Source organism: Coffea arabica, chromosome 8e, assembly GCF_036785885.1.
Source record: "Coffea arabica cultivar ET-39 chromosome 8e, Coffea Arabica ET-39 HiFi, whole genome shotgun sequence".
Taxonomy (NCBI): Eukaryota; Viridiplantae; Streptophyta; class Magnoliopsida; order Gentianales; family Rubiaceae; genus Coffea; species Coffea arabica.
In genome coordinates this window covers 31,179,376-31,309,643 of record NC_092324.1, presented here as the reverse complement: position 1 = coordinate 31,309,643, position 130,268 = coordinate 31,179,376, and the positions used below count along the sequence as shown (strand labels likewise).

Here is a 130,268-nt window from a genome sequence, read left to right as displayed (position 1 = left end):
TCCTTTCAAATTGATTTAACTCCTCTTCCATAGTTAAAATCCAGTTATCATCTTTCAAGGCATCAACAACATTTTTAGATTCAAAATATGAGACTAATGCAAAATTATCCATCAATTGTTTAGAGGAGGAACGAGTTCTGACCTTCTCTGATGGATCACCAATGATGAGCTCCTTAAGATGGTTTTGAACAAATTTTCAGGCTCTTGAAAGATCGTTAGGTGTACTAACATTTCTGTCATTGTCTTCCAGTGCTGGACTGTCTTGAGTATCATCATCTTTTGAATCATTTTCTGGTGAAGCAGTGTCTTGGTCATTGATTGTGAGATTCTTTAGTCCTTCTTGAACACCTGCATCATCATTCTCACCATAACTTTTGGAAATATCACCATTAGATTCATCAAAAGTAATGTGTATGGCTTTTTCTATCACCAGAGTCCTTCGATTATAAACTCTAAAACCTCTCTTATTCTCGCAATACCCCAAGAAAATTTCTTCATCAGATTTTTTATCAAACTTACCAAGATATTCCTTGATGTTTAAAATAAAGCATTTGCAACCAAAAATTTTGAAATATCCAACAATAGACTTTTTATCAAACATCAACTCATAAGAGATTTTGTTCAAAATTGGTTTTAAAAGAACTCTATTCATAGTATAGCAAGCGGTATTTATGATTTCAACCCAAAAATATTTTGGCAAATTGTACTCACTTAACATGGTTCTATCAGTCTCTTGAAGTGTTCTATTCTTTCTTTCAACAACCTCATTCTGTTGGGGAACTCTTGCAATTAAAAATTCCTATGTAATTCCATTGTTGTCACAAAATTCTGGAAAGTCACAAAACAAAATTTTGTGCCATTGTTACTTCTGATCTTGATGATTTTCAAACCAATCAGATTTTGAACCTTTGCAAATAATGAAACAAAGTTTTTGAAGGCATCATTTTTGTATGTAAGAAACATTACCCAAGTGTATCTAGAATAATCATCAACAACAACAAAGCAATATCTTTTGCCACCTAAACTAGTCGTTTGTGTAGGAACAAATAAATCAAGATGTAAAAGTTCCAGAGATTTTGTGGTGAAAACACATTTCTTGGATTTAAAAGAAACTTTGACTTGTTTTCCAAATTGACAAGCATCACAGATTCTGTCTTTTTTAAATTTAATTTTTGGCAAACCTCTAATAAGTTTCTTTTTGAAAATCTCTTTTAACAAATCCATGTTGAAATGGCAAAACTTTTTATGCCACAGCCAAGGGTCTTCATTAGCAGCTTTAAAACATTTAACACTAGACGAATCCACATTTTTCAGAATAACTACATAAATGTCATTAACTCTTTTTCCTTTGAAAATAGTGTTTAACTTTGAATTAAAAATAAGACATTCATGCTTCTTGAATAATACAAGCAAATTTCTATCACACAATTGACTAACACTTAACAAGTTATAGCTCAGATTGTCAACTAAAAGAACATTGTGAACAAAGGTCTGACCATTCTTACCAACATCATCAATTCCAACAGTTTTGGCTTTGTTATCATCTCCAAAGGTTACCTTTCCGTTTGCTTTTGGTTTGAACTTGATGAATTATGATGGATCAACAGTCATATGTCTTGAGTATCTAATATCTATGAACCATTTTGATTTCTTGATAATATTCACCAAGTTTACCTATATAAAACTTCACAAGATAATATTTGTTACCCTTTACATTTTGGATTCTTGAGAGTTAGCATTATGCCTAACTATCCACATGCATTTCATACCATTTCTCATATTCTTTCTCACATAACAATTACTTTTCATGTGACCAATTTGACAACAAAAGCTGCACATAGTCAGTGAGTTGCTCGTATGGACAGGTTTAATAAATTTGATTTGCCTTCTCTTATAAATGGTAAATTCATTTGCATTAGAATTCAATCTTTTCTCATGAATGCCAAAATGAGGTTTTGTATCATTTCTTTGAAAGCTGAAAGCAGTTTTGTTTCTTATGTTGAAGCAACTGATTAGATCATCCATTCTTCTTTTCAAATTCCCTTGTTCATTTTTGAGCATATCACAGAAGTTGGTTTTTCTATCGAGTTCAGCATGTAAATCATTTTCAATCCTTCTCAGGTTTTCATTTTCATTTTTCAGATTCTTGTTTTGTCGAAAAAGATTTCATTGTCTTGAATCAGAAAATTAATCTTTTGTTTCAATTCCTTATTTCTAACATAGGATTCTTTCAAGTTATTATGCATTCTTTCCATAAAAGAATTAACATCATCATCAGATTCATTATCACTATCAGTTTGAGAGTTACAAGTAGTTATCTCTTCATCACCAATGGCCATGAAAGTCATTTGGGCAGATTCCTCTTCTTCTTCGACTTCACCTTTTGAGTTGCAGTCATTCCAGGTGATCTGGAAGTTGTTGAACTTTGGTTTTCGTTCAATTTTTCCTTCTTTCTTTTTCTTCATTGGACACTCACTCGCATAGTGTCCAGGTTGGCCGCACTCGAAACATTTGTCAGTTTGCTTCTTATTGAACTCTTGCTTCCTTTTATTTCTTGAGTTGTTGAACTGATTTGCGAATGGATTGTTAGATCCTCCTTTTCTAAATCTTCTTTTGTTAAGAATTCTTTTGAAACTTCTTGTGATGAGTGCAATGTCACAGTCATCACCTTCCATATCGTATCCATCCAAAGAAACTGAGTCATCTTCATCTTTCGAGGCCTTTAGAGCAATGCTCTTTCTCACATTTGCATCTTCTTCCTCCTGCACCTTGGACTTGAGTTTTAACTCATAAGATGTTAGAAAATTAATGAGAGATTCAATGAGTATAGAATTTAGATTTTTAGTTTCTTCAATGGCAGTCACCTTACTCTTCCAATTCTTGGATAAGGCATTCAGAATTTTTCTGTTTTTCTCACCTAGAAAGTATTCCTTTTCCAGTGCTTCTAAATCCTTAATGAGATCATTAAATCTACAATAGATCTTATCAACGTTTTTATGAGGTTCCATCTTAAAAAATTTATACTTAATGACCAGAATCGACTTCTTTTGTTCTCTCATATTCTCACTCCCTTCATGAATTTCTCTAAATTTATTCCAAATTTCTTTTACAAATTTACAGCTTTTGACTCTAATAGACTCATTTGAATCTAGAGTATTGTATAACACGTTCATAGCCTTGGCATTCAAAGTGGGATGGGTTCTATCATCACCAGTCAATTCATTTTTAATTTTTGATCTTGGTCTATAAGTGACTTCATCAACTATCGAGATATCATAGAACCTTCATTCACAATAAATCACAGCTCGATATCAATAGATTGTAAGAAGATAATCATTCTTTCCTTCCAACTCACATAATTTGATCCATTGAATATTGGGGGTCTAGTGACGGATTGCCCTTCAAAGAATATGGCATTGTTGGTTGTCATTTTTACTCCAAAGTTGATTGAACTTAATCTCTAGGAGACCAAAGTCTAATACCAATTATAAGAATCGAAAACAACCTAAGAGGGGGGGTGAATTAGGTAGTTTCAAAAACTGACCAAGTTATGAGTCACCTTTTTGAATACTTGCCCTCTTTTTTTAAAAGACCACACAATGGAGCAATTTATGAGAAAGCACAAGTGCTTGTGAGTAGAAGAGATGAGCAATTAATAAATCAAGACAGTAAGTAAAAAAAAGATAGAGTATCAAACCAAATATCAAACTCCTCTAGAGTTTGAATATCACTTTATAGAGCAAGCTTCTTCAAGTTGATCAACTTACAACCAATCTCTTGTGTACGATGGAAGGATCACTTCCTCCTTGTCCCAAACCGCACTTGGTCAAGTAAGGAAGTTTTACTATCAGTCGGATAACCCTCACAAAGCTACACTATTGAAATAATTGAATCGCACTAGAAAAACTTATCAAAAATTACACAATTAAGAGTACAAATCCTCTTTGAAGAGTATTTGACCACAAAAATCACTCTTAATCTGATGTAATCTCAATGTGCAAAGTTTTCCTGGAAGTGGTTGACTTTGTCCTATTTATATGGGATCAAAAAAGTTTCTCAATTAATACTTCCAACGGACAGAAGGCAGCTGAAGAGTCAACTAGCCGTTGGTAGTGTCAGACGTCTGGTAGACCACTTTCTTGCATCCGATCGTAGGCAATGAGTTCAAAGTTTTTCTTGAATTATTTTGAACGTCCGGTACCTTCAATGTATGCGTCCGAGGATAGGGGTGCAACTGAGAATTCTTCTTCAATTCTTTTCGGACGTCCGGTACTTTCAAAGTTTTGCGTCCGAAATGTCGCAACGTTTGTCGAATGTCCGGTGCTCTGATAATGTGCGTCCGATCGAAATCAGTGAGTTTAGAAGGAATGACTCAATATCTTCGGACGTCCGAGGGTGAAATTCTTCATGCGTCCGAAGTTGCGCAAAAGTTGTCGGACATCCGATCCAGTTTTCTTGTGCGTCCGACAGTAATTTCAGCTTCCTTTGTGTTTAATCTTTGACCCTGTTTTGCTCCATTTCTGAAAAGATATATTTAGAGAACATTAATAACATCCATTTGTTTTGTAATCATCAAAAGTTATGGATTGAGATAAACATAATTGTAGGAGGGAATAGGTTGAAGATGCCAGTCAGGGTATACACCTTAGATCAACACCAAGTGCCTGACTCATCTGAGGTGGTAGAAGATACGATTCCTGTCTTCGATCGTCTGGCTACGATTTTGATAGATTCTGATGCAACTCATTTCTTTGTCAATCCTAATTTAATGTATGGAATTGATGTGAAAGTCGAGAGGCTACCATATAACTTAGAAGTGAGGGCACCCACAGGCGATCAATATTTGCTTACTAATGATGTGCATAGAAATTGTGAGATTTGGGTTGGCGAGCGAAAATTGATAGTAGATTTTATAAGTCTAACCATCAAGGGATATGACCTTATTATAAGAATGAATTGGTGGGTTCGGTATCATACTCGGTTAGATTGCAGAACAAAAATGATTGAATTTTGCATACCAGGGGAAACGACCTTAAAACTAGATGTAAGAGATACTTTAATCTCATCTGCCCTTATTTCAAAAATTCATGTTAGAAAATTATTTGAGTAAGGGGGCATAGGGATATCAAGTTTTTCTAGTCAACACCCCGAGAGATATGATTAAATTGGAGGATATGTCGGTGATAAATGAGTATCTCGATATTTTAATTGATAAGCTAGTGTCATTACCTCCCGAGAGAGAAATAGAATTTATCAGATAGCATCTGCCGAACTTAAGGAATTGATGCTGCAATTGCAGGATCTGTTAGAGCGAGAATTTATATAGGAGAGTGAATCACCTTGAGATGCTTCAGTGCTCTTTGTTAAGAAGAAGGACGGGAATTTGTGATTGTGCATCGATTATCGGGGTTTAAATGTTGTGATCGTTAAGAATAAATATCTTTTATCATACATTGACGAATTATTTGACTAATTGGAAGGGGTTATGGTTTTCTTCAAGTTGGATCCGAGACAAGGATATTATCAATTAAGAATTAAAAAGAAAGATATGCCAAAAATCACTTTTAACACTTGATATGGGCATTATGAGTTTGTAATGATACCTTTTGAATTAACTAATACTCTGACAGCATTCATGGATTAATGCATCGGGTGTTTAAATCTTATTTGGACCAATTTGCCATGGTATTCATTGATGATATTTTGGTTTGTTCAAAAACTAAGAAGGAACATGAATGACATTTGAGAATGGTATTGCAAACCCTAAGAGAGCATTAATTGTTCACCATATTTAGTAAGTGTGAGTTTTGGTTAGAGAAAGTATAATTTCTAAGTCATATAATTTCAAAAGATGAACTCACTTTGGATCCAACTAAAGTAGAAGCTGTTGCCAAGTGAAAACAATCGGAGAATCCTACTGAGATTCGTAGTTTCTTGGATCTAGCGGGGTATTACCGTCAGTTTATAAATGATTTCTCAAGAATTGTAGGGTTTCTAACGGATTTGATGAAGAATTAGGGTAAATTTATTTGGGATACTAGGTATGAAACCAATTTTCAAGAGTTTAAAAAGCAATTAACTATGACACCAGTGTTAGTTCTGCCAAATGGAAAGGATAGTTATATGATTTATACATATATTTTGAGGAAAGGTTTGGGGCGTGTTTTAATGCAGAATAGGAATATAATTGCTTATGCATCTCTAAAGTTAAAATCTCATGAGCAAATTTATCCGACTCATGATTTAGAACTCACAACTGTTGTGTTTGCTTTGAAGAAATGGCAGCATTACTTGTATGAGGTAATTTTTAAGGTGTATACGGACCATAAAAGTTTTAAATATCTGTTCTCTTAGAGAGAATTAAACTTCAGGCAGCCTTGGTGGATGGAGTTTTTAGAAGATTATGAATGTACTATCAATTACCATTCTGAAAAGGTCAATGTAATAGCAGATGTCCTAAGTCGAAAGGCTCAACTAGTAGATTTAATGATAAAAGAATGAAACTTGTTAGAGGATGTTAGTGAATGGAATCTTCGCCTCGAGCAACAAAAAGTTATATTTGAAAATATTATGGTGAAGGCGACATTGTTGGACGGTATTAAAGAGACTCAAAAGAAAGAACCAAAGATACAAAGATGGCTAGAAAAGTACAAAAAAAAGAACTACCCGATTTCAGTCTAGGTGCTGATGGAATCTTAAGGTTTCGAACCGAACTGTGGTGCCAAGGGATGAAAATTGAAAAGAAAAATCTTAGAAGAAACTCACTGTTCTAGGTATACTGTGCATCCTGATAGTGGCAAGATGTATCAAGATCTCAAAGGACTATATTAGTAGGATAACATGAAATCAGATGTCTTACTTGTCGGCAAGTAAAAGCCGAGTATCAGAAATCATCAGGATTGTTGTAGCCTTTAAAAATAGCTGAGTGGAAGTAGGAGCACATTACGATAAATTTCGTGTCAAGTTTGCAGCAAATTCGCGGAGGTTATAATGCGGTTTAGGTGATAGTGGATCAATTGACTAAGTCGGCGTATTTCTTACCAGTTAAAATGAAGTATTCTGTGAAAAAACTTGTCAAACTCTATGTGGATGAGATTGTGATATTACATGGGGTATCAGTGAGCATAGTATCTGATAAAGATTCTTGATTTATATCTCAATTCTAGCAAAAGTTACAAGAAACTTTAGGGACTAAGCTGAATTTTAATACAGCCTATCATTTTCAAATCGATGGACAATCGGATAGAACCATTCAAACCCTTGAGAATACGTTAAGATCATGTATCGTGGATTTTAGACGAAGTTGGGCCCAATATATGACATTAATTGAGTTTGCTTATAACAACAGTTATCACACTTCTATCCAAATGGCACCATATGAGGCGCTTTATAGAGGAAAGGGCCATTTACCAATTCATTGGAATGAAATAGGGGAGAGAAAAGCTATGGACTCGGCAACAATACCATGGGTTGAGGAAGCATACGAAATGGTAAAGGTAATTCATCAAAAGTTTCAAACGGTCCAAAGTCGACAAAAAAACTATTCCAATCATCGGAGAAAAGATTTGAAATTTGAAGTTGGAGAAAAGATATTTCTTAAGGTCACTCTATTGAAAGGAAAGATTAAGGCGATAAAAGAAAAGAAACTACAATCATGATACATAGGTCCCTTCAATATACTCCAATGGGTATGAAATGTGACATACCGATTAGAGTTACCAGTCCCAAATTCACGATGTTTTTCACGTGTCTTTACTTAAGAAATATCACCCAGATCCGACTCATATACTGCAATCAGAGGATATTGAACTTGACGAATTTCTAACCTATGAAGAGTGACCTATTTGGCTTTTAGATCGGAAGGTGAAAGACTTGAGGAATAAGCAAATTCAGTTGGTTAAGATTCTGTGGAAACATCATGAGATAGAAGAAGTAGTTTGAGAGTTAGAAACGAACATGCAAAAGAAATACCCCGAGTTATTTACGAGTAAAGGTATGAATTTCGATGTCAAAATTCTTTTAAGGAGAAAAGAGTGTAAGGACTTGATAATTATTTTATACTTTTCTTATAATTTTCCTTATTTTTGAATAAACTAATTTATATTTTCTTTTGATTCAATTCACTTGCCTTAATTTCTTAGATACTTTAATGATTGAATCAAGATTTTATCTTTTTCTTCTATAATTCGGTGCATATTAAGTTTCGTAGTGTATTATGATAGTGTGACCAACTAGTGAGGTGTGTGTAATAAATTTGGTGGACAAGAAGTATTAAGAGTTAATTAGAGAAATATAAGTTATGATAGTGATTAGAAACAATCAGAGCGATTAGAGGCAATAAGAGAGATAAAGAGGTAGGTTTGAACCAAACTTCGCCAAATGTCGCCGATCCAAGTAGTTTTTTGTAATTATCTTCTTATTTAACAAAAAAAAATTTCATTTTCCTCCATCTTGGCCGAGCTTGAGAGAGAGAAAAAGGGAGAAAACTACTCCAAATTTCATCTTGGTCTTTGCTTGATTTGGTGAGACAATCAACAAGAACCCCTAATCTAATCCGCGAAAGTTGCAACAAGTGAGAAGGTGGGCTTGTGGTGGAGTTATTTGAGGAAGAAAGTTCTTGTTCGCAAGGGTTTAAGGTATTATACTAAGGATTTCTCTTCTTCCTCTTATCTTGCAATTTAATCCATTTATGAGGTGATTTTGTGGAAGATTTCATGGTTTTACTAGGATAGCGTGGAATTTCCAGCTTCAGTGGTCAATTTTCAGTTTTGATATGTTATTTCCAGCCTTAAGATGCCATTTCCAGCTTTGTTATGCCTTTTCTTGGCTTTAACGTGAGAATTTCCAGCTTTGGCATGAACTTTTAGCTTTGACATAGAATTTCCCAACTTTTGTTTATAATTTCGAGCTTTGATGTAGTTGTGTGGAAGCTATGTATATGCCAAATTTTGATAGCTTTTATGGTTTAGAATGTGTACCACTTGTACCTTATAACGTGTTGCTTTGATTGATGTCGATTTGTCATGAAACTAGGATTGAAATTTGGAGGGTTAACTTGAAGAAACTAGGTGTTATACTGCTAGATTTTCTTTCTTGTTGGCCAAGCGAGCTAGAGTAAGGATTGAGGTGTGAATTTAGGATGGTTTAGACTTACTTTCCTTGAAATTGCTTGAAACCACCTTCATCGTGACATGCAAGCTGTATTTTTGCCAAAATCAGGCGTTATTATACAAGGAGGAAAGTAATGGTTATTTCAAACGTGTTTTCTAGTTGCATGTGTCCGGTTTTAAACTTGAAGGTTTTCATCATTTTTCTTCCAAAAGTCGTGTGTATACCTCACATATGTTTTTGCTGAGTTTCATGAGTTCCGTTTGCAAGATTTTCTCTTTGATATTTACCAGCAAAGGTTGTGTATTTTGAAACCCTGTTTGAATGCATTTTGTTATACAATATTTAATCATAGATTTCGAGAGTGGCCAGGGAGTTGGGCCTGAGCTCGACATTGATAAACAGTAAACCATTGATGAGTGTTTCACATGCATATTACGACTTGTTCCTTGATTGAAGTGTATACTTGCTTGCTTATGCTCTTTTGTCTTAAATGAGTGGTTGAATGATCTTGACTTGCCATTAGCAGGGTAAGTGTGTATCTTATCACACTTGCCCCAAATTTGACACTGTTTACATGTGAAATGATATACGTGTACTTGACTTGAACGTCGGTTGGACATGTTTTCCACCGGCTATATGACGTGCTTGGGATCCCAAACCCCATTGGCTAGTTGTTCAAATCGATCCAGCAAGGGTTTGGTCGAGGTGACCGACGAATCATAGGTCCTGTATCTTGTTACTGGCTCTAGTATTACCTCACTTGTTACTTGTTTAGTGTCTGGGTCCGGTAAAGGTGGATGATCGGTGGATGGAGATTGGCATGAAGTGGTGTTGTACTAGATGTTGATATTGTATTCCAAGATTGATGGAGTATCAACAGTTGCGAGACAAGCGGCCAATGCAAGAGAAATTGTATCCTTCCACTTGAAAGTACTACTTGTTCCTTGTTTGCCTGTTATTGATTTGCCTAGTTACTGTTTCTTACTTTCTTTGAGATTGCTGCTTTGTTTACATGTTTTTTGGAATCTCACTATATTTTAACTCACCCTATTAGTTAGTTTTCCTTACAGGGGGCAAGAGAAAGGGCGTGTGACTGAGAAGAGACAGATATTTTGTTTAGACCCCTTGACTTTTGTAGTGGTACTAGTGTTCTTCTAGAGTTAGTATCTCAACTTGAATTTAATCTTTTGTTACATTCTAGGTCTGTATGGATATTCGCAGTAATCGAAAGGATACATGCTAAATTTGAATGTTGCTACTCCTTTTACTCTTGAAGTTATGATTCGTGTTACTAAGGGTTGTAAGTAAGTCCTGGCGAAAGTTAGACAGACAGTTCGCTAAATCCTGGGGTACGCCCTAAGGGGAGGTGGGGTCGTTACATCTTCACATCTCAAAATCTTGAAATAACATAAAAAAAATATGGTCATAACCATTCTTGAGCACTAGAGTTTTGAAAGATCAGGAATCAATTCACTTCCAAATTTGGGAAAATAATCAACATCTACAGCACAATAGAACTACATTCAATAAAATTCCAAGGTGAGAGGAGAAGAATTTAAGAAGAATGAACAGACTCCAAGATAAAAGGTGTGTTTTACCATCTACTAAAAAAATACAAAAGTGTGGACTTGTTAAGTTTGAAGTCAAGTTATTGGGCAGATTTAATGCGTTAGGGAGGTGAATAGATGCTTGCAGGGAAATATGTTCCTTCCCAATATCAAGCAACTTAGGCCAATAAAATGCATGCATATAGATTTTATTCTCCTAAATAAATTTCACGGAAACAACTGTACTATGGCAAATTATTAGCCAGTTCTTCTTCCCTTAGTTGCATGTCTCTCTTTTTAATTTCAAGTAGAAGTTATCAAGATTTGCATTTAATCGGGGTTTGCTTGATCTGAACTTACATAATTCATCGATCGTTATATATCCTAGAAAGATGGAGCAAAATTGGCTTAGAAGTATGATGCATTCTCTTGGTAATTTAATTTAATTTCATTTTTGAGAAAATGATCCAAATTGTCACTTTCAAACCATGCAAAATCTTGCTTTAAATTATGAAAACATACCAATATCGTTCCAGAACCCAGTTCCGACCAAGTTTCTAGCTCAGAGTCATATGCTCCAACCACATGCGCATTATATCAAGGGAAAAATGGAAAGACAAAATTCTTCCCATTCAAAAATAAAAATGAAAATGATCAGTTTATTCCCTTATATTTTTGCAAAATATTTTTTACGTGTCACACGTTTAAAGCTTCTAAAATCTGTATCCTTACAAGTTAAAGATATACTACTAATTTCATCCAAAACCTCAAGATTACTAAAGCAAAAGCTTTACAGTAGTTAGAATCTTTAAAATATAACACAAACTTTATGAATGATCTGACTGTTAATCTCTCACATTCAAAGAACAATAAGAAGAAATCATAAGCAAGAAAATTTGTCAAAATAAGACAAAGGGAATTATATCGACAGCAAAATAAGCATATTCTTAGTGAGTAAAATTGGTCTTCTAGCACAAGCATAAAAGAACAAGTCATTTCCAAAAACTTTTCCAATACCTCAAGCAAGTTGTTTGCCAGTAGTCATGCTCCTCCTTTCTTTTTTGGTCAGTGGTTCTGGTATAACAAAAGACTAGTCAATTCAATATCAAGAAGGAACTCATGCACAGATAGTAGTCATCAGACAATTAAAAAATTATTTAATTAATCATTTTTTTACCCAAATAATGAAAAAAAAGTATAAACAAAAATGGTAGATATCTATTTTATGGGCACTTAGCAAACATTATATCCATACCCATTACTTAATTAGCCATCAAGTGATCATACCGAACAAATGAGGATAGACCCTTTACGTTTAATACATAGACCATTGAGGCACTACTTTATATCTATAGAAGGACCAACTCAAAGTACGCATATTATACCTCATTATAGGGGGTCACCTTTTTAATTTATATAAATGAGTTTTAAAAGGAACTAGAGCCTGTAGTATCTCTTACTATGCAATTTAACTAGTTTGGTAAGGTTTAGTTGACATATTATTGATTACCAAAATAGTATCTCATGAACTCACTAGCCTCTTACTACTAGTTAATCAGGCAACGTCTTATAACTTCCAACAACTAAAAACACCAGTAAAGCTTCTGTTATGAGCTCAACTGAGCATAGGACCATCGAGAAAAGGTAGATAAAAGATCTACATATAAAAGGTCTTTCCAGTTCAGTAGCCCAATCCACTAACATGCTTATGTAAGATACTAATACAACATTGAACTTTAATAAAATGTAAGCTAATGATTTTGGAACTCCAAAATAAGTTTCAGGTGTGTCACTACTACCTTTCCATTGGTCTAAATGACTACTACAAGTGTGATGAACAATACAAGCAACCTCTCCAAATGGTGGCATTTTGTTCATAAAATATGGAACCGTAACATTCTTTCCTTCTTCAAAACTCTTTATTTTGTTAAAAAAAAGTAGCCACATATTAGAGACATGTTACTAGTGAAAATGCAGCTTTTGTTCTAGGAAAAAAAGATAAAGGAAACAAAGATAAATAAAACTTTGTCATTCCTTTGGATGATGCAAGACCAGCTTTTACATGATGACTTCCTCAAACATCGAAGTTATCCATAGGAACATGTGGTCTTCTTCAACTTGACCACACTGGGAAGATTGGCTTCATCACCAAGATTTGGCTAAAGAATGTCAGAAGTAGAAGGGTTACCCATAGCGATGGAATGTAGCATCCTCTTTGAGGAAATGCATAGATATTTTCGGCCATCCTACTACTTCTCACCAATTCAACCAAACTTCTTCTTGTCACAATTAAACTAGAAAAAGATCACTATTTTAATGAGAAAGAGTCTGCGACATCGAAAGAATTAGGGCCTGGGTTTTCAAATTCTAGAGAGAATGTTAAGAAAAATAGAGAGATCGGTAAACACTTAAAGAGAATGTAAGAAAAAAAGAGGGGACTGAGTATTAGTAATAGCAAACAATGTCCCAAGGTTAATTTTTGTAGTCAACAGAAATGACGTAGTTTTATTAGTTTTCTTGCCAAATTATGGGTGATTTTTAATTGTGTTGTAAATGTGTTGCATAACATATTGGCAGAATTACAATTATGTCCCCATTTGTGGCAGAATTGCTATGTGCCGCATCAAAAGTGCCGTAAATGGCCAACTTTCTTGTAGTGGAATTTCTTAATATGCTGCATGACATGACCAATCTTTTGCAGGATGAACAGTTTGGAAAAACATATGTAGAGATGAATGCCTTGCAAAGCATGAAATTTGTTACTAGGCAGTTTTATTCTGAAGTTCTGGAAATATATACAAGTAAACCGCCCTATAACTTGAATCTTTAAAATAGCATTGGTTGGATAGATCATTATTTTGAGTTTTTTTGTTATTAAGTGAAAACATGATTTTCAATAAACTATAGTCTATAGATAAGAATATGGTTGGCTTTAAGTAAAAGTCAATACCATATTTCCATGGCCTTGTTTAGAGCATTAAATGGATGAGCATTACCTATCTACTACTATGCTAGAGTATTATAAATTTATAACGAGAAATATACCCCAAGATTCCTCTCTGATCTCTATCTTACATAACACAAAAAAGAATTTTAATAATAAAGAAAAAAACTAATATATACTCCAATTTAAAGTACTTCTAACTATAGAGATCTTGTTTACGCGGTTGAGCACGATTTTTGAAATAGTGTTTACTGATTTCATATGTTTGCAGTTGTAACTTATAATAGCCTTGAGCAAATGCTACGATGATCTTGTTTTTATCTTTCGCATCAAAAGTACTCTTTATCATTGAGGGATAAACAAACAATGATAGTGATGGGGTGTTGCAATTCATGTTGAAGCTGGAGGAAAGTTGAAAAGGAGATATGTGGTAGTTCATGTTATAGTGGTGTTGTGAACTTAGTGGTGGTTGCTGTGTAGAGGTGATAGGGTAGCAGGTTTATAGAGGAGTGATTTGAAATTTTGGATTGTGGGAAATGAATCCTATTCTTATTCGTTTCATTATAGGAATCACCGAGCTTTGGCTCAATGACCACCAAAAAGGAATTAAATTCCTCTTTGGACTGTAAGTCGTGGATTCGAATTCTACTTGCAGTGAAAAAAATTCAAATGAGATATAAGAGCACCTCTTTGATTTAGTTAGATCTATATACCTGCTAGTCCCTTATACAGCCTCTTTAGGCTTCTCCTCTCTCTAGAATATGATAGATTAGCTTGTAAGAATGTTATCACCTCATACAGCCTCTTTAGGCTACCCCTTCTTCTAGAATAGACTGTTAGCCCCTAATACAATCTCTTTAGATTTCCCCTTCCTCTAGAATAGACTGTTAGCCCCTTATACAATTTTTTTAGATTTCCCCTCCCTCTAGAATAGGATAGATTAGGTTGTGAGAATGTTATCCCGTTATACAATCTCTTTAGACCCCCCTTCCTCTAGAATAGGATAGATTAGGTTGAAAGAATATTATTATTGCTGCAAAAAAAATTATTCTTTTTGTTATAGGGCATCACTTGTGGTTCATAAATTGCCCCTGCTTAGCTGATTTTTTTTTGTGTGCAAAGAGTTTTAATTGGTGGCTCCATCACAAAATGATGAAATCAGATACAAGATTAAAGTCTAGGAACTAAATTGGCTTAAATAAAAGATGAGGGACTATATTGACTTAAGTGAAAATTTTCAAGGATTAATTTGGCCAGCTTCCCTTATGTTTAAGGTCTCCTTTGGGGTTGCGGTGACTTATAAAGAAACATTTCTAATATAAGTGCTTTTAAGTTATTAAAAGCTGAGCTATTTAAATTATGGAAAATTAGTTATCAAATACCCTAAAAGTACTTTTAGTACTTTAAAGTATTTTTTTTTGTTAAAGCACTGTAACCCCAAACAAGGATTAAGTACAAAAGGTTTTTATTTAAACATATCAATCTATCTTTAAATTGGCTAACTAAATCCATTTTTCTAAAACCAAGTTAACGAACTGTCTTAATGACTTAGTAAGCTGACCTATCAAATTTATAATTGAAAGTTTGCTTTTCAAAATATTCCTCATAGTCTCCACTCTCCCCTTCATTATGATAGTAATACATCATTAGTCAACTTCTAACCTTACAGAATTCTTACGAAATTCCCCACCCAACTTTATTAAGCAATTTGTACTAGACGAATCCGTCAATTTAGTTATCTGTTTGGATAGTTTATGTTATTTATTTATTATCTACATAAATTTATTTATTTGTATCATAAATACATTTTCTAACCACTTATTTGTCTCGTATATATTACATCAAAAAAGTGTTATAATATTTTTAAAAAAATTATCCCAAATAATCTCCTATCCATACATAGTTAATATTTTCTCTTTCTATCAAAAAATAAATCATTAGTCATAAACAAAGCAACATTCAATTCACAATCTTCAATTCACATTTTTGTTTCGAGTTTTCCCAAACATACTTCTCATGTTGTTTGTTCCCACATATTTTGAAGTGTTGCTCTCTTTACCCCACCCAGACTAATTTCACCAAATTGTTAAAGTACTAGGAGGCATAACTTGCATATTGCGCGGTAGACAAAACACTCGATATGCCCACTTTGTAGCATATGTTATGGTAAAAATGCAGAGAAATAAAAAAAATGTACAAATAGAGTTTGATTAAGTACATTACATAGTAAAATAACATTGGTTTTGCTAGATTATTGAGTTTTTTTTTAATCTTTGAATGTAGTTCAGACTTTTGAATTGCTGCAAATGGCTATCAACTCAATATTCAAAGCATGATGCCATGGATATGTCTTTTCTTCTCTCAATTTCATTAAAGATGAGAAAAAGACGTGAGGATTGCAAATTAAAATAAATAAACAAATATGTCAACTTCTTAAAGAGCACGTGCACTGATTATTTACAACAGGAGCCTAGATCTCTTGCAATTTTGTATCCCTCCAAGAATTCTAGGGAAAAAAATGTAACATTCTAGATTAGTATGGATAAACGTCTTGTTGGCCTAATCAGCAACATCCCTCAGATCTCGGTTCGAAGGGACTAACCGTCCAACCCGTGGCACCCAGGGGTGTAGCCCCTCATGCTGGCCGAGCGTGGTACGGTGCTTTGCGCTGCCACTGTGGTTAAGGAAATAAAGTTGCGCCTTCGCTAACAGCTATAGATTTTGGTGCAATGGTAAGTGCTTGATCCTGACAAGTGGTATCAGAGCGAGGTCGCGGGTTCTAGTCTTCCTGGCTGTTGCTGGGGGAGGGATTATTGGTCTAATCAGCAACATCCCTCAGATCCCGACTCGAAGAGACTAACCGTCCAGCCCGTAGCACCCAGGGGTGCAGCCTCTCATGCTGGCCGAGCGTGGTACGGTGCTTTGTGTTGCCATTGTGGTTAAGGAAATAAAGTTGCGCCTTCGCTAACAGCTATAGCTTTTGGTGCAATGGTAAGCGCTTGATCCTGACATGTCTGGATGTTCTAAGAAGATAGATAGACAAAAAAAAAAAAAAAGCAAAAATGAGCACTTGGTAGATGCTATTGATTGCTCTCAGGTTGTCTATATGTTTTAGCCTTCTAATAAGAAGCAAACACTACAAAAAATTAACTAACATGTCAAAGTAAAGGTAGAAAATAAGAAAACATCTAAAACTCACTGTTGACTAACAATAAACCCTTCCAATTCTAACTTGTTAGATTAAAGGTAAAAAATAAGAAAACATCTAAAACTCACTCTTGACTAACAATAAACCCTTCCAATTCTATGTTATCGTCATTAGCATGTTCCTTAACACTATGAGCAATACAAATAACAGATTGAGTCTAGCTTTGATATGGTTACCTAACTTGTTAGATTAAAGGTAAAAAATAAGAAAACATCTAAAACTCACTCTTGATTAATAGTAAACCCTTCCAATTCTATGTTATCATCATTAGCATGTACCTTAACACTATAAGCAATGCAAATAACATATTAAGTCTAGCTTTGATATGGTTACCATAGTAAATTATAAGAGAATACATAACAGAAAAAATAATGCTATGATCATCATTACAAACAACTTTTATCTGTATCTATGAATCACATGAAGCAAATGCCTAAATCTCTTTTGCCAAATGCTATCCAAGTCTACATTTCACGTCCATTGCCTTCATATACAATCAAGCTCCACTCAAGTAAGTAAATTGTGGATGCCAGAGAGGCCATTAGTTTCCATATACATAAGCAGATTATGCCATTGAAAGGAAAGATCAAAATATCAAATAGATAATACAACATAATAGTTAAAAAGGGCAAAAATTAGTTTTTTGACTTTATTATTATACTTACAATAGGTTCAACATTTGCTGGAGATTCATCATTAGGACTTGAAAACATGGCTATGATGCTCGGAACTAAACTCTCCACCTAAAATAGTCATTTTGGTCAATAGCTAAAGAAAATATTCCATCAGAGAATTCAATGAAACATATCATAGAATTTCAGTCTACTTTAAGTGATATGAAAGTTTGGTGAAAAATGACAACATGGTGACAAGATAAGAAATTCTAGGTACAAGTAAAAAAAAAGACAAGGAAAGGTTATAGATTTTACACAACGAACACTGATAAGAATATAGGAGATAAAGTAGGAAGACTTTTGGTGTCCTAAAAAGCATAACTTCTAACCTCCTGTATTTTCATATTGAGAAAAGTGGCTATATAATGAAATCTATAAACAAAATAATTGCAATTTTAAACTTCTTTAGAGTTTGTACTAATTATTCATTGTTTGCCATTTTGCTTTTTTCCCATCTAGAAAAAATAGATAGATGAGAATCGTCGCGGCCCATTTTTCGCCATGAAAAAGGTGTCTACAAAAGACGAACTTTTCATTAAAAAATATATAAGTGAAAAAGGGCCTAAAATGAGACTTTAAAGAATGCGATAGTTTGGGCCCAAAATTTTAGTCTAAAAAGGGTTTTTAAGAAAATAGGAGTCGCCACTTGGTATTGAATTTAGGTGTACCAATTCACCCAAAAATATTTTTAACAAAAATAAAAATAAAAATAAAACCCTTTTAGACAACTCTAGATTTTTGAAAATAAGAGAAAATGAGTTCAGGAATCAAGGTTGAAAAAAGGGAAGGCAATGATTCAATTGACTCAAATCCCTTTCAACCTAATCTAAGTTAGTTGCAAGCTTTAGTCAAAAGTTTCCTAATCTAACCCTTAAATTTATCACATTTGGATGTTTCCTATATGGATGCAAACTTAAATTTAAAGAAAATATCAAAATGGACAAAATGTCCATTCAAGATTTAATTGATATCAATCGCATTAATTGTGAAGGCCAAAATAATCCCTTGAAAGGATCACGAGCAAGCACAAATGAAATTCAAAAAAAGAGAAAAGAAAATTAAATTATATACATAGGTATATGTGATCAAAAAATAAAGAATGCAACATAATGGGTACGGAAAATGATAACTCGTGACACAATTTTTCTTATTAAGAGATTAATGGAGTATTTTAAGCTAAAAAGCTATAATCGTCCATTTCCCATATTTGAAAGGCAAATCTTCTAACCTAAACAAGCAAATAAACTAACTTATTTTCTAATTTCCCAAATGTGATGCAATTCTAAATGATAAAGTTCACACATATAGAGGGTAGATGGAATAATATAGAGGCAATATCATGCAAATGAGAAAAGTTGCCTAAAAATGAAAAAATACATGAAAATACAATGAATGACACGCAAAAAGATGAATCTAACGCTTGGAAGAAATAAGGGTTTAGCGTTCGATTAACCAATTTCTAGAAATCCTCACTAGCGTTAGACTAGCAAGGAAGCAGAGAAAGAAGCCACGACTAGCGTTGGACTAGTGTGATGACGTCATGCATTCATAATACTTAATAACATAAATAAAGCATGAATAAAAACAAGTAAATATGTAAGAGCACATAGCACATAACACATAAGTTTAATATTTAAATACAAAAATCCTAAGGAAAGCGGATAAGGCATATAAACACATAAACCACGTAAATACACAAAATTTATCTATTACAGTAGGGAGTCTAACTACAATCTAAAATGGGGGAAAATATAATAAAATAAATCTATCTATCCTGTCTATTACATTTAGGGACCTATATACAATCTAAAATGGGGAAAACATGATAAAATTAATCTATCTATCTCATCTATTATGTTGGGCTATCTAATTATAATTTTTGCAAAAATATTACCTATTTATTACATCTTGAGGTATTTAAATACCTCCCAAATAATTATAAAATTAACTAAACAAACATTAAAAAATTGAATAGACATTTAAACTAAATAAATAATAAAAAACATGTAAAACCACATAAACATATTAGGAGCATGTAAGAGCACACAAGAACATATAAAGGATAATAGGGATACCTCTCTTTTGAAGTGGTGACTAAATGAGGTAAAGTTGCCCTATTTGTACACAGAATCAACAAAAAGATCACGGTACCAAGAGGAACATAATTAGCTATTAAAGAAAAGAAAAAATCATAATAGAGAAAATCAAAAAGTCATTAGGGACTAAATTGCAAATTAGAAAAACTTAAGGGTCAAAATTAAATTAAGATAAAGTTTAGGGGGCCAAAATACAAATAAATTAAGGATCTAAATGAAAGAAATCTAATTTTTTTTGGACCACAGTAAAATTACTCAAAAGATTAGGACTAGAGCGCAAAATTCATTTTTGATTTGGGCAAAGATTAAAGAAACGAAATTGAACCATTATTTTTGCTTGGGTTGGACTGCTCTAGCCCAAAGGAAAGATGCAGGCTATTTTCATTAAAACTAAAATGAGCCCAAATGAAAATTTAGACAAATTTAAATAATATGAAACGTTGACTTAACTTCAAAATCTAATCACAAGCCCAACAAAAAAATAAGTATAAGCTAACCAGAAAAAAAAAAAAAAAAAAAGAAACCAACAAAATTTTTTTTCTTTATTTTCTTTCCTTTCTTTCTTTTTCTTTTCTTTTTCTCTTCTTCTTCCTGTCCGGTGAGGCTGAAGCTTCAGCCATTGGCGGCCATGGCAAACGCCAACGCCGCCAGATCGCTACCGGTCGCCGCGACCTCTCCGGTCACAAAAATCACCAAAATACACCTCCCAACTCGACTTTTCGCATAGAATCCATTTTTGGGTTTAGATTTTGCAAAAAACAAATGGAAATTGCCAAAATTGCCAAGAATAGTCCAATTTTTATTTTTTAAAACCACTCAAATCTTCACCAAAAATCATAAAATTTATATCAAGACACTCCCTATGATTTTTACAATACAACTATAACATGAAATCAATAAAAAAAATAGCAATATGATAAATTAAAGCAAAATAGTCCAAAAATGAAGAAAAAATAGTCACATGTTTCAAAGGTTCAAAATTTCAAAATATTTGAACAACCAACATTTTCAGGCCTTGCACTAGCCATAATCATCTATTTAAACAAAGTATATAAACAACAATGAGCACTTTAATTCGATTGTCTATTTAAGCATTTTTTCAAACATCTAACAAGCATACACAAAACCTATCTTCCTTCCTTAATCTTGTCCTATGGCTTTCCCAACAACACAACAATAACAAAACCAGCAAAAGAAAGAGAAAAATAAGCAACAAAACATGCATTTAATATAATTAATTAAAAAAATAAAAGCTGAAAAAAACCTCAATGAAAGTTGTAGTGTCTTGGCTAAAGTTTTGATGAAATTTCAAGCTTCAACTGTCCCTACCGGTTGCTCCTTTTTTCTAATTTTGTGTGCGGGTGTTGTGGGAATTGAGAATTGAGAGAGTGAGATAGGGAGAGAGAGCCGAGATAAAAAGAGAGTTGGAGTCTTAGTACTTGTGTCTAGTGCATGTGTGTTTGAGAGGGGAAAAAGATGAGGGAGCCCGAGAGTGAAAGGGAGATTGAGGGAAAGTTGTTGCCTTGGGAATTTTTTGGGAGAAAAAAGAAAAGAGCAAGAGTTGAGAGGGAGGGAATTTTTTTTTCTTATGAGATTGAGATGGGGAAGGGAGATGGCCGAGAGTGAGTGAGAGTTGGGGAAAAAACTTTGTGTCTTGAAAAACCAAAGAAAAGGACCAAGAGAGTGAGTTGAGGAAAGTCAGTAGTGTTGGTTGGAGTTGTTGTGGTTTTGTTGAGAGTGCTCATTGTTTTTTGTCCAAATAAAGCAACAAAAAATATGGAAGATATGGAGTGTTAATTTGTGAGGACTCACAAATTTACTTATTTTAAATTCTTATTATTAGCTTATTTAAATATTTAATTACCCGTTTACTCCGAATATTTTATTTCAACCTTTTTTTACATGGAATTATGACTTACATATATTTTAAAAATGGCTTGTTGCAAAATTTAATTTTTGGAAGCTCGTCTAGTGAGAATAGTGAATACGCGTTTGGAGGCAATAATCGATTTGAGGGTACAGTGAGTTTAGAGATTGAAGACTCGTACATTAGTCTTAAAATAGGTATTTTTATGTTTAAATACTCAAGTATTAGTTAGTAATACTATCGTTACAAGAATTCCTTAGAAATTTCGCTCTATCGCGCACAAATCGGAAGTACGCGTTTTAGCGCGCGCGGGACTTTAGACCTTTATTTTTAGACTATTAAGAGTGAATAATAATAGTATCAATGGAAGTGCATTAGAGGTTTAGTGTACAAGTGAAACAAACTTGAGAGGAATCGAGCACGAAACACGCGCGAACGCGCACTATTCCTAGTTGACTTTTGAAACACTTTTGGCCACACACTTTTAAGCTTCCTCAAGAAGCTTCATTATCAGCAAAACACTCTTTCTTTCTCTCCTCAAAGCAGCCATGCAACACTAGGAGGAAGAAGAACCAAAAGCTCTTCATTTTCTTGCTTCATTTCTTGACCAAATCTTCTCAAAATCACACTACACCTTGCAAATAACTTAGAGATCAACTTAAGCTAGGAAAGGGGCTGCACTCTCATGGTTTTCTTGAGTTTCAAGGGGCCAAAAATTTCTGGTTTAATCATCTAAGGAGGTAACTAACGATCAAACTCTTGAATCTTAGTGTATGTAAGTTATATTGCACTTGGAAGCTTATAGATTCATGTGGGTACCTCTATATTGTTGGAAATCTTGTGAGTGGGCTCTATGAAATCCCACAATGGACTTGATGAACTGATGTGATGATGTTGGGTGTTGTTTATGTTGATTTAGTGCTTAAACAAGTGATTATAAGTTGAATGGTGAAAAGAAAACTCAAAGGAAACAAAAGGGTAGAAGGGGCCGGTTCTGCCCTGTCATTGCCGTGTCCCTTGGTGCAATTTTTTGTGGTTAAATTGACTTAGTTTTGATGTAGATATGTTGTATAGGTTGTGTGAAAAGTTTCCACCAAAAAATCACTTGATTTAGATGAGTAAATGTTTAGATTTCGAAATGGTTTCAAAACTGGAAATTGTGTCCCGAATTGCTCTAGCAGCAAATTTCAAATGACTATAACTCTTTGCTTCGATGTCAAAATCAAGTGCCATTTGTGGAATTAGAAACTAGACACTTCCAGTTTTTCAACGGTATAAAATGCATTCCATAGTTCCACTTGAGTGACCCGTACCAGCCTTTCAAAGTCACATGCCCTGTTTCTCTACTGTGTTGAAAAATCTGTTATGAGCTGCAATTTGATGCTCGATTTTGAGCTAGTTATGGATAGAATTTTAAAACAATTCCTTCTGTGAAATTGTACCCATATGAGTATAGTTTCCAACGCCACTAACCACGCTTAATTCCAAGTTGAATTGAGTGAGTTGTGGCCGAATTGCTAAACTATCTCAGTGATGGAAAACCCTCTTTTTGGCTAGTTGAATGCCTTAATTTGAATTGGGACTTGTTATTTTGAAATTCTTGGTGGTGACCACCTACCAAAAGTATCTTGGATGTTTCTTAGACCTTGTCTTCATAAATGAACCATGTTGAGATGATTTCATTGACCCAAAAGTTAGAAAAGGGAAAACGGAAGTACAAGGCAGATTTGCCTTAGAAATTCTTGGAACTTTAGTGGCTTTGTTAACTGACTTCCCGTACAAATTTTTACATGAAATTTGACAGAGGAATAGCTCTTATATGGTAGGGTAATACTACCAAATTTGGTGCCATTCCAAGTCCATTTCGAGGCTCAACTAAAGTCCCAAATTTCAAGTTTCAAATCTGGAAAATCTTTGTTCAGTGAGGAAATTTCAGCAAATTTGAGCTGCTATATCTTGGTACTCAAAACTCCGATTCTTGTTCCATCTATTGTGTTTTAAACTTTGTTTGTAACTCTAATTGAGTTCCAAATTTCAGAGGCTAGTTCATATATTGTGAATTTTACCGAATTTCCAAAGTTAGCCAAAAATCAACCTCGAAACTGTCTTGGTATTCCAAAGCAGCAATTTGAAGCCAAAATTTGAATGTCTTCCATTTGGAATCATGGAAAAGTTCCTTCTAGGAACTTTTAGTACTTTGGAAGTAGTTTCCAACGGTACTAAGTTTTTCAATTTTGGACTTTCAGAAAGTGAGTTATGATTTTTCAAAAATTGCTTGTCAAATCTGAAATTTTCAAAAATAGTTCATTATTAATTGCTCAGGCACTCAGGACGACCTTCGAGAGGATCCCACGGCGGACGCCTGAACCCTCGAGTGGACATTTCTCACTTGTTTCTTATTTTACTTGGTGAGTGTCAAGTGTATGCGAACTTGATACATGCTTAACTGCTATTAATGATTGGAAATTTTGAAAATGGAGTCGAGTGTGTATTTTACCGCACTCGTTCTCATTTGAAATGAATGACTCATGATTGAATTGATTGAAATGAAATGAATGGATCATGAATGACTTAATTGAAATGAAATGAATGCTTGAATGTATCGAATGCTTGAATGTCATGAAATGGTATGCTATGATTGCATACGTCGTTCGAGTGAATCTCCTCGACTCTCAAAATATTACACGGGGGATGCCCAAACTCATAAGCCGACCTTGGGACTCGAGCCGGCATGGGATTGGTCGGGAACCTCGATGAGTCATGAGAATAACATGAGAAACTTGATCTATTGGAGAGATCTCGCTTGGCATACTCGTGGAGTATCACCTTATAAATGACATTCGGGCCCGGTGCGATGTATGGTGGACGGACATGAGAAGTAAGTGGAGTTCTACGGATTGGAAATACCGACCCGGTTGACGGAGAGTCATCATGGGAAGGTATACGAATGAGATTGGCAAAATAAGTGGAAATTAGCTCCTAAGAGCTACCATATCCTTGAATCGTTTCTGTTTAAATTTCACTTGAATTGTAATTACTCGAATATTATCGTTTGACTTGCTAATTGGGATTGTTACTTGGACAACATCCTTGCATGTGTGTTCTTGGCCTCACGAGCAACTCACGAGCAATTGCTCACCCCGTAGATTTGTTTTCCTTAAGAGGAACGGATTCGGAGTGAAACTCGAAGAAGCCCTTGGGGGTGTACTTTTGGTATTAGCGTTTCGAATGTAATCGACTAGACTTTTAGCAGTTGTATATTTTGGAAACTTGATGTATTGTGGAACTCGTAGTGTAAGTTTGAATGTTATTTATGGAAGCGATTTCTCTTTCTTACTTTACCTTGTCGTGATAGCTAATATTGTATTAAGCTTGAACGGGAATTGTCTTGAGTCCTGGCGAGAGTTGGACAGGCATTCCGCGGATACCCTTTGGTTCGCCTTAGGGAGCAGTGGGGGCGTCACAGTTGGTATCAGAGCGCTAGGTTAGAGATTTATTTGGGACATATATTGAAAACCTTACCCTTGAGATTTGAGCTAGGATGACTTAGTCGTACCTTAAGTGATATTTGAACAAGCTAGTGACTAAGTTTCTAACCCGAAAAGTGTGGTTGTTTTGCAGAGATGGAGAATGAGGATGGGACCCCTGCAACTAATGGGAATGGCCATGCTAATGGCCATGTAGAGCCCTCTAGGCCTATTTACTACCGAGCTCTAGGTGGGGGAGCTCGTGTGCGCTACTCACCCTCTCATAGGTATCCTCGATGTTCGTGTAGGTTGACGTTTGCCTACCCGAACCATCTAATACTAGCTCTGGACGATGAGCGTTATCAGTTGGTGAACATCAACCGAGATTTACAGAAGGAGGTGGATGAGTTGAGACAGATGGTTAGTGATCAGGGTGAGAGGATCGCTGAGCTTGAGGAGGTATTAGCTAGCGAGGTGGCTATGGCTGAGGTCACTCGCGAGGAGCTCCAGAGGGTTAGGGCTCGACTTATTAGATTAGGTAAGGAGATCCGAGATCGGGTTTCTGGGATCCTAGTAGACACTGGTAGGTTGGTCGATGAGGTGATGGACATTATATAGAGTCCAGATCAGGGGGAGGATCCCGAGGAGGATCCTGAGGAGGAGATTCCACCTGGTATTCCAACTGTGGACTAGGTCCAGAGTGATTGACCCTTTAGACTCTTTTGACTGGTATAGTTAGAATTAGTTGGGGTGATGCTAGTGCTGAGGCCATTGTATTTTTGTATGACTGTGTGGCCTACTTTTGAGGCACTTGACTTTACTTTAGTCGTATATGGCTAAAAGTACTTTTGAGGCACTTGTGTGCTGTATTTTTGTACTCCCCCATGACTTACTAATTGTATGGATTTGAAAGTATTAATGAATGTAAATTATTGTTATTTTTAATATTTTCGTGACTGGTCCTTGTTTTAAGTATTTTTCCCACGTAATTGACTCATTTCTTGCACTAGACACAACTAGGATAATGGAAGGATGAAAGAGTGGTCGAGACCGTGGACGAGGGATTAGACAGGCCCAACCTCATTGGGATGATCAGGGATCGGCATTGTTGGAAATCTTATGAGTGGGCTCTATGAAATCCCACAATGGACTTGATGAACTGATGTGATGATGTTGGGTGTTGTTTATGTTGATTTAGTGCTTAAACAAGTGATTATAAGTTGAATGGTGAAAAGAAAACTCAAAGGAAACAAAAGGGTCGAAGGGGCTGGTTCTGCCCTGTCATTGCTGTGTCCCTTGGTGCAATTTTTTGTGGTTAAATTGACTTGGTTTTGATTAGATATATTGCATAGGTTGTGTGGAAAATTTTCACCAAAAAATCACATGATTTGGATGGGTAAATGTTTAGATTTCGAAATGGTTTCAAAACTGGAAATTGTGTCCCGAATTGCTCTAGCAGCAAATTTCAAATGACTATAACTCTTTGCTCCGATGTCAAAATCGAGTACCATTTGTGCCATTAGAAACTAGACACTTTTAGTTTTCCAACGGTATAAAATGCATTCCCTGATTCCACTTGAGTGAACCGTACCAGCCTTTCAAAGTCACCTGCCCTGTTTCTCGACTGTGTTGAAAAATATGTTATGAGATGCAACTTGATGCTCGAATATGAGCTAGATATGGACAGAATTTTAAAATGATTCCTTCTGTGAAATTGTAGCCGTATGAATGTAGTTTCCAACGCCACCAACCATGCTCAATTCCAAGTTGAATTGAGTGAGTTGTGGCCGAATTGCGAAAGTATCTCAGTGATAGAAAACCCTCTTTTTGGCTAGTTGAATGCCTTAATTTGAATTGGGACTTGTTATTTCGAAATTCTTCGTGGTGACTGTGAGACCCCGGTTAGTCATTAATTTCAATATTATGTGATATTAAGAGCATTTTGTTCTATTTTGTACTAATTTATTAGAAAACCCTAATTTGGATTATTTATAAAACCCTAGTTTTTGTATTAATCACAAGTTCGAGTTGTTGTTAAAAATTAGATATACTAGTGTGTGTTTTGGTACAGGTAAGTATAGGATTCGATTTATTTTTCAAAAGTTAAATAGGTTTTAAAAGGTTATAAAACCCTAAACTAGCAAAACCTCTAGTGTTATAATTTATTAGAAGTCCTAAGTTGGTTTAAAACCCTAATTTTGCCTATGACAAAAAGGTTGTTGTTTAATTGCTTTTATGTAGGATAAAGTATGATTAAGTATAGGTGATTAATATAGGAGGGTGATTTGTGAAGCAAGTAAGTATGGTTAAGTGTTTTAGACTAGATTAAGTTTGTGTCCTATGGAATTAATTGAAAGCTTTTCATATATTTATGGGCAAGAGTGTAAGAAAGAGAAAGTGATGTTGTAGGGGTTAAGGAGCAACATTCAAACTTTGGTATGATTGGTTGTAGTAAAAAATATCTCTTATGAGCTTTGACTTATATGTCTCATAGGAAATTGTAAGATAACCATAAGGTTTAAAACAAAACAAAAATAAAGAGAAATAGAGAGAGAGCCGAGATTGAAGCTTGAAGAGGAGAAACAAATTTCTTCCAAGTTCATTCAAGTTTAGCTATCCATCTTGATCTTGGAGCTTAGGACAACAACTTTGGCACTTGATTGTTGTAGTTCCATCACTTACAAAGCTTACTTGAAGGTAAATCATCTCACTTGGAAGTTGGTTTTTGGGTGAATGAATCTTGAAGCCATGAAAGTGATTCTCTTGTTGTGATTGTACACTTTTATGGTTTATATGGTGAATATTGAGTAGTTTAATGGTTTATTTTAGTGGTTTATTACTGCATAAATTTCGGTCAAGGCTATGAAAAATTAGGGCTTCTTGCTTCATGGTTCTTTAAGTTGATTTTGTTGGTTGTTTGACTTGTAAATGGAATCTTTGGTGTGATAAGTTCACTTGTATGGTTGATTCATAGCAAAATCAGATTTGGCCATGGAACCCTAGCTTAAGGGGGAGTTAGTTTGGCTTAGCTAGGGCTTAGATGGTTAGGGTGTGCTTGGTTAGGCTTGGAGGTTAGTTGAACTTGTAAGATTAAAAGTATAGAATATGGTTAGTGTTTGTTAGATTTTGGGGTTAAATTGGGAAAGGAATTTCGGGTCTTTTGTGGAGCAATTAGGAACTGGTATATGTGTGTTTATTTGGTATGAAGTTGGTTAAAAAACTTGCATGAGAACCATAGAAACGAATCATGCGTTTGCATCGCGCGAAACCGTTCAAACTAGAAATCAGGGCAGCCCGGAACCCGAAGTTTGGCTCCAATTTTCTTTATGCTACGTATTGATTCAGGGTTTTCCCAAAACATGAAAGTTGTAGCTTCTTAAGTCATCGTTGTACCTGTAACATTTCAGCCCAATCCGATCAGGGTAGCCTGAGTTATGACCAAAACAATGTAAGGTGCCAGAACTGCCGTTGAAGCCGGTCAGTTCTGAGCACGAACATTGGAACCGTTTTTCCCTATCCTCTGTACTAATTCAGCTTTTGGTCAAAATACAAAAGTTATAGTCTTATAAATGAGTTTTCCAACACCTCTGGAATTTCTTGATTCCGATTTATGAGTCATTAGTTATGGTCGTTCAAACAGGGCCTGTTCGGTAACCTGAATTGAAACTGCTGAAACTGTCTTGTGCATTTTTACCCTAGTTCCATTGTGATCTGGATTACAGGGCCTTCATGAAAGTTGCAATTCGTTCTCTTAGCTTCGAAGCGGTGTCACACACGCCTTAATCCGACATTCCTAGCCTAACTTTTAGTCAAAACAGTTTGGGACGGCAAATCTGCCCGTTTCCGTTTCTGTTTTGCCGGCCGTTTCCGTTTCCGTTCACCGTTTCCGCGCGCGCGTGTGTCCGTTTTGCCGTTTCGCTTTATTTATGCATTTTAGTATTCATTTGTGCAGTAATGTGGTGCAATCTTTTATTTCAGACGATGACGGGTTAGACGGAGCCAGTAGGGCTTACTAGCTATTATACGTGACGTGATCTTCGCATTTTTGCTATACTTGCTCTTTACGTAAGTATTCAGGCCGTTTTGATGTTTAAGTTGCTTATGTGTTTTAATGTGAATAAAAAGGTACTTAGGCGAGAGTGTATTTTATCACACTCGACCTAAACCTTAATGTGCATACATATTTGTACTTGACCTGTGTATATGAACTGTTTTGGGACTGAGCCCCTTGAGCTTGTAGCTCGGGGTGAATTTTGAGAATTGTGAAATATGATGAATTTGGGGCCCGATCTTAAGACTTAGACGGACTATTCGAGCAGGTCGGGGTTTGGTCGAAATCAGTCCAATCTAGTCTTGAGGTCACAAGTTTGTGAACCAAGTTAGCCATTTTGTGAGGTGACTGGCCAGTGAGGGTGATAAGGGGTACGGTGGGAGTACAAGTGGAGTTCTACGGACCATTATTTGTGGTCGACGGAGTGTCGACAGGAGGTCACACGTGGCACATGATTTGGCTTTGGAGCCAACCTTTATCCTTAACTTGTGTTGTTACGTTTATACTTTTGATTTGACATCTTGGTGATATAATTGTTCGTCTTAATGTGCAATTTACGTTTTTACCCCTATTTATTTACTAAACTTCTAGCTTACCCTTTTCCTTTGCTTTCCTTAACAGGGACGACGCGGGGGACTCTTTTGGCACTATCACTAGCATAGATAGTTTTCATTTGTCATAGTGGGATAATTAAGATGTTTCTTCTTGTTTTGGTGATCTGTATAAGAACCCTTCATAGGGTCAACTTTCTGTTGTTGGTTATTAACATAAGATAATGTGGTAGTCTGGATAGCTATTTTGGAAGATGTAAATAGAACTTTTTTGGAGTTGTATATATTGTGAGTAGTACCCTTTTAGTTTATATTGTTTTTATTGCTTTGCGTTTTGAGTCCTAGCGCGAGCTAGGCAGACGGTCCGCTAAACCCTTTGGTACGCCTTTGGGTGCGATGGGGTCGTCTCAGTGACCACCTACCAAAAGTATTTTGGATGTTTCTTAGACCTTGTCTTCATAAATGAACCATGTTGAGATGATTTTTGTGAGGACCCGAAAATTTACCGAATTTCTAGGCTTTATTTTATTTAATTGCACACTTTTATACCTTTTCTTTATTAGCAAATTCCCCAGATAATTTTTATGAGCAAAATATAGTTTTTAAATCATTTTTCTAGTATAAGTTCGTTCATGTAAAATTAAGAGTGTATATCGAACGTGGGACCCACTAGTACGAAAAGTTCGGAAAAATTCGGCCAACTAGGTTAAGTTTTGGATACTGGAATTAATTTACCGGGTGTTAAGAGATAAGTAGAGGATGCTAAGTGGATTGGTATAAGAGAGACAAAAGTTAGGCAAGCAATTAATGATGGTGACAAGTGTCACCATAGGGTTGGTAGAAACTTTCGACTACTATTCCATGTCTTACCAATTGACTAAATAAGCTAAAAATTTACCAAAAATTCCTCCATTTCCAAGCTCTAGTGGCCGGCCCTCTCTCTCAAGAAAGGAAGAAAGAAAGCTCTCCAAGTTTGCTCCAATCTTGCTCCAATCTACCAAATCAACCATTTACTCTTGTTTTTGTTCCATAGAAACCCTTAAGGGAGTGTTTGTGAGTTGTTTTGTCGAGTTATTTGGAAAGCTAAGAGGACTAGTTGCTCTCTTTCTTGTCTTGCTAACGTAAGTTGAGAATGACCCCTCTCCTCCCTCTAATGATGCTTAATTCATGATTAGTGGTGGTATAAGATGCAATTTTATGGATTAAATCTTGATTTTTGGTTGAATTGGTGAAATTTTATAATTATTGGTGATTTTTCTGTTTTCATATGAATATGATTATGTGTTCATGTATGATGATTGGAAATGGAATTTAATGAAGCTAGAAGGTGGAAAAAGTGGTTAATTGCAAGCAATTTCTGTTTTGGAAGAAAATTGAAAAGTTAGGGTTTTAAGGTTCTACATTCTGCCCGATTTTGTAGCTCATAGTTAGAGGCCGAATTGGCTTTGGGTTAAAACATAAAAGTTGTAGGGAATGATATTTTAGAGATGCCTGCAAAATTTCAGGTCAATCGGAGTAGCGTAGCTTGAGAAAAGATGGAATTACCCTTGCTGCCCTGGTTTTACCCGAATTTGGAAATTGCTTCTGTAATTGGTTATTTTGGTCAGGAATGCTTCCGAATTGGTTGTTGAGGTCTTCTGATGAAATGTAGCCCTATTTCTTAGCTTTCATATGGCTTTAGAATTTCTGTATTTGGACTTAGGTAGGCTGATTTATGATGTTTTCACTAGAATGCGTTCTGTGAATCTGTTTTGCAGTTCTGGTGTAGTAGATTGCATTTTTGACCTGGTTACACTCGAAACTGGGTTAAGTGACCTTCTTCAATATTGTAGCCCAATCTCTTAGCTTCGAAACGGTGTATCTTTCACCTCCATCCGATAATCGTAGTGTCATTGGTGCCATTACTGCAAAATGACGTCAAAAACTATTTTTTTCAGGGTTAAAGCTAGTTCCATTTCCGGATTTTCTGATTTCCTCTATTGCTTGTGTGTGCTTATGAAACCCTATTTTGGGAATATTTGGCATTGGTTTATGACTCGTTATCGAGTCTCATTGTACTTGTTTGCATGTTTTAGGGCGTGACGGTGGTTCACGACGTTCCTTTGACGGAAGTGCATGAAATATCACTTTCAAGCTTGGTGAGTGTACTACTCACTTGTGTGTTACTATATGGCTTTGATACTTGAACTTGATGAGTTAAATGTTATTGCACCATTGATATTGGTTGAAGTGAGGGTGTACTTTATCACTCTCACTTATTTCTCATGTTATTGGAATGTTACATGAAATGAAGTACATGACTTGGTGTCGTTTGGACGAGTATCCAACGACCATGATTGTTATCATTGAGCTCAACCCCATTGGTAGTTGATTGAATCGAGCCGGCAAGGGCTTGGTCGTGACAATTAATGAGCCTTGGAGAAAGTTATATGGAATCTTGTAGTATGCGAGACTCTCGATTCCGGTATACTCGAGTAATACCACAGTGCAAGTGTTTGGAGTTCGGGCCCGGTAGGGGTATGTTGGGTGGAAGGAATGGAAGTAAAGTGGAGTCTACGGTTGGTTTCTTTTAAACATTGACGGAGAGTCAATGAGGTTCGATCAAGAATGCAAACGAGGAAAAGGGCTCTTCAGAGCCGCCTGTATCCTTTTTATCTCCACCATTAATGTGTGTCTTTGCTTATTTTTGATGAATTGAAATGAAAAGCTTTATGCTTATGTGAACTTTGCTGATTGAGTGGTATTATCTCACTGGGCAATTAGCTCACCCTATTCCTTTTGTTTTCCTTACAGGAAAATAAATACTTTTGGACTGCAATTGATAATTGGTTGCCGAATTGAGCTAGTTGGACATATCTTTTGTATAGCTCATTTATTGAAACCCTAAATGTACTTTTGGGACCGTTTCTCTTTTGATTTGGCAAACCGTACTTGTATCCACTTTTGAATCACTTTGGTATGCTGCTTTGGATTGTATCTGCTAAATTTCAACATGTAAATATTTGCTTGATGTTTGGTTGAGGTTTCGACGGGTCGGTTACTATTCATGGCAGACTCCGGTTTTATTTTTTTTATTTTGACATTTTGACTTGTTTACGCGCGTTTGTAAGTTCCGGATCGTATTAGCTCGCTCTATACCGAACCGTTAGTCCTGACGAGAGTTGGGCAGGCAGTCCGCTAACCCCTTTGGTTCGCCTTAGGGGAAGGTGGGGCTGTCACAATTTCATTGACCCAAAAGTTAGAAAAGGGAAAACGGAAGTACAAGGCAGATTTGCCTTGGAAATTCTTGGAACTTTAGTAACTTTGTTAACTGACTTCCCGTATGAATTTTAGTATGAAATTTGACAGAGGAATAGCCCTTATATGGTAGGGTAATACGACCAAAATTGGTGCCATTCCAATTCCATTTCGATGCTCAACTAAAGTCCCAAAATTCAAGTTTCAAATTTGGAAAATCTTTGTTCAGTGAGGAAATTTCAGCAACTTTGGCGCTCAAAACTCCAATTCTTGTTCCGTTTGTTGTGTTTTAAACTTTGTTTGTAACTCTAATTGAGTTCCAAATTTCAGCGGCTAATTCATATTCTGTGAATTTTGCCGAATTTTCAAAGTTGGCCAAAAACCAACCTCAAAACTGTCTTGGTATTCCAAAGCGGCAACTTGAAGCCAAAACTTGAATGTCTTCTATTTGGAATCATGAAAAAGTACCTTCTAGAAACTTTTAGTAATTTGGAAGTAGTTTCCAACGGTACTAAGTTTTCCAATTTTGGACTTTCAGAGAGTGAGTTATGATTTTTCAAAAATTGCTTGTCAAATCTGAAATTTTCGAACTTAAAGAAATTGAGTTTTTAGAACTCACCATTTTCCCTCGATATTGCTTGACCGTTTTACACTTGATTTCAAAGATGAAAATCAAATTTCCTTGTATTATTAAAACTCCACTTTCGAGTCTCGATTTACGAGTAATTAAGGCTCATTTTCATGATTTCTTCTTAGATTGTACAAGAGTGCAATCTTCCTCGATAATTAGGGGTTTTAAACTATAGTGTGTAATAGTTCATTATTAATTGCTCAGGCACCCATGACGACCTTCGAGAGAATCCCACGGCGGACGCCTGAACCCTCGAGTGGACATTTCTCACTTATTTCTTATTTTACTTGGTGAGTGTCAAGTGTATGCGAACTTGATACATGCTTAACTGCTATTAATGATTGAAAATTTTGAAAATGGAGTCGAGTGTGTACTTTAGCGCACTCGTTCTTATTTGAAATGAATGACTCATGATTGAATTGATTGAAATGAAATGAATGGATCATGAATGACTTAATTGAAATGAAATGAATGATTGAATGTATCGAATGCTTGAATGTCATGAAATGGTATGCTATGATTGCATACGTCGTTCGAGTGAATCTCCTCGACTCTCAAAATATTACATGAGTGACACCCAAACTCATAGGTCGACCTTGGGACTCGAGCCGGCATGTGTTTGGTCGGGAATCTCGGTGAGTCGTGAGAATAACATGAGAAGCTTGATCTATTGGAGAGATATCGCTTGGCATACTCGTGGAGTATTGTCTTATAAATGACGTTCGGGCCCGATGCGATATACGGTGGACGGACATGAGAAGTAAGTGGAGTTCTACGGATTGGAAATACCGACCCGATTGACGGAGAGTCATCACAGGAAGGTATACGAATGAGATTGGCAAAATAAGTGGAAATTAGCTCCTAAGAGCTATCATATCCTTGAATTGTTTCTGTTTAAATTACACTTGAATTGTTAATTACTCGAATATTATCGTTTGACTTGCTAATTGGGATTGTTACATGGACAACATACTTGCATGTGTGTTCTTGGACTCACGAGCAATTGTTCACCCCGTAGATTTGTTTTTCTTAAGAGGAACGGATTCGGAGTGAAACTCGAAGAAGCCCTTGGGGGTATACTTTTGGTATTAGCGTTTCGAATGTAATCGACTAGACTTTTGGCAATTGTATATTTTGAAAACTTGATGTATTGTGGAACTCGTGGTGTAAGTTTGAATGTTATTTATGGAAGCGATTTATGTTTCTTACTTTACCTTGTCGTGATGGCTAGTATTGTATTAAGTTTGAACGGAAATTGTCTTGAGTCCTGGCGAGAGTTGGGCAGGCGTTCCGCGGATACCCTTTGGTTCGCCTTAGGGAGAAGTGGGGGAAACACATAATTTGGATTAATAGTATATTTGGTGAAACAAAATGATTAGGATGATTTTTTATTTCTTAATTTTCTCTTTTTTTCTTTTTTCTTAAAATAAACCTATAAAAAAGAAAAAAGAAAAAAATACACATTAGAATACAAGAAAATAAATGACTCATTAAATAGAAAAAAATTCAAGAAAATATTAAAATTGATAAAAATTTGGTGTCTACAAGAATCTCTTTCAATTATATATGTGACGACCGGAAAATTTCCTAATATTTTTCTTAAAAATTCCCTTTTATTTGGAAATTATTACTTTATAATAGCCCTACTACCCAATCACCCCACAATAAGTGCAAATGAACATAGAATTAAGGGAGTTGAAAGATGGATGGATTGGAGTTAAGCGAAGTACTACCGGATTAGTTACTTTACGTGAAAGTTGACGGAGTGTCAACTAATACTTGATCAAGCTCTGGTGAAGCAACGAGAATTTGGCTCCTGAGAGCCATCTGTATCCTTATACTTTGATTGTTATTCGTAGTGTTATTGTGTCTTTTAGAAAAAGAATTTTACACTCGTTCATTTTGAAATTGGCTGCTTGAAGTGTATTGTTCACTTTTATGAACTTGTTATGCTCACACTTTTGCTACGTTGATACTTGTACTTTTACATAATGGTTAGCTTGCTATTTGGAATCTCACTGGGCTTTTAGTTCATTCCACGCCATTTGTTTTCCTTACAAGGGTACGAGCGAGGCGTGAGACTTGTACAGACTAGCGTAGTCTAGATGTTTTGACTTTTGAATTGTACTCGCGCTATCACTCGATTAGAATGATTTGTACTTGGATTGTATATACTTTGAAATATTTTGGGTGTATAGAAGTTTTGTATCTTGATTTGTGCATCGATGTATGTTATAAGTTTGAATTGTGATGTTATTTATCGTCTATGGATGTATACGTGAAATACGAGTGAGTGAGTCCTGACGAGAGTTGGGCAGGCGACTCACTAAACCCTAAGATTCGCCCTAGGAGGAGGTGGAGCCGTCACAGGTGGTATCAGAGCTCTTATCGAGCTCGTGCCGGGAGAGGGTTCTCGGGCTGTGGGGATTGGCTTGTTAAGTGTGGAAGAATGTCCATTGTTTGAGATATTAGATATGTATGTTGGGTAGGAATCTCAAAAGTAGATGATTTACTCTTGGGGACTGGCCAGTTCGAATTGTGAATTATCTGTTTGTAGATTCTTGTACCTGAATACCAAAGAGTGATACCGTTATAATAAGTCAATATTTCAAATAATATTAGAAAGAGTAAGGATGGCGAAGGCCAAGGCACAAGGAAGGCTAATAGTCTGAACTTGGGATAGATTGAAGATATTAGGGAGAATTGAAATCCTTAGCATGCAAGTGTACATACCTGGTTATACTTTTTCAAGTTTTGCTTAAGTGTTGTGGTTGAACAACCCTTGGGGTTAATGTTCCATAGGAAATGTGAATTGCTAGAAAGAAAGTATGTTGTTTTCAACGTGTTCTATTATTTTTCACTTTTTGATTTGAAAATGCTTTTATCGAATTTTATAGTCACTTTATTTTTCTTATACTTATATCGGCTATTGTTTAAAAGATGTATGGAGGGTAGACGGAGCCAAGGACGTAGAACTAACCGAGGACGCGGTTCTAACCGTGGCCGTGGGGGTAGACAGGCACAGGAACCGGTGCAAGAACCAAGGGAGGAAAGAGGTGAAACAGTTGAACCTCAACCTGGACCCCGAGCAGAAGGAAGGGACCAGGTAGCAACAGCAATTCAGCAGATGACTAACATTCTTGCTTGTTTGGTAGAGCAACAGGGTCAAACCCCTATGAGTCAACCAAGAGATCCTGAAATAGGGAAAAGATAGGGCCCTGGAGAGATTTCAAAAGTTCTCTCCTCCTAAGTTCCTGGGAGGACCGGATCCTGAGGGAGCGGAGAGATGGTTAGAAATCATGATCAATATATTCGCCGCTTTAAACTATGCGGAGGATAGACAAGTGCAATTCGCTGTCTTTCAGTTTGAGGGAATGTAGTTAGAGCTAAATGGGAGAGAGAAGAGACTGCATCGACGTGGTTGAATTTCATAAGAGAGTTTAATGAGAAGTACCTTCCACCGATAGTCCAAGAAAAGAGGGAGGATGAGTTTATTAAGTTCCGTCAGAGAACCCTAAGTATATCTGAGTACGAGACTCAGTTCACTAAGCTATCAAAGTTTAATCCCGAATTGATAACTACGGAACAAAGGAGGGTTAGAAGGTTTGTACAGGGACTCAATGTAGAAATATAGGAGGCTTTGGCGGCAGCCCAAATTAACACTTTTACGGAGGTTCTGGAGAAAGCCCAGAGAATAGAAATTGCTAGGGCACAAGTAAGGGTTTTTCATGTAAAAAGGAGAGGTACACCTGGTGGAAGTCAGGGGCAAGATCAAGGTGATCTAGGTAGGCCATACTCCAAAATGGGTCGAGGAGATGGTTGTGAGGAACTTTCGGGGACACCTAAGAAAATTCCTTCAAGAAGAGCCTCCGGTGGAAGGGGGTAAGCAAGAAGTGCCTCGCAAGGAGGTCAGACCCCAACCCCTCGAGTATCTTGTGGATATTGTGGGAAATCCAACCACACAGAAGATAATTGCTGGCGAAAGTCTCGAAGGTGTTTACGGTGTGGAAGTACTGAGCACCAGATCGCCAATTGTCCACTGATCAGTGATACCCAGCTAATCGACACATCAAACGCTAAACAACCGAATAGATGAGGGGATAAATCCAAAGGGCCAACTAAAGTATATGCTTTAGACCACCAAGGTACAATTCATGTTTTCCCTTATCTGGCTACATGTTTGGCTAATGATGAGATTTGGGAGCTAAAGAATGGCATGCAAGAAAAATACCATGAACTATTTGCGGATATATGCATGAAATTTCGAGGACGAAATTTCTTTAAGGGGGAGAGAGTGTGACGGCCGGAAAATTTTCTTATATTTTTCTTAAAAATTCCCTTTTATTTGGAAATTATTACTTTATAATAACCCTACTACCCAATCGCTCCACAATAAGTGCAAATGAACATAGAATTAAGGGTTTTCCCTTTTCGTTTTCAAGATTAGCAAGAATTAGGGTTTTTACGCCTTTTCGTAGTGTGATTAATCGGTACGGAGTGTAGATCAAATTTGGTGATTAAGAATGAGTTTTAGATGATATTAAGTGTGTGATTAGAAGTGATAATAATAAGTTAGTGAATTATAAATTAAAACTCTAGTATACCCGATTTAAGGAAAATCGGCTCGAACCGACAGGTATCGTTTGTTACCGGGTAAACACACTACTTGACCCATACTTTATTACCTTAATCTTCTCATTTTATTTCAGCTAATTAACCCTCAAAATATCTCATACATCAGCCACAATATTTGACCAAGAGAAATGAGAGAAAATGCTAGAAAGAAAACAAGTGTCAAGGCATCTATGGAAGTTGGACTTTGACCAACTTGTTTTAACCTTCATAAAACAAAAATTTGACCAAAATTCCTTCATTTTTCACTCTTGCTTGGCCGACCCATAGAGAGGAGAGAAGAGAAAAAAACTTCACCTTGCACCTTAATTTCAAGTCTCAATCTTGAGTTTCAACCGAAAATCTTGCAAATTTCTCCACAAAAGTTGATCTCTAAGGAAGTTTAAGGGTTTTGGTGGAGTGATTTGAAAAAAGGAAGGTCTTGGCAGCTTCTTTACATAGGGATTAAGGTGAATTTGGTAAGAAACTTCCCTCTACTTCTTATATGTGTAAACTAGAAGTTTAAAGTCGTAGTTTTGATGGATTTATGGGGAAAATTTCATGGGTTAAATGATATGTTGCGATGTTTAGCTAAGGTTTATATTTTTCGCCTTGATTATGGTTATTTACCTCTTAATTGATGTTATTGTGCTAGTAATTGGTGGGTTTGATGATAGAGCACTTGTTAGATATGAATTTATAGAGTAAAGGTGCAAATTTCAGAATTTGGAAACCAAGCTACCCTGTTCTGCCCGATTCTGGTTGACCATGATGGAGGCCGAATTAGGCTTAGTACAAAACATGAAAGTTGTAGCGAATGAAATTTTATAATTTCCTATAAAAGTTTAGTTCAATCCGAGTATTGTAGCATGTGAAAAGATAAAAATACCCCTGACTGCCATAGATAAAGCTTTATAGACTGTTTTGACATTTCACCAATTTAACCACGTCTGTTCACCCTGATCCGTACTGAATTAGCCTTTGGCCAAAACATAGAAGTTGTAGTACTATGTATTAGCTTTCCAACGGGCCTGAAATCACCTTAATCGGACTTCGGTAGCCTGAGTTATTGTCATTTACGCATAGTGCAGTTAACTAGCCCGAATGTGAGATTCTGGTTTTGTAATTTGAAATTTTGACCTGGATACACTACGAACTGGACTGAGTGGTCTTCATCAAAGTTGTAGGCCTTTGTCTTAACTTCAAAACGGTATAAATTACACCTCAATCGATAAATGTATCTTCGGTTGTGTCTGTTCCGCTAAGCGACGTCAAATATATCTTTTGATTTATGACTTAAATTTCATTTCCGAACACTTTCCTAGTTTGATTTTGTACTTGTATGACTTTGAGCCTATTGAACGGCTATTGAAATGAGATTATTTTGTGTGTGACTTTGGGACTGATTGAGGAAAAGAATGAAGTCATAAAGGGTTGGAAAATAGGTAAATACAAAGGGTGTGCTACCCAAATTTACACTCGAAAACTAGGTAGATATACTTGCGACTTGAGTAAGGGTTGAGAGCGAATACCACGTGAACCATCTAGGATATTTGCGTCTTCTTTTATCGAGGTATATAAGTTAAAACTTGACCGAACTTGTACCCTTGAGAAAATGGAAATAACGACTATTTGAAATATGTTTTCCTTGTTCTTTCAACTCCAACGGGAGTTTTAAAGTTTCAACCGCTTCTTTACCGAAACTAAACGAGCGAGCATGAATTTTTCGAGATTTGATAAGTATCTTGAATACTACATAACGAGTTGCATTTACTTAATTTTCTTGAAGCGAAACTCCTATGTTTCGAACTCTTGAAAGGTTTACATTCGTAAATGATATTTTATCGTAGATTTGGACTCCAACCAAGGAGTTGGACCGGAACGTGATTTTTGAGAGGCACTAGACTTTTGGTGAGTGCTTCCAAATACCTGATTGAATTTGAAATTTGGTTTCACTACTTGAATAATGTGATCGAATGATATGTGATTGGTATGATCGGATAAGGGTGTACTTTATCGCACTTGCCCTAATGTGATATGTACTCGTTTATTATTGCAATTGACTTGATATACGTGTGCTTGACTTGTAAGTACTGAGCGGCAGTATGTACCACATTCGATCCGACTGGGAGGTACCTCTCATTCCCGTCTCCGTACTTTTATCTTGATTCAGTAGATTGGAGAGGTTATCTCATCGAATTCTTGGGGATCCAAACCCCACTGACTAGTTAATCAAGTCGAGCCAGCAAGGGTTTGATCGATTAGATAACGAACCATAGGTAGTTAGTGATGTCGAGCGGAGTGTTATCTCCTCAATTAATCGGTATACTCGAGTATTACCACCAGTATTTAGTTGGTGTTCGGACCCGGCAAGAGAGTTAAAAGGTGGACAGATTGGAGTTAAGCGAAGTACTACTGGATTGGTTACTTTACGTGAAAGTTGACGGAGTGTCAACTAATACTTGATCAAGCTCTGGTGAAGCAACGGGAATTTGGCGCCTGAGAGCCATTTGTATCCTTATACTTTGATTGTTATTCGTAGTGTTATTGTGTCTTTTAGAAAAAGAATTTTTCACTCGTTCATTTTGAAATTGGCTGCTTGAAGTGTATTGTTCACTTTTATGAACTTGTTATGCTCGCACTTTGCTACGTTGATACTTGTACTTTTACATAATGGTTAGCTTGCTATTTGGAACCTCATTGGGCTTTTAGTTCATTCCACGCCATTTGTTTTCCTTACAGGGGGTACGAGCGAGGCGTGAGACTTGTACAGACTAGCGTAGTCTAGATGTTTTGACTTTTGAATTGTACTCGCGCTATCACTCGATTAGGATGATTTGTACTTGGATTGTATATACTTTGAAATATTTTGGGTGTATAGAAGTTTTGTATCTTGATTTGTGCATCGATGTATGTTATAAGTTTGAATTGCAATGTTATTTATTATCTATGAATGTATGCGTGAGATACGAGTGAGTGAGTCCTGGTGAAAGTTGGGCAGGCGACTCGCTAAACCCTAGGATTCGCCCTAGGGGGAGGTGGGGCCGTTACAATATACCTTACTGAATAATATATTATTCAAGTTTTACCGGTCTAAGAATGACCTCTAAACTGTTTTTCATATATAAAACAATAAAGAAAAACAGAGTAGGAGCCTTGTTCAATACCATCTTACATATATTTGGGAGTTGAAATGAGTGTCAAAATCAGGTTCCTTTTTAAATCTTACACAATGCAATTAAGAACATGCCAACATTCAACACATTTAGGATAATACTACTATAACCTAATAGCCAAGAGAACATCCCAACATATAACTTTTACCATAAGCGTACATGTTACTCATGGGCTTTTAATGGACTCGGTACTAACTTTGGTGATAATAAATAGACAAGTCAACTTTGAAAATTTACTTAAATTGTTTTAAAAAATCCAAATTATCCTTTTTTATGCCAAGTATTGGTACAACAACATTAGCTACATATGTGAAATAACAAACTACCATAGTTTTCTAATTAAGATTATTTTCAAAATTACTCATCCAAAATTACCCATTCAAAACAAGATTGTACCCAATTGTTAGGGAAGAAATAGGCACCAATTCAAACAATGGCTTAGATAGTAGAAGATAAATGATTTGTTAATTAAGGCCCTGTTTGATAACCCAATTCAGCACTTAAACTTAATGGATATAGATTTTAACATATTCAGACCGTTTGATAACCAAAAATTGAACATCTGAATTAATTAAGTGGCACTGAATTTGCTAGACAAAACTTGCTCTCAAAATTAAGTGATAAGCTATTCATTTATCAATAAATGTGATATACATTCAAATATATTAGATTTAATATTTAACAATTCAATAATTTAATGGATTCAAACTTCAGATTTCAAATTTTAGACTTCAGTTTTAGATTTCAGTTTTATCAAATGCATCCTAAGTGCAAGCACTCCGTGACTATCTTCTCATTTTCCTTGAGCTCAAACTGTAGCTGCAAATAATGAACAAATAATTTACTTTCTTTTCACATATGGTGATAATTGAAATAGTAAAAATAAGAAAAGAATGCACTTAAAGATGCAATAAAGTAAGTCACTTAATGTATACTTTGCTAACAAGTTTTTGCTCCCGCAATAATTTCCTTTATAACAAAGTGTAAAATGCAAAAATTGTCACCTTATATCCTAATGGTGGGCAAATATGTTAGCATTACTCGTGCATGTCAGTTGAAATAGAACAGCAAGAACACTAATATGATTGAAGAACACTGCTTGTTTATGCATGTACAACTAATATGATTGAATATGAAATTGAATTTCTATAAGATATAAATAACAAATTGGAAAGAAAATTGTGAGAAGCATTAACTTTTACCTTCCTGGTTCATATTTGCTTTAAAGCAGTGTCAAGTCTGAAGCTGATCGGACTTAAGGGATCCAAATCCTACCCAACATAGTGCCTGTAGAAAAGACAAGAATTATAAAGTTCCCAATATAAGAGGCATCATTAACTACCTAAAGGACTTGTGACAAAGTAGACTTTAATTTAGTGGAAATTTTCTTTTGATAAAGCTCAAAATAATTGATAAGTGAAGGTTATTCCAAATATCATACTTTATGTTCCTCTGCAGAAGTTGAATCTTAGAGATTGGCTTAATATAAGGACTTGCAAAATTCTTCATATTTTCTTAAAAATTCTTTTTTATTTTGAATAAATTATTTTATAATAGCTTTACTACTCATTTACTTTCTCAATAGTTGTAATAAAGAATAGAATTAAGAGTTTTACTCTTAATTTTATAGTTAGGGTAAAATAGGGTTTTTGCATATTTTGATAGTGTGATCAATTGGTAAGGTATGTGTACTAAATTTGGTGGTTAATAGTGAGTTTTATATAAGAGGAAGTGTGTGATTAGAAGTGTTATTAATAAGTTAGTGAATCATAAGTTAAAACACAAGTATGCGAGAGTTAAGGAAAATCGGCTTGAACCGACGTGCACCGTTTGCTACCGATTGAGTACACCACTTGAACACTACTTTATTACCTTAATCTCCTTACTTTTATTTCAGCTAATCACCCCTAAAATATCCTCCAAAGCAGCCGAAATTTTGGGCTAAAAAAAAGGAAAGAAAAGAAAAAAATAAGAAAACATCTTATGGTGCCAAGTGTTGGAAAGTTAGGGATGGTTGACCAAAACAACTTCTTTCTTCTTATCTTCCATTTTGGCTCCTTGTCTTCCTCATTTCTTCATGTGGCCATGAGCAAGAAAGAAAGAAAAAGAGAGAAAAACAACTTCAACTCCAATCTTGATTCTTTCTTGTTGAGTTGAAATCACACAAATCAAACCGATTAAACTTACCTCTTGGTGCTTAGGAAGCTAGGAGTGGTGAAAATCTTGGGAGAAAGTGGTTGGTTCTTCACTTAGCAACAAGTTTTGGAAGGTATAAGGCTCAGACTTCCTTTTCTCTTGCTTAATCTTGCTAAGTTTGGTATAGAAGCTTTTAATCTTGGTTTGCTATGGTTGATTTTCTAGTTTTTGATGGTGTAGTGGAATTTTCAGCTAGGGTTTGCATTTTTCAGTTTTGATTATTGTTGTTTAACTAGTAAATGATGTTACTGAGCTTGGAAATGGAACTTGTGAAGTGATTATGGGCTTGATTGTGACTTTGTAGAGTTAAAAGTTGAATTTCCAACATTTGGTAGGTTCTGTCCTGTTTTTGGAATCAATTTGGGCTGTGAATTTCTCTATATTTTAGACTGAATTAGCTTTTGAACAAAACATGAAAGTTATAGGGATTTGAGTTAACTTTCTACCTGCAAAATTCCAGATCAATTGGATCATTTTAACTTATGATTTGGCCAGAGCACTCCTGACTGCACAAAAACTTCTAATATTTCTTGTTTTTTGTGTGCTTCTGACCGTCCATTTTTTATCCTGAAAATACGAGAATTGGATATTGATGTCTTCATAGAAAATGTACGTCTATGTCTTAGCTTCAAAACGCCATAAAATTTACCTCAATCTGATATACCTAACTATAGTTATGACCAAAACACCGAAAGATGACAAATCTAACATTTATAAGTTCTTCTTTAAACTGGTTTCCAACTTTGGTCCTTGGTGATAAGTTATTATTTGGTTTGTTTGGTTGGTTTTGAGGTCTTGAATAGATGAATGTTGTTGGTTATCACTTGTGGTTGAATTGGAGGTTTGTTGGCTTGTGAATCCAAATTGTATTTGGATGGAAAAATGGATAAATACAAAGGACATGCTGCCCAACTTTTCGCTCGAAGGATAAGCGAGTAAACTTGAAACTTGAGCGACGATTTGAAGTCGAAGTGAATTTGGATTGTTTATGGTAGTCAAGTTACCGTTAGTAGAGGTATATGAGCTGAAATTTGGCCAAAACTCGTACCCTTTAAAAGGCGAAAGTATCGACCACTAAAAATATATTTTCCTCATCTTTTAGACCCAAATGCGAATTCCAAAGTTTTAATCGCTTCGTTATCAATATTAAAAGAGCGAGCATAAATTTTCTAGAGTTTGATAAGTAACATGAATACTTCCTAAATGAGTTTCAGTTACTTGATTTTCTTTAAGCGAAACTCCTAAGTTTCGAACCCTAGTTGATTTCAAACTCGTAAATGATGTTTTATCGCAGATTTGGATTCCAAACAAGGAGTTGCACCTGAGCGTGATCCTAAGAAGCACTAAGTTTTGGTGAGTGCTTCCAAATACCTGATTGAACCTGATACTTGTTTTAAATGCTTGACCAATGTGGTTGGATGATATTTGATTGGTTTGGTCGGGTAAGGGTGTACTTTATCGCACTTGCCCTAATGTGATATATTCTTATTCCTTGGTTACAATTGATTTGATATATGATAAGAGTTTATTTTACGTATTTTTAAGTGCATTTTATTAGTTAATTTTGAGTTGATTATTTAGTTTTATAAATAAAATAAAGAGGTTTTTGGTAAAATTATATATTTTTGGTAAAAGTGGATAATATTGCATTTCTATTGATTTTAATAGTAAAAACTTCATTTTTATGCAGGAATAATGAATCAATCACCAAAGGAGGTCAATTGAGGTGAAAAATAGAGATTTGGTGATGAATTTAAGTGGTGAAAAGAAAAATGAAGTGAAAAATGTTCAAGTGAAGAATTGCACTTCAAGGCAGTTTTGACACTCTTCAATATTTTGATCATATCTGGAGCTACACTCATCGGATTGAGGTGATCTTTATACCATTTTAAAGCTAAGAAAGAGATCTACAATTTGTATGAAGACATCGAAATCCAGTTCTGCCATCTTCATGGACAAAAAGCTGGAATACAGAAGCTGCACCCTGTGGTCGGAAGTTAAAACAGAGGTTTGAACAGGTGACAGTATTTCGATCATATCTCAGGCTACAAAGCTCCGATTTGGATGATTCTTGAAGCATTGGAAAGCTAACTCAAAGGGCTACAACTTTTGTGTTTTGCACAAAAGCTATTTCGGCCTTTATGATAGAGAAAATCGCAGATGAAGTAAGGCCAAAGTGAATACGCGAGTACACAAAACGTGACTTGTAACCGCGTTTTGTGTAGGCGCGTTTTATAGCCGAAATTCTGCAATTTGACTCAGTCAATTCTCTTGTGTTCATACCACTTTCCAGCTATAAGATGCAAGGGAATTCGGTGCACATGCTTCAGAAGACAAAAGGGCAAGAAAAGTGGCTTATTTTCAAGTCAAAAATATTGGTTTTTGACTATGCTAACAAAGTGGAGATTTGGGAATCAAAGGAGAGAATTTGACTTGGAAAAATGGAGCATTTGAGTGTTTTTTTTATGCAGAGATATGGGGAGAGATCTGAGAGCCATTCGTAGCTTAGTTTCTTACAGAAAAACATATTCTCTCTACCTAGGACTTGCAAGGGGCAATTGGGATTTCATCTTGTAATCATCTAAGTTCAAGACAAAGGAGATTTTTGGAAGGCTTCACCATATCTTGGCTAAGACTTTCTTTACTCTGTTTGTATTTGTAATTCATGATGATTTACATTAATGAAGTTATGAGTGTTTTATCATTCATGAGTAGCTAATTTTCTTTATCTAGGGAGTAGATGAAACTTATGGCCAAATGATATGAAGTGATTGTTATTCATTCTTGTTATGTCTTGTATTAACTTATCTACTTGTGTATGTTGGATTACTTGTTGTTGCTTGATCACCAATAGCAGGTTTATAGTTATTTTTATTCATTGAGAAATGGTAAAAATAATGGAATGACACAAGTAGAACTTGAGTTGTATATTCATGAGAATAGAAATACGTTCAAGTGGATGAAATCTGCATTTCATGTGTGAATAAGAACAGATTTAGTATTTACCAAGAGATTAGGACAAACTAATCTGTTTTAACCCATTATTATCATGAGAATGTGATTTTGGTATTTCTGGAAATGAATCCTTGGTTAAACAAGAGCAGTAACAAGTGTTGAATTAATTCATTTTAGATCTTTTGTGTCATAAGTGGAATCTACATCCCTAGATCTTAATATTTAGTGAATTCTACTCCCCTTGAGATATTGCATTTATCTATTTAAGAATTTTTGTAGTTGAATTAAAATCTGAAGTTTCTGCTCAAATTAATTGTGAGTCTAAATAATAGAGTAAATTAGTATCTAATAATTGTTTTAAATTGCTCCTCGTGGGATCGACCCGATACACATCTCGTACTACAATTGCGACCTGTATACTTGCAGTCCAACGGGTGTAAATTCGGAATTAAACTTGCATTGATACAAAAAGAACCCGTCAAGTTTTTGGCGCCGTTGCCGGGGAGCGGCAATATTAGAGCCTAATCATCTTTATTAATTTAGACAGCTTTATTTTTTTTAGATTATATTTAATCTTATATTGTAATCAGTTTTTTTACCATTGAAGTTGCATAATATCCCTTATTTCTGTTTGTAGTGTATGCACCGGGAGTCTCGAGAAGTCGCACCTTTCGATCCAGAAATTGAGAGGACACTACGTAGACAAAGGAGGCACACACAACAGCAGGAGGAGCAAGAGATTTGGCAACCGATAGAGAAAATTTTGATAGAACTACCATTTGAAGAAGAAATGGCTGAAAATGAAGCAAATAGGCGAGTTCTACGAGATTTTGCTCTACCGGGAACACAAGGATCTCAAACGAGCATAGCAAGGCCTACGGTAAATGCTAACAACTTTGAGATTAAGCCATCACTTATCCAAATGGTTCAACAATCTCAATTTGGAGGTAATGCTGTAGAAGATCCTAACTCACACTTAGCTACATTCTTAGAAATATGTGATACAATTAAAATGAATGGAGTTAGTGATGATGCTATAAGGTTACGGTTGTTCCCATTTTCATTAAGAGATAAGGCAAAAATGTGGTTACACTCTCATGCTCCTAACACTTTTACCACATGGGATGATTTATCAAGGGCATTTTTGAATAAGTATTTTCCACCTGGTAAGACTGCTAAGCTAAGAATGGATATCACTGGTTTTAGTCAAATGGAAGGAGAATCATTATATGAAGCATGGGAAAGGTTTAGAGATTTGTTACGGAAATGTCCACACCATGGACTACCCGAATGGCTGATTATACAAACCTTTTATAATGGTTTATCTTTCTCCACTAAAACTATTATTGATGCAGCCGCAGGTGGAGCTTTAATGGGTAAATCACCCCAAGAAGCTCAAAATTTGATAGAAGAAATGGCAGCAAATAACTACCAATGGGCCAATGAAAGAGGTAATACGAGACGTCACGCAGGTATGATCGAAATGGACACTCTCAATATGTTGAGTGCCCAAATGAATAACGTGATGAAGTTATTGAGTAGACAAGGTGGAGTTAGCCCAAGTTCATCTAATGCTCACGTAGCTTGTTGTTCTTTCTGTGGAGGTGAACATGATATTAATGAGTGTGTTGATTCTGAGCAGGTACAATTTGTCAATAATTACAACCGAAATGCTCCAAATAATCCCTACTCGAATACTTACAATCCGGGGTGGAGAAATCATCCAAACTTTGGATGGAAAGATCAAGGCAATCAACAAAGGCCAACCAATCCGCCGGGATTTCAACCAAGGCAACCACAGGCTGAAACTAAACCAAGTTGGGAGATCGCGGTGGAAAAACTTGCTAAGGTGACTTCGGACAGATTTGAACGAGTAGAAGGGAGACTGGATCAACTCACTACAATGTACAGGAATGTGGAGGTTCAAATTGGTCAAATTGCCAATGTGATCAACAATAGAAACCCTGGTGAATTACCAAGTAAAACCGAAGTGAATCCGAGAGAGCATGTCAATGCAATCATTCTTAGAAGCGGTAAAACGGTTGAGGGATTCGATTTTGAAAATTCAGGTGGTGAAAAAGACAAGAAGCAAGCAATTGAAGGGGAGCAAGAAAGTCAAAATGATCATGTTATCATTGATATTGATGCACTTCATCCCAAATTAAATTCTAATGTGATACCTTTTCCTCACAGGTTGAAGAAAGATGGACAGGATCGGGAGTTTGAAAAGTTCTTCAAAATGTTTAAACAATTGCACATTAACATTCCTTTCATTGATGCTATAACACAGATTCCCTCTTATGCACGTTTCTTGAAAGACATCATGTCAAAGAAGAGGAAAATTGTAGATAATGAGATGATAGCATTAACGGAAGAGTGTAGTGCATTGATTAAGAATAAACTCCCTCCTAAATTGAAAGATCCGGGAAGTTTTTCTATTCCTTGCACTATTGGTCAATTGCATTTTTCTAATGCTTTATGTGATTTAGGTGCAAGTGTGTCACTTATGCCGTTATCGGTTGCCCGGAGATTGGGACTTCAAGAGCTAAAAGCTACCAATATTACATTGCAATTGGCGGATCGGTCAATCACACATCCCATGGGTATTTTGGAAAATGTGCTCATAAAGGTAAGACAATCTATAATACCTGTGGATTTTGTTGTCTTAGATATTGAAGAAGATGTGAGAATGCCAATTATTCTAGGACGACCGTTTTTAGCCACTGCACGAACTATAATTGATGTAGAAAAAGGTAAGCTTATATTACGGGTTAATGGTGAGGAATTGGAATTCAATTTGGATAATAAAGAAGGGAATATAGAGCCTACTGCTCTTGTGTCTAATATGCCATATGATGAAAAGGTTAACCAAGAAAGGACCGAAGAAGTTAAATTTATAAATGTCCTTGGTATTAACTTTCATGGTGTAGGAACAAAGGAGGAGAAGATAAGGATGGAAGTTGGCTTAATAAATTCTCCATTCCATGAAGAAAATGGTGAAAAGTTGAGCCAATTCAGAAAAGACAAGCAAAATCCACTCCAAGGTGAAGTTGAGCCTCTCTATGACAAGTCTAATATTCCTCCTTGGCATTTGAGGAAATTCGACTATGAAGATCAATGCATGGTTCACCACATGGTGGATTGGTTCGGGAGTTTCGACCCATGGGAAGAAAATCTCTCTCTAAATGCTCTAAAGTGATTCAACTTTTTCAGTCGAGCCAACGACTATAAACAAAAGCGCTAATTGGGAGGCAACCCAATATTTAGGTTATATTTGTTAACTTGGTGTGATTTTGTGGTTTGAATCAATGTTTTAGCTAAATTGTTGTTTTTGTAATGTAGGGTTGGCAATTGAAGGCAAGGATGACCAATTGAGTACAAAAAAGGCGAACTTTGATCAAACAACTCAACCTCTCGATTTGCGTTAAAGGTGTTTTTGATTCATTATAAAGGGGTAAAATGCATGTTTTTAATGTTTTACATTTGTTCCAGTCATTAAAATTGGCAAACAAATGATCTATGATGCATTTTGAGTCATTGGGGTACCTTTTGTAATTTTTCAAAAGTTGAAATTCTGCTAAAAATCGAAGCAGAAAATGCGTTTTCCAAGGAAACGCGACTATAAGTCGCGTTTCTCAGAATCGCGTTTTCAATTCTGCGCCTGCAGAACAGAAAACGCGCCTTTAAAACGCGACTTGAAGTCGCGTTTTGGAGGAAGTCGCGTTTTCTCGCCTGAGCAAAACTGGAAAACGCGACACAGATAAACGCGACTTTAAGTCGCGTTTTCATACGTAACCGCGTTTTCAATTCTGCGAGATTTGTGCAGAAAACGCGGATTTAAAAACGCGCGTTGAAGGCGCGTTTTTGGTTCATTTTTCTGCTTTAAAAAACGCGATTTCCAGAACATTTCTTCACTTTTCCATTTTTCCAGCCGCGTTTTTCCTTTTTCCTTCTACCCAACTCACAAATCTTCATTTTTACTCCATAATCGTCTAAGCCGAATTGAAGATCATTTGGGCATTCATCCACCGCCCAATCGTGATGCAGAGGATGACGATGATGCCGAGGGGGATGACTGACTTGGCACACTGCAGAAGCTATCTTTAGTTGATGAACTTGCTTGCCTAATTATCTTAACTTGTGGAACTTAAGATGTTTAACTTCATTTTATTTTTCTGTTTTCTATGTGGTAGGTACTTGTATTTTGACAGTGGTTCGTGATTAGTGGCTGATAAGGATCTCAGCCATTGACTTGGGGAGTACTTCTTTCTTTTCTTTTCTTCTTTTGTTTCATTTCTTCCCTACACATTGAGGACAATGTGTAATTTAAGTGTGGGGGGAGAAATATGTGTGATACTTGTGGTTTTAGTTGTGTTTGATATAATTCTTGTGCTTAAATGGTGTTTCTTGTGGTTGCTGGCAGGGAGTTTTAGTCCACTTTTAAGGGGAGATTCTGTCAAAATTTTTCCAAAACCTTATACATATATATGTTATTAACTATAATAAATAAATAAAATTTTGTCACTTATCCTTTTGAAATAAATATATGCGGTTTTGATACTTCTTTTCTCATGAAAATTGGGAATGATTTTTATGTGATTATAATTTTTACATCTATAGGAAAGTATATCTAGTAAAGTGGAGAAAATTATGCCTATATTTTGTATATTTGATGAAAATTCTTCTTTTTATCTAATTTTATAAGATAAGAAATTAATATGGTTAATAAGTGTCATACTCTTCTCATGATTACTCTTAGAGGGAATTTTATTATATATATATATATATATAAAAAAAATGGTTATTCTACTCCAATGATTCTCGTACCGAGTAACCGGGGGTTGGCATCTACAAATGTCGACATTCGCGTAAAAAGGTACTTGAATTAAGAGTATGCAAAGCAACTTGAGTATGTGAAATGTTGAGTAACCGGGGATCTGCATCTAAAAATGTTGATCTTCGCGTCAAAGGCATTTTTCACAACTTAAGTAATATTTAACCCTTAAAATATATAAAATAAATAAATAAATAAATAAATAAATAAAAAGTAAATTAAATCCCTCTTTAAGAAAAATAAGAAGTTGATCATGAGATTAGTTAGCATCTTTATTGACTATAGGAGTTGCTTGCTTACGAAATTGGATAAAAATAAGAAGTTGAGTTGAATTGGTAAAATTATGGTATACTTGGCTCTTCTTTGCTTGATATTATGAGTACTTGAACTTAATGGAAAGATCACATAAGGGTTATTTACCTTGATTCAAGGAAATGGAGTTGAAATACTACATATGTTTATTTTCAATTTTTGGATCATTGATAGTTGGAATTTTATATTGCTTGAGGACAAGCAATGATTCAAGTGTGGGGGTATTTGATAAGAGTTTATTTTACGTATTTTTAAGTGCATTTTATTAGTTAATTTTGAGTTGATTATTTAGTTTTATAAATAAAATAAAGAGGTTTTTGGTAAAATTATATATTTTTGGTAAAAGTGGATAATATTGCATTTCTATTGATTTTAATAGTAAAAACTTCATTTTTATGCAGGAATAATGAATCAATCACCAAAGGAGGTCAATTGAGGTGAAAAATAGAGATTTGGTGATGAATTTAAGTGGTGAAAAGAAAAATGAAGTGAAAAATGTTCAAGTGAAGAATTGCACTTCAAGGCAGTTTTGACACTCTTCAATATTTTGATCATATCTGGAGCTACACTCATTGGATTGAGGTGATCTTTATACCATTTTAAAGCTAAGAAAGAGATCTACAATTTGTATGAAGACATCGAAATCCAGTTCTGCCATCTTCACGGACAAAAAGCTGGAATACAGAAGCTGCACCCTGTGGTCGGAAGTTAAAACAGAGGTTTGAACAGGTGACAGTATTTCGATCATATCTCAGGCTACAAAGCTCCGATTTGGATGATTCTTGAAGCATTGGAAAGCTAACTCAAAGGGCTACAACCTTTGTGTTTTGCACAAAAGCTAGTTCGGCCTTTATGATAGAGAAAATCGCAGATGAAGTAAGGCCAAAGTGAATACGCGAGTACACAAAACGTGACTTGTAACCGCGTTTTGTGTAGGCGCGTTTTATAGCCGAAATTCTGCAATTTGACTCAGTCAATTCTCTTGTGTTCATACCACTTTCCAGCTATAAGATGCAAGGGAATTCGGTGCACATGCTTCAGAAGACAAAAGGGCAAGAAAAGTGGCTTATTTTCAAATCAAAAATATTGGTTTTTGACTATGCTAACAAAGTGGAGATTTGGGAATCAAAGGAGAGAATTTGACTTGGAAAAATGGAGCATTTGAGTGTTTTTTTTATGCAGAGATATGGGGAGAGATCTGAGAGCCATTCGTAGCTTAGTTTCTTACAGAAAAACATATTCTCTCTACCTAGGACTTGCAAGGGGCAATTGGGATTTCATCTTGTAATCATCTAAGTTCAAGACAAAGGAGATTTTTGGAAGGCTTCACCATATCTTGGCTAAGACTTTCTTTACTCTGTTTGTATTTGTAATTCATGATGATTTACATTAATGAAGTTATGAGTGTTTTATCATTCATGAGTAGCTAATTTTCTTTATCTAGGGAGTAGATGAAACTTATGGCCAAATGATATGAAGTGATTGTTATTCATTCTTGTTATGTCTTGTATTAACTTATCTACTTGTGTATGTTGGATTACTTGTTGTTGCTTGATCACCAATAGCAGGTTTATAGTTATTTTTATTCATTGAGAAATGGTAAAAATAATGGAATGACACAAGTAGAACTTGAGTTGTATATTCATGAGAATAGAAATACGTTCAAGTGGATGAAATCTGCATTTCATGTGTGAATAAGAACAGATTTAGTATTTACCAAGAGATTAGGACAAACTAATCTGTTTTAACCCATTATTATCATGAGAATGTGATTTTGGTATTTCTGGAAATGAATCCTTGGTTAAACAAGAGCAGTAACAAGTGTTGAATTAATTCATTTTAGATCTTTTGTGTCATAAGTGGAATCTACATCCCTAGATCTTAATATTTAGTGAATTCTACTCCCCTTGAGATATTGCATTTATCTATTTAAGAATTTTTGTAGTTGAATTAAAATCTGAAGTTTCTGCTCAAATTAATTGTGAGTCTAAATAATAGAGTAAATTAGTATCTAATAATTGTTTTAAATTGCTCCTCGTGGGATCGACCCGATACACATCTCGTACTACAATTGCGACCTGTATACTTGCAGTCCAACGGGTGTAAATTCGGAATTAAACTTGCATTGATACAAAAAGAACCCGTCAAGTTTTTGGCGCCGTTGCCGGGGAGCGGCAATATTAGAGCCTAATCATCTTTATTAATTTAGACAGCTTTATTTTTTTTAGATTATATTTAATCTTATATTGTAATCAGTTTTTTTACCATTGAAGTTGCATAATATCCCTTATTTCTGTTTGTAGTGTATGCACCGGGAGTCTCGAGAAGTCGCACCTTTCGATCCAGAAATTGAGAGGACACTACGTAGACAAAGGAGGCACACACAACAGCAGGAGGAGCAAGAGATTTGGCAACCGATAGAGAAAATTTTGATAGAACTACCATTTGAAGAAGAAATGGCTGAAAATGAAGCAAATAGGCGAGTTCTACGAGATTTTGCTCTACCGGGAACACAAGGATCTCAAACGAGCATAGCAAGGCCTACGGTAAATGCTAACAACTTTGAGATTAAGCCATCACTTATCCAAATGGTTCAACAATCTCAATTTGGAGGTAATGCTGTAGAAGATCCTAACTCACACTTAGCTACATTCTTAGAAATATGTGATACAATTAAAATGAATGGAGTTAGTGATGATGCTATAAGGTTACGGTTGTTCCCATTTTCATTAAGAGATAAGGCAAAAATGTGGTTACACTCTCATGCTCCTAACACTTTTACCACATGGGATGATTTATCAAGGGCATTTTTGAATAAGTATTTTCCACCTGGTAAGACTGCTAAGCTAAGAATGGATATCACTGGTTTTAGTCAAATGGAAGGAGAATCATTATATGAAGCATGGGAAAGGTTTAGAGATTTGTTACGGAAATGTCCACACCATGGACTACCCGAATGGCTGATTATACAAACCTTTTATAATGGTTTATCTTTCTCCACTAAAACTATTATTGATGCAGCCGCAGGTGGAGCTTTAATGGGTAAATCACCCCAAGAAGCTCAAAATTTGATAGAAGAAATGGCAGCAAATAACTACCAATGGGCCAATGAAAGAGGTAATACGAGACGTCACGCAGGTATGATCGAAATGGACACTCTCAATATGTTGAGTGCCCAAATGAATAACGTGATGAAGTTATTGAGTAGACAAGGTGGAGTTAGCCCAAGTTCATCTAATGCTCACGTAGCTTGTTGTTCTTTCTGTGGAGGTGAACATGATATTAATGAGTGTGTTGATTCTGAGCAGGTACAATTTGTCAATAATTACAACCGAAATGCTCCAAATAATCCCTACTCGAATACTTACAATCCGGGGTGGAGAAATCATCCAAACTTTGGATGGAAAGATCAAGGCAATCAACAAAGGCCAACCAATCCGCCGGGATTTCAACCAAGGCAACCACAGGCTGAAACTAAACCAAGTTGGGAGATCGCGGTGGAAAAACTTGCTAAGGTGACTTCGGACAGATTTGAACGAGTAGAAGGGAGACTGGATCAACTCACTACAATGTACAGGAATGTGGAGGTTCAAATTGGTCAAATTGCCAATGTGATCAACAATAGAAACCCTGGTGAATTACCAAGTAAAACCGAAGTGAATCCGAGAGAGCATGTCAATGCAATCATTCTTAGAAGCGGTAAAACGGTTGAGGGATTCGATTTTGAAAATTCAGGTGGTGAAAAAGACAAGAAGCAAGCAATTGAAGGGGAGCAAGAAAGTCAAAATGATCATGTTATCATTGATATTGATGCACTTCATCCCAAATTAAATTCTAATGTGATACCTTTTCCTCACAGGTTGAAGAAAGATGGACAGGATCGGGAGTTTGAAAAGTTCTTCAAAATGTTTAAACAATTGCACATTAACATTCCTTTCATTGATGCTATAACACAGATTCCCTCTTATGCACGTTTCTTGAAAGACATCATGTCAAAGAAGAGGAAAATTGTAGATAATGAGATGATAGCATTAACGGAAGAGTGTAGTGCATTGATTAAGAATAAACTCCCTCCTAAATTGAAAGATCCGGGAAGTTTTTCTATTCCTTGCACTATTGGTCAATTGCATTTTTCTAATGCTTTATGTGATTTAGGTGCAAGTGTGTCACTTATGCCGTTATCGGTTGCCCGGAGATTGGGACTTCAAGAGCTAAAAGCTACCAATATTACATTGCAATTGGCGGATCGGTCAATCACACATCCCATGGGTATTTTGGAAAATGTGCTCATAAAGGTAAGACAATCTATAATACCTGTGGATTTTGTTGTCTTAGATATTGAAGAAGATGTGAGAATGCCAATTATTCTAGGACGACCGTTTTTAGCCACTGCACGAACTATAATTGATGTAGAAAAAGGTAAGCTTATATTACGGGTTAATGGTGAGGAATTGGAATTCAATTTGGATAATAAAGAAGGGAATATAGAGCCTACTGCTCTTGTGTCTAATATGCCATATGATGAAAAGGTTAACCAAGAAAGGACCGAAGAAGTTAAATTTATAAATGTCCTTGGTATTAACTTTCATGGTGTAGGAACAAAGGAGGAGAAGATAAGGATGGAAGTTGGCTTAATAAATTCTCCATTCCATGAAGAAAATGGTGAAAAGTTGAGCCAATTCAGAAAAGACAAGCAAAATCCACTCCAAGGTGAAGTTGAGCCTCTCTATGACAAGTCTAATATTCCTCCTTGGCATTTGAGGAAATTCGACTATGAAGATCAATGCATGGTTCACCACATGGTGGATTGGTTCGGGAGTTTCGACCCATGGGAAGAAAATCTCTCTCTAAATGCTCTAAAGTGATTCAACTTTTTCAGTCGAGCCAACGACTATAAACAAAAGCGCTAATTGGGAGGCAACCCAATATTTAGGTTATATTTGTTAACTTGGTGTGATTTTGTGGTTTGAATCAATGTTTTAGCTAAATTGTTGTTTTTGTAATGTAGGGTTGGCAATTGAAGGCAAGGATGACCAATTGAGTACAAAAAAGGCGAACTTTGATCAAACAACTCAACCTCTCGATTTGCGTTAAAGGTGTTTTTGATTCATTATAAAGGGGTAAAATGCATGTTTTTAATGTTTTACATTTGTTCCAGTCATTAAAATTGGCAAACAAATGATCTATGATGCATTTTGAGTCATTGGGGTACCTTTTGTAATTTTTCAAAAGTTGAAATTCTGCTAAAAATCGAAGCAGAAAATGCGTTTTCCAAGGAAACGCGACTATAAGTCGCGTTTCTCAGAATCGCGTTTTCAATTCTGCGCCTGCAGAACAGAAAACGCGCCTTTAAAACGCGACTTGAAGTCGCGTTTTGGAGGAAGTCGCGTTTTCTCGCCTGAGCAAAACTGGAAAACGCGACACAGATAAACGCGACTTTAAGTCGCGTTTTCATACGTAACCGCGTTTTCAATTCTGCGAGATTTGTGCAGAAAACGCGGATTTAAAAACGCGCGTTGAAGGCGCGTTTTTGGTTCATTTTTCTGCTTTAAAAAACGCGATTTCCAGAACATTTCTTCACTTTTCCATTTTTCCAGCCGCGTTTTTCCTTTTTCCTTCTACCCAACTCACAAATCTTCATTTTTACTCCATAATCGTCTAAGCCGAATTGAAGATCATTTGGGCATTCATCCACCGCCCAATCGTGATGCAGAGGATGACGATGATGCCGAGGGGGATGACTGACTTGGCACACTGCAGAAGCTATCTTTAGTTGATGAACTTGCTTGCCTAATTATCTTAACTTGTGGAACTTAAGATGTTTAACTTCATTTTATTTTTCTGTTTTCTATGTGGTAGGTACTTGTATTTTGACAGTGGTTCGTGATTAGTGGCTGATAAGGATCTCAGCCATTGACTTGGGGAGTACTTCTTTCTTTTCTTTTCTTCTTTTGTTTCATTTCTTCCCTACACATTGAGGACAATGTGTAATTTAAGTGTGGGGGGAGAAATATGTGTGATACTTGTGGTTTTAGTTGTGTTTGATATAATTCTTGTGCTTAAATGGTGTTTCTTGTGGTTGCTGGCAGGGAGTTTTAGTCCACTTTTAAGGGGAGATTCTGTCAAAATTTTTCCAAAACCTTATACATATATATGTTATTAACTATAATAAATAAATAAAATTTTGTCACTTATCCTTTTGAAATAAATATATGCGGTTTTGATACTTCTTTTCTCATGAAAATTGGGAATGATTTTTATGTGATTATAATTTTTACATCTATAGGAAAGTATATCTAGTAAAGTGGAGAAAATTATGCCTATATTTTGTATATTTGATGAAAATTCTTCTTTTTATCTAATTTTATAAGATAAGAAATTAATATGGTTAATAAGTGTCATACTCTTCTCATGATTACTCTTAGAGGGAATTTTATTATATATATATATATATATAAAAAAAATGGTTATTCTACTCCAATGATTCTCGTACCGAGTAACCGGGGGTTGGCATCTACAAATGTCGACATTCGCGTAAAAAGGTACTTGAATTAAGAGTATGCAAAGCAACTTGAGTATGTGAAATGTTGAGTAACCGGGGATCTGCATCTAAAAATGTTGATCTTCGCGTCAAAGGCATTTTTCACAACTTAAGTAATATTTAACCCTTAAAATATATAAAATAAATAAATAAATAAATAAATAAATAAAAAGTAAATTAAATCCCTCTTTAAGAAAAATAAGAAGTTGATCATGAGATTAGTTAGCATCTTTATTGACTATAGGAGTTGCTTGCTTACGAAATTGGATAAAAATAAGAAGTTGAGTTGAATTGGTAAAATTATGGTATACTTGGCTCTTCTTTGCTTGATATTATGAGTACTTGAACTTAATGGAAAGATCACATAAGGGTTATTTACCTTGATTCAAGGAAATGGAGTTGAAATACTACATATGTTTATTTTCAATTTTTGGATCATTGATAGTTGGAATTTTATATTGCTTGAGGACAAGCAATGATTCAAGTGTGGGGGTATTTGATAAGAGTTTATTTTACGTATTTTTAAGTGCATTTTATTAGTTAATTTTGAGTTGATTATTTAGTTTTATAAATAAAATAAAGAGGTTTTTGGTAAAATTATATATTTTTGGTAAAAGTGGATAATATTGCATTTCTATTGATTTTAATAGTAAAAACTTCATTTTTATGCAGGAATAATGAATCAATCACCAAAGGAGGTCAATTGAGGTGAAAAATAGAGATTTGGTGATGAATTTAAGTGGTGAAAAGAAAAATGAAGTGAAAAATGTTCAAGTGAAGAATTGCACTTCAAGGCAGTTTTGACACTCTTCAATATTTTGATCATATCTGGAGCTACACTCATTGGATTGAGGTGATCTTTATACCATTTTAAAGCTAAGAAAGAGATCTACAATTTGTATGAAGACATCGAAATCCAGTTCTGCCATCTTCACGGACAAAAAGCTGGAATACAGAAGCTGCACCCTGTGGTCGGAAGTTAAAACAGAGGTTTGAACAGGTGACAGTATTTCGATCATATCTCAGGCTACAAAGCTCCGATTTGGATGATTCTTGAAGCATTGGAAAGCTAACTCAAAGGGCTACAACCTTTGTGTTTTGCACAAAAGCTAGTTCGGCCTTTATGATAGAGAAAATCGCAGATGAAGTAAGGCCAAAGTGAATACGCGAGTACACAAAACGTGACTTGTAACCGCGTTTTGTGTAGGCGCGTTTTATAGCCGAAATTCTGCAATTTGACTCAGTCAATTCTCTTGTGTTCATACCACTTTCCAGCTATAAGATGCAAGGGAATTCGGTGCACATGCTTCAGAAGACAAAAGGGCAAGAAAAGTGGCTTATTTTCAAATCAAAAATATTGGTTTTTGACTATGCTAACAAAGTGGAGATTTGGGAATCAAAGGAGAGAATTTGACTTGGAAAAATGGAGCATTTGAGTGTTTTTTTTATGCAGAGATATGGGGAGAGATCTGAGAGCCATTCGTAGCTTAGTTTCTTACAGAAAAACATATTCTCTCTACCTAGGACTTGCAAGGGGCAATTGGGATTTCATCTTGTAATCATCTAAGTTCAAGACAAAGGAGATTTTTGGAAGGCTTCACCATATCTTGGCTAAGACTTTCTTTACTCTGTTTGTATTTGTAATTCATGATGATTTACATTAATGAAGTTATGAGTGTTTTATCATTCATGAGTAGCTAATTTTCTTTATCTAGGGAGTAGATGAAACTTATGGCCAAATGATATGAAGTGATTGTTATTCATTCTTGTTATGTCTTGTATTAACTTATCTACTTGTGTATGTTGGATTACTTGTTGTTGCTTGATCACCAATAGCAGGTTTATAGTTATTTTTATTCATTGAGAAATGGTAAAAATAATGGAATGACACAAGTAGAACTTGAGTTGTATATTCATGAGAATAGAAATACGTTCAAGTGGATGAAATCTGCATTTCATGTGTGAATAAGAACAGATTTAGTATTTACCAAGAGATTAGGACAAACTAATCTGTTTTAACCCATTATTATCATGAGAATGTGATTTTGGTATTTCTGGAAATGAATCCTTGGTTAAACAAGAGCAGTAACAAGTGTTGAATTAATTCATTTTAGATCTTTTGTGTCATAAGTGGAATCTACATCCCTAGATCTTAATATTTAGTGAATTCTACTCCCCTTGAGATATTGCATTTATCTATTTAAGAATTTTTGTAGTTGAATTAAAATCTGAAGTTTCTGCTCAAATTAATTGTGAGTCTAAATAATAGAGTAAATTAGTATCTAATAATTGTTTTAAATTGCTCCTCGTGGGATCGACCCGATACACATCTCGTACTACAATTGCGACCTGTATACTTGCAGTCCAACGGGTGTAAATTCGGAATTAAACTTGCATTGATACAAAAAGAACCCGTCAAGTTTTTGGCGCCGTTGCCGGGGAGCGGCAATATTAGAGCCTAATCATCTTTATTAATTTAGACAGCTTTATTTTTTTTAGATTATATTTAATCTTATATTGTAATCAGTTTTTTTACCATTGAAGTTGCATAATATCCCTTATTTCTGTTTGTAGTGTATGCACCGGGAGTCTCGAGAAGTCGCACCTTTCGATCCAGAAATTGAGAGGACACTACGTAGACAAAGGAGGCACACACAACAGCAGGAGGAGCAAGAGATTTGGCAACCGATAGAGAAAATTTTGATAGAACTACCATTTGAAGAAGAAATGGCTGAAAATGAAGCAAATAGGCGAGTTCTACGAGATTTTGCTCTACCGGGAACACAAGGATCTCAAACGAGCATAGCAAGGCCTACGGTAAATGCTAACAACTTTGAGATTAAGCCATCACTTATCCAAATGGTTCAACAATCTCAATTTGGAGGTAATGCTGTAGAAGATCCTAACTCACACTTAGCTACATTCTTAGAAATATGTGATACAATTAAAATGAATGGAGTTAGTGATGATGCTATAAGGTTACGGTTGTTCCCATTTTCATTAAGAGATAAGGCAAAAATGTGGTTACACTCTCATGCTCCTAACACTTTTACCACATGGGATGATTTATCAAGGGCATTTTTGAATAAGTATTTTCCACCTGGTAAGACTGCTAAGCTAAGAATGGATATCACTGGTTTTAGTCAAATGGAAGGAGAATCATTATATGAAGCATGGGAAAGGTTTAGAGATTTGTTACGGAAATGTCCACACCATGGACTACCCGAATGGCTGATTATACAAACCTTTTATAATGGTTTATCTTTCTCCACTAAAACTATTATTGATGCAGCCGCAGGTGGAGCTTTAATGGGTAAATCACCCCAAGAAGCTCAAAATTTGATAGAAGAAATGGCAGCAAATAACTACCAATGGGCCAATGAAAGAGGTAATACGAGACGTCACGCAGGTATGATCGAAATGGACACTCTCAATATGTTGAGTGCCCAAATGAATAACGTGATGAAGTTATTGAGTAGACAAGGTGGAGTTAGCCCAAGTTCATCTAATGCTCACGTAGCTTGTTGTTCTTTCTGTGGAGGTGAACATGATATTAATGAGTGTGTTGATTCTGAGCAGGTACAATTTGTCAATAATTACAACCGAAATGCTCCAAATAATCCCTACTCGAATACTTACAATCCGGGGTGGAGAAATCATCCAAACTTTGGATGGAAAGATCAAGGCAATCAACAAAGGCCAACCAATCCGCCGGGATTTCAACCAAGGCAACCACAGGCTGAAACTAAACCAAGTTGGGAGATCGCGGTGGAAAAACTTGCTAAGGTGACTTCGGACAGATTTGAACGAGTAGAAGGGAGACTGGATCAACTCACTACAATGTACAGGAATGTGGAGGTTCAAATTGGTCAAATTGCCAATGTGATCAACAATAGAAACCCTGGTGAATTACCAAGTAAAACCGAAGTGAATCCGAGAGAGCATGTCAATGCAATCATTCTTAGAAGCGGTAAAACGGTTGAGGGATTCGATTTTGAAAATTCAGGTGGTGAAAAAGACAAGAAGCAAGCAATTGAAGGGGAGCAAGAAAGTCAAAATGATCATGTTATCATTGATATTGATGCACTTCATCCCAAATTAAATTCTAATGTGATACCTTTTCCTCACAGGTTGAAGAAAGATGGACAGGATCGGGAGTTTGAAAAGTTCTTCAAAATGTTTAAACAATTGCACATTAACATTCCTTTCATTGATGCTATAACACAGATTCCCTCTTATGCACGTTTCTTGAAAGACATCATGTCAAAGAAGAGGAAAATTGTAGATAATGAGATGATAGCATTAACGGAAGAGTGTAGTGCATTGATTAAGAATAAACTCCCTCCTAAATTGAAAGATCCGGGAAGTTTTTCTATTCCTTGCACTATTGGTCAATTGCATTTTTCTAATGCTTTATGTGATTTAGGTGCAAGTGTGTCACTTATGCCGTTATCGGTTGCCCGGAGATTGGGACTTCAAGAGCTAAAAGCTACCAATATTACATTGCAATTGGCGGATCGGTCAATCACACATCCCATGGGTATTTTGGAAAATGTGCTCATAAAGGTAAGACAATCTATAATACCTGTGGATTTTGTTGTCTTAGATATTGAAGAAGATGTGAGAATGCCAATTATTCTAGGACGACCGTTTTTAGCCACTGCACGAACTATAATTGATGTAGAAAAAGGTAAGCTTATATTACGGGTTAATGGTGAGGAATTGGAATTCAATTTGGATAATAAAGAAGGGAATATAGAGCCTACTGCTCTTGTGTCTAATATGCCATATGATGAAAAGGTTAACCAAGAAAGGACCGAAGAAGTTAAATTTATAAATGTCCTTGGTATTAACTTTCATGGTGTAGGAACAAAGGAGGAGAAGATAAGGATGGAAGTTGGCTTAATAAATTCTCCATTCCATGAAGAAAATGGTGAAAAGTTGAGCCAATTCAGAAAAGACAAGCAAAATCCACTCCAAGGTGAAGTTGAGCCTCTCTATGACAAGTCTAATATTCCTCCTTGGCATTTGAGGAAATTCGACTATGAAGATCAATGCATGGTTCACCACATGGTGGATTGGTTCGGGAGTTTCGACCCATGGGAAGAAAATCTCTCTCTAAATGCTCTAAAGTGATTCAACTTTTTCAGTCGAGCCAACGACTATAAACAAAAGCGCTAATTGGGAGGCAACCCAATATTTAGGTTATATTTGTTAACTTGGTGTGATTTTGTGGTTTGAATCAATGTTTTAGCTAAATTGTTGTTTTTGTAATGTAGGGTTGGCAATTGAAGGCAAGGATGACCAATTGAGTACAAAAAAGGCGAACTTTGATCAAACAACTCAACCTCTCGATTTGCGTTAAAGGTGTTTTTGATTCATTATAAAGGGGTAAAATGCATGTTTTTAATGTTTTACATTTGTTCCAGTCATTAAAATTGGCAAACAAATGATCTATGATGCATTTTGAGTCATTGGGGTACCTTTTGTAATTTTTCAAAAGTTGAAATTCTGCTAAAAATCGAAGCAGAAAATGCGTTTTCCAAGGAAACGCGACTATAAGTCGCGTTTCTCAGAATCGCGTTTTCAATTCTGCGCCTGCAGAACAGAAAACGCGCCTTTAAAACGCGACTTGAAGTCGCGTTTTGGAGGAAGTCGCGTTTTCTCGCCTGAGCAAAACTGGAAAACGCGACACAGATAAACGCGACTTTAAGTCGCGTTTTCATACGTAACCGCGTTTTCAATTCTGCGAGATTTGTGCAGAAAACGCGGATTTAAAAACGCGCGTTGAAGGCGCGTTTTTGGTTCATTTTTCTGCTTTAAAAAACGCGATTTCCAGAACATTTCTTCACTTTTCCATTTTTCCAGCCGCGTTTTTCCTTTTTCCTTCTACCCAACTCACAAATCTTCATTTTTACTCCATAATCGTCTAAGCCGAATTGAAGATCATTTGGGCATTCATCCACCGCCCAATCGTGATGCAGAGGATGACGATGATGCCGAGGGGGATGACTGACTTGGCACACTGCAGAAGCTATCTTTAGTTGATGAACTTGCTTGCCTAATTATCTTAACTTGTGGAACTTAAGATGTTTAACTTCATTTTATTTTTCTGTTTTCTATGTGGTAGGTACTTGTATTTTGACAGTGGTTCGTGATTAGTGGCTGATAAGGATCTCAGCCATTGACTTGGGGAGTACTTCTTTCTTTTCTTTTCTTCTTTTGTTTCATTTCTTCCCTACACATTGAGGACAATGTGTAATTTAAGTGTGGGGGGAGAAATATGTGTGATACTTGTGGTTTTAGTTGTGTTTGATATAATTCTTGTGCTTAAATGGTGTTTCTTGTGGTTGCTGGCAGGGAGTTTTAGTCCACTTTTAAGGGGAGATTCTGTCAAAATTTTTCCAAAACCTTATACATATATATGTTATTAACTATAATAAATAAATAAAATTTTGTCACTTATCCTTTTGAAATAAATATATGCGGTTTTGATACTTCTTTTCTCATGAAAATTGGGAATGATTTTTATGTGATTATAATTTTTACATCTATAGGAAAGTATATCTAGTAAAGTGGAGAAAATTATGCCTATATTTTGTATATTTGATGAAAATTCTTCTTTTTATCTAATTTTATAAGATAAGAAATTAATATGGTTAATAAGTGTCATACTCTTCTCATGATTACTCTTAGAGGGAATTTTATTATATATATATATATATATAAAAAAAATGGTTATTCTACTCCAATGATTCTCGTACCGAGTAACCGGGGGTTGGCATCTACAAATGTCGACATTCGCGTAAAAAGGTACTTGAATTAAGAGTATGCAAAGCAACTTGAGTATGTGAAATGTTGAGTAACCGGGGATCTGCATCTAAAAATGTTGATCTTCGCGTCAAAGGCATTTTTCACAACTTAAGTAATATTTAACCCTTAAAATATATAAAATAAATAAATAAATAAATAAATAAATAAAAAGTAAATTAAATCCCTCTTTAAGAAAAATAAGAAGTTGATCATGAGATTAGTTAGCATCTTTATTGACTATAGGAGTTGCTTGCTTACGAAATTGGATAAAAATAAGAAGTTGAGTTGAATTGGTAAAATTATGGTATACTTGGCTCTTCTTTGCTTGATATTATGAGTACTTGAACTTAATGGAAAGATCACATAAGGGTTATTTACCTTGATTCAAGGAAATGGAGTTGAAATACTACATATGTTTATTTTCAATTTTTGGATCATTGATAGTTGGAATTTTATATTGCTTGAGGACAAGCAATGATTCAAGTGTGGGGGTATTTGATAAGAGTTTATTTTACGTATTTTTAAGTGCATTTTATTAGTTAATTTTGAGTTGATTATTTAGTTTTATAAATAAAATAAAGAGGTTTTTGGTAAAATTATATATTTTTGGTAAAAGTGGATAATATTGCATTTCTATTGATTTTAATAGTAAAAACTTCATTTTTATGCAGGAATAATGAATCAATCACCAAAGGAGGTCAATTGAGGTGAAAAATAGAGATTTGGTGATGAATTTAAGTGGTGAAAAGAAAAATGAAGTGAAAAATGTTCAAGTGAAGAATTGCACTTCAAGGCAGTTTTGACACTCTTCAATATTTTGATCATATCTGGAGCTACACTCATTGGATTGAGGTGATCTTTATACCATTTTAAAGCTAAGAAAGAGATCTACAATTTGTATGAAGACATCGAAATCCAGTTCTGCCATCTTCACGGACAAAAAGCTGGAATACAGAAGCTGCACCCTGTGGTCGGAAGTTAAAACAGAGGTTTGAACAGGTGACAGTATTTCGATCATATCTCAGGCTACAAAGCTCCGATTTGGATGATTCTTGAAGCATTGGAAAGCTAACTCAAAGGGCTACAACCTTTGTGTTTTGCACAAAAGCTAGTTCGGCCTTTATGATAGAGAAAATCGCAGATGAAGTAAGGCCAAAGTGAATACGCGAGTACACAAAACGTGACTTGTAACCGCGTTTTGTGTAGGCGCGTTTTATAGCCGAAATTCTGCAATTTGACTCAGTCAATTCTCTTGTGTTCATACCACTTTCCAGCTATAAGATGCAAGGGAATTCGGTGCACATGCTTCAGAAGACAAAAGGGCAAGAAAAGTGGCTTATTTTCAAATCAAAAATATTGGTTTTTGACTATGCTAACAAAGTGGAGATTTGGGAATCAAAGGAGAGAATTTGACTTGGAAAAATGGAGCATTTGAGTGTTTTTTTTATGCAGAGATATGGGGAGAGATCTGAGAGCCATTCGTAGCTTAGTTTCTTACAGAAAAACATATTCTCTCTACCTAGGACTTGCAAGGGGCAATTGGGATTTCATCTTGTAATCATCTAAGTTCAAGACAAAGGAGATTTTTGGAAGGCTTCACCATATCTTGGCTAAGACTTTCTTTACTCTGTTTGTATTTGTAATTCATGATGATTTACATTAATGAAGTTATGAGTGTTTTATCATTCATGAGTAGCTAATTTTCTTTATCTAGGGAGTAGATGAAACTTATGGCCAAATGATATGAAGTGATTGTTATTCATTCTTGTTATGTCTTGTATTAACTTATCTACTTGTGTATGTTGGATTACTTGTTGTTGCTTGATCACCAATAGCAGGTTTATAGTTATTTTTATTCATTGAGAAATGGTAAAAATAATGGAATGACACAAGTAGAACTTGAGTTGTATATTCATGAGAATAGAAATACGTTCAAGTGGATGAAATCTGCATTTCATGTGTGAATAAGAACAGATTTAGTATTTACCAAGAGATTAGGACAAACTAATCTGTTTTAACCCATTATTATCATGAGAATGTGATTTTGGTATTTCTGGAAATGAATCCTTGGTTAAACAAGAGCAGTAACAAGTGTTGAATTAATTCATTTTAGATCTTTTGTGTCATAAGTGGAATCTACATCCCTAGATCTTAATATTTAGTGAATTCTACTCCCCTTGAGATATTGCATTTATCTATTTAAGAATTTTTGTAGTTGAATTAAAATCTGAAGTTTCTGCTCAAATTAATTGTGAGTCTAAATAATAGAGTAAATTAGTATCTAATAATTGTTTTAAATTGCTCCTCGTGGGATCGACCCGATACACATCTCGTACTACAATTGCGACCTGTATACTTGCAGTCCAACGGGTGTAAATTCGGAATTAAACTTGCATTGATACAAAAAGAACCCGTCAAGTTTTTGGCGCCGTTGCCGGGGAGCGGCAATATTAGAGCCTAATCATCTTTATTAATTTAGACAGCTTTATTTTTTTTAGATTATATTTAATCTTATATTGTAATCAGTTTTTTTACCATTGAAGTTGCATAATATCCCTTATTTCTGTTTGTAGTGTATGCACCGGGAGTCTCGAGAAGTCGCACCTTTCGATCCAGAAATTGAGAGGACACTACGTAGACAAAGGAGGCACACACAACAGCAGGAGGAGCAAGAGATTTGGCAACCGATAGAGAAAATTTTGATAGAACTACCATTTGAAGAAGAAATGGCTGAAAATGAAGCAAATAGGCGAGTTCTACGAGATTTTGCTCTACCGGGAACACAAGGATCTCAAACGAGCATAGCAAGGCCTACGGTAAATGCTAACAACTTTGAGATTAAGCCATCACTTATCCAAATGGTTCAACAATCTCAATTTGGAGGTAATGCTGTAGAAGATCCTAACTCACACTTAGCTACATTCTTAGAAATATGTGATACAATTAAAATGAATGGAGTTAGTGATGATGCTATAAGGTTACGGTTGTTCCCATTTTCATTAAGAGATAAGGCAAAAATGTGGTTACACTCTCATGCTCCTAACACTTTTACCACATGGGATGATTTATCAAGGGCATTTTTGAATAAGTATTTTCCACCTGGTAAGACTGCTAAGCTAAGAATGGATATCACTGGTTTTAGTCAAATGGAAGGAGAATCATTATATGAAGCATGGGAAAGGTTTAGAGATTTGTTACGGAAATGTCCACACCATGGACTACCCGAATGGCTGATTATACAAACCTTTTATAATGGTTTATCTTTCTCCACTAAAACTATTATTGATGCAGCCGCAGGTGGAGCTTTAATGGGTAAATCACCCCAAGAAGCTCAAAATTTGATAGAAGAAATGGCAGCAAATAACTACCAATGGGCCAATGAAAGAGGTAATACGAGACGTCACGCAGGTATGATCGAAATGGACACTCTCAATATGTTGAGTGCCCAAATGAATAACGTGATGAAGTTATTGAGTAGACAAGGTGGAGTTAGCCCAAGTTCATCTAATGCTCACGTAGCTTGTTGTTCTTTCTGTGGAGGTGAACATGATATTAATGAGTGTGTTGATTCTGAGCAGGTACAATTTGTCAATAATTACAACCGAAATGCTCCAAATAATCCCTACTCGAATACTTACAATCCGGGGTGGAGAAATCATCCAAACTTTGGATGGAAAGATCAAGGCAATCAACAAAGGCCAACCAATCCGCCGGGATTTCAACCAAGGCAACCACAGGCTGAAACTAAACCAAGTTGGGAGATCGCGGTGGAAAAACTTGCTAAGGTGACTTCGGACAGATTTGAACGAGTAGAAGGGAGACTGGATCAACTCACTACAATGTACAGGAATGTGGAGGTTCAAATTGGTCAAATTGCCAATGTGATCAACAATAGAAACCCTGGTGAATTACCAAGTAAAACCGAAGTGAATCCGAGAGAGCATGTCAATGCAATCATTCTTAGAAGCGGTAAAACGGTTGAGGGATTCGATTTTGAAAATTCAGGTGGTGAAAAAGACAAGAAGCAAGCAATTGAAGGGGAGCAAGAAAGTCAAAATGATCATGTTATCATTGATATTGATGCACTTCATCCCAAATTAAATTCTAATGTGATACCTTTTCCTCACAGGTTGAAGAAAGATGGACAGGATCGGGAGTTTGAAAAGTTCTTCAAAATGTTTAAACAATTGCACATTAACATTCCTTTCATTGATGCTATAACACAGATTCCCTCTTATGCACGTTTCTTGAAAGACATCATGTCAAAGAAGAGGAAAATTGTAGATAATGAGATGATAGCATTAACGGAAGAGTGTAGTGCATTGATTAAGAATAAACTCCCTCCTAAATTGAAAGATCCGGGAAGTTTTTCTATTCCTTGCACTATTGGTCAATTGCATTTTTCTAATGCTTTATGTGATTTAGGTGCAAGTGTGTCACTTATGCCGTTATCGGTTGCCCGGAGATTGGGACTTCAAGAGCTAAAAGCTACCAATATTACATTGCAATTGGCGGATCGGTCAATCACACATCCCATGGGTATTTTGGAAAATGTGCTCATAAAGGTAAGACAATCTATAATACCTGTGGATTTTGTTGTCTTAGATATTGAAGAAGATGTGAGAATGCCAATTATTCTAGGACGACCGTTTTTAGCCACTGCACGAACTATAATTGATGTAGAAAAAGGTAAGCTTATATTACGGGTTAATGGTGAGGAATTGGAATTCAATTTGGATAATAAAGAAGGGAATATAGAGCCTACTGCTCTTGTGTCTAATATGCCATATGATGAAAAGGTTAACCAAGAAAGGACCGAAGAAGTTAAATTTATAAATGTCCTTGGTATTAACTTTCATGGTGTAGGAACAAAGGAGGAGAAGATAAGGATGGAAGTTGGCTTAATAAATTCTCCATTCCATGAAGAAAATGGTGAAAAGTTGAGCCAATTCAGAAAAGACAAGCAAAATCCACTCCAAGGTGAAGTTGAGCCTCTCTATGACAAGTCTAATATTCCTCCTTGGCATTTGAGGAAATTCGACTATGAAGATCAATGCATGGTTCACCACATGGTGGATTGGTTCGGGAGTTTCGACCCATGGGAAGAAAATCTCTCTCTAAATGCTCTAAAGTGATTCAACTTTTTCAGTCGAGCCAACGACTATAAACAAAAGCGCTAATTGGGAGGCAACCCAATATTTAGGTTATATTTGTTAACTTGGTGTGATTTTGTGGTTTGAATCAATGTTTTAGCTAAATTGTTGTTTTTGTAATGTAGGGTTGGCAATTGAAGGCAAGGATGACCAATTGAGTACAAAAAAGGCGAACTTTGATCAAACAACTCAACCTCTCGATTTGCGTTAAAGGTGTTTTTGATTCATTATAAAGGGGTAAAATGCATGTTTTTAATGTTTTACATTTGTTCCAGTCATTAAAATTGGCAAACAAATGATCTATGATGCATTTTGAGTCATTGGGGTACCTTTTGTAATTTTTCAAAAGTTGAAATTCTGCTAAAAATCGAAGCAGAAAATGCGTTTTCCAAGGAAACGCGACTATAAGTCGCGTTTCTCAGAATCGCGTTTTCAATTCTGCGCCTGCAGAACAGAAAACGCGCCTTTAAAACGCGACTTGAAGTCGCGTTTTGGAGGAAGTCGCGTTTTCTCGCCTGAGCAAAACTGGAAAACGCGACACAGATAAACGCGACTTTAAGTCGCGTTTTCATACGTAACCGCGTTTTCAATTCTGCGAGATTTGTGCAGAAAACGCGGATTTAAAAACGCGCGTTGAAGGCGCGTTTTTGGTTCATTTTTCTGCTTTAAAAAACGCGATTTCCAGAACATTTCTTCACTTTTCCATTTTTCCAGCCGCGTTTTTCCTTTTTCCTTCTACCCAACTCACAAATCTTCATTTTTACTCCATAATCGTCTAAGCCGAATTGAAGATCATTTGGGCATTCATCCACCGCCCAATCGTGATGCAGAGGATGACGATGATGCCGAGGGGGATGACTGACTTGGCACACTGCAGAAGCTATCTTTAGTTGATGAACTTGCTTGCCTAATTATCTTAACTTGTGGAACTTAAGATGTTTAACTTCATTTTATTTTTCTGTTTTCTATGTGGTAGGTACTTGTATTTTGACAGTGGTTCGTGATTAGTGGCTGATAAGGATCTCAGCCATTGACTTGGGGAGTACTTCTTTCTTTTCTTTTCTTCTTTTGTTTCATTTCTTCCCTACACATTGAGGACAATGTGTAATTTAAGTGTGGGGGGAGAAATATGTGTGATACTTGTGGTTTTAGTTGTGTTTGATATAATTCTTGTGCTTAAATGGTGTTTCTTGTGGTTGCTGGCAGGGAGTTTTAGTCCACTTTTAAGGGGAGATTCTGTCAAAATTTTTCCAAAACCTTATACATATATATGTTATTAACTATAATAAATAAATAAAATTTTGTCACTTATCCTTTTGAAATAAATATATGCGGTTTTGATACTTCTTTTCTCATGAAAATTGGGAATGATTTTTATGTGATTATAATTTTTACATCTATAGGAAAGTATATCTAGTAAAGTGGAGAAAATTATGCCTATATTTTGTATATTTGATGAAAATTCTTCTTTTTATCTAATTTTATAAGATAAGAAATTAATATGGTTAATAAGTGTCATACTCTTCTCATGATTACTCTTAGAGGGAATTTTATTATATATATATATATATATAAAAAAAATGGTTATTCTACTCCAATGATTCTCGTACCGAGTAACCGGGGGTTGGCATCTACAAATGTCGACATTCGCGTAAAAAGGTACTTGAATTAAGAGTATGCAAAGCAACTTGAGTATGTGAAATGTTGAGTAACCGGGGATCTGCATCTAAAAATGTTGATCTTCGCGTCAAAGGCATTTTTCACAACTTAAGTAATATTTAACCCTTAAAATATATAAAATAAATAAATAAATAAATAAATAAATAAAAAGTAAATTAAATCCCTCTTTAAGAAAAATAAGAAGTTGATCATGAGATTAGTTAGCATCTTTATTGACTATAGGAGTTGCTTGCTTACGAAATTGGATAAAAATAAGAAGTTGAGTTGAATTGGTAAAATTATGGTATACTTGGCTCTTCTTTGCTTGATATTATGAGTACTTGAACTTAATGGAAAGATCACATAAGGGTTATTTACCTTGATTCAAGGAAATGGAGTTGAAATACTACATATGTTTATTTTCAATTTTTGGATCATTGATAGTTGGAATTTTATATTGCTTGAGGACAAGCAATGATTCAAGTGTGGGGGTATTTGATAAGAGTTTATTTTACGTATTTTTAAGTGCATTTTATTAGTTAATTTTGAGTTGATTATTTAGTTTTATAAATAAAATAAAGAGGTTTTTGGTAAAATTATATATTTTTGGTAAAAGTGGATAATATTGCATTTCTATTGATTTTAATAGTAAAAACTTCATTTTTATGCAGGAATAATGAATCAATCACCAAAGGAGGTCAATTGAGGTGAAAAATAGAGATTTGGTGATGAATTTAAGTGGTGAAAAGAAAAATGAAGTGAAAAATGTTCAAGTGAAGAATTGCACTTCAAGGCAGTTTTGACACTCTTCAATATTTTGATCATATCTGGAGCTACACTCATCGGATTGAGGTGATCTTTATACCATTTTAAAGCTAAGAAAGAGATCTACAATTTGTATGAAGACATCGAAATCCAGTTCTGCCATCTTCATGGACAAAAAGCTGGAATACAGAAGCTGCACCCTGTGGTCGGAAGTTAAAACAGAGGTTTGAACAGGTGACAGTATTTCGATCATATCTCAGGCTACAAAGCTCCGATTTGGATGATTCTTGAAGCATTGGAAAGCTAACTCAAAGGGCTACAACCTTTGTGTTTTGCACAAAAGCTAGTTCGGCCTTTATGATAGAGAAAATCGCAGATGAAGTAAGGCCAAAGTGAATACGCGAGTACACAAAACGTGACTTGTAACCGCGTTTTGTGTAGGCGCGTTTTATAGCCGAAATTCTGCAATTTGACTCAGTCAATTCTCTTGTGTTCATACCACTTTCCAGCTATAAGATGCAAGGGAATTCGGTGCACATGCTTCAGAAGACAAAAGGGCAAGAAAAGTGGCTTATTTTCAAGTCAAAAATATTGGTTTTTGACTATGCTAACAAAGTGGAGATTTGGGAATCAAAGGAGAGAATTTGACTTGGAAAAATGGAGCATTTGAGTGTTTTTTTTATGCAGAGATATGGGGAGAGATCTGAGAGCCATTCGTAGCTTAGTTTCTTACAGAAAAACATATTCTCTCTACCTAGGACTTGCAAGGGGCAATTGGGATTTCATCTTGTAATCATCTAAGTTCAAGACAAAGGAGATTTTTGGAAGGCTTCACCATATCTTGGCTAAGACTTTCTTTACTCTGTTTGTATTTGTAATTCATGATGATTTACATTAATGAAGTTATGAGTGTTTTATCATTCATGAGTAGCTAATTTTCTTTATCTAGGGAGTAGATGAAACTTATGGCCAAATGATATGAAGTGATTGTTATTCATTCTTGTTATGTCTTGTATTAACTTATCTACTTGTGTATGTTGGATTACTTGTTGTTGCTTGATCACCAATAGCAGGTTTATAGTTATTTTTATTCATTGAGAAATGGTAAAAATAATGGAATGACACAAGTAGAACTTGAGTTGTATATTCATGAGAATAGAAATACGTTCAAGTGGATGAAATCTGCATTTCATGTGTGAATAAGAACAGATTTAGTATTTACCAAGAGATTAGGACAAACTAATCTGTTTTAACCCATTATTATCATGAGAATGTGATTTTGGTATTTCTGGAAATGAATCCTTGGTTAAACAAGAGCAGTAACAAGTGTTGAATTAATTCATTTTAGATCTTTTGTGTCATAAGTGGAATCTACATCCCTAGATCTTAATATTTAGTGAATTCTACTCCCCTTGAGATATTGCATTTATCTATTTAAGAATTTTTGTAGTTGAATTAAAATCTGAAGTTTCTGCTCAAATTAATTGTGAGTCTAAATAATAGAGTAAATTAGTATCTAATAATTGTTTTAAATTGCTCCTCGTGGGATCGACCCGATACACATCTCGTACTACAATTGCGACCTGTATACTTGCAGTCCAACGGGTGTAAATTCGGAATTAAACTTGCATTGATACAAAAAGAACCCGTCAATTGAAATGAAGTAAACAAAAAACTAAATAAAAAAACAAGAACCAAAAAAAGGGAACAAGCAAAACACATATTCAATGACAAAAAAATTGAAAAGTGGAATGTAGTCGAATTAGTATCTTCATCTTCACAGTTGAAAAGTGAAAACGAAACAAATAAATAAGAACCAAAAAAAGGGAACAAGCAAAAACACAGATCCAGTGATAAAAAAAACTTAAAAGTGGAAGGCAATAAAATCAGTAGCTTCATCTTCATATTTGGAAGTAGGAAAGTGCAGATTGGGGAAACAAAAGCCAAAGGCTCAAAATATTAGCACAAACAAGACACAAACATTGAATCCTCGGTGAAATCGACCAAGAGAAAGAAAAATAGCTGCAAGAAATCTAGCGGGCGCAAGAAAGGGAATGCTTGATCCAAAACCACAATAGAGTGAAATGGGCAAAACGAAAAATGGTAGAGGATAGACAAAATTCCCAACCCAAATGACCAGAAGAGACATCATTTCCGATTGAACCAAACAATGGATACAATTAAGTGTATAGGCCCAATCCACGAAGTAATTAGAACAGCTCAGAAGATTACTCCATTAAGGAAAGGAATCTGGAAACTTTTTCTAGAGACCATTGAGACGTGAAGACGACACACAAAAGAGGAAAACACCAAATCATGCGTAGCTCACGTGGCTAGATCATCAATAATAAAGTAGAAAAAATGAAACTACTAAAAACATGCTCATAGCACGTGACGACCATGAAAAACCTTGAAAAATAATACCCTTTGACTCGTTTTAATAATAATAATAAGGGTTATTATCACTTTACCTCCTTAAACTATATCACTACTATCAGTTTTACTAGTAACGTTATCTTTTAATTATTTCACCCCCATAAGTAATTCAACTCAACATATTAAGAAATTTTGGACAAAAATACCCTTTTATTCTATAGCATTACTACATTGTTATTATTACTTTATTCCTTTAAATTATAGTGATATAATCGATTTAATTTCTAACATTATTTTTTTGACATTTTACTTCATCATTAATCTAACTATTATGGTAAAAAAATTTTAAAATATATTTACCCTTATATATATAATTAAAAATAAAAAATTTAGAATGATTATTCTTTTTTTTTTCACTTTAAGAGATCCAAAAATATAAAAATAAAAGAGTTTTCTCAAATTTCTTTTTTCACACTTATTAATACTATGAAAAGAAAAAGAGATAGGAAAGAAGGAGACAGAAAATTAGATTTTGCAAAGAAAAAAAATTTAACATTATCGTATTAATTTAAGGTTGTTGGAATTAGGATTGAAATCTGGTGGTAAACAGTAAAGTGAAATAATTTTAAAATAATAAAAATATTTAATTCTTTCTTATTTATATTTTCTAAAAAAAGAATTGAGCTCTCTCTCTATCTCTCTCTCCCCCTTTCGATCTTTCTACTTTTTTAATATTAATAAGATTGTCAAGAAGTAAGAAATTAATACTTTGACTTTTTTTTTGATACTAAAGAGGAGAATATCCACTCTAAATTTTTTATTGTTTTTATTATACAAAGAAGAGGGTACTTTCTTCCAAAGTTTTTTAACTTGCTAAATTGGTTTAATTGTGGGATAAATTACCTAAAAAATAATTTTAGGGGGTAAATTGATATTGAAACTATAGTTTATGGGGGTAAAATAATAATATCTTTAAGGGCTAAACTTGTTTTTTTACTTTAATTAACAAATTTCGTTAAGTTTAACCATTAATTTTGGGATAAAGTGACTAAAAGATAACGTTAAAGGGAAAATTGATACTAAAATCGAACGTTAAGGAGATAAAGTAATAATAACCCGAATTATAATAATAAAAGACATCGCCTCTTGTCCTCGCCCCATCCCACAAAAAAAAAAAAAAAAAAAAAGTCCCCCGATTGCAAATTTTCCATGACCTACTTTCAAATAGACTCCCCCCACCAAACGATGCTTTGCGTTCGATCTAAAATTCCTCCACACTTCCAAACCAAACCAAACCAAACCAAAATCCCTTCTACCCCCAAAATCTGAAGATAAAAATATCCCTAAGCCCAGTAGAAAATCGAATTCGTGATTTCTCTCCAGGATTCAAGCTCCAAAGGTACGCTACTGTTTTATTCTTTTACAAAAATGACTCTTTTTTCTTCCTTTCTGTTTAAATTTCAGTGGCATACTGAGTTTTCATTTGGTCAATCAATTATTTGTTTAGCTACAAGAAGGCAATGCTGATGAAGATGTATTAACGAGAGATTTTAATCAATCAGAGTGGATCAAAATCAGATGGACAAAAATAATAAGAACAGGACCGATCTACTCGCCGCCGGCCGTAAAAAGGTAACATCGACGGTGCCGTTTCAGCTTTTTGAGAATATTTTCTTGTGCACTCAATTATGGGATGATATAGTAGTATTAAGGAAGCTTGTTTTTGTTTAGTTTCAGTGCACAATTGTTTGAGTCTTTTTTTGGATAACTGGATTCTGAAATGATGCAGTTACTAGTTAATGCTGATATGGTTGGTTAATATAAGCAAAGGTTTAAGTGTTTGAATTTTGAATTTTAAATGTTTTAATGTTTATTTGAAAAGCGTTCAAGTAATCTTTTTTGATCGGTTGAGTAAAAGAGCAGTGGCCGACTCATTTCTTGGGGAAATTTCGCAGAAGGGTGTGCTTGGAGGCATAATGCCTAATGTGTGCATAATACTGGACTCTACCTATTAAGAAGGCATTGGTGCTGATTTCTCTGTGAAAATTATAGTTTTCAGGGTACATTACCGGTACTGTTTGTATAGATAATACAGTACAAACTTCCTGTAATCCTAATAAACATCTAGAGTTATTCTGTCCTTTTGAATTATGTCTCCACGTGAGCCCTTTCACAAATTTTCCCTTTTATCTTTAAATGTATTATATTTTAATATTGGATATGTAGCTGTTTGTTTGGCATTAGGTTTACATATTGACCTTTATTTATTTATTTTTGTGATGGATTGTCAGCTACAACAATTCAGGCAGAAGAAAGATGGTAAAGGGGGTAAATCGTCTGGTAAGTCCAGCAAACCTGGACGTGATGCAAACAGTGATGCTGCAAAATCTACAGCAACATCTGACAAAGTTCTTGATGAAGAATTGTCAGTGTCTGATGCTGGTGAAGTTATTACTTCATCGGAGTTGAATCCTTTAAATGATCCGGTAGTGGTTGATGATCATGTTTCTATTGTTGATCTGTCATTGAAAGATGGTGCTGGTGAAACAACTTTAGAATTGGCAGATGAGAAGCTGAGATTGGAGGATTCTAAACGTGATGTTGAAGATGCCAAAGTATCAGTTCCATTTGAAGGTGGAGGTGTTACTGATGGCCATGCAAATGTTGAATTTGTTGATTCAAGAAGTTTGGGTATTTTTGTATCCGATGAGAAATCTACATCCTGTAAAATGCAAGGGCCTGTTGATTTGTCATCTGAAGTAGAGAGGAACGAGGAAGAGCAGGTAACAGATGTAGGTTGTGCCTTTTCTCTGGACACCAAATAATTTTTGTCTGTTATTCTCCTTGTGTGTGAATTTGATTTGTAATCAGATTCTCATTTGTTTCTGGGTAGGGGCCATGCAGGAAGCTGGCAGTTCAGTTTCAAAGAAAACTGATCCAGGTAGTGAGATATGGACTCAAAGAGTGGTTCCTGATGCTGTAGTACATGAAACTGATCGAAGCACCCAACCAGATGATGTTGTTGCAAGTCCAAATGTTCAAGATGGGCAGATCAGTGATGCTTTTGGTTCATCAAGTGAAAGTGCTCAAGTAGACAACATTTACAAACAGGATGCTGCAGAGGTTCTTCTCGGGTTCGAGGATGATGGCTTGGCAACTTCTTTCAGGAACAATATGCTGAAATTGCCTTCTAGATCAGATGCATGCTCAATTAGCCTCTCACAACTTCAAGAGGTGATGAACGGGCTTGAGAATGATCAATTCAGATTTGTGTTTTGTTCAAGAGAATCTCTATTTGAGAAGTTGACAATTTCTCTGGGTTTGAATGGTTCAGAATTCTTTAGTTTTGTTGAAAAACTCAAACAAGAGTTGTATCTTTCGAGTTTTGCAAGAGATGCAGGTCAAATGCAACTTTGTGAGCAGTTGGAACTTGAAATGCAACTTCATAATCAATTTGAGAAGCTGGTTGATGAATTATCTGTATCCAGTACTACAATTCGTGAAGTTCAAGGACAGAATGCAATCCTTTCTGAAGAGCTGAAACAGTGTCGATCTGAATGTCACGAGTTTAGTTCTGAAAGGGAGAAACTCAGTCAACAATTGCATGCTTCAAAGGCTGAAGTTGAGGAATTTTCAGCCCGAGTTGATAACTTGCAGAATAGGTTGGAAATTTCAGGAGGCAATATGTCAAGCCTGGCATCAGAGTTAGCTGACGGCAGGAATTTAGTGGCATCTTTGCAAGTCCAAAATGAAAATTTAAATGGGATGCTTAGTTTGGTGATGGAGGAGAAAATGAAAGTTGTTGAAGATAAGGAGAATTTCTTACAAGAGAATAACAAGATGGCAGCAGAGTTGGCCCAGAGCAAAGCTTCATTGGCATCGCTGCAATTGGCAAATGTCAACTTAAGTGAGTGTCTTGCATCAATAAAAGAGGAGACGAGAAAGTTTGATGAGGAAAAGGAGTTTCTTGCCTGTGAAAATGGTAAATTGCTCTCAGACTTGTCAGATTCCAATGCCTTGGTTCAGTCTCTGCAAGCTGAAAATGCAAGTTTGAGTGGCCTCCTTGCTGCTTTAGAGGATGAGAAAAGAAAGCTACATGTGGCACAAGAATATTTGGTCCAGGAGAACGAGAAGCTAGCATTGAATATTGTTGACAGCAGGATTCTAGTAGATGGCCTTCAGATGGAGTTGTCAGACATAACTGGAAGTCTTGCATCATTGATTGAGGAGAGGAACAAGCTTGAGGAAGAGAAGCAACATCTTTCAAGCAAGAATGAGAGTGGATCACGTGAGCTGCTGGAGTCTAAGAGTGTATTAGCAGGCTTGCAGATAGAATTCAGCAAGGCCATAAGAGACCTAGAAGAAGCGAACTTGCATGTTGAAAAACTCAGCCAGGAAAATGTACTTTTGAGAACAAATATTGAGCTGCATATTGCTGAGATGTCTAGTCCTGAGGATACTGCTTATCAAGTAAAAGATACCGGTGGACAGATCATAGCTAGTGATGATATTTCATCTCAAATTCCAAGGACTGAAGAAAGTCAAACTGCAATCTCAGAGTTCAGAAGGACCTCATCTGAAAGTGCTCCTCATGGATCACTTCCTAGACAGATTGTTATGGGTGATCCTGATGTGTCATCGGGGTCAGCATTTTGGAAAATGCACCTGGAGGCAAATGAAGTACTGCAAAAACTTGAGAATGCAATTGAAGGCATGCACTCAATTTTGGCTTCCTTAAGTAGTTCAAGCGGTAAATATGTTCAGTCAGGAGTATCAAAACTTATTCAAGCTTTTGAAACAAAAACTCATGCTGATGACGATGAAATAGATGAAGTGCCATCATCTGAAAGTGCAGAAACTAGGCATCTATTCATGCAAGCTAAACAACAAACAAAAAGCCTGCAAGTTGTTCTTAAGCAGATGCTTCTGCTAGCTGAAAGTGCCAGTAAATCTTTTGAAGGCGAGAGAAAGAGTAGAATATCTGCTGAGTTTTTGAACACACAGCTTGTGGCTTCCTGTGAGTCCTTGAAGAGTCATTGTATCCATTTCGAAGCAGAAAACATTGAGCTTGTGGTTCTATGTGAAGCTCTAAAGCAGCATATCTGCAACTCTAAAACTAGTATTTCCGATAATATTCAGCTTAAAGACAAGGTGGGGAGCTTGGAAGCCAAAATTAGTGAATTCCAGAGCAATTTGGATGAGATATGCGAAAGTTCGGATCAAATGGTTTCTTCTTTCTTTAATCAAGTTGAAATGCTTCAGAAGGAAGTTGGTGATAGGGGATTGCTAATTGACAAGGAATGGAACTCTTTTGTTGATCAGATAGTTGTGGAAGTCAGGAAGCTTGATATGTCAATTGAGACCTTATGTTCCTTTACTTTGTCAAATGACTGCCAAAAAAATCTTGATGTAGGTAGTAGGATTGCTGCTTCGGTTAATGCTGCCATTAAAGCAATTGAAGGTCTGCACGAACAGCTCAAGTGCACTGAGAGAGACCATCAAGCTATTTTGAGTGCTTACTCCGAATTGAATATGAAGTTCAACAATCTGCAAGAAAAAAATGAACTTTTTATCAATGTTTTGGACAAGAACTACCGAAAGCTCAGGAGGGTTGTTGAATCATGTGGTCATGTGGAAGGAACAACAACGGGCGTAAATAATGAGAACCTGCTAGATCCTGGTCTTTTCAATGACCTTTTGGAAAAGATGCTTGATGAAAAATTGCTACTTAAATCTGCTAATGACAAGCTCAATTCACATCTGGTGGATCAAGTAAGAGAAATTGATGAACTGAAAAGAAGATCTTTCCATCTAGATGCTATTCTAGAATTGTTTCAGAATGTTAAAGAAGAATTTATGTTGGGTAGCTTCAATGTGAATATTGCTGATCCTGTGCCAGGCCTAGAGTCTTTTGTCTACATTCTCATTCAGAAATACAAGGAAGCTAAGGAGCAGGTAAGCCTGGCCCAGGAAAAGCCTGATTTGAATGAGCTGCAGTTGGGTTATTTTCAGGAAGAGCTGGATTATTTGACTTTCATACTTGTTCAATATGAAAATGAAAACCTTGTTTTGAAAGAAAGTTGGAAGACTGTCAACGAGGATATTCCTGCTTTTCAAGCAGAACTATTGGAGAGAATTGCTGAACTAGAACAGTCAGAGCATCGGGTTTCATCTCTTAGGGAGAAGCTCAGCATAGCTGTTACAAAGGGGAAGGGTTTGATTGTGCAGCGTGACAATCTCAAGCAATCCCTTGCAGTGACATCTAATCAATTGGAAAAATGCTCACAGGATTTGCAGTTAAAAGATGTTGTGATTCATGAGCTTGAAACAAAACTTCAGAATTATTCTGAGGCTGGTGAGCGCATGGAAGCCCTAAAATCTGAGCTCGCATACATCCGTAATTCTGCTACTGCATTGCGAGAATCATTTCTTCTTAAGGATTCTATTCTTCAGAGAATTGAAGAGATTTTAGAAGATCTTGAACTGCCTGAGCACTTTCACTCCAGAGATATCATTGAAAAGGTTGATTGGTTAGCCAAGTCAATCACTGCAAACACACCTCCTCCTACTGATTGGGATCAGAAAAGCCCTGTTGGAGGAGAGTGCTATTCTGAGAGTGGATTTGCAAGTGTTGATGGCTGGAAAGAAGAGACACAACCAAATCAAGATTTGGCTGATGACTTCAGAAGAAGATATGAAGAGCTCCAAGGTAAGTTTTATGGGCTGGCAGAGCATAATGATATGCTTGAACAATCTTTAATAGAAAGGAACAACCTTGTGCAGCGGTGGGAGGATATTCTTGGAAAGATTGAAATGCCTCTACAGTTGCGGTCATTGGAGCCAGAGGATAGGATTCAATGGTTGGGAGGTGCTCTTTTGGATGCTCAGAACCATTGTAAATCTCTCCAGCAGAGGATTGACTACTTGGATGCACTTAATGGATCATTAACTGGTGATCTGGAAGAGTCCCAGAGTAGGATTTCTGAACTTGAATCAGCTTACCATTCTATTATTGTGGAGAAAGAGTGTCTTCTGAAGAATTTGGAAACTATTACTGATGATTATTATGAAAGCTCAGAGAAGGCATCACAGTTGGAAATTGAAAATGAGAAGCTGCTGAAGCAAGTGACTTGTTTGCAAGAGAAATTGGATCAGAAGCTTGTAGATGAGGAGCATTTAAATCATGTTGAAGCTGAGCTGAGAAGATTGCAGGATTTGATTCATAATGTTCTTCAGGATTCTGTCACAGATGATTTAGAATTTGGTTCCAACAATATGGAATATCTGGAACATTTGCTGAGAAAACTTATTGACAAATATTCAACGCTTTTGGTTGGTAATCTGGTTGCTGATGGGCATGTCAATGAAAAGGCTAGTGTTACTGATCATGAAGAGCAAACTAGAGATTCTGGAGTAACTGAGGATGTAGCAGCCCTCAACAAAAAGCTGGAGGATACGCTGGCTGAAGTGGTACATTTGAAGGAGGAGAGAGACAGTTACTCGGAGAAGAATCAGAATTTGGTTACTGAAGTTGAAGAATTGGATGCAAAAAGGAAAGAACTGCAGGAGCTTCTTAATCATGAAGAACAGAAGTCAGCTTCTTTAAGAGAGAAATTAAACATTGCCGTCAAAAAGGGAAAGTCTTTGGTTCAACAGAGAGACAATCTGAAACAAATAATTGATGAAGTAAATGCTGAGGTTGACCGACTTAAATTTGAGGTCAGTCAGCGTGAAAATTCTATTGCTGAATATGAGCAGAGAATCATGAACTTGTCTATGAGCCATGAAAGGATAAAAAATGTTGAAGCAGAGTGTGCGTCCCTGAGGGACCGTTTATCAGACAGTGAACACTGCCTGCATGAGAAAGAATATATGTTGAGCCTGATATTGGAAAGTTTGAAGGTTATTGATGTTGGTTTTGACTCTGGAAATCCTGTTCAAAAGCTTGAAGCAATTGGAAAAAAATACCTTGATTTAAATGCTGCTTTGGATTCTTCTTTGCAAGAATCGCGGAAATCTAAAAGAGCAGCTGAGCTACTGCTTGCAGAGTTAAATGAGGTTCAAGAAAGAAATGATGCCCTTCAAGAAGATCTTGCGAAGGTTGCTAGGGAGCTATCAGAAGTTTCTCGAGAGAAGGAGTTCTCTGAAGCTGCAAAATTTGAAGCTCTTGCACATGTTGAGAAGTTGTCTGCTGTTCAATCTGAAGAAAAGGACCACCTCTTGGCTGAAGTCTCAATCTTAAGGTCTAGTGTGGATCAAATGCAGGAGGAGATTTCTACTGTTAATAGTTCACTTGCTGAAGTTCTCTCCAAGGATTTGGAGATTCTGCAAAATCTGGAGGCGAGCATTAAGTCATGCCTAGAATCACCTAGTGCTCCTAGCACAGATGCAAGGTCAGCTATTGATGCTTTTGCTGGGATAGCTGTTGGTGATTCGGGCAGTATAACCTTCCCTAAATCTCAAAACAAGGTAGTGTTACTTTTTCTGTCAGTTTCGCTCCTTTTTTTGACATTAGGCAGTGCATTTTTTTATTTGTACTTATTTGATGCTGTGATGAAGGATAGTGAGGAGTGTAAAGATGCTCAAAATGATCCAAGTAGTACATCCTCCTCCACTCCCCGGCCCCAAAAACCAAGAAAACCCCCTCCATACTTATGTTCATCAAACATTAGTTTTGGTCTTTCCAACTGGAATCTGTTAAGTACCCAAACAATGAACATTTTTCTTCTTCTTCTTCCTACTCCCCCCCATCTCTCTTTGTCTCGCTCCAAATAGCCTATTTTAGTGCAGTGGATATTTGGAGTTACATGTTTCTACTCATCTGAGTACCACAGTTTGTGGTCTATTAGTTCCCGTAAATATATATCTGTATCTATACATATTTAGTTCCCATATGTTCATATGCGTGTGATAGTATATATATATATATATATATATATATATATGTATATATGCACACACACATACATATATACATACATAAACATGCATACATATATACGTATATAAATATATACGTGTATATATATATATATATATATATATATATATATATATGCACACACACATACATATATACATACATAAACATGCATACATATATACGTATATAAATATATACATATACATACATATATATGAGTGCTTTCCAATATTCAGAAAGTTTGCATAAGAGGACCTAGAATGTACCATTAGCTTGTTTCCTTGGTCAGGCCTCAATCTTGTCTGACTCGGATTTTGGCCCTTAGAAGGATAGGGTTCAGCAGTCAGCTAAAGCTTCTTCAAGTTCTGGCAACATCTATTCTGCATGTAGTTGCTTTTTGCATCATGCTTCTGCATAACTAACATGATAAAAGGCTTGGATTAGTTTAAAGAGAAATCGTGAAATCATTAGCCGATCCATTGTACTCTTCTTTCAGTCGTCCATCTCTTTGCATGTCTAAATCAAAATACTTGTATTCTATCGTTGTGTGAAGTTTTTTTGCATTTGTCATCTCCAAATTCGTGTCAAATTTCCATTTGGCTAGAGTAGTTGCAATGCAAACAATTGACTTCCAAATTTTAAGCATGGACAGAAAAAGCACTATGGACAGATTTTTGCCATATATGAGGTGTAGGATGGATATGTCATTGAATTTTCTTCCTTTTCCAATAAGCTATTGCTCATGGTGTTTAATTCTTGTATTTACATCTGATTGCTATAGAAACGGGTTATTACTTTTAGGTCCCAGCTCCTTACTGTGTTCAATTCTTGTACTTGCGTCTGAGTGCTATATAAACAGATTATTACTTTTAGGTCCCAGCTCTTTACTGTGGTTATCTTTGTCCTTTAAAAGGGCTATAACTTGTATCTTAATTTGGATATAAATGATTGTTATTTTGCATGCAATATTTTCAGGTTCCTACAACAGAAATTGGTTTTATTAAAGAACTATTGCAGAGACACCACAACTCAATACAGGAACAAGCCAGCCATATATTTGAAATAGTTAAGGGTTTATACACTGAGGTTTCCTCTCTAAAAGAGTCCTCTGAATATGGTGAGAGAAATCTTCACCAGATAAAATCCATTTTGAAGGACAAAGATTCGGAGTTGTTTGTTGCACATAGGAATATTTCATTGCTTTATGAAGCGTGCACTCTTTCAATTGTGGAGATTGAGAACAGGAAATCTCAGCAGGATGGGATTGATTTCTCTTCCAAGGCTCCATGGGTTGACTTGAATTCTCAAACTTCTGTTGGAGGAAATACTTCTACTGAAGAGAATATTGTGTCTTCCGAGGAAGTTATTATGTCAGTGAGAGAGAAATTGTTGTCTGTTGTAAAGGATCTCATCAGTAGGCAAAATGAGATTTTAGAAGATAGACAAATGGAATGGAAGACTATTGTAAGTAACTTGCAGAAAGAACTTCATGAGAAGGATATCCAGCGAGAGAGAATAAGTACTGAGCTTGTTAGTCAGATCAAGGATGCTGAAGTCATAGCAAAGAATTACTTGCAAGATCTTCGATCTGCAACAACTAAGGCAGATGATCTGCAGATTCAGGTAAATGGCATGGAGGAGGAGCATAGTATGTTGAAGAAAAGAGTCAAAGAATTAGAATATCAGGAAACTGTCTCTGCAGACTTGCAGCAGAGAGTTGCCTCACTGACAGATGCCCTGGCTGCGAAAGATCAAGGTCTTTATGTTGCTTTGTTCTGTTGATCTCAAATTTTATCGGCTATAGTTGCAATTGCTGTTCTACTTTGTGAGTTTATGCTTGATTTTCCTTTTTGTAACTTTTCAGAAATTGAGGCACTCATGCAAGCACTTGATGAGGAGGAGTCTCAGATGGAAGGCCTTTCTAACAAAATTCTGGAGCTAGAAAGTGATTTGCAGAAAAAGAATCAAGACTTGGAGAACCTTGAAGCTTCTCGAGGAAGGGTTTTGAAGAAGCTTTCTGTCACTGTCAGCAAGTTTGATGAGCTTCATCATCTATCAGAAAACCTTCTCTCTGAGGTTGAGAAGCTTCAGTTGCAATTACAAGAACGGGATGGAGAGATATCTTTCTTAAGGCAAGAAGTTACTAGGTGCACCAATGAAGCACTTACAGCAACCCAGATGAGCAACAAAAGGAACCCTGATGAAGTCCTTGAACTCTTGACATGGCTAGACACGACAGTTTCTCGAGTTCAGGTGCGGGACATGCCTTCTAGTGATGCTGAGACTAACCAAGTTCGTGAACACAAAGAGCTACTGCAAAAGCAGATTGAATCCATTGTATCAGAGTTGGAGGAACTTCGGACAGTGGCGCAAAATAGAGAATTGTTGTTGAAAGGAGAGAGGAGTAGAGTAGAAGAATTGATCCGGAAAGTAGAGTTTCTTGAAAATGCACTGCTTGAGAAAGATTCTCAATTAACCATGGTTAGACATGTAGGCGATTCAGGACAGGCAACAAGTCCAAAATCTGAAATTGTGGAAGTTGAATCATTGGTATGTCTTTTTGTTTATGTTGTGTCTCAATTTCCTTGAGCTGCTGTGGATTGAATATTTCATAATTATTATTTTCCGGGTGTGAGTTAGAGATATAGAACTATGACACTGTTTTGGAAGTTTGTGTTTGGTTAGCTCTGGAACATTAATTCTTTATCTTTAGGGATGGAAGATGTCAACAGTTAGGTGCAAGCCATAAGTCATCAAGAAGGAACAACCTTATTAGTGGTATTGAAAATTGTGTCTCTTGCAAGTAGAACATTTTTGAGATGACAAACTTCCATTCTTTTGCAAGTTGCAATTTTTGGGTGGGGTTTGATGGTCTTCTGTTGATCTGCATAAACTCCATGAAAGAATTGCAGGTTGGCATTTATGAAGTAATAATTTGCATCTGGTTACAGTTTTTAGTAGTTTATATAATTTAAAATTGGGTGTACAGCAATTAGGGATTCTCAAGAAGTAAATTGCCTTGTTGGGATTTTTGAGTGAAATTGCTTACATTGCCTTCCCATTTTTGAAATATCATATTTTGAACTTTTCTGGAAGCTGTTACGAGCTAACAAAAGTCGAAATAAGCCCTATCAAACTCAAGTGCCCATGATCTCATTGATTATGAGGTTTTGCGGAAGCTCTTACGTTAGCTCGGCTTGGATACCAAGACTTAGTGTCTGGCTGCAATAAACTTCGTAGAGAAGCAAATTTAACAACTAAGGAAACTTAACTGTAGTTTTGTAAAGGCCAGAGATGTAGGAATCAAGCTTGTCTTGAACAGTCAAAGTTAGCTATTTGAGTATATGTGCTTGATACGTGTCAGCTCTAATCTTTCAGCGTTTCCTAAAATGATAAACAGTACATCTCAACTGTAAAGCACTACTGACAAATTGTAATAATATCTTTGAGGCATGAAAACAACCTGAAATACATTAAACTTATCATAGAGACATGTACAAACCACCCAATTCGTGGCTGCTTGGAATTCTAAAAATGCCTTATCTAATAATTGTGTGAAGTTTCTTTCTTGTTAGGATACAATATACGCATGTGATACTTTGGGAAAAAACAACTGGCCATTTTTTGGTTGTGTATAAAATGTATGTGGTCTAATTTCCAACATTATAAGAACAAACGAGTGATAACAGTATCTGAATCAAAGTAAAATTATATTTCCTACATGTTATAACAATTTCAGAAGTATACTTGGTGAAACAAGTTAGTTGAAGATAATGATATTTTTTGTCAAAATTGGAGAATTCCAAGACAATCAAAGTAAATTGGTCTTTGAGAAAGAGGAAATGGTAGTATAGTTGGGTTTGGCATTGTTGCTAAAGAGCTGGCTTTTGCAGGAACAATCAAAGTAAATTGGTCTTTGAGAAAGAGGAAATGGGAGTATAGTTGGGTTTGGCATTGTTGCTAAAGAGCTGGCTTTTGCAGGAAATTTTGATTGGCTTTCATTGTGTTTGTTGACTGTTCGAATTAGCGGTTCTGATAATTAGTTGGCCTTGGAGGATATCAAGACTTTTGAGTGGTTGGGTAAAGACGATATGGAAGAAAATGGAGATAAAAGATATATGTATGACATGTCATTTTTTGAGTGGAGCTTGCTGTATATTTTCTGAAATATAATTGCTTTTCTTATATCATTAATCTAGTGTTCTTTAATACATAATGCTTAAGCTTAGCTCTCTTCTTTGAGTTTTTCCCACTTTTCCTCTGTAAGTGGAGGTCCTTTTTTTTATTTTTATTTTTTAAATGGTACTGTGTTTTGCATGCTTTTGGTACAGATTAACAAAAGGGCTGGAAGCGCTGCCCCTCAAGTTCGAGGTGGACGCAAAACCAATAGTGATCAAGTTGCTATTGCTATAGATATGGATCCTGTTAGTGGGATAGAGGATGATGATGATGACAAAGGTATGGTACCCTGGATGCTATACTGGGATATTAAGTTATAATAAACAGAATTACTATGAAGTCCTCCAATGTTTTGTTTTTTTTTTAATCCTCTATTTCAGCTCATGGATTCAAGTCGCTAACCACATCAAGAATTGTGCCTCGATTTACGAGACCAGTATCTGATATGATTGACGGCTTATGGTATTTCTTCACACAGTTTCTGTACCTTAACTACATTTTGAGCATACATGTCTACATTTTTTCTTCTATTTGGATTTTTTTCTGGTGGAATTCGTGACTTGGCTTAAATGTTATGTTCGTTTGTACCGCAGGATGTCATGTGATCGGACACTAATGCGACAACCTACTTTGCGCCTTGGTGTTATTATCTATTGGGCTATACTACACGCTCTTCTTGCCACATATGTTGTTTAAAGAAGCTTGCAGTTCTGTTTTTATTGCATTCTGTAACTCCGTCCTTCACTGGAAGGGTAAAACCCCGTCATAATACTCTTCCTCCTAAACAATAGTTTTACTTTGTATCTGCCCTTGTGAGTTCGATATTCTGTGTGAGCAACAGTAAATGGATAGCTTGGAAATATATGACCTCTTGTTTGATTTGGGGAATGTGGTCAATATAAAGCCGCTTAGTGGAAATTTTTGTACATTTGCATTGCTGGATTAATAGCTTCTTCCCAACTACATTTATTAAAATAGATGTCAGGGCCAAAGAAAATCTAATTAGTTTAGATGGATTCATGGAAATTTTATTGTGGCCTATCTTTTTCTTTTGGGACTTCACTTTCAGTTTATGAACTATGATGAGGTGATTGTTATCATGTAGGTAATTAGTTGATAGTGTTTTCTTCCAGTTAGAGATGATTTTAAGATAAATCATGATGTTAGTTGCATGTTTAAATAATCAGGTCTTTTAATTTTAAGAGGAGGTGTTTTTAAGGCCACAAGGACCGCTTATACAGGGTAAATTTTTTTTTTTTCAAGGCTGAAGTGTCTGAGGTGTTTATGTTTTGTATTCAATTTGCATATCATTTGCCCATTCCGAAAAAAAAAAGGCATAAATCAATGAATCAAAATTTTTTTTATAACAGTTTGAAGCTACAGAGCATAAGCATGCAACCACATTTTACGTTGGCAGATCTCATTTGAACTTGCTTGTTTGACTCCTAGTTTTGGCCTTTCTGTAGATTTTTATTGATTTATTCATGCATAATCTGGTTTTACTGCTGAATTTGGCTGTGTACTGATAGTCTGCTCCTGTTTCCTTTGTATTCCAGATCATCATTGTGCTCAGATGGAAGCTGCATCTGGATTCGCATTGATTATTTCCTCAAGCTTGTCTGTTTTATACGAGGTTCCTCAGCTTAGATGTGGTGAATTCATTCATTATTTTGCTCCATCAGTAAACTGTGGTTTCCCATATTTTACCGTAAATCACAGATTACTTGGTGTCAATAACAGAGAGAATAGCATTTTTAGGGTATAGTTTTAAAATTCTCTCAGTGAACCCAATTGAAGGTCATAGGTTGTTTGCCTTGATCAAGTATTGTATACAATCAAGTATTGTAGCATGGATTGTCCTTAATTTTTGTTAGATATGGAGGTATATGTGATATGTAGGTCAAGCGAGAGAACTTTTCCATAAGTAATATATACAGTCTTCCTTTGACAACAAATGTTTATAAGCAATGTCAGTGACCAAGATCTATTCCTTTTGGGGACTTGCATGATTAAAGCTTGGTCGGATATACAAGAAATGTGTCATTTATGTATTATATTATTCCTTATCTTCTCGAGTTTTACATCGTAATATCTGTGTTTATTATTCGTTTATAATAACAACAGATTTCAAGTGATATGGTCTTGGAGCCAAAAAGGATCCAATTAATGCAATACCACATCCAGTGAGATTATCCATTTTGTGGGACATTTAAAGTACTTGTGTAGTTGTACTGGGTAGACTCTTATTCTTCCTGGACTCTGTTGTCATCAGGTTGCATCCAGGATTCTGTTGAGTTTCCTTGTTTCATCCTCCATTGTTTAGCCTAAACAAACTTTTGAAAGAGTTGAGATGCGTGTGCACACGATGACACTCCTTAACCTGGCAATGCCACCAATACAACAGAGGATGCAGATTATTGGACGCACTTGATGGAGTAAGCCACTTCTTTAAACATTGGGATAATTTTAGAAGCCTCCCTTGAGGTTTCTAACTATGTTACTGGCCTCCCTCTAGGTTTCGAAAATTACACTAACTTCCTTTGAGATTAATTATCTTGTAATATTTAGATCCAATCAATAATTAAAAAGTGATATTAGGAGAGAAAAAATAATATGATTGCATCATTGCTCCCTATCTATTACATTATTTAATTAATTTAATAATAACTCATACATTAAAGAAGAGCACTAAAATTTGTTGTTTATTAATAGAGATCAAATCACACATAGCATCAAAATATAATATATTATTTTATATTTTTCACTTAATATAAGATTTAAATTACTCTTTTCAGTAACATGCCTATTGTCAAACACGATCATCAATAAAGAATCAAAAAATTTGCAACCAAAATATTACAAAGAACAAACTTTAACATCATAAATATTCTTGTCAACAGTTACTTGCTGAGATTTTTATGGTATTAAAGTTCACTCTTTGTAATAATTTGGTTGCAGATTATTTTGATTATTTGTTGTTGATCTTGTTTGACAATGAATTTGTAATTGAAAAGTGCATTTTGGATTTTATATCAAGTGAAATATATAGAATAATATACTATTTTGATGCCATGTGCGATTTAATTCTTGATGGCAAACAACAAATTCTACTAGTTTCTTTAATGTTTGGGTTGGTATTAAATGAATTAAACAATTTAGTAGATGAGGGGCAATGGTGAAATCATATTATCTCTTTCTCTCCTAATATCACTTTTTAATTGCTTGTTGAATCTAAATGTTACAAGATAATAAATTTAAAAAAAAATTAATGTAATTTTCAAAATATGGAAGGAGGGCAGTGAAATAGTCAAAAACGTCAGGGGGGATTTCTGAAATTATCCCTTAAACATTCAACAAAAACGTAGGAGTATGCATAGGTTTCATGAATAACTGGAGGAGGCAGATCCTCTGAAGTAATTGATGGAATAATCCATTTCTTTAAACGTGTAACTCGACAAATACCTACGATACGGTCGCTCTATGCTAGGAGCTCTTTGACCATGTCTACTGTTGGAAGTGGGTACGGTATCAGAAGGAATTGACACTAACATGATGTCCAATCTCGTTTGGTATGACCATGGCTAGGAAGTTGTGGGACTCTGAAGCAAAATTAAATAGCCTCCAAAATTTGCTATTTAATAAAGAAATCTATTGTTGTATATGGAGAGTGAGTAAAATAAATATGTGAAAACAATGCGAGGGGCCTGTGCATAAATAGTCATAAGTATTTTACTGAAAATACTTCTCGAAGGCATTCTTTTTAAATGGTTTTGTAACCACATATAATATTCCCTCGCAAATTAGTTTCCTTTTTCCAATTCACTATTATTTGAGTAATGAAAACTTCCTCTGACCCTTTAGTGACATCTTTTAAAATGTTTTCTTCGTCAGAGTGTCACATTGTTTCAGTGTATTTATGTTCTATCATTATTCCTCTACAAGTATAAATTTTACATTCATTTGTCTCTTTTGTCATTTTTAATATTCAATATGCACTGTTCAATCTTCAATTTGCAAATTTGGTAAGCTTTTTATCCCATGCTATGCACAGGAACCACAAATGGTTACAATCAACCTAGACTTTTAAGATAAAGTATTTAGCATTGCTCTTATAAAAAAAAAGTATGTAGAGTTTTACAATTACATATAATTCAATAATTATTATTTTTTTGGTTGAATTAAGCAGTTTAAATTTTGATAAAAGTTGGTAGAATTATTTTTAGTTTGCAAACATAAGGGCTTGTAGTCCGTGGCAAAGTTAAAAGTATTTCTTAGTGGGAGCACAAATTAGTTAAATTTTTTCTAAGCTCCTTCTAAAGAAATAACCCTAAATAAGGTACTTAAGTGACAAGAAAAAATGTTGTGTGTTAAGTAAAGTCAATTTGAAAATTCAAAATTTTTGTTGGAACTTGAGTTTGTTGCCACCATGGTTCTCTTTTTTTTTTCGAAACGATAATTGATTGTATTCCTTGACAAAAGATGTACAAGTGCGAGCAAAGGCTCGATTTAGCTTTACAAGTGGCATTTTTACCACTAAGGAAACCAAAGTTCCTCATCTAAGGTGATGCCCAAGGCATAGTTGCTAAGCTTGGAGCTTAGTTGATTCTTATCATTTTTAACTAGACAAAAGAAGCACATATGAAACAAATCTCTTAGCTGAACAATATCTGAACAATATCTTCCACAACAGTAGCTAATCTGATATCCCTTACTTTTTTTGTTCGAATATGGTTGAGGAGTTGCTGGTTTTGCACTTGGAATTGCACTTCCCTGTGTTGCATGTTGGTAGCTTTACACAATGCCAGTTTTAGTGCGACTGCTTCATCCACCAGTATTGATCCTGAGCTGCTGTCTCGTAGCGCCCATCCTCTCTTTGGTCCTTGATCTCCTTCTGTTAGACTGATTCCAATGCCTAGGCAAGGCTTGTTCATATCTCTTGTTATTCCAATCCTCAATTTCACTATACCATATTCTGAAACTAGCTACTGATTGTTTTGATGTAGTGCTTTTGTTTCCTCTGTGCTCATCCTAGTTTCCCTTTTATCTGTCTCCCCAAATTCTAACCAATCCTCCTGTGCCTTCTGTATTGTCCTCCATGGCTGGTTTTTCTTTCCATTGAATTCCACCTCATTCCTATCTTTCCATATCTGCCAGAGAATATGGACAGATAAAGAAATATGTTGCCATCCTTTTGGTCTGTGTCTGGCTTCTGCAATTGATATCCACCATCTTCTAAAACTTCCATGCTGTTCCATCATTCCTTCCCATTGGATTGGGGCTAACTTCCATGTCTGTTTTGCTTCACTGCAGTTCAAAAGTGTATATTCAATCGTCTCCCTTTCCTCTCCACATCCCTTGCAAATGGGATCCCCAACTTTGATTTTGCCATTGATGGTGTCTCTCACTGGAAGAGCATTGTTAAGGCATTTCCATAGGAATATTTTCTGTTTATGCTTTACCTTCAGTCTCCACAATTCCTCCATAGCTTTTTGGTTTGATTCTCCCGACTTGTAGAGCCTTCCATCTGGTTTCTTTTTTGCTTGTCATCATTGTTAAGAGCCTGCACCTTATACCCTGAATTGACTGAGTAATTTCCATCTACCCTATGTATCCAAAACTGGCTATCTTCCCTTCCTGATAAGCTTATTGGTATACTCAGGATCTTGTCTGCATCTTCTCTGTTGAAATTTTGGAAAACCAAATTCCTGTTCCATCTCTTCTGGCAAATCAGCTCTTCCACTTTCTGAAGTCCATTGTCCATAGCTCTCCTGGTTGTCACTCTTCCATTTGATGTATCCGGGATCCAGCTATCTTCCCAGATATTTGTGTTTTTTCCATTGCCAATCTTTCTTCTGGTCCCTTGTTCCACCAGCTCTCTAGCTCCCACAAGGCTCCTCCATATCTAGGATGCATTGTTTGGGACTTTGCACCTGAATATGGAGGTCCTGGGAAAGAATTTTGCCTTCATAACTTGATTGACTAGAAGGTTAGGTTGTGTTATCAGCCTCCATACCTATTTTCCTAGTAGTGCTGTATTAAATGCCTCCTAGTCTTTGAAGCCTAAGCCTCCTATGTTCTTGTTTTGAGTGAGCTTCCTCCAGGAGCACTAGTGTACTTTATTCTTTCCATTGGTCTCTCCCCACCAGTAGTTTGACATTAGTGAACTGATTTCCTTACACAATCTAGATGGAACCTTGAAGCAGGACATAGTGTACGTAGGCATAGCTAGAGCTACTGATTTAAGCATTATTTCCTTTCCTGCTATACTTAAGAATCTGTTTTTCCACTTGAGAATTCTCTGTTGTATGTTTGTCTTGACAAATCCAAAAATCTGCTCTTTTGTTCTTGATACTACCATTGGTAATCCGAGGTACTTGCCTTGACTTACTCTTTGCATGTTCCCCGCGGTTTGACAAATATCATGCATCAATTCTGGCCTCACATTCTTATTGAATAGTATGGAAGACTTGTCTAGATTTATCAGTTGGCCTGACCCCAAGGCATACACTTGTAGCACCCTCATTAACTTAGTTGCCTGATCCATATTTGCTTTGCAGAAGATCAATGAATCATCTGCAAAGAATAGATGTGTAATACTAGGTCCATGTCTGCTTATCCTCATCCCTGAGAGCTTCCTATTTGCTGCAGCCTTCCTGATCAGGTTGGAAAATCCCTCAGAACAAAGTACAAATAGATAAGGGGATAGAGGGTCCCCTTGTCTGATTCCTCTTCTGGGGATCACATATTCTTTGACCTTCCCATTTATATTAAAAGAGTAGGATACAGATCTTAAGCACTCCATAATCCAGTTTCTCCATTTGCAGTGAAATCCCATCTTTGTCATGATTGCTTCCAGAAAACTCCATTCCACTCGGTCGTAAGCTTTAGACATGTCTAGCTTCACTGCCATGAACCCATCCTTACCTTGTCTTTTGTTTTTTAGATAATGCAAATATTCATGAGAGACCATTATGTTGTCTTAGTATTTGGCTACCAGGGATGAATGCAGATTGGTTTTTGCAAATGCAACAATGCAAGACACCTTTTAGCCTATTTGCTAGGATTTTAGCAATGACTTTGTACATGGTATTGCAGAGGCTTATGGGTCTAAACTGCTTCAGGGATGTAGGATTCAACACTTTGGGGATGAGAGTGATCACAGTATGATTAACACTCTTTAAGAGGTGACCAGTATGAAAAAAGGTTTGGATTGCATTTACCACTTCTTTTTTGATGGTAGTCCAGAATTTTTGAAAGAAAAGTGGTGACATGCCATCAGCCCCAGGAGCTTTATCTGGGTTCATAGAGAAAATTACAGATTTAATTACAGAAAAGTGGTGACGTGCCATCAGCCACCATGGTTCTCTTCATTTGCATGTTCTTTGCCAAATTACTATGACATCTATGATCGAGATCTTGGCACAATTTATAATTGTTAATAGATTTCAAATGAATTATAGTCCTTTTCTTTTGCCCCCCCCCACCACGCACACACAAAACACATGTACAGATTTCAAGTCTATTTTAAGCATTTTCACTTGGCTAGTGGAGATTACGTGCCTCCACTGACCAACTACTACATCTGCCACTGTTTTAATATTTAAAAGAAAAAAAATCTGGTTAGAGTTTTACTTTTTTTTTTTTTGAATTTAAAGTGGTGTAGATGTGGTAGAGGAACTCTTTGAAATTTAAAACTATTGTTGAAGTACTACACTAATGAAGAAAAATATGGAGAATTAATTGTACTTTGTAGAATTTAAACTATTACTATAAAATTTAAACTGGTAAATTTCTAATCTTTTGCATACATTTTCCAACTTATGAAAAGTAACCATATCTCCTAAATAGGAAGTTCAAAATCAATTAACAATTTTTTATAATCACACTCACCTATTTGTTCATTTTTCATTCAAGGCTATTCACTTATTACGGTTTTTCCCCTTACGCTTTGCTGAAATGGTATGCAACGTTACTATGTTTCATACAATTTCCCAATTCAACCACGGGTTAAGGTTCATTGAAAACTAATCGTCAAACTATGAATGAATTATTTATGTTATGAAACAACTAAAATGTGGATGTCCTTTTGTATTTTCAAGAGAATTAATTCATGATTTATGGCTACATTATGTATAGAAGTTACAATCCATAAATCTATTCATGTAGTGGAGAAACCGTTTCATAGGTTTCTTCATATTCTTATAGTAGTGGGTGTTTAATAGAATTAATGTACCTTTAATCTTGTAGTACCTATATATAGAGGTACATTGACACCCTTTATGAGGACCTTTGATTAGTTGGAATAATAAGATAATCACTCTCTATTTCTCTACTTTTTTCTCTAATATCTCCAATATTTCACTTGATATTATAGTGGTTTATTTTATTAGTTTTACAACACGTTATTAGCACGAGTCTCTACTTTTGAGCAAAAGGTGAAAACGGAGGCTACAAAAGTGAAACAGGAGATTTTGCCAAAATTCTGCCTGCATTTCTTCAAGTAACTTCTGAGGTAAATTTCTGACCCCCAAACTTATTTCAATTTCTTATGGCTAATATTTGAATTATCGCAAAATACAAGTACCTACTATTGAGCAACCACTAAACACAAACATATATTGTTTGGCATCTTTGAGGTAATATTTCTCCTTTTAATTCTACTTATTTATCTTTAAAATTCTTTGTTATAGATACTTATATTTTGATGCATTGAGTTTTAGAGATGCTATTATAGAAAATCAATTATATTTGAGGATCTACTTGTCCTTTGAAATATTTAAAGAAAAAGATTCGATCACCTGAAGATGGTCGTTCTTTAACGAAAAGATTTGACCACCAGAAGATGGTCATTATTTCAAAACTTGGTATGATAAATTTACTTGTGGCTACAATAACATAATTATGCAATTTTCAGAATTACTTCTCAGTTGAAATTGTGTCGAGAAAATTTTACTCATAAGATATATTGAAAATGATACTCTCCACAATTGATTTCTCAAATATGCTCCTGTAGTAGCAATATTAAAAGAAATTTTGAGAAGTATTTTGTACTTATTGCATGCTAATTCTAGTCCATTCCCAGAAATGAATGCGACTAAATTTCAATTCATTAGTTATGGTTGCTGCCATGACTATGATTTTGGTAAATATATATTTTACCATGACAAGAGAAAAAATTACCACTTGAAGTGGGATAATAATGATGAAGATAAGAAAGTAAGGATCCTGAAGATAAATGTCTCGAAATACATATGAGAAATCAAAATATAATAGCATTTTCACATGGCAAATTTCTTTAAACGCCTTGAAGGTGTATAATGATTGATTTAATTAGCTTTTCTTCCTGAAGAAGAAATGGATGTTAAATATTTGGGATCAAAGGATTATGGTGATGATATTTGTCCCATAAGAATTATGGTGGCAATGATATGTGTCTCGCTAATAAATGCTACTATATACACTGTTTTACAACAAAAGAGACAAACACAATCAGTGGTAGTGCTTAAGTGATTGAAAGCTCCGGAAGAGCCACTGCTATATTTCTCCCTATAGGAGAAAGTTTATCATAAATAAAGCACTACTTTTTACCATGTCTCGAAAGAATTATTGAATTTGAATATCCGTCAAAATGGATATCAAATTGAGACACTAAATGAGACAATAATAGAGATCATGTTTAGAAATCAAGTGAAATAAATGTTAATTATATCATAATAATCATTCGAGAGAGAAATGGTTATCGATATAGTTGTCTTCATTCTCATTTTGATTTATAATCATCAATTGCAGTAAACCAGAAGTTTACTGATCCCAATGTATATGTGATTTGACAAAAGTAAGAATATTTGAGAGTCGACAAGTATTTATACATACCCCCTTTATATTATATATTGCTCCAAAAGAAATTTAAAATTTATGTTGGGTATGAATCACCTTTCACGATTAAATATCGTAAAATATTGATGGGTGATCTATTGAATGATTTATTTATTCTGATGAGTTACGATTCCCGACATTAGGGGGAGGAAGAAATCAACCGAAAGGAAATCATCTAAAAAAATTGGATTTCCTCGATCCTCATACAAAATAACGTGAACCGGAAGTTCAAGAGATTATTCATTTGCAGAAAGTTGCAAACCTATTATCAGTTATATTTATCGACTCCAGAAGAGTCATTAAATCAACTATTCTTGCAGAAAATACTCTGGTTAAAATTGATGTCCCCGAAGGACATACACATGTGCTACAAATAAATTTAAGGCCGGCTTATCTAAATAAGGTGTAAATTGATTTCAAATAGCTCCGGAGATTAAATGAATGTCATGACAAAATTCAATCTCTTGAATGAATATCATGACAAAATTCAATCTCTTCAAGAGGTTCCTCCTGAAGAGAATGAAATCATAGAAAATTTAATTGGAGTCTAATGAAATATAGCACTTGATATTATAGAAGTTGATGAGGATCATGAATCTAAATCGGTTGATGAATGTTGGTATAGAAATGATTGGCCAAAGTGAAAAGATACGATCCAATTTGAATTGGAATCACTGGTTAAAAGAAAAGTTTCTGGACTTGTAATCTAAACACCTGAAGGTGTAAAACCAGTACCTCAAGAATTTTTACAAAGGCCTGGATTTGATTATGATGAAACGTATTCACCTGTAGTGGATGCTATCACATTTAGATATCTTGTGAGTTTTGCAGTACATGAAAAACTAGATATGCGTCTAATGGACGTCGTTACTACATATTTATATGAAAATCTTGAAAATGATATTTATATGAGAATCCCCGAAAGATTCAACATGCCTGAAGCATGCAAATCAAATCATAAAAATATTTATTCTATTAAATTACAAAGGTCTCTGTATGGGCTCAAATAATCTGGACGTATGTGGTATAACCGCCTCAATGAATGTCTGACCAAAGAAGATTATACCAATGATGCAATATGTCCATGTGTTTTTATCAAGAAAAATGGATAAAATTTTGTGATAATTGCTGTATATGTTGATGATCTAAATTTGATTGGAACTCCTGAAGAGATTCAAAATAATGTTGAATATTTGAAGAAGGAATTTGATATCAAAGATTTTGGAAAAATAAAATTCCTTGGTTTACAAATTGAACATTTGAAGAGTGGAATTTTTGTCCACCAAACTACATATACCCAGAAGGTATTGAAGCGGTTTTATATGGATAAGACACATACATTAAGTACTCCAATGGTTGTCAGATCATTAAATTCTAATAAGGATCCTTTTAAACCGTAAGAGGAAGATGAAGAGACACTTGGTCCTGAAGTACCATATCTCAGTATAATTGAAGAATATTGGAATGCGACGATTAAAAGATCTCAAATGATATTTGTATCAGGGGGAGAAATTAATACACAGGAATAGTGTACTCTTTTTCCTTCACTAGGGTTTTTGTCCCGATGGATTTTTCTCTAGTAAGGTTTTAACGAGGCATATTCTTTGTGTAATGGACATCCAAGGAGGAGTGTTATGAAACAACTAAAATGTGGATGTCCCTTTGTATTTTCAAGAGAATTAATTCATGATTTATGGCTACATTATGTATAGAAGTTACAATCCATAAATCTATTCATGTAGTGGAGAAACCGTTTCATAGGTTTCTTCATATTCTTATAGTAGTGGGTGTTTAATAGAATTAATGTACCTTTAATCTTGTAGTACCTATATATAGAAGTACATTGACACTCTTTATGAGGACTTTTGTATGAGTTGGAATAATAAGATAATCACTCTCTATTTCTCTACTTCTTTCTCTAATATCTCCAATATTTCACTTGATATTATAGTGGTTTATTTTATTAGTTTTACAACAATTTATTCATATTCTATGTAACTTTCAATGTTTGTTTTATATTTTTTGTTTTATGGGTTATACTCTTTTTTGGTTTATTTGTATCCATGTTTTTTTTAAGTATAATCCGTGACTGGTTTCCTTGATTTCTTGAAAAACTTTATAGTTCTTGAAATTTCTGGACAAAAGTCTTGAATTTCTTGAAGCATCTTGATCAATTTCTTAGAAATCTTCGAAATCTTGAAGTTCTTGGATTGAAAAGTGGGGGTTTCTTGAAATTCTTGAACTAAAGTTCCAAAACTCGTGAACCAATTTGTCTTCTTGAATATTGCAAGCGGCTGTTCTTGTTCTTGAAATTGGGTGAGCCGAAGTGAAAAGGAAAAAAAAAAAGAGGAGATAGAATCTGGTTTTCGATCCATGAGAGAAAAAAAGAAGAAAGAAATAGTTTGGAAACAAGAAGCCAAATTGGAATTGACAACGGAAAGCAATTCGGAATTTTGCTTCCAAAGCTGGACATAGAATCTTTGTTTGATTTGGTTGACTTTTTCCAGCTGCAAAATCCGAAAGTATCCTCAGAAAACATCCTAAAACAGCATTTTTCTTCTTAGGATTGAATCCAAAAGCCATTTGGATTTACTATCCAGATTTCCAGCAACAAATACATTCGGGTAGAACCTTTTCTAAGTTCCAAAATTTCTGCCACATTGAGTCTTTGTTCCAGCCTTTAAATCTGGTTTGTCCAGCTTAGGGCTGCAAACGAGCCGAGCCGAATCGAGTTTTGGCCTAATCGAGCCGAGTCTCGACATAATTTCATTGAACTCGAACTCGACCTCGAACTCTACGAGCTGACAATTTTAAGCTCGATTTCAAGCTCGACTTGATTAAAAAATAAAAAATAAAAATTTTATTTTTTAAAAAATAAATAAAATAATATTTTTTTCTTAATAAATAATAAAATATTAAGGATATATATGTAATTTTACTATTAAAATAAAAAAATAAAAAATATATATACTTAAAATAAAAAAATAAAATATATATATACTTAAAATAAAAAATATATATATATATACTTAAAATAAAAAAATATATATATATATATATACTCGAGCTCGCGAGCCGACTCGCGAGCCGACTCGCGAGCTAACGAGCTTAATATTTTGAGCTCGAGTTCGAGCTCGATTTCGACTCGAGCCAGCTCGAACTCGACTCGAGTGGCTTGATTCGTTTGCAGCCCTAGTCCAGCTACATTGTGTCCGTCTGATATGAGCTCGATTCCCCAAACTCCCGCTCTCGAAGAAATGAATTGCACAGACAGTGAAAGAATCTATCTTAATCAGGTTATGGATACAAAGGATGGACTCTAAACCAATCAAGGATAGTTCGAGATTGTTTAGAACGGTAAAAAGGCACCACAATTCAACGCGGTCTTGAATTGATAAACCAAATTTGAATAAAGGAAACACAACTCACTTTGTATCAAGGGACGTTTCCAAGAAACAAGAAAGAGAAAGAACTCTCACAATTTTATTCACAATCACCTTCTTTGAAAATTGCATAAGATTGGCTATTTATAGCCTTACATGACTCAAAATCCTAATTCTAATTGAAAAAATATAAGTTTCCTAATGTGACTTGAACACTAATAAGACACAACTTATTGGACTAAACATGCTGGATATGCCTTAGTAGGCTTACAAGACCCAAACAAACATTAGGAAATAGAAAATTACTTAAAACTATGAAAGTCGCTAAAAATTGGAAAAGTTGGTCCGACAAGAATCTGTCGGACGGTTTCTACATTTTTTCCACCGATTTTGTCCACCAATTATAATCCGTTCCACGGTTAGCTCAGTTAGGACCCCCGATTACACTTCTTCCAAGCCTGGATTCGTATCAGTTGGTATCAGAGTTTCAACTCTTGATCCAGGTTAATATCCTTTTTCTTTTCTTGTTTTCCTCTTTGTTTTTCTACCAAACCCTACCTAATTCAAAAAAAAAAAAATTTGTTCACTGTTCTAGAGTTTGAATTTCATGTGATTGCCTTTGTTATTGTTTGTTCAATTATCGTTTCTTGTTGAGTCATCTTTGTTTGTATGTTTAATTGAGTAAAAAAAAAAAAGTACTGTTCACATACTGTAGCGGTGCTATTCTTCGCTACTGTAGCGACACTGTTCATCGCATCATTACTATTCATCATACTGTAGCAATACTGTTCATCCGGAAAAAAAAATATTTGCATACCATGTGCTTGTCTCTTGTTGTTCTTGAGTCTTGTAGTTGGTTTGGGTGTTTCTTGAAATTCTTGGATTGTATCATTGTGATTCTTGGAAACCTTGAATCAAAAATTTCAAAATCTTGTGATTCTTGAAACCCTAGTTTATTTTCTTGAACTTGGAATTGTGACTGTTCTTGTTTCTTGATTTGAATTGAAAGAAAAAAGGAGGGAAAAAAACTTGATCCATGAGAAAAAAGAAAGAAACGAGTTGTTAGACGGATCATGGTCTTGAATTTGGAAACAAGAAAATAGTCTTGAATTTGGAAACCTAATTTGACTTGGATTGTTGCCAAAATCTGGTCACATGGATCCTTGTCCAATTTGGTTTGTTAAGCCGCTAGACACATTTAGGAAAGCTCCTTAAAGTAACATCTTGCTTTCCCAAAGTGAATCCAAGAATCAATTGATCTAAGTTTCCAAATTCCAACCAAGTACAATTGGATAGAATCACTAAATTTCCAAATTTCTGTTGAGTCACTGTTTTTATTAGTTCTAGCCATTCGTTTCTTCTGTTATTGTATAATTTCGTCCATCTTTGAGTCATTTTTTGAATTATTTGAGTCAAGTCTCATCAACTCCTAGCCATTCGCCTAAAAACTCCTATCCATTGCCACTGTGTTGATTGAATTGTAAAACCTTCTTGATCAATTGTGAGCAAATTCAATTTGTCTCAGGAGTTGTGATTAAGGACTTGAAAGAGTGGTGAGATTAATAGAGCGTACTTACTTGAGTGTAAACACGAGAGTGAGTGGATAGATGTAAGGGAGTGTTGTGAGGAAATTTCTTTCTTGTCACTAACCATTCTTCCAGATTCACATACACACTTTTGGTCGAATAGAGAGATCTACCTCTAGATATTCAAGTGGAGGACCTTATCACATTCATGATTGGCGACGTCATGAGGAGGAATTAAGAGGATATTGAGGAGTTGGTTCTTCTAACTCTAAAATATCCATACCATCATTCAGTTGTCTTAAAGATCCCGATGCATGCTTAACATAGGTAGAGAAAGTGGAATGCTTCTTTGGACATCAATCTTATACTGAGAAGGAGAAGGTAAAATTGGCTACTCGTGCTTTTAATGATTATGCTTTAACATGGCGGAGTCAATTTGTGAAGAAACGTCGATTATGTGCAAAAATTGCCACTTGGGATGCATTGAAGAGGATAATGCTTAAGAGATATGCTCCTACTTACTTTAGAGAGTTGCTGAAAAAATTTCACTTACTTAATTAAGGTTCTAAGTCCGTGGTTGAATATTTTGAAGAGATGGAGTCAATAATGAAGCAAGTTGGGATTGAAGAAAATCTAGACACTGCTATTGACCGATTTTTGAGTGAAATGAAAAGAAAGATAGTTGATCGCATTGAAGTACTATCTCATATGAAGTTGAGGGATGTGGTAAGTATGACGATTAAAATTGAAAGGAGACTTCAAAGAAGGAATGAGGAGGTTCATCTGACAAATTCCACACCTAAGTCTAAGAATGAGTCACATGAGGAATCATGGTGGGATATCTACCAATGACTTCTACATGAGAAGCGAGTAAAGGAGAAAGCAAAATGCAATAATCAGTCACCTTCTAACTTGGACTTTGTGGAAGTTGTTGCTATTGCAAATCCGGCTAAACCCATCCAAAGTAGAGTTGAGTTTGAAGAAATTATTATTGAAGTTACAGAATGGGAGGAGGAAGTTGCGAGTGAGCTCAATGATGTACAAAATGTGAATGTACATGAAGTAAAAGTCGAGAGAAGGTATAATGAAAAAGAGAGTGCATTGTGCTTGAGCGAGAACATGAGCGAGAGTTCTCTTGAGATTAAGAGTATGATTGTAAAAATTGAGGGAAGTAGTGAGACTTCTTATTTGTCTACTAATAATCTTATCTTTGCTTTGTTTAGTGTTCATTGTCTTATGCAGGTTAAGCAAGGTCAAGTGAAGGTTTTTATGACATGCACTATTTCTAATCCAGTTGAAGGAGTAATGATCTTTCGAGAAGTTGCATATTTCTACCACCAATCTGTAGCAAAGTGTACTGCCTTAGTAAACCAGTCTCTTGTATTGGAAGGGAGTTATCTTTTGAATAATTTTGAAGCTAAAATTACTACTTTAAATTCTAATTTTTTTGTTTGTCCTATTGGTTTGCATTGCGCTAATAGTTTTAGTGTAGAATTGAGACCTTTTCTATGTTGCAGTTGTTTGTGTTGTGAGAGTTTCATTTTGAATCCTTATGATTCATTCATTGTCTTTGAGTCATGTGATCATTGTGTCAGTATCTATGATGCTTATTCATTTAGTAGTTCTAGTATGTCTTTAGATCATGCTAAGAGTTTTCGAATGATGCATGGTTACCAAGTTTTTCCTACTTGTTATTAGCTGAGTGAGTTTAGTAATTGCAAGTCTTTCATCATCATTCATTCTTCTTCTTTCGTCTTTGACTTAGGTATCAATTTGAGGTCGAATCATTTTCATGGGGAAGAGAGTGATAGAGGATCGGATAAGCTTGGTGGACAGTGTTTGTGCTTCATGGTTCGTGAGTCGAGACATGAGGGGGCTCGTGATCAAATTGAGTAGAAGGCATGTTTCTTGGCTCGCATTCATCAAGATATTCCTTGAATTGCTCTTTTGAAGGCAAGCACTCGATTGGAGAACAAATTGCCTTCAAGAAGGAGGGAATGATATGAATCCAGGCTTGGAAGAAGTGTTACTGGGAGACCTAACTGAGCTAACTGTGGAATGGATTATAATTGGTTGACAAAACCGGTGGAAAAAATGTAGAAACATCCGACGGATTCCTGTTGGACCAATTTTTCCAATTTTTAGCGACTTTCGTAGTTTTAAGTAATTTTCTATTTCCTAATGTTTGTTTGGGTCTTGTGAGCCTACCAAGGCATATCCAGCAGGTTTAGTACAATAAGTTATGTCTTATGTTTTTTAAATTAGAATTAGGGTTTTGAGTCATGTAAGGTTATAAATAGCCAATCTTATGCAACTTTTCAAACATGGTGATTATGAATAAAATTGTGAGAGTTCTTTCTCTTTCTTGTTCCTTGGGACCGTCTCTTGATACAAAGTGAGTTGTGTCTCCTTTGTTCAAATTTGGCTTATCAATTCAAGACCGTGTTGAATTGTAATGCCTTTCTACCGTTCTAAACAATCTCGAACTATTCTTGATTGATTTAGAGTCCATCCTTTGTATCCATAACCTGATCAAGATAGATCCTTCCACTGCCTATGCAATTCGTTTCTTCGAGAGTGGGAGCTTGGGGAATTGAGTTCGCATCATTGTCTTTGAATCCTTAATTCCAGTTTTAATCAAGTTTAGGTAGTCCAAAAAGAGTCCAAATCAGTTTTGGGTTACAAAGAATCATAGTTTCCTAATTCTAGTTGTCTTGTTTAAAGTCCATTACTTTCCAGATTTTTGTGTCATTGTTGTCCAAGTCAAATCTGGTTTTGTAGGGTAGATTTCCAGAAATAATTAAGCATCCAAGTGTGTTCAATTACTGGTCCAAAATCTATCCAAATTCAACCCCAAATCTGTATAGATTTTATACCATGATCATCTAGAGTTTCTTGGTCTCGTTAAAGGTTCATCTTTGCAGCAATAAATCTGCAAGTTTCTAGCTTTGTTGTGTATTATTTTTCCAGCATTCTTGAGGTTTGATTTCTGCAAATTTCTAGCTTAATGTGACTAACATTAAACCAACCAACTAACAATTCGGCTGGAACTAAAGTGACAAATGACAAGTATAACTAATAATCTAAAACATTTAGCCAAGACACAATGTGATGTCCCTAGCTTGATGCAAATGAACTTGATAAGCTTTAAAACCAGCCGACTTGAGCTAGTTGAGTTAATTCTTAGTAGTTAGGGTTTGGTTAAGTGAGTTCTAGTATGGTTAGGAGTAGTGACTCTTGTAAAGGCTATAAAAAACCTTAGTTTTTATGTCTTACATAACGTTGAATAATTTTGAGAAAATTTCAGATTTCTTTCTTGTGAGAAAGAGCTCTTTGCGGCTTGTGAAAGCTATCTTTGAACATCTTAGAGTTGGCCTAAGGTGCTTCATTGACTTATTAATCAAGTATTCACCTTGATTGTGTCGTCGTTCTACCTATTCTAATCAATCTTGAGTTGTCCTTTATTGATTATGAATTCCATTCCCAAACGTTGATCCTTAACCTAGGTCTAGGGCTTGTGGTTCACGTTCTCGATTCTTCTTGGAGGATCGAGATTCGTATCAGTATTCAAGGAATCAAGTGTAGGGAATATTATTTTCAACATATCTCATGAGCGATATTTTCTCTACATAATTTCAACTGAGAAGTAATTCTAAACACTGTGGAATTATTTTCATTAATTGATTTAAAATTTCGTAGCTATATATAAATTTATCAAACTAGACTTTTGAAAGAACGACCTTTTTCAGGCGATCGAATCTCTTTCTTTTAATTATTTCAAAGGATAAGTGGATCCTCAAGCACAATTAATTTTCTATAATAGTGTCTCCAAAACTCTTTGTATTAGGATGTATTTCAATATCTAGTATCCATAATAAATAATTCTTTTGATAAGATAAGCGAGTAGAATTGAAAGAAGAAATATTACCTCAAAGATATCGAAAAGTATATATTTGTGTTTAGTGATTATTTAGTAATAGGCACTTATACTTTACGATTATTCAAAAGTTAGTTATAAGAAATTGAAATAAGTTTGTGAAGAATAACTTACCTCAAGGAGGAGTTAAGAATTGAAATGTGTGTTCAATAATCATTCAAAATTGAGACTTATATTTTGATTGTTCAAAAGTAGAGTCTTGTGTTTCATGTATGTTCAAAGGTAGAGACTCATGCTTCACATTTACTCAAGATAGAGACTCATGTTTCACTTTAACTTAGAAGTAGAGATTCATGTTTCATCCCAATGGTAGAGACTTGTGATTCATAATTGCTCAATGGTAGAATTTCGTGTTGATAACGTGTTATAAAACTAATACTCATATAATATAGGATTTGTATTATTTATACGGTGGGTACTATGCTAAGAAAATCAAGAAAACTGATGAATTTAGGAAAAGAGAAAAATAAACAAGAAAGAAGAACTATCTTTTCATTTACTCAAATGATCTTGAGTTCTGTACATACGATACAAGAGTGGATGACCCATATTTATAGGAGAGTATAGAACAGTTCAAATTACACTAACAACCATAATTCTTATCAAGATAGCGATAAGATCTTTTCGAATATAATGATAAGTTTATTATCTCGAAAATAGTGATGGGTTTATAATCACCTCAAAAATATTAATAGGTTTATCATTTTGAAAATAGTGATAGGTTGTAATAGACATCCATTAATTATTTGATTATTTTATAACATTGATAATTTAGTTATTCATATTTTTTCTCTAGTTTTTCGTTTGGTTAGATTTGTTTTCCAGGTTGGTTCTTGTTTGCTCATTTTTCTTTTCCTTTTTCCTCATTTAAGAATCTTATTTGAAACTACGACAAACTTTTTCTATTTTTCTATTTAGTTCCATTTATTTTTAAATTCTTATTAAGGAAAATGTAATCATTAAAAAAATAAAAAAACTTATTTTTCTTTTTTACTTTTATCAATTAACAACTTATTACTCTGTGAAGTTGTACTATTGCATGCAGATGGTATTTTTTGTAATTTCACATCTATTTGTTGTACTTAGAAGGTGTTAATGATAAGAGGGAGACCGTAATATGATTAATTCTATGGGTTCAATTTATAGTTTGGTTAAACTTCAAGGAAGGTAAGTGCAATTAACCCATTTCGGAAAACCATACTACTGAAAGTTACAAAGAAGACGCACAAATAACTCATTCATAGTATAAGGACTAGTTTGCAGTGAACCCTAACTAGTGGTTGAATTGGGTCATTGTACGAAACACTGTAACATTTCTTACCATTGAAGTATAATGTAGGGAAAAAAGTGTAATAAGTGAAGAGCCTTTAATGGAAAATGAATTAGTGGGGGTGTCCGTGATCGTTAAACATAGTTAATTGATTTGTAACTTTGTATTTAGGAGAAATGGTATAACTTTTTGTGAGTTGGGAAACCTGTGGAATATGTTAGAAATTTAGCAATTTATAATTCAGTAAATATAAGAAACGACTATTAACTTTGTGTTTAGCAAATTTTATCAAATTTGTGCAGTAGAGATTGGACAGCGCATATTGACTATTAACAATAAAAGAAGAGACAAATGAATGTAGAATTCGTACTCATCAATAAGTATTAATAGAACATAAATACATTTAAAAAATGTGATTTCACGACGAACAATATTATTTAAGAGATGTGAGTAACAAGTAGTGGAAGTTTTCATTTATGCAGATAATAGTGAATTGGAAAAGGGAAACTAATTGGTGAGGTATATTGTGTTTAGTTACAAAATCAATTAAAATGACTACCATAAAGAACATTTACAAATAGATATGGCATGGCTTAAATTCAATAATTGTGATTGGTGTATCCGTTAATCATTCTGGATCCCACAAATTCTTACCAGGCACGTTGTGAGCAAGTTTGTACGTGACTTGTTTTCCTACCGAAAGTCAGACTACATCTGACTTGACGTACACACTTCCTATGATAGAGACTAGACTTGATCAAAGGATTCCTACTGTAGACGGATCCGAAATCACGATGCATTTTGGAGTCCCTCAACAATACTTCACTACATTCAAATCAATCATCATTCAGCTGTCCTCGCCACTCTGTGCCATCATTTGCTATGATCAATGTCTCCGTCTTTTTGTTTGTGCCATAGTTACAGTAGTATTTTGCTGTCTTATGATGTAAATTCTGTAGTGTATTTAACTAATCCAAGACAGGTGTGAAAATGTAAAGAATATGGCAAAGAAGCAGGCACGTGGAAAGGTAAAGAATATGGCAAAGAAACTGACATGTACGGAGGATGAAGGAAATATTTCTACAAAAGCAAGTGGTGACCAATAAACTTGTTGGGGGATGGGGAAATGTTGCGTACTGCAGAAGTTGGAAATGTATTGGGGTGTGACGGAATTAACATAAATATAATGGGTCTACGAATAAAACACCAAAAAGGAAGCGTAAGCAGTACTAAACACAGCCATACTTGACTTTGAAGCAACATATGGTCATTATTGAATAACGAGTTGAGAGCCTTTAAGAAGTGAAACTTAAGAAAATAAATGTTTGAAATATTAAGTTTTTTAATTATCTAATTTATTTTGATTATAGACGTTCTAATATATAGTCATTTGGAGGACTTCTAAAGCTGAAGTATTGAATCCTTTTTGGACTTTTAATAAATTTGAGTTATTTTTCTTTTGATTTCTCACTTTTCTAACAACTTTTATCTAACCTACTAAATTTGAATTATTAAAATTGATTTTAATTGTTATATTAGTAAAATATTAACATTTGTGAAAACTGGGTTCGTGGGAAGACAGATTGTTGCCTGTTTCACATTTAATTGAATACAAATATCTCTACTTTACATAAAGCGTCCAAGGTTGAGGAACAGTGAATTCCAATTGATTCTCCCGATTATGGGCATTACATCAACAAAATACTATCTATTTATGGGCATTTTACTCTGAATCATTACATTTATGTAAAATACATAAATATTTATAACTAAAATTGAAAAACTGTTACACTAATATTTTTACGAAATGAAAATTGGTTGTCCTGTATTTAACATAAACTGATTTTTGTGAAAGTAAAAAACATATTGCCCATAACATACCTCCTCTTTATGATTTTTTTGCATTACATCAACAAAATACTAGTTATTTATGGGCATTTTACTCTGAATCATTACATTTATGAAAAATACATAAATGTTTGTAACTAAAATTAAAAATGTGTTACACTAATATTTTTATGAAAGGGAAACTAGTAAATTTTGTATTAACAAATTTTAAATATGTGAAAGTAAAAAAGTTTTGTCCATAACATACCAACTCTTTATGAGTTTTTTGCATTACATCAACAAAATATTAACTATTTATGGGTATTTTACTCTGAATCATTACATTTATGTAAAATGTTTGTAACTAAAATTGAAAAAGTATTATACTTATATTTTTAGGAAGGGAAAACTAGTAGATTTTGCATTTAACAAATTTTAACTATGTGAAAGTAAAAAAGATTGCGCCGATAACATACCAACTCTTTATGGATTTTTTTGCATTATATCAACAAAATACTAGCTATTTTTGGGTATTTTACTTTGAATCACTACATTTATGTAAAATACATAAATGTTTGTAACTAAAATTGAAAAATTTATACACTTATATTTTTACAAAAGAGAAACTGGTAAAATTTGTATTTAACATAAATTAAATATGTTAAAGCAATATTAAAGGTGATTTTATTAGTTACTTAATTTGTTGGTAAGAAACAAGGTTTCTTTTGCAAAATTTGTTCATTAGATTTTTCCAAATAATTAGGATATAAAGGTAAATTTTCACAATCTTTTGTTAGCAATAGACCCCAATTTCCTCCTAGGCAGTGATGAAGCCAAGATTTTTTCCTTGGATAGAGGGCCAAAATGATTGACAAATAAAATTATTTTAATATGTTATGTTCAAAATAATTTTCATCTATTTAAATATATGGCATCCTAAAATATCAAATATTAACTGTAATTATAAAGGTATGTCTATTTAATAAATATGTAGTATAGTCATAACTAAAATTAAGACAAGAAATAACATTTGATTAAATATCTTATAGGAAAAAATGCACTTTTCATCCTCAAAGTTTGGGTGGTTGGCCAATTTTATCCTCAAAGTTTCACCCCAAACATATTGCATCCTCAAAGTTTCGTAATTTTGGCCAATTAAGGAGAATTGATGAGAAATGAAGAATTGATCGTTAGAACCAATGATTTTACCCAACAAAAAATGGGTAAAACCGAATGGAGCCATTTTTAACGGAATAATTGCAACAGACAAAAAGCTCAATTCTTCTCCTTCTTCCCTCTGCCTTTCTGCAACCCCAAATTTTTTTTGCCAATCTCTGGAGTTTTAACGACCGTTATACAACTTTCAAAACAAATAAATTCATTCTAAATTTTTATTTGGGATTATTTCATAAACCAAATTGTGGTCACTTTCCGTAAAGTATAAAGTTCGCATAAAAGACTAACTCTTTATGGCTTTTCTCCATTATAAGAACAGAGTACCCATTTTTTCATAATTAAATTTATTTATCAAATAAAATAAAAATAAATCCATTTTCTAATAAAAGACCAGCTCTTTATGACTTTCCTCCATTATAAGAATAGAGTACCCATTTTCTCATAAATAAATTTATTTATCAGATAAAATAAAAATAAATCTATTTTTCAATAAAAGACCAACTCTTTATGGCTTTCCTCCATTATAAGAATAGAGTACCCATTTTCCCATAAATAAATTTATTTATCGGATAAAATAAAAACAAACCCGTTTTTTAATAAAAGACCAGCTCTTTATGACTTTCCACCATTTTAAGAACAGAGTACCCATTTTTTCATAAACAAATTTATTTATCAGATAAAATAAAAATAAACCCATTTTTTCAATAAAACACCAGCTCTTTATGACTTTCCTCCATTATAAGAACAGAGTACTCATTTTGAAGGCAAAAAGGAATTTGTTTATCGGATGAAATAAAAATAAACTCATTTTTCAATAAAACACCAACTCTTTATGACTTTTCTCCATTATAAGAAAAGAGTGCCCATTTTGTCATAAACAAATTTATTTATCGAATAAAATAAAAAGATACCCGTTTTCCAATAAAACAACAGGTCTTTATGGCTTTCCTTCATTTTAAGAAAAAAACACGGTTCTATGGGCATGCAAGAGAGAAGGTTCTTGTGTAAAGTTCTTATAGGAGAGGCTACGGTGCATGGACATACAACAAATGGAGGAGCCGACGGTGCAAGGATTCAGTGATTTGAATCAGCTGCTGCTGGATTAATTTAGATTATGGTTAACAAACTCAATGATTTAGTCCGTCTAACTTAGAGAGAAAATGGGTGACAGTTGGATGGTGTTTCGACAATGATAAGATTGGCGCCAGTGATTCTTATTGGAGAAGATGCATCACTTGTACCTGTCTGTTCAGTCGGACGCTACTTCCACAGGTATTGAATGGTGTTGCTTCAATGGTGGCCCACCTCTCAATGTGATTTTCAATGGGATAAGATTTGCACGGTACATGTAGCAAATTGTCATGGCCCCTGTTCCTTCACATGTGTGTAGAGGCGGTAATTGTCATGGATTGCTTACAACTTATTCCCTCCAAACCTTTTCTTATAATGGAGTTTCTAATTTTATCCAAGTAATAAATTACTTCAATGAAAAAAGGAAAAATAAAAAATTTATGGAGGAAAGTCACAAAGAGCTAGTGTTTTATTGGAAACCATCGACCCCTTACCAAAGACGATCAAATGCAGCTAAATGATTTTCTTGCAAGAAAGTTGCCGAAAGCAACTTTGTGACTGTAGTTGCTACTTTTTTTTTTCAACCATTTTTTTAGCAAGAGGTATCATTAATGTCAATATTGAGATATAACAAAATTTGTATACGAAATAACAAACCAATTTGTCATTACAAATACAAAACGAGCAACAATATATTACAACCAATACTATCAACAGTACAAAGCACAAAGATACTCAAATCAAATCCTAATTAGGCTTTAATATGTACAACCAAAATTGCTAGGGATAACAAATGCTAAGATAGACCCTGTGTCGATATACAATGAGTATCATGTTTGCATTAATTGGCGAAGTCCATAATCGAAGTAGCTTGTAAGAGCTTCATAGCCAGGTTTACTACAATCCACCATCAACCTACAGAGTCCAATGGAAAAAAAAATTATTAAACAGAAATTTACATTGGTAGTTAGATAAATTAAACCCGCATTAGCCTACATATATCAACTAAGACATTGATCCTCATATTGTTGCATGAAAAGAAATGAAAATGAGGGACTTTAAAAGAAATGCTAAGGATTACTTTTATTAACCACAAGTACAAAATGTGAACTGAATTTCAAACTACAAGTTGGTAGCATGTACTTAAGATGAATAAATCATTATGACCCCAATTGACATGAAACCAATTGTAAAGTAACGCCAAGGCTGTTTCCTTTAACACAAAAATAGTAAATGCATTCACCCATTGCAGCTCATTCAAAATTGAGAAGTAGCTAAGCAAGCGTAACATTTGGACTTGGAAAGCATGAAATGAACTTGGAAAAAGGAATTAGATTTTACTGCCAACAAGGCTTCCAAGGTGCAAATAGCCAATGAGAACCTTTTTTTCTAATCCTTATTATTTTTGTCCAGTATGTTCACTTAAAAGAAAACTATATTCTATTTACTAGATCTTTAGTTAAGAAATAAACAAAAAATTAAATCATCAAAAAGCAAAAAGACCAAAGGCATTAAAACTTGCACAAACATTCAGGAGGAGGAGAAGTTATCACCTAAGAGAATCACATGCAGCGCAATGAAAGCATTAGAATTAGCCCAAAGGAAGGGAAAAAATATGCTTCACGAATGGTCCTACAACACCGAAACACAAAACAATAGATAATGATGAACCACCACAAACCAGTCCAAAGACAAGCAAAATCACCTACACCATCAATCCTAATCACCAACCGGAGTAGAAAATCATCCAAAATTTCAGTTAAGTCACCGAATAAATAAGGCTTAAATCTTAGAACATGTCATAATCAGTGTTTAGCATTCAAAAATTGTGTAAGATACAGGGGGTTTGGAACAACAAAAGGGGACAACTAGGGCTGGGCAACGAGAGGTACAGAGGAATGGGAGCGAGAGTGGTAAAGAGAGGAGATTGAACAATACGACAAACCAGGGGAAAAATCAAATCATGGAAGGAAGAATTGGGGAAAAATCAAATCGTGGAAGGAAGAATTCTAGTATGAAAATATGTTGGAGACTACCTGAAATCTTAGATCTGAAATTTTGACGGGCCGTTTTCATTTTGCCTTCCAGTAAAACCCCTTTCTCTACTCCAACTGAGATGCCCATTCACTCTAATCCACTGAAGTAGAAGCCCACAATTTCAAAAAGTTTATCTTGCGATTGTTAAATTGACCAAAAATGCAAGAAAAAGGCAATTGACAAAACAAAGATGAAAATAACATATTAAAAAACCTACACCATCTCTTTTCCTTGAAGTCTGCCATTGCATCGGAAGGGTCTTTAAAGTGTGTCCATGATTGTATAAATTCAGATCTGGATGCTAGAGAGGAAGAGGGGAACCATATGTCTACGGGAAACTGAAAATTGATAGAGAGGGAAAGAGAGATAGAGGGAGAAAGGTGCAGGGGAGGTTGCGATTGAACTTTCGAGGGCTCTGATCTGAGAACAATATTTGGGAAAGTAGCCTTGCAAGTATGGAAGGCTTGGAATTCATGTGGTGCTAGGCTTGACAAGTGCTGTGTCGGGAATGGTTAAAAAATTTTCAATGCGCGGCTCTGCTAAAAATTGGAAGGGAGCAAAATTTTGAAATTTTCACAAAAAGCACCCATGATTTCTCACCAATAACATAGAAACTTTGGCCCGCTAGAATCAGTATTTGGAGGGAAGCTTTCTCGTGCTCCTTTTGGCGAGAATTTTAAGCGAGAAAAGTCCTTGCCCTCACAGAGTATATGATGGCTCCAATTTTTGGTGAGGTATTGTCCTTTTCCTTGCTATAAGCCTCTTAAGAGCGTCAAGCTTTCTACTTCTTGCTAAAGTTGTTGTCGCTAATACCCTTTTTTGTTGTAGTGAACGGAGGAAAACCATAACGAACTGGTGTTTTATTGAAAAATATATTTATTTTTTCATCCGATAAATAAATTTATTTATGAAAAAATGGATACTCTGTTCTTATAATAGAGGAAAACTATAAAGAGCTTGTGTTTTATTGAAAAACGGATTCATTTTTATTTTATTCGATAAATAATATTTTTTTTAGAAAAATGGGTACTATATTCTTATAATGGAGGAAAGTCATAAAGAACTGGTTTTTTATTGAAAAAAGAGTTTATTTTTATTTTATTCGATAAACAAATTTGTTTATGGCAAAATGGATACTCTTTTCTTATAAGGGAGGAAAGCCATAAAGAGCTGATGTTTTATTGAGAAACGGGTTCATTTTTATTTTTTCGATAAATAAATTTTTTTTATCCGATAAATAAATTTGTTTATGGCAAAATGGGTACACAGTTCTTATAATAGAGGAAAGGCATAAAGAGTTAGGATTTTATTGAAAAATGGGTTTATTTTTATTTTATCTGATAAATAATTTTTTTTTAGGAAAATGGGTACTCTGTTCTTATAATGGAGAAAAGTCATAAAGAGTTCATTTTTTTTATTGAAAAACGGGTTTATTACAATTTTATTCCAGCCAACTGTGACCCATTTTCCCACTAACCTAAGTTAGACGGACTAAATCATTGAGTTTGTTAACCACAGTCAAAATTAACACAGAAGCAGCTGACTCAAATCACTCAATCCTTTATGGCTTATACCAAATGAATACTAGGAAGCTTATTTGAAATAACAATAAAATATTTTATAAATGATTAAAATTTAGTACATTAGTTAGTAAGTACTCGTAACATACTTGTATAATGCATAATTATATGTATAATTTAATATTCTTTTGTCCTTATATATTTTAAAATATTTTGTGAAAAATATTTTGACCATTCACATAACCTTAGAAAATAATAAAATTTTATCATATTATAAAATAATAATTTTATCTTATTATATTCATAGGTGTTAAGTTATAAAAATTGTGATATAGAAACAAGTGATATTCTACATGTAACTAGGAAGATTTGTTATTATTGTTATCCAAACTTTCAAATTTTTCAAAAATTGAAAATGATTACAAACTTACTTTTCTACAATTAGTATAATTTGTTAATTAGCCAAAATTCTAGCAAAAGGCAAGCTAATGCAACTTGTAATCAATCCATTCTGATGCATGTAAAAATAAGGTAGCATTGTGCAAATAAATAAAAAAAAATCCACTTTATATAGTTCGTTGTGACAACCAGGCTTATCCCCACTCCCCACTTTTGTTTGAGTTTTGATTACAATGGATATAACCTATTCCCTCCAAACCCCAAATTTTGAATTATAACATTCAACCAAAACATGCTCAAACTCCCAGGCTCGGTCATACAAGGACAACTAGTGTGAATATCCGTGCTACGCACGGTGCTTACATTATTAAAATAAATTAAAAAATTATACCATTTTAATTTGAAAAAAGTTAAAAAAATTATACCAACATAATTAAAATTTAAGATTTGTCTAACAATAGTTCAAAGTATGACAAAAACTGTAAATCATTCAAGAATTGTGTTTTTGCGGAAGATGGATCTTAAAATAATAATAATAATTTATATTAGAAAATGAATAATATATGGATAGAAATAAATGTAATTGCATGTTTTATTTGATTTTAAAATGAAATACTTACCAACATTATGCATTCGATTTGATAATCTTGTACAAAGGTACGAACATTTTTTACACCAATCAACTTTTAGTATGAAAATTAATATTGGTTGTTTAATTAATTCTATTGAATTTTGAAGAATTTGTACTACAAAAAAAGTTCAGCAAGACTTGTATTTTTTTTGAAGTGAACTTGCTGAATCTTTTTAAAATATTTCATTGGGATCACTATGGTGTGAGGTTCGCTTTGTGATTAGTTATTTTTTTTCTTTGTAATCTTGTAGGTTTGAAATTAAGATGCCATTGAAATCAATAATGGAACCAATGGGGGCTAATGGAGGTCATAGCCCTCCTCCCCAAGTTTTAAAAATTTTAATTCATATTATATAAATATTTGTGTAAAATAAAACAGGTCCTCCAAATTTATTATAATTTTAGTTTATATTATGAGAATATATATAAGTATATATGTGTGTGTGTGTGTGTGTGTGTGCGTGAAATAACTACATTTGGGTGGGATCACCATAGTGTAAAATTCATTTTGTGATCAGTTATTTTCTCTTTTGTAATCTTGCAGGTTTGGAACTAAGACGCTACTGAAATTTGTTTGGATAGAGTGTTATTTAAAATATTATTTGAAATAATTACGATAGTACTTTTTGTGATATGATATATGTGAGATAAAAAGGTGGGTTGAAAAATGTGTTTATGATGTAAGCAAAATATTATTTGGAAAAATCTGCTATCCAAACACTCCCTAATAGGGGCTAATCAGGGCCATAGGTCCCTTCTTCCCAAAGTTTTAAAAATTTTAATTCATATTGTGTAAATATTTGTGTAAAAAAAAGTTAGCCCTCCTAATTTTTTTATAATTTTAGTTTATATTATGAGAATATATATATGTATATATGTATGCGTGTGTGTGTGAATTAACTACCTTTGAATTAATTTTTTATTAAAAAATTATTTATTTTTTAATCCCTTTATAATTTGTGAATGATTGTGAGAGTAAAATATATTATGACAATAAGATACGTTAAATTGTGAAAATTGTAATTTAAACAGACTACTAAATTTTGGATATTTGACTTTTGTAGTTGCGAATTTCTTAAATTAACGATTAGTTATTACTATCAGTGATATGATAAGTGTCAGTAATAAATGTGAGATGTGAATTGAAATTTGCATATATCATTTTACAGGGGTGGTTATTATCTGTTAGTTAAAGTTTATGAGTTTGAATTTTATGGGGTAGTGGAAAAAACGTGAGGAAAATGTGGGAAAAATATGAGCATGATTATAGGATTTGTAGGAGCAGTTACATGATTAGTTAAGAGATAAACATTTTTTAATTATAAAAATGTAAAATTCTATTAAAATAGCATTCAAACTTTTGACAATTTTGGAAGCTCCTTATCCAAAACCCTCTCAGCAATACATATAGATATACTAAACGATAGTTATGGTAGCGAAATAGTTTTTACCTAATATAATATGTTGTTGCACTTTTAGCGATCATTTGATTTATTGTTGGACCTATTCACCTAAATAGAATAACACCTAAAATTATGGAAGTAAGTTTCCTATCTAAAATAGTAAGTTAAGCCTAATAAATTAGTAACTTTTATACCTCAAAAGGTAAATTGGAATAAATATTAAACTTAATTTTTAAATAAATAGATTACTACTTTATATCCCAAACTTACTTTTAAAAGAGTAAGTTTAGTTCAAATAACAGTAGTAAGTTTTTATACATAAATAGTAATTCTTACTAATAACATGGTAATAAAAATGATTAAGGATCAAAATTTACCAATTTTTGGAATACATGTACAATTTTTACATTAAAACCTTATCTCAAAGTAGTATTAGGAAGTTTATTTGAAATAATAATAAGATGTTTTATTAATGATTAAAACTTAGTACCTTAGTTAGTAAGTACTCATAATATACTTGTATAATAAATAACTATGGGTATAATTTAACAAACCAGATTTACGGGTCTTATTTAAAACAAAGTAATAGTTTATTCATTATAAATTTAATGCTTAAATTTATTAAATTCTTCATTTTATATGCTTACAGTGTTTAAGTTCTCCGCCAAGTTTAGCACCTTTTTTGCTGCCCTTACTTTCACTTACGACCCTCTCACTTTGACAGTTGCTTATTTTTGACACTTCACATTTCATCTTTACACTTTGGAATCCCCTCAACTTTTCCTATCCCTTTTCTACTTAACTTCAATGCCCAACAAGTCTTCAAGTTTCAGGTCACAAAAGACCTTTACACGTGTCTATTCAACACACTTTCCCTACCATTTGTGGCCACAATCATACCGCAGCAACTTTCCACACCTCTTCTCTGACTCTAAACATACCGCAGCAACATCCGTCTTATGATACAACAAATACTTTTGTTTATTATGCAGATGTCAGATCCTAAGTCTTGACATCGTAAATTTAAAAGAATTTGGGATTGGGAAAGAATTAGAAATGTGCACAAATTATAGCTAAATAAGCTCCATTCGTCTCCTTTTGGATGTCCTTTACACTAAAATGTTCAGAAAAATCACTAAACATGTTCTAAGCTTTTATTTTTTTTTTTTGGCATATGTTTACAAAAATGTTAAGTATCATGATTAAAAAAAAAACTATTTTCATAACAGCCATCTACTTGGGAGCCTAGATAATCGGACAAAGTGAATGGCCATGTGTCCCTACATACAACTAAAAGCAAATCTTACAGTAAACAAAACTGGATCAATTTCAGATCAGGACATTTATGTGCATTAGCAAATATATTGTGTGAAATAGTGGATTCACATGACCTTATGAACAAGTATTTAGATTATTCGCTTTATGCACCTGAGAGAGGTTGCAGATGTTTGGTGTTAACTTTATGAATTGAATAAAGGGATAATTTCACTAGCTTTCCTTTAGGTTTCGTGAATTTTACCATCCTCCCCTATCAAAATTTTGGAGCCCCATGCTTACTTCAGTCACAACAAAAAGACTTTACTAGCCTAACAACTTTAAAAATATTAGGCAATTATGCTGGCATAATAATTTAAATCATACTTAACCGTTATTAATTGAATTCAACCATATCCATAAAATGCTAAATTATTCAATTGATTCACTTGGGGCTACTGTACTTGTCCTTTCGTTTAAATGCTAATTATTTTCCTCTTTGTTGAAAATCAGCGCCTTCATACCATTCACAGAATCTGCACTTTTGACATAAAAAATGCAATAAAATTTCCTTTCAAATTCTATATCCTCGCTCTTATATGCAATCTCATGTAAATAGTTGTTGTAAAAAGCCATATCAAAGCTGTTGCTAACTTTTGATTGCTACCTTGTAATTTCATTAAACTGCACTTACACTTCTTTAAGTTTTAGTTTGGAAAAATAATTATTCACTTTTCGTACTAGATTAACTAACAGGTAGTAGATAAAGGGTGCTGAGCAATCATATTATCTTCTCTCTCTTAATATCATTTTTTTTAATTGTTGATTGGCCTAACATGTTACAAGATAATTAACCTTGTGGGAGGTTAGTAAAATTTACAAAAATTGGAGGGAATTTGAAATAGTTAAAACCTTAGGAGAAGTTTTTGAAATTATCCCTTGATTAAACCCTACAAATTATGCATGCACAGACGTGGTTGAGAGTAAAGACAGTTTCTATCATGTCATGGTTCGATACTCCCAAGGAAAAGGCAAAACTTGGGTAGACCCACTCTGTGCCCCATTCGTAAATCAAGTGGTTCAAAATTTGCCACATATATTTTTAGATTGGGTCGAGTATTAACTCGGTTGAATTTAGGGGTCCGGGGTCCATAGCTTTAATCGGGTTCAACTAGAAGTCTAATTGGATGATGTCATAAATATATATTAATGATATATAATTAAAATAATATATAAAAATTTCCTTTAAATTGGTGGTTTACAACTTTATATACGTATTTGATGAGTTTGGATTTAGTCCAAAAGCAATGCACGTAAAAGTTATCGGTAAATTTGTAGTTTAAAAAAATATAATGGGTTGATTTTATACTTCTTAAAATAATATGGGGTCAAATGAAATTATTAGAAAATTTTTGGAACAACCTAACCTATTGTGATGTTAGCCGCCGCCTTTGTTCCTTTGCTTTTTCACTTTATCTTGTTCCTTATTCTTCCTCCTATTCACCGTAATTCTTTTCTTGTCCTTTATTCCCACAAATCAAACACACATAAAAACTTTCTTTATCTTTGTTATTTTCCTTTTTTCCTCCTTTCTTTTCTCTTCACTTCTTTGCACTTCTTTACTCTATTCTTTTTTTTTCTCTCCTATTTGATTTCAAATATTTTAAGAACTAAATTGCAGGAAATCGGGTTAGAAAATTTAGGGAATGAATTTTTTCTCTTAATATGGGTTGTTACCTCATTTCTCTTGGAGCTAGTCAAAGATCAAAACATGGAATAAAAAAGGGAAGAAGCAACCAATATTTACTCAGGATCTTGTTTAAGGCAAGCATCAAGCACTGTATCAGATTTTTTATCACGGCTATTGTATGGATGTCCCTCATTTACAGATTTAGAGGTGAACAAGAAGGTGTCCATTCTCTAAACCTTGAAAAAAGACAAACCCAACAGCAAAGGTGGGGCCACTGGCCATTTGGTCCAGTGGTCATCCCCTTCTTTGGGGATGCTGGAGGTCAGGGGTTCAACCTCTGCCTCCTATAACTTGTCACTCTACATGGCTAGTCTTTGTCCCCGCAAGATAGTTCGAGCGGTCCGCTCCCCTCCTTAGGGTATGGCCAGCAAAGGTGGGAGTGGAGGAGGGATTTGGTTGGAATCTTTTAGGCACGCTAAAAAATGCTTGCAAGGATGAAATACCATCGGCATCGGTAAGAAAACCAGGATCGTTTCGGTTTTAGCAATTCTCAGTCAAACCCAACATTTGACCGGGTTGACCAATTCTTAGACGGACAGTTTTTTAAAGAGATTCGGACTGAATGCCTGATCAATTTTCAATTCAATCGATCGGACTATCCAAATTTAAGAACACTATTGGCCACATCATTTGACCAATTCAAACATTAAATACACAATAAAAATATGGTAAAATTTGAGCCACTAGATCTATTATGTCAAATCTATCCAAGTTTTTGTCCAAGGAAAAGGGGAACAGAAGTACACGCCTATAACTTGTTCGACAAAATGCCTGCCGAAATCCATGAGTTTTTTGTACTCGATTGCACGTTTCACACAAACTATGCTTTTATATTGTTTGAGGGGAAACTTTTTTTTTTTTTTGGGACAGGGGGTTGGGGAGGGGCGTGACTCATTCTCCTGTCTTTGAGCATTTTTATAGAGCCAGAGAAGTAAAATCAAGAAAATCATCAATTTCTTAAATACTTGATGCCAAATTGAACAAATTAACATTTCTCGGACTAGGAGAGAACAGATAGGAAACACTACACCGAACAATGAAAGCATAATGGACACCGGATACAGATGGCTCGAAGTTGCAGCAATTCAATCATCTTAACAAGCTAAAATATCTGACGGATATAAAATCGGTGTTCACATCAGTCAATTTTCAACCAACTGAATTGACTTGATCATCAAAGTCCTTAGCATTTCCTTTAGAATTTCCCTCAAACCTCTTTATACTGAAGTGTTTCAAATCCACATATTTTGCTTGCTTCTCTATAGCAAGGTCAGCCAATATCCGCCCAACAACTGGTCCCATCTTAAAACCATGCCCAGAAAAGCCTCCAGCAACCAAGACATCCTTCCCAAATTCTCCATCCAAAAAATCAATCACAAAATCCTCATCTGGTGTCATGGAATACATGCAAGATTGTCTCACCACGGGCCCACTTGAGTCGATGAGATCTCCAAATTTGCTTTGGATCCACTCTTTCAATGCAGTTAGTGCACTAGGCGATGCAGCCCATGTTCTCTCGTCTGGCTCGCAGGGGTGGCCACCGTGCACTGCTATTTTTAACAGTCCTGGGAATTCCAGAGATGGAGTGCCATAGATGTAAGGCTCACCGTAGCTTGCAAATGTCGGAAAGCCACTATCAATCATGAACTGAGCCTCATGCCCTTCTTTGATTTTCCAGTAGTGTACAGCTGTTTCCAGGGGTTGTATAGGCAGAGTTAGACCTGTAACTTTCTCGACCAATCTTTTCATCCAGGCTCCAACTGTGACTATACATATTTTCCCCCAAAATCTTTGATCATTTCTGGTGCAGACCAAAATGGCATCTTCTGAATCATCTTTCTTGATATCTACCACTTCCATGTTGTCTCTAAGGCTTGCACCATTCTTGATTGCAAGTGTTTGAAACAAAGACACCGCCTTGGTGGGCTTAATAACACCACCATGCTCGGTCACCACACCAATCCAATCCTCAGTTAACTGAAATTTACCAGAAAGCTCTTCGTAAACTTGATTATGGTCGAGAACTCGGACAGGAATCCTGTTTTTCTGGCAGCTGGATATGGTGGCCTGGAGGGATTTGTTGTCTGATGGACCCAAGTCAAATTGGGATGTCTTGAAGTAGACCTTGTAACCAACTTCTGCTTCAGCTTCTTCCCACAGTTTTTCTGACTCTAAGACCATTTTGGGGTAGTATTCCTCAGGGTAGGTTACCCGAATGGTCCTTGATTCGCCATGGGAGGAGCCACGGTGGTGCAAGAAATCGAATTGCTCAAGAAGGAGCGTCTTCTTACCTCGTTTAGCAGTTTGGTAAGCTGTAGAACTGCCCATAATGCCTGCTCCCACCACTATTACATCAAAAATTTCACTGCGATTTTCCATCCCTGACTTCTTAGGCTGTCCAGAATTAATGGAGTAGAGAAAGATTAGATTCTTCTCTGGACTTCTCTCTCTTTCTCAATGCTTTTATGCTAAAACAATTGGGAACAAACTAAAGGGCAAAAAAGAACAGGTTAAGACTTACAAAATCATTTTCTCCGTACTTCCAAGATCAATTCCAACAACTGAGTTAAATTGGTAATTCTAACCTCGTTCAGAGGCTTCCATTTTACTTTTACATATTATGAATATTAGAGAATTATTAATTGCACTCTTTTTTTTTTTTGATTAATCGTACCTGTACTATTTATTTTATCATGTAGTCTGATAAATGAAAACTACATGATAAAATGTTAGTGGTTAGGAGAAGGTTTTTAGAGTTTTTTTCACTGTTTTAGGATTCAAATCCTACGCCTGATAGTTAGGAGTAAGAAGGATGTGAGGAGGGATGAGAGGGTAAAAAAAAATAATATTGAAAATGAGATTAATATTTCCTTAATATTATTAGGATTAGAATCTTAGCAAAAAATTATAACTAAAATGTAACACAAAAAGAAAAAGAAAAAAGAAAAAGAAAGCAAGAATTTTGTGTTGCAGTTATCAAAGCTGTACATGCTAGAATTTTACAGGTATTAAATTGGGGGGAAATTAAGGAAATATGTTAACTAGTCAATTGTCATGACCTCTCTATCAATTAAGATTTTGATTACAGGTAAGCAAAATCTTAATTTGTTACTTACGTGTAAGCAGAATCTTAACTTATAAAGAGGGCACAACTTTCGACTAGTTATTTTCATGAGTATTTCTACTATTTTGTCAACATAATGTACAGTTTGTGACATAAAATTATAAATGATTGTACACTTTGCATAGAATCAAGTAGAAATGTTCTTTTCAATGAATAATGAAAACTATCCCCTCTTAATTAAATAAGTGAATTAGGATGCCCCTTCTACAAATTTCCACTTTAATGGGCTATAACATAATATATAATACTGCAATTGAGTAGTCAAATTCAAGCACAAATTGAAATCTCCAACTTTAAGAGGATAACAATTTTAGTTGTCTATCTTAGTTTCATCTATCAAAGTGGTCTTTGTTGTCAACAAATACAGATTGTCATCCAAGTGGTCTTTGTTGTCATTCAAGTGGTCTTTAATATATTATGGACTCAAGATGAAAGAGGAAGAGTCCTTTCATTATTTTGATTCTTTCTCACCAAATAGACAAAAAAAATGTATAGTGTGTAAATTTCTGAATATTACTTGTACCATGTAATACGCAAAAATGCATATGCAATTTTGGAAAAAGAAAATGGCAGTATCATATGCGTTGTGACTTTGAAAGTTATAAACTTCTCTCAATCACTGGTTTTCTTAATTCTATCGATATTCTATCATTTTATTTGTGAATATTTGAAATCTGAAACGATAAAACTAGCGATTATATATATATATATATATATATATATATATATATATATATATATATATATATATATTAGAAGTTTCAAAGTTATATGTTACTAGAATCCTTTAAAGATAAGTTTAGAAATCTCTCCTTAGATTTCTGATAGTTGCATTGGCCTCTCTCGAGGTTTAAAAAATTTCAAAGGCATCCCCTATCATAAAATTGGATCCCAATGCTTACATCAAACCTAATGAAATGATTGTAGTAACCTTATAGTTTACATGGTATTTGGCAACCATGTGGACTTAATCAATTAAGTCAGTAATTAACCATATAAATAAAAATAATCATAATTTAGAACTAAAAATTTTTTTAATTTGCCATGAGAAAAGGGCACCAATTTCTAAATAATAACAATTTCAAACTAAACAAATTCTAACTTGCAATTACAACTACAATATATGTTCAAACCTTTTCTAAGGCCTAAAAAGGCCATATTTTGTTATTCCAATTTGTAGTTGAAACTAATTTTCTTACTATATTTTTAGTCATTTCGCCCCAATTCTTGAATCTAAAGTCTTTGGAATTTGCTCTCCAATTGTTTATTAATTGCTACTGTTATATAAGTATTCTCGAAAGTAACTGTTACAAAAAGCCATGTAAATAGTTGTAAAAGCCTAAAATTGATGCTTTGCATTTGCCAACTTTTGCATTTACATCTCCTAAATTTTGACTTTGTTTAAATAACAATTTTTTCTTTTATACTAGATTGACTAACAAATGTAACATGTGCGTAGTATTTCTGGAATCATATTATTTTCTCTTCTGAATCCAATTTTTTATTGTTTGTTTATTCAAATTGGGCTTGATTTGTTATAAGATAACCTAATTTAGGGAATGTTTTTGAAGTTTTTCAAATCTCGAGAGAGGTCAGTGCAATTATCAGAAACTTTAAGAGAGGTTTCTGAAATTACCCCTTAAAAAATAGTTTAAGTAGACATGTAATATTATAGACAATAGAGTGGTTATTTAAGTAATCACAAAAAAAAAAAAAAAAAAAAACTAAGAGAAGGATGAGCTATCACGCAAGTATCTAAAGTTGAAAGGTTACAGGACAATACGATGAACGTAAGCAAAATGAGCAAATGATGCATTAAAATAGAGCATTAGCAGTCCGGACAGGGGACCACTGCCGCTTTGATTTGGAAGATTCCAAAACAGTGAAAGCATCCAACTTTTCAGTTGTCTTATTGCTTGCACATATCCGCGCAGTAAAGCACACACTCGTGATCCATGGGATTCGGCCGATTATATGGGGGACCCATGAACGGTTCTAATTAGCATCATCATTTTTTTGGTTAATACATTTACTGAAATAGTCCCTCGACTTTAATTGTGATCAATTTACTCCTTTATCTATATATGTCTAGCCAATTTAGTCCTTTTTGGACTGATCCACAAATAAAACAAAATTTTGCAGATGGACGAAGGGGCAAAACAGGAAGCCCACATTCTAGCGCTCATTAAAATGATTTAAAAAAATTTTGGCGGGACTTTTTTTCAAATTTTTTTAAAAAAGAATGCCTTATAATTCTGTCGTGGCTGTGCATATTTTTGGTGCCTTTTGACTGAAATTGAATGTAGACTTTATTTTGGTAGCATATAAAATTGTACTTGCGTAACTAGAATTTTGTGCTTTATTGACTATTTTATTGATGAATGAATTATGTACTAGATTTAGTGACTGATACAATTATTTCTCATAATTGTTGTCGAATGTCTTAATTTAAGGACATTTTGTATTGAATTATTGTCTTGGAATGCTTGTAATATGGGCCAAACTTTGCCCAAAATTTTTAAAATTTTGTCCAGCCAATTTTTTTTTTAATGATATTAATAAGGGTTAGAATGTGGACTTTTTTTTTGCTTCTCTGTCCTTCGGCGGAATTTGGTATTATTGATGGCACAATCCAAAAAGGACTAGATTGGCAAGAAATATAAAGTTGAGGGACTAAATTGGTCACGATTAAAGTTTAGGAACTATTTTGGTTTCTGATAAATAGTTTAGAGAGACTATTTTGACCCTTTACTCTACATTTGCCCCTTCATTTTAAAAAAAAGAAAGAAAGAAAGAGTGCAATAGTGCGTTTGTCTCGTTTAATAGTGCACCTCCCATCCTCATACAATCCTAATTGGGCTCTTTCTTGCCCATGGTATAGAAGTAATGTAGATTAATGTAGGAGTAATGTAAATTGTTGCGGAAAAAAATTGACCATATTTACGAATTAGACTTTTAGGCCTTGTTTGGATTGATAATTTTCACAGAAAAATTCTCTTGATATATCTCTCAATCGTCTTTTTACTTCACATATATTATATCGTTATAATATATTTTTTACAAAAAATTCAAAAACTTGCAATCCAAACGGGACTAGAAACTCCTTAAAACTCATAACTACATAACAGTTGCGCCTCTTCCCTCAGTCAATGAACATTCAGTAGCTAAGTTTAACCTCCCCATAAAAAAAAATAAAAATGGAGAGCCTAAAATACCCCTCAAAGACCTTAGTTGTCTTCTACCTCGATTCTTCAGAGTTCCAGAATGCTAACTTCAGATTGCACATCACCGGCAACACGCCACCACAATCACAACTTCCACCATCGTGAATTTATGTCACCAACCTTTAACGTCTAGGTACAACATAATTCTAACCTCAAAGACACCAGAATGGAATAAAAGTTTTCAAATTCAAGCCACCAAGCGACATTGCACATCTTTAATATTACCTCAACTAAAACCCATGGAGGAAGACACATATTAAGGCGTCAAGAAGAGAAATTTCACCTTTGGTCCAAAAAAAAGGGTTAAATGATCTAAACCCCTTGAACTTTACCCTTAGTTGCATTTTACCTCCTAAACTCATTAAATAAGCACTTTGCTCCCCTTACTTGATACTTAAAAATAAAAGTGGCCATACTTTTTTTTATCTTATTTCTTTTTTGTTTATTAATTCTCTTGTTTTTCTTTTCCACTACTTTCTTTTATTTTTTATTTTTTATTTTATTTTTACTTTTTTAAACTTCTTTCATGTCATTGTTTTGTTTCATTTTTCTTTTAGTGTTACTAATTTGTATTAAAAAAAAATTTGTTTGAGCAGGGGAGGGCGGTGCCTCAAGAAGCGGGAAGGGGATAGGGGGATCTGAATCCAAGATCTCTAAATATTTGGAGGGCTCAACTTTGATCACTATACCAAAGTCTCCTTGACGCATTACTAATTTGTATGCTTATTATATTATTGTAATTTTCTTTTACCTATAATTTCATTCTTTTTTTATTTATTTATATTATTAAAAAATTCAAAACAAATTGTATAGCGTATAAAACTAATATATGCCATTATAATAAAAAGTGTGTGTGTGTATACATATGTATATGTATACGTAAGTATGTATGCATGTATTTTTCTCCGATAGGGAAAAGGTAGAATTTAAGAAGTAGGAATGGGGAAGGGGAATTAGAACCCATGCCTCTAAATCCTGAAACCTCAATTTAGCCACTAGAATCAAAAAGTGCATATTACTAGCAATTTGACTATTCAAAAATATATTAGAAAACAAGAACTTTAAATTACTTAATATTTAAAAATATATCCCAAAAAATAAAATATCAAATATTTTTATTTATTTTTCTGTAAAAAGTAATTAATATTGATTTAAGTAATATATGAAGTAGGTTATGCGTGTAGATAACATCTACTTTGTTATAACATATATTTTATGATCATTATTAATTTCAATAATAAAATGTAAAAAAAGATAGAAATAAATAAAGAATAACTTTTAAGAAGATTAAAGTCAATATATAGATAATAATATTGAAAAGAAAATAATAATTGATTACACGAAAGAAGGCGCAAAAAATTAAAACAGATAAAGGGAGAAGTAGAAGAATTGCAAAAACAGGAGAAATAAAATAAATAAAATAATAATTAATATAGAAGGAACGCTTTTATCCTGAAATATAATTTAGGAAGCAAAGTGCCTATTTATTGAATTGAAGAGACTAAGTATAACTAAGGATAAAGTTCATGGGGTTTTAATGGTTTTAACAAAAAAACTCAAATCCACCCAATCAACAAATCAAAACATAAGCCAAGCGTGTCTATGTCCGTGCTCGACGTTTTAGTATTTTAAAAAAAATGGAGACTGAATTCAACTATGCCAACAATAAAGGAGCAGGTCTTGATTTGTAGTACATTGGTCAAGAAAACTACCAAATTGAGGGCATTGGAAGAGGATTGGGCGACTTGCCTTTTGCTGGTCAGATCTACAATTGCAAGGAGAGGAAAAGCTAGGAGAAAAAATGTAGGCTACCTGCTGCTGTTGCTACATTTGTGGACAAAAATTCTAATAATCATTCATTTTCAAGAATCGCGAGAGAACTAGAATCTAAAGTCTCAGCATCCAAAATTTATATAGATGATATTCTTTTGTTATTCCCTTCATCCCTTTTTTTTGTTGCTTTTTAGGAATCTATCTTTTTAACTATACTAGTTTTTTAACTTCTCTTTTCAATTTTATCTCCTAAATTCAAATTTTGACTTTGAAGTAACATATATAAGATTAAAAGAAGGGATCAGTATCTTTTTCTTTGTTCCCTCCGGCTGCTCTCTCCATTCTCGGTAGGGTTTGAATTGGTGTTCCGGTTCACACTTTCTGCCAAAGAGTTTCGTGGCGGTGGTGGCATCTGGGGTGTCAGTGGGGGATGATGTACCTAACCTTGGAATTGTTTCTACGTTTCGCAGAGAATCGGCTTTGAGGATGTCTCACCAGGAGATGTTACTATTAGCCGAACCTTTTAGGAATGAATTAGTTGGTCACTTTGCCTATAGTAGACCCCTATGGAGGTGATTTGGAGGTTCATCATCTCGTTAGGACTCAAAGGTGATTGCCCAGTGGGATTGCTTGATTCTAGCCATGTATTGTTACACCCGGTTCTTGAAGAAGATTATACAAGGTTTTTGTGTGTCGTACATGGTTTATTCAGGGCTCTCATATGATCGTATCTAAATGGACATTAGCCTTTAAGGCCAGCCAAGAAGTATCGATTGTTCTTGTTTGGACAATATTTCCAGAGCTACCTTTACCCTTTTTTGGCAAGCAGCAAGTTTCTAAGTTAGCTTCTACATTGGGCCGTCTACTTAAAATTAATGCAGTGACTGGAGCTTTGAGTCGGCCTTCAGTTGCTAGGGTTTTCGTGGAGGTTGACGTCTCACTTCAAACGGTCGAGAGAGTTTGGATTGGTGATGAGGATTACGGTTTTTGGCAGAAAGTGGAATTCGAGAGCTGGCCTCTGTTTTGTTCTTACTGTGAGAAGATAGGTCATGAAGAGTTGGAGTGTTACAAAAAAAATCCTCTCTAAAACCAGCAAAACCTGTTCTCCCAGCACAGTCTAACAAGGTTCAACCAGTTTATGTCCCTAAATCTCATCTAGACAAAGGTAAAGAGAAGGTTGCTGATTCGAAAAATAAGCTTCTTTTGAAAG

General features: G+C 34.8%; 7 protein-coding genes, 1 long non-coding RNA gene and 4 other non-coding genes across 16 annotated transcripts; 5 read left to right on the top strand and 7 right to left on the bottom strand.

The window, feature by feature from the left end:
• Window positions 1–47,499: 47,499 nt before the first annotated feature.
• On the bottom strand, window positions 47,500–47,606 carry LOC140013155 (small nucleolar RNA R71). The gene has a single exon (XR_011820224.1). It is a non-coding gene; the product is annotated as a small nucleolar RNA R71 (small nucleolar RNA).
• Window positions 47,607–47,805: 199 nt separating this feature from the next.
• LOC140012724 (uncharacterized) lies at window positions 47,806–49,521 on the top strand. The gene is made up of 2 exons (XM_072061013.1): window positions 47,806–49,231; window positions 49,313–49,521. Exons 1-2 carry the CDS (start codon window positions 47,806–47,808, stop codon window positions 49,519–49,521), a joined length of 1,635 nt encoding a protein of 544 aa, XP_071917114.1.
• Window positions 49,522–54,311: 4,790 nt separating this feature from the next.
• On the bottom strand, window positions 54,312–54,418 carry LOC140013154 (small nucleolar RNA R71). Its single transcript, XR_011820223.1, has one exon. It is a non-coding gene; the product is annotated as a small nucleolar RNA R71 (small nucleolar RNA).
• Window positions 54,419–54,617: 199 nt separating this feature from the next.
• Window positions 54,618–56,333, top strand: LOC140012723 (uncharacterized). The gene is made up of 2 exons (XM_072061012.1): window positions 54,618–56,043; window positions 56,125–56,333. The coding sequence occupies exons 1-2, from the start codon at window positions 54,618–54,620 to the stop codon at window positions 56,331–56,333; spliced, it is 1,635 nt and encodes a 544-aa protein (XP_071917113.1).
• Window positions 56,334–61,123: 4,790 nt separating this feature from the next.
• LOC113705163 (small nucleolar RNA R71) lies at window positions 61,124–61,230 on the bottom strand. Its single transcript, XR_003451810.1, has one exon. It is a non-coding gene; the product is annotated as a small nucleolar RNA R71 (small nucleolar RNA).
• Window positions 61,231–61,429: 199 nt separating this feature from the next.
• On the top strand, window positions 61,430–63,145 carry LOC113704613 (uncharacterized). The gene is made up of 2 exons (XM_027226499.1): window positions 61,430–62,855; window positions 62,937–63,145. Exons 1-2 carry the CDS (start codon window positions 61,430–61,432, stop codon window positions 63,143–63,145), a joined length of 1,635 nt encoding a protein of 544 aa, XP_027082300.1.
• Window positions 63,146–67,935: 4,790 nt separating this feature from the next.
• On the bottom strand, window positions 67,936–68,042 carry LOC113705162 (small nucleolar RNA R71). Its single transcript, XR_003451809.1, has one exon. It is a non-coding gene; the product is annotated as a small nucleolar RNA R71 (small nucleolar RNA).
• Window positions 68,043–68,241: 199 nt separating this feature from the next.
• LOC113704612 (uncharacterized) lies at window positions 68,242–69,957 on the top strand. Its single transcript, XM_027226497.1, has 2 exons — window positions 68,242–69,667; window positions 69,749–69,957. Exons 1-2 carry the CDS (start codon window positions 68,242–68,244, stop codon window positions 69,955–69,957), a joined length of 1,635 nt encoding a protein of 544 aa, XP_027082298.1.
• A 5,977-nt stretch (window positions 69,958–75,934) lies between these two features.
• Window positions 75,935–89,958, top strand: LOC113704388 (uncharacterized). Of its 5 annotated transcripts, none has more exons than XM_027226276.2 (10): window positions 75,935–76,174; window positions 76,283–76,407; window positions 77,067–77,567; window positions 77,680–83,244; window positions 84,674–85,454; window positions 85,563–86,248; window positions 88,030–88,156; window positions 88,258–88,339; window positions 88,471–88,629; window positions 89,434–89,958. In XM_027226276.2, the coding sequence occupies exons 2-9, from the start codon at window positions 76,354–76,356 to the stop codon at window positions 88,571–88,573; spliced, it is 7,899 nt and encodes a 2,632-aa protein (XP_027082077.2). In that variant the 5' UTR covers window positions 75,935–76,174; window positions 76,283–76,353; the 3' UTR covers window positions 88,574–88,629; window positions 89,434–89,958. The 5 variants fall into 5 exon arrangements, with proteins under 5 accessions (XP_027082077.2, XP_027082076.2, XP_027082078.2 ...); XM_027226275.2 differs by having other exon boundaries at window positions 77,067–77,571; window positions 77,669–83,244; XM_027226277.2 differs by having other exon boundaries at window positions 75,948–76,174; window positions 77,067–77,558.
• Window positions 89,959–92,859: 2,901 nt separating this feature from the next.
• Window positions 92,860–94,847, bottom strand: LOC113704611 (uncharacterized). Its single transcript, XM_027226496.1, has 3 exons — window positions 93,993–94,847; window positions 93,386–93,779; window positions 92,860–93,281 (listed from the first exon to the last, which is right to left on the bottom strand). Exons 1-3 carry the CDS (start codon window positions 94,845–94,847, stop codon window positions 92,860–92,862), a joined length of 1,671 nt encoding a protein of 556 aa, XP_027082297.1.
• A 17,704-nt stretch (window positions 94,848–112,551) lies between these two features.
• LOC140012590 (uncharacterized) lies at window positions 112,552–114,652 on the bottom strand. The gene is made up of 3 exons (XR_011819768.1): window positions 114,198–114,652; window positions 113,980–114,080; window positions 112,552–112,858 (listed from the first exon to the last, which is right to left on the bottom strand). It is a non-coding gene; the product is annotated as an uncharacterized lncRNA (long non-coding RNA).
• Window positions 114,653–121,869: 7,217 nt separating this feature from the next.
• On the bottom strand, window positions 121,870–123,502 carry LOC113703077 (probable sarcosine oxidase). The gene has a single exon (XM_027224299.2). The coding sequence runs from the start codon at window positions 123,314–123,316 to the stop codon at window positions 122,087–122,089; it is 1,230 nt and encodes a 409-aa protein (XP_027080100.1). The 5' UTR covers window positions 123,317–123,502; the 3' UTR covers window positions 121,870–122,086.
• Window positions 123,503–130,268: the final 6,766 nt, after the last annotated feature.

What these genes read in the sequence shown, in the direction of transcription:
- LOC113703077 (XM_027224299.2), bottom strand. Translation starts at nt 123,316, where the DNA reads ATGGAAAATCGCAGTGAAATTTTTGATGTAATAGTGGTGGGAGCAGGC.
- LOC113704388 (XM_027226275.2), top strand. Translation starts at nt 76,354, where the DNA reads ATGGACAAAAATAATAAGAACAGGACCGATCTACTCGCCGCCGGCCGT. An exon ending in AGAGCAGGTAACAGATGTAG is followed by an intron (nt 77,572 to 77,668) that starts GTTGTGCCTTTT and finishes GTTTCTGGGTAG; the next exon opens with GGGCCATGCAGGAAGCTGGC. An exon ending in TTGTGGAAGTTGAATCATTG is followed by an intron (nt 86,249 to 88,029) that starts GTATGTCTTTTT and finishes CTTTTGGTACAG; the next exon opens with ATTAACAAAAGGGCTGGAAG.
- LOC140012724 (XM_072061013.1), top strand. Translation starts at nt 47,806, where the DNA reads ATGGACACTCTCAATATGTTGAGTGCCCAAATGAATAACGTGATGAAG. An exon ending in TAAATTTATAAATGTCCTTG is followed by an intron (nt 49,232 to 49,312) that starts GTATTAACTTTC and finishes CATTCCATGAAG; the next exon opens with AAAATGGTGAAAAGTTGAGC.
- LOC113704612 (XM_027226497.1), top strand. Translation starts at nt 68,242, where the DNA reads ATGGACACTCTCAATATGTTGAGTGCCCAAATGAATAACGTGATGAAG. An exon ending in TAAATTTATAAATGTCCTTG is followed by an intron (nt 69,668 to 69,748) that starts GTATTAACTTTC and finishes CATTCCATGAAG; the next exon opens with AAAATGGTGAAAAGTTGAGC.
- LOC113704611 (XM_027226496.1), bottom strand. Translation starts at nt 94,847, where the DNA reads ATGGTCTCTCATGAATATTTGCATTATCTAAAAAACAAAAGACAAGGT. An exon ending in AGACCAATGGAAAGAATAAA is followed by an intron (nt 93,780 to 93,992) that starts GTACACTAGTGC and finishes AATGCATCCTAG; the next exon opens with ATATGGAGGAGCCTTGTGGG. An exon ending in CCAGATGGAAGGCTCTACAA is followed by an intron (nt 93,282 to 93,385) that starts GTCGGGAGAATC and finishes ATGCTCTTCCAG; the next exon opens with TGAGAGACACCATCAATGGC.
- LOC113704613 (XM_027226499.1), top strand. Translation starts at nt 61,430, where the DNA reads ATGGACACTCTCAATATGTTGAGTGCCCAAATGAATAACGTGATGAAG. An exon ending in TAAATTTATAAATGTCCTTG is followed by an intron (nt 62,856 to 62,936) that starts GTATTAACTTTC and finishes CATTCCATGAAG; the next exon opens with AAAATGGTGAAAAGTTGAGC.
- LOC140012723 (XM_072061012.1), top strand. Translation starts at nt 54,618, where the DNA reads ATGGACACTCTCAATATGTTGAGTGCCCAAATGAATAACGTGATGAAG. An exon ending in TAAATTTATAAATGTCCTTG is followed by an intron (nt 56,044 to 56,124) that starts GTATTAACTTTC and finishes CATTCCATGAAG; the next exon opens with AAAATGGTGAAAAGTTGAGC.